The sequence below is a fragment of the Platichthys flesus genome, chromosome 18 (genome assembly GCF_949316205.1).
Source record: "Platichthys flesus chromosome 18, fPlaFle2.1, whole genome shotgun sequence".
In the NCBI taxonomy this organism is placed as follows: Eukaryota; Metazoa; Chordata; class Actinopteri; order Pleuronectiformes; family Pleuronectidae; genus Platichthys; species Platichthys flesus.
This window is the reverse complement of record NC_084962.1, coordinates 12,514,700-12,622,122: the sequence shown is the minus strand read 5'-3', so window position 1 is coordinate 12,622,122 and position 107,423 is coordinate 12,514,700. Positions and strand designations below refer to the sequence as shown.

Here is a 107,423-nt window from a genome sequence, read left to right as displayed (position 1 = left end):
CTGCATTTTAAGAGTTTTGCCTTGTTGTGATTTAATGGAAAACTCGCAGCACTGCAATGAAACGGACACTGGACTCATCAGTCGGACCATCTCAGCATCCACACTCATTTAAATCCCGTTATTCTTTACGTCTGCAAGCTGCTACGTTTCCCTCGGGCTCGAACCCGGAGCTCCACTTTGACATACTGATCTCAGGAGCGCCACGGTGCTGCCGACACTGTTTCACCATTAAACTAGTGATCGCGTTTCTGTTTCTTTTCTCAGCCGACGTCACGTTCACACGAGCAGTGAAAACAAAACTGAATTTCTGTCCAGAATCTATGGTCATAAGTTACTGATGCATGAAGATGATTGACACTCGCATCTCTGTGGTCAAATCAGCCGACACAGGAATTCTACTGCACTCATATACTGACACTTGTGGGCCTACGCCCGGTTTTCAAAATAAAATGTTGCCATGGAGCCTAAAAAATGCATAGTTGAAAAATAATTTCTTGGATTAAATTCACCATAAGTATTTATTGTCTTATCTGTGTCATTTTTATGAATAGAATTTTGATATTATTAATTATGAGATTTTACAAAATAAAAATCACACATTTTTAGCTTCAAGTAGGTAATTTCTCGATACTTCAAAGTACTGTAAAAATACTTTGTTCAATATGTTCAGAGAGAGACTGATATGCATGTGTTCAGGAACTCTCTAACTACCTACATACTGAATATCAAACATATTTAATGTATATTTTTGGAGATTTTTCAAAGTAAAGTCCAACATTTTCACTGTGGAATAGATCATTTCAGGATACTTCAAAGTATTGTAAAAATACTTTGCTTATTAAGTTCAGAGAGATACTGATATGCTTGGGTTCAGGACCTCCCTGACTACCTACATACTGAATATGCTGGATGTGGACTATACGTTTTTATAGAACTTTAAATATCCAGAAATTAGCTACTTGAACTCAAAATGATATTCATCTAAATGACACGTGATATACTTCTTGTGAATATAATCCAATCCAATTTCTTTTTCAATAATGCATTTTGTACAGGTGCATCTCAATAAATAAGAATATCATGGAAAAGTTTATTTATTTAAATATTTCTAATCAAAAAAGTGAAACTCATAAATTATATAGATTCTTTAAACACAGAATGAAATGTTTCAAGCATTACTTTCTTTTAATTTGGATGATTATGGCTTATAGTTAATGAAAACCCAAAGTTTAGTATCTCAGAAAATTTGAATAATACATTAGACCAATAAAACAAAGGATTTTTAATACAGAAATGTCAGCCTACTGAAAAGTATGTTCATATATATATGCAATCAATACCTTTGGCATGAATTACTGCATCAATGCGGCGGAGAATGGAGGCGATCAGCCTGTGGCTTGCTGAGGAGTTATGGAAGCCCAGGTTGCTTTGATAGCAGCCTTCAGCTCGTCTGCATTGTTGGGTCCGGTGTCTCTCATCTTCTACTTGACAATACCCCATAGATTCTCTATGGGATTCAGGTCAGGCGAGTTTGCTGGCCAATCAAGCACAGTGATACCATGGTCATTACACCAGGTATTGGTAGTTTTGGCAGTGTGGGCCGGTGTCAAGTCCTGCTGGAAAAGGAAATCAGCATCTCCATGAACCTTGTCATCGGAAGGAAACATGAGGTGCTCTAAAATGTCCTGGGAGACGGCTCCGTTGACTTTTGAATTGATAAAACACAGTGGACCAACACCACACTTTTTCCCTCCACTCAACTTTCTATGAATATGCTTGGATACAGCCAGCTTCTTTAGCAATGACCCTTTGTGGCTTACCCTCCTCTTGGAGGGTGTGAATGACTGTCTTCTGGCCAACTGTCAAGTCAGCTGTCTTCCCCATGAGTGTCAGCCCACTGAACCAGCCTCAGAGACCACTTAAAGGCTCAGGAAACCTTTGCAGGTGTTTCGAGTAAATTAGCCGATTATCGTGAGTCTACAATATTGAACTTTTTCAATTTTGTGAGATACTGAATTTTGGGTTTTCATTAGCTGTAAGCCATAATCATCCAAATTAAAATAAATAAACGCTTGAAATATTTCACTCTGTGTGTAATGAATCTATATAATATATGAGTTTCACTTTTTGAGTTTAATTATCGAAATAAACGAACTTTTCCATGATATTCTAATTTATTGGGACGCACCTGTATATGCTCCATGGCAACAGTTTATTTTGAAAAAAACGCTCTGGACGCGTTAACCATAAATGTCAGTGTATGCGCGCAGTAGAATTTCTGCGTCGGCTGATTTGACCCCAGTGACGCGAGGAGCGGTTGGCGTGACCGCAGTTTGAAACCAAGGTTCGGTTTCAAAGTTTGACCCGTTCTCCTCCTCCAGTTCAGCTCGGGCACTAGTGATCCACGTCAGAATCGTCACTGATCCTCCATCAGAGTCCAGCAGCTCGGTCTGAACCTCGAGGAGATGAGTCACATGTCTGTTTTCTGCATGAACGACTTTTTGTTTTTCTGTATTAACACTGTGACCCACACATGATTCAAATAATGTAAATGTGAAGAATAAAAGTGTCGTGTTAACAGAGGAACGCAAAATATACACGTGTTTCATTTTATACAAATGTATAAATATAGTTTGAAGCCAGCAGTCGGTTGTCTGCTTTGCCTCCTCTGCTGCAATGACCCTGTCCTGACCACAAGGTGGCAGTCTAACAGAGGCTTCTTTTCTCTCTCTGTAGAAACATGATCATGAATAAGGATCATTGAATAATTGTCATTCTCTAATGGAACTGAGGATATGTATGCACGGAGAAACTATATGAAAAACACATTTTTTAGAAGTTTCCCTTCTTCAATTTAGTGAATTGAAGATCCCAACAGTGAAAAAAGTGAATTATTAAGGATCCATTATGGACGGTCGAAAAAAAAAAAATCCGTCCTTCTGTCTGTCCCGCCAAAATAAATAAATGGTGTTTAATTTCTCCATCCTGTTGTGATGCAACTCACCTCAATTTGAAGTTGATCACAAGTTCATAGAAGTAAAAGTGTGGGAAATGGACAAATTGACCACTAAATCACAAATGGTCGACTTACTGTTGCGTTTGTCCTAATGCACTGAGACTTTTTTGTGCATCTGGTTATGATACACAACTGTCCTCATTTTCGTGAGGACGGGTGAAAGCTAACTGAGGGTCTTTTCCGTAGGTGGCGCTGTTGAGCCATTTTGCCACGCCCATTACAGTAATTTGACTAAAGTCCCAGTTCAGCAGGAACCATGAGATGAGCCTGTTTACTCCAAGGGTCTAAACACAGGTTCAATTTACTTAAATATTTGTTTCTTGATTTATAATTCTGTTCCTTTTCTTTCTGTGCAGACTCATGAAGCTGGTGATTGTTAACTGAACACAAGAAAAATGCTTTTCTCCCATTTATTTTCATCCGGGCATCGTACAATGGAAGGCAATATTTAAATTATAAAAGTTCATGGAGGCGTCCGTCACTCGCTGGATTCACACTGAGCTGCTCGGGGGACAACGTGTGAATGGAAACACTTCACGTGTGAATCCAGCCAGCGCAGGAAACGGCTTTCATCTATTCAAATAAAAGCATCAACATCAGGGGGCGCTCTCTCCAGGAGGGGGAAAACAGGTGTATTGCATTGTTTGGGTATGGTCTTAATGGCATTTAGCAGAATAATTATCAACTCATATGTGCGTGTATGACAAGCACGCAACCTTATATATAGATATAGATATAGATATATGTGATCTATGACGTCGAGTGTCCACACTTGATGAGAAATCGAGGCCTTGGAGTACCCGCTAAACAATTAGAGTCAACAGAGTTAAGGCCAGCTCTTAACAGGAAGTAGATGAAAGAAAACATACAGATATATAAATGCTGCGCGTCAATAACGATGAAAACAAAGAAAACTCCGCTTGCGTCACTTCCTGTTTGAAGATGCGTCTCGGTCCTCAGGGCGGCGGCGTCACCGGGAAGTTCAGATCCAGTCTTTCTACAAAAAAAGCGACCGCGAAAGCAGCCGCCCCCCCCCCCCTCGATCTATCAAATCAGTCTGTACAAAAGGGCCCCTTGTGTTTCTTTTCCTTCCTGTTGGGATCAAGCATCGAAGCCCCGAAGGAGTCGGAAAGCTGCACGTTACGTTATGTGCATAGATTCTGACGTACAAAAGAAACTAAAAAAAACAACACAGGACGCGTCCAATCAAACGGCCGGGACCGCCTCTTCTGCCTGGAGCGAGACGCCACTTCCTGGTCTTGCGTGACGATACATTCCATTTCATTCATTTCATTGAAGTCGATCCTCCGGCTGGACTTTGTGGGATTTTGGTCGTTAATAAGAGTTTTTTGGCTTTTTGCTCGTGAGAGGGTGAAACAGTCCGGACGCGTTGTGCTGTGTGTGGCTTCTGCTGCGATGATGCGAGGCCGAGCTCGGTTCAGGCGGAGCTGGGTGGGAGCGGAGGAATGTGAGTGTCAGCTTGACCCAGAGAGAAACTAACAACGAGCAGCGGGGCCGAGGAGGAGGAGGAGGAGGCGGAGGAGGAGGAAGCGGAGGAGGAAGAAGCGGATGATGTCAGCCTCAGAAGTTGAGCTTCGTGACCGGTCGCTCTCGGCTCGCGTCCGTGTTCTGGCTGTTGATGCGTTTGCGGTTGCGCTTCATCTTGGACAGGTCCTTGTCGAAGACCTCGCCCGATCGCAGCGCCGACACCAGGTCGTCGAACTCGCCGCCGTCGTCCTCGCCGTTCGCCTTCGCCTTCCGGGCCTTTCGTTCCTTCTCCCTCTGTTCCTTCAGCTGGGGGCACAGGAAGGGAAACATGGAGTCAACACAGACGTCTCTGGATGCGTTGCTCCTCACCTCGGAGGAACAGTTTGACATTTGGTGAAATAAACGTTTTGCCTCCCTGTCAACAGATGGATGAGAAGCGTGACATCACTTCCTGTCTGTACAGAACATGTGAGGATACAGAACAGCATCCGGACTCTGTCTAAAGGCGACACTGTCCACACTACAAGATCTCAGGTCTATTCCCTTGTTAAAAGTGTTTCATGATAGTTTCCCCTCAGATTGAAATTTGTGAATATGGTCCGTACAAATAAATTTGATATGACACTTGAAATTTCGAAGCTGTCTCTTTGCGGAGTGCAGTGCCTTGTTGGTTTGACACCTGTGTTTGTGTATTCTATGTTTGTGCGTCAGGAGGATCGCGCAAAAAACAGCTGCACTGATTTCCTTCACACTCGATGGAAGGATGACACATGTGCCAAGAAAGAACCCATTCAATATAAATTATTCATGGGTTTGAAAAGACATCACACAGATCTCTAGGACTATGTGAGTATGGGCAGGTGATTGAATTTAAGGGGACTGTTGGGTCTGGGCGGATGTGTGTGCTCGACTAGGTGCCTTAGTAGCCGGTCATGAATTCAACTTTCTATTGGTTTGAATCCTGTGGAAACGGTGGATCACAAACCTGAGCTTCCATCTTGGCCCTGCGCTCCTCCTCTTCTTTGCGTCTCCGCATGTTCTCGTTCTCCTGCTGAGCCTCGGCGAACGACTGCAGGAACTGGTCGAAGACGCCGAAGAACTCGTCCGGCTGCATTTTGCTGGCGTCTTCGCCGAAGTGCTTCACTGCCCTCAGGAACTGTCGACGGGGGGGGGGGACCAAAGAGAAAAGGGGTCACACAGGATCCGATTTACAGCAGGACGCAGCAGAGACCGGGTTTTGACTTTATCGTCGACTGGTTTACAGCAGCCTCATTAAGGTCTCGGCTCTTTGAAATCAGAGCGCAGGAGCCAGTGGTCGAGCTTTGAAGGCCGAGCTGACACAGATCTGACCGGCTACTGATTACAGCCGCGGTCAGAGACTGGAGCCAGCGCCCGAGCCCAAATTAGCGCAACGTGTTTGTTGGGTGATTTTCACTGGAGGTTAGAAAGGAGAACATCCAGATGTGATGTCCTGCTGAGAACAGCCGACGGCAGCCAATGGCATGCATGCAAACCTGCAGGTATGCTTTTAAATTGGCTTTTTCACATCAGGAATCAATGGGACGTGATTTGTAAAATGTCCCTTAAAATGTTGGCATTCTGTTTTATTGCACGCAAACACAGACGCACAAACACACGCATATACACACTCACAGACACACACAGACGCAAAGCAGTGAGGGTCAGCGAGGGCTCTCTGGTTCCCAATCACGAGTAAAGAGGACCACTGTAAACACTCTCAAATATTTAACCGTGGGACACCGTAAATGATTCACAGAGACTAATGGTTGCCATGTGACCAGCCGAGCACTACGGTCAGTGCGGCCCACACTCTCTCACACACACACACACACACACACACACACACACACACATACACACACACACACTTACTGTGAGGAAAAAAACCTGCCTAAGATTTTAAAGGAAAAAAAGGGAAAGACCCTTCCTGCCTTGCACCAATAAATGTGGACAGACGCATAAATCTGACATCAGGGTGTCGCGGTGTCGGTTGAAAGAAGAACACGCTCAGGTTTCTGGTTGTAAAAAGACAAGACTCTTTTTAGAATGACCACCTGCAACAGGTTTGCTTTGTAGGAAATGTTAGCTGCGAGGGAAATGCTCTGAGAGGATTTTCTCAAGGACACGTTTTTATCTGTCTTCAGTCGTGAAGCTCGAGAACATTGGGTTTGGGAAATTGATCGGGGTTTGTCAACCCGTCTGTTCGCTCTGTTAATTCTCCAGACATGTTTTTTGTCTCTCTGACATTTTACCGAGAAAAAGCTGAAAGAGTTCAGAAAAGGGTCTGTTGCATGTGACTTAGGACATTTGTGTTCTCACATACAGGCCCGACAGAAACTTCCAGGAAATGTCCAGACGTCAGAGCATGTGATTCACAAAGCATTCCTACAATTACATGGGCAATCAAAGCACCTAAAACCATGACGTACAATGTCCACACTGTAAATGTCCGTACCTTCACCGAACGGCTTGTATTTGATTGTTTTTTGCAATAATTTACAGTATGTTTCTTTTATCCTTTTCTTTTGCCATTACTACTAATAGATATTGTGTTATTTTGTCTGCGGTCTTCGATTTTGAATGACATTGTATTCGTTTGCTTCTTGTCTTTGATGTTTTGTTTTGATTTGTCGTCTTCGTGAAGCTCCGTTTTGAAAAGTGCTGCATAAATAAAGTTATCATTGCTATTACAGTGCTGAACACAGCCGTGCAAAACCATATCCAGCCCTCCGCGTCTGTTCCGGCTTTCACTCTTCAACTGCACTAAAGACAAAGAGCAGCGTGAACGATAAAGTGCGAGCGGCGCTGCAGCAGGAAGCAGAAACACTTGACTCCCGCTGTTAGCTTTCCTAGAAGGTGACCGATGAGGTCAACCAGGCGCTTGGAAACAGCTGCGCCAAGAGGAAATTGGGACGTGAGCTTTTAACGTCTGTGTCTACAAAGTCAAAACAGACTCACCAGCTCTTTGGCCTCGGTCAGAGAGTCCTCCACGTCGGAGAAGCTGAAGCTGGCCACCGTGATGAACTGACTCACCACCGACACAAATTTGTCGCCGTGCTCCTGCGGTCGCTTCTTCTGGAACTCCAGCTCCTGACAGAGGAAGAAACACGAGATGAAGGAACGGCCTCACGATGATCTGCACTGAACGTCCCACACGTCCCAAGCAATAGACTAAAAATGCTTGTTCTGTCTTATTTAACAAATCTTTGTGACTCACGCTCTCCACACTTTTCAAGCCGCTGCGGAGGTTGCAGATATCTTTATCCAGCTCCGTCATACTGCACACAGAGAGAAGGGTGGTGGTTGAACACAGAGAAGAAGGGTTAGGGTTCGGAGGCTGTGGATCCAAACCATGTCGGCTCATGACTCCGAAACAAAACCCATGACTAATCCCGACACCCCCGCCTTGTTTGTTTAAGTCTGATGAGCAGATCCCTCAGATGGTTTATGATCCATTTAATTATCTAGTACATATTTCACAACATCATTAAAGAGATAAATATAATTTCTGTGGCAGGATTTCTTTCTGTTCCAACCATCTTGCAACCACTTCATTTTAGGCTACTTCCACACTGATAAGTTTTCATTTTAAAGCACAGTAGATATGATCTGGGTCAAAGGAGTCTTTAGTTCTGTAGCTGTAACAATCCCTATCCTTACTAACGCAAAACATGAGCGTTCTAATACACTGGGTATGTGTTTGTCTATGTAAACAGGAAGCACATTGTCTACTCTGCAGCTGGTTGCTAAGATGAAACAGCAGAAGTGTAAAGCACGATTAGGGATTTCCTTATTGTTTGGGCGATGAGGAGGACAATACGAGTTGGAAAGGTTTTGCCTTCACCGCTGGTTGTTGGGTTATGACTAATAAGAACCAATCAGGAGGCAAATGTTTCCCGACGATACTAATAGATACGATAAAAACACAAATGGGGCAAGCAGTGTTTCCATCCCTCATGGTTTTAGAAGTTTTAAGAGTGGGGTGGACCACAGATGTAAACTTATCAACAGTGAAGTGTTTTTAAACTAAAATGAAGTTTAGTGTAAATTCAATCAAGACTTTATTTGACCCATTCTTTCACCATCTCCTGTTGGGTAGTCACACTAATTGAATCAGATTTTGCCACGATCGAGCCAATCATGCTGTTGCTGCCAAAGTTTCCCTTTGATCTAAATGTAGAAGGGTGGATGTGGCCTCAGTCTTGTGACCTCTTGTGGGGTCACAACCCTCAGATTGGGAACCATGGCTCCAGGGTTTCACCTACTTGACTTTGGCGGCGTCGGAGATGCTCTGCAGATCCTCCTGGAACCTCAGGACTTTGGGGTATTTCTTCTCCAGGATGGTGATCAGGTAGTGCAGCAGAGTGATGTTCCTGTGAAAAACCAGTCGTACAAAAACTTTAGCATAATGGTTTTATGATATAGGTTCCAATATGATAGACCACATGTAGTGTCACAAATATCATGGTCCCACATCCAGATCTGACATTTTATATTTCATACATTCTTTCTGTTATTGCCTGTGAAGTTTTAACGTTATGATCGTTCTTACTTGTCGATGCTGGACTTGGTGTCAGCGATCTTGTTGAGAGAAGACATCTTGAAGCCGTAAGCGTTTCCTCTCTGACCCTTGTTCATATAGTTCCCAAAAGCGAGCACCACCTCCAACAGCTGCTTCAGGTTCCTGCTGTGTAAGATCTCCTTGGACGCCTGCGTCAGAGCTGAAAGATTCATGTTTGCAATGGATTCAAATGTTGGTTTAGACTCGGGAGTTGTGTCTTTGCTGGTTTGATATTTACAGAATACACAGTTGGTCTACAAGTCTTTTCTCACCTTCAACTTTGGGTTTGAGCTCCGCTATCCTCTCTGCAAACTTCTTCTTGAAGTACAGCGACTGCAGCCGCTGCTGGTAGTGGTTTATTCTGGAGAGGAGATGGAAAACGCGTGTCAGGGGGAACAGGAACAGACAAATATCATAAATTGTAAACAGGGAGATCCTCAAATTTCGAGAAAAAGCCACAGACATGAACATTGAGCTTGAAAAGGAGCCGCCTGCGTGTTTACTAAACGACACATAAAAAACTTTTTTGTTGTGGCACGAAGCTTATTTTTGGCCCGGTTCGTGATTTGGGCTCATAAACCACAGACTCTGCAGCTAATGAATACCACGGTGACATGTGTCCACCAGTCCCTTCTCTACCCCGAGTAAACTTTAATAAAAATTGTCAAGCTACAGTAAATTATTAACAAACAACAAACAATAACATACAATAATATTTATAATGTTAATGCTTCAATGTGTCAACATCTCGGATCTTTTCTTTGTTTCCAACTGTGACACATTGTGTACAAAACTGAAACTTCAAATACTGTTGTTACGTGAATGACTCCGTTTTATACACATTTTTTTTTCGGAAATAGTGATTCACACAAATAGCCATTGTTCCCAGCTAAGTAGAAAACCATGTTTCATAGTATTTATCTGCAGTGACTAAGAGGAAACAAAGGCCATTGTTTGTCAGCAGATCTGCAGATTGCTGCCCCAACATTGAGCTGCCAGGTCTGAGATTATGTCAAATTAAATACTGAATTAAAAAGCAAATAAAGAAACTGAATCTTTAACGTACTTGCTCATCTCATAGAGGAAACGGTCGGGTTTTGCCATTCGGTCGAGCTCGTGTTTGTGCTCCTCCAGCAGATCCACGTCGCTCTTCTCAGGGACGAACTTCAGCAGCTGAGGGAACAAGACGAAACTGGATTGTAACACTTTTAACACTCATTTATCGGTACTTGTTTCAGTTAATAACAGTGGAGGGATTTTTCATATCGGTTAAAGCATTTATTTCTACATAGATGAACAGAGCTGAATCTGTGTCTCTGACTCTTCAATGCAAAACCTGCATTCCCCAACAAAATATTGGTATGAGCCTTTGACTTATATATCTGAATCTGCACGGACTCCAAGAACATAGAAATGAAAAGGGAGTCAGTACGAACAAGCACAAATTCCCTCTTCTTACGTTGAGTGCAGTTTCTAAAGGCAGCCGTGTGTTGCACAAAAGAAACATGGTCGCCTGGAAATTCAGTTCACATGTTGACTCGCACCGTAGTTACCTGGTTACTGTGAAGCTTCATATGGATGGAGAGGGTAATTGCGCAGATTACCCCTTAACTCCAGCTTATCTAGAAGCTCGGGTCACTTATTTTAAGGTAGAAGGGATATAAGGGATATAATACACGAAGAGGACTGACAGTATCGTGACACTGGTACAACTGGATCTGGTCTTCTGGAGGAGACTGTGTTAGTTGGTATCGACTTTTGAGTTATTTAAAAAATATGAGCTTGAATTGCTTTCAGATGCTTTTCTTGTCTGAAATCTTTGTCCTGCACATGTACATGTAAAAAGTCAAATAAAGACCCAGCTACATTAATACACAGCTTAGAAATTTTAGACAGAAGCCTGTGGTGATAATCTTTCTCTAATCCTCTACCTCAGTTACAGTAACCAGGTTTCTTGTTGAAACGATTTAAGGACTCATCATACTGGAGCCGACTGGAACCTGGTGCATGTCAACACACTGTGTCGGAGGAAGCAGAGGAAGCACTGTTGGGTGTTGACATACCTGCTCCAGCATGTCTTTGGGAAGGTCCTCCTGTTCATCCATGGTTAAAATGGCTCTCCTAATCTCCACATTTGAAAGCTTCAGCCTGGAGATACGCAACAGATGAGTCCATGTCAAATATATATTTATAATAACATGCGATTGTTTTATAAATGGTTTGTAAGGATGTTTCTGAACTCACCTCGAGAGGAGGATGTTGCAGTTTTGAGCTCGGCGGCCGTCGATGACCGACAGCTCTTTGACTTTTTTGGAGCTCAGTGTGTCGTCCTCCGCCTCTTTCTGTGAGCAAAATCATGGGTAAGAGGGCAATCTGAATTTTTAACATCAATAAATTCGTTTGAATTTTTCTAGCAGTCACCCAAGAACGAAAACTGACTGACACACACACCCTAGAAATCCCAAGAACAGATAATGACAATATTATAAAAGGCTCAAACAAAAGGTTATCAACGGCAAACATGACCCACTCACACACTCACACAAATAAAAACACAAAAAACAAACACACACACGGAAAAGGACTTAAACAAAAGGTGTGTAAATATATATTCTGCTGGACAAACATGAAATAGATCAAACAAAACATGTAGCTGAGGGCATACGAGGACACAACATACAAGACAACATCAACAGAGTCGGACTGAATCGATTAAAGAGCAACCACAATGTGTATAAATATCTGTGGTACCATAAGTGCACTCACCTGTTTGCTGTTATTGATCATAAAGAAGTCCTAAAATGCAGGCAAGAAGCAGGGAAGATGTAAGCACTCATTAGAATAAGTCAAGCAGTTACGTGATTGCAGCCCACAAAAACAGACAGCAAACAAATCAAAGCTCATTCTGGAGATGATGCCGATGGCTCCATGAGTGATGAAGTGAGCAGCAGTGAGACACGAGCAGCTGGTCAGGTGATCAACACGTGCTTGTAGTTCACATGCCGTGCGCAGAAGAAATGAGGCTGTCTTTGAAACTCATCAGGCCACACTGAGCATCGAAACATTCATTCTTCACCTCCGCCAAGGAATTTAAATCTCGAAGACCAAATCAGGTCATCCTCAAGTCCAACTGCACATTTGTAATAAATGTTAAGAGATTCACTCAAGGTTTTCTGGAGATATCATGTTCACAAAGGAACAGCCGTATGTACAGTCGGACGGAAAACCCGAAAACGTAAAGCCCCCGTGGTCACTGATTGTCGCTGGCACAGAGACTGATATCCATGATTGTGTCCAATTTGGTGTAGAGGATTTATAATGGGACTGTTGAGCCTTGGCGGAGGTATGGACTCTACTGAGTGACACTTTGAACCTAGATTTCATAGAACGAGGCCCTTGACACCTTATTACAGATACTACCACCTAGGATCATCTAGTAAATGAAAAGCAATCTGAAGCCATGAGAAACAAACAGTTGATTCCGAGCAGCTCACTCATGCATTCACAATCACATGATGCAAAATGGTCAAAACCGCAAACAAACGTGACCCCAAAAAAACCATTCAGAATGACTCAAGCATGGAAGCTTTGTATCTTTTAAAGAGGCCCCCAAGTCTATCTGTCTATGTATCCCTTGCTTTTGTAGAAATGTCCCTCAGCCAACCCCCATCCCTGCTATCTACACTGCTGTAGATAGCAGGGATGGGTAGTAGGTGGTTGAGTAGGTGGTTGAGCTGATGAATGACCTCATCGTCTTTACCTGCTGTCTCTGATAGGCTGAGAAGGTCTTTTCAAGGTCCTCCAGGTCCAGGATTTTAAAAACCTTGCAGTCGTCTACATCCATCCACACGGTGCCCTCCAGTTTATTCTAAGGAGAGAATAATTGTTTTATTTTTTCAGAATTTCTCTCAAAGCATCAAAACATTTTCGTCTTCTCTTGTCTCCGCTTTTTCTCACCTCGTCTAACTTAGACCAGTTGAAGGACTTCAGCGGGTTGGATGGCTGAGGGATGTTTTTCTTTATCAGGGAGGGTCCCATCGGCCCTCCGGGCGGCGGGGGAATGCCTCCGATAGGAGGACGTCCGGGAGGAGGGGGAGGGCCACCAGGAGGAGGGGGTGGTGGAGGCGGGGGAGGCATCATGCCACCTGGAGGAGGGGGAGGTGGGCCCAGACCTGCAAAGCCTGGCATCGGTGGAGGGGGGGGCAGAGGGCCGCCGGGCGGGCCCGGGGCAAAGGGGGGACCTCCAGGAACAAGAGTCGCCTGTCTCTGCAGGGAGGGAGAAAGAGAGAGTAAGGCAAAGAAACAATATTTTTATGTGCTGTGACCTTGTTCTCTCTCTTTTATGACATAATTATAGGACAGATGAATCATTTATGACATAATTATGACCAACTGTGTCATTATGGTAACATTTTGGGTGAGTAACATCGTAAAGTCACAAATCAATATAGGAGGAGACATGTGTGTGTTAGAAAACATTTCTTGTTCAAACCAATTTAATCCGTATCATGTTTTATCATCTGAGGGGTCTCTTGTATGAGTGGGATGATTTCACAGAGCTTAAATCTGCCCTTTGTGTGATCGCTGGGACTGATCTGGAACACCAGTCGATGTCGATGACAAAATATGAAGTCTGGCTTTATTCTAGGATCATTACAAAGTGAACATGAAGCAGGACGTACGGTACTGAGTTCGTGCAGTTGTGTGCTGAGTTCAGCCACTTGCTGTTTGACATTCTTGTGCTCGGTGCTCTCCTTCTCCAGCTTCTCTTTCATCTTGTTAAGCGTCTGCATCATGTCTTCTTTCTCCTGGGTCTTTGCATCACATTCACGCTCCTTCTTCTCAAACTTCTGCTGCAACTCGTGGTGTTCTGTGAAGGGAGATCCATTAGTGAGCTGAACTCACACCTATTATTAAATTATTTATTATTTGATTTGTTTAGAATGTTAACACACCTTTTCTCATTTTCTCTGCCTGCTCTTTCCACTGTTTGACCTCATTTTCATTGACCAGCCTGCGGAGAGAAAGACAGGCGTGATAAACGACAGCGTCTTCATAAAGGATCAGTTATGTTCGAGTCGTCACTCGTTCATGTGTCAGTGTGTTCGGGGGGGGAAACGGGAGAGCTTACATCCGGACAACGTTCTTCACGTTAAAGTTCTCCAGTGGTGTGACGTCGGGGTCGTGACCTTTGTCATTCTGCAGGACCATCTGCTGGACGATCCGGTCCAACAGCAGCCAGTACTGCACCGTGTTACCGCTCCTCTTGTCTGGAGAAAGAGACGTACACAGACAGAGGCACAAGTTTCTCATCAGCCCCGTGGAGCGAGTGCATCTCAGCAACTACCGAGTGAAGCCGTTTGATGATGATGAAGCAAAAAGGAATGATGATCTAAGGCATTTTCTAAAAGTACTCCTACACCGAGCTAAAGAGAGACACAGTGATTACAGGGTTCAGCGGGATGACACATGTATTAGATTGGTGAGACTACATCTGCCATGGAACAACATGTTTACTGTTGCTTTGTTATTTTGGCCAGAAAACCTTGTAAACCCACAAACAGACATTATCTTATCGTGTCTATGTTGTAAATTTTATTCCATTTTACCAGCCTGTTGATATTAATATTATATCATGATTTCCTGTATTCATTTTATCTTTTGTCATTTATATCGTAGCTTTTAAAACTTATTTTAAAGTGTTTTACTGTCTTTGCTTTTTTCTGGAGGTCTGGATTTGTGGCATGCTTTTGGGAAATTAAAATAAAGTTTGATTAATTGAGTGATATGCGTGGACACATCCTGTTATAAGTCTTTACGAAAGTATTTCCAAAATGTTCAATGAACCATATCATAGTATTATTCAGACTCTTCTTTCTGACCAAGTACCATCACCGGCTTGCGGTTTTTTAATTCATTATGACCACAGCACTTGAATTTGCAGCTGAAGTGGCGATTACACTTTGAATGACTCAGCAAAGGAGCTGAAACGACTCATTATCATTGCAGAGCCAGTCATCAGAGCGAGGGGAGAGCATCAAGGAGAAGAACCACTGCAGCTGTGAAGTGATGTGGATCATGTAGCCAGACTTAATAAAATCTTTGCCGAAATCTAAATAACAAAAAAAAAAATATCTCCCAACAGCGGTCTCAGGATTCAATTTGGCTGGGAATGCGATTATCCACTTTCTGGAGTGGCTAATCTGAACAAAGTCAATAGACTTATCTTTTTGGCACGAGAACAAATGGACTGTGTGTTTTGTGGGAGAAATACTAACTAACCTTGTTTGGAGCCTCATTTTACATTTGTATAAAAAAAGGTTTTGGCGCTCCTGGGAAAACTCTTATTGATTCTTGAAAGAGAACAGAGGCAAATACAACCGCTGCAGCGCACAGACGTTCAGAAAGAGCCTTTCTTCAAACGTTAATGAAGAGACTTTAATTAATTAAATAAAGAAATGGGATGTGGGCAGTCTTTTTTAATTCTCACCCACTCCTCCTGCAGATCATTTCGAGCTCTGACGTACATTTACATTGTCACATAGCCAGAGATTCACTAATGTTCGAGTCTGTAAGGGTTGTGTCTCTGAAAGTCATTCCTGGTGGATTCTGCGGATCTGCTTTGCATCATTGCCCCGGTCGTTGAAGCCAGACTCTTTTTCAGTCTCGCCTCCTCGACTGGCTGCGGGACGTTTGCATCCAGACTTCTTTGCACGGATTCTATCTGTGCAATGTTTCCTGTGCCACCGGCTGCCAACACAAGCCCACAGCAGCCTCCTGGAGACTTTCCCGCCCTCTTGTGTAACAGTTGGGTGTTTTCATCAAATGTTGCTGCTCTCCCTGCTCCCCCCCCACCCAATACACCTTTGGTGACTGTGGCCAAAGAGCTGAAATTTAACTTCATCTGTCCACAACAGTTGTTTACAAAAGGACTCTGGTTTATCCACATGTTGCTTTTCAGACTTCAGACGTTGGCCTTCGCGATGAGGTTGCTGCTAAGGTTTCTTTCATGTGGACGCTGGTTTGTGCATAAACGCTGCACATTGCCACCATCCACGACCACTTCTGTGTCAGCTAAACCCCCACTGCAGCCCTCTGAAGGTTTCGCCCTTCTGCCCAGCATATGAAAGGTTCTGAAACAGTTCTTCCTCCTTTAGATCATCATCATCATCATCATGACTTCCACCGGTCATATTTCTTCGACTGTTTTCAGTGGCATCGTGAATTTTGAGCTGGAAGCGCTTTGCATTGTTTTTATAGCCTGTTCTTATTTGTTGGCATCAATTAGCTTCATTTTGCAACCACAAGGTTTGAAGAGTCAGACAATTCATCCTCAGCCGACAAATCCCAACGACCGTTATAACAACATGCGTCACACGTCCTGACAAGTCGTTTGTGGCCTAATGAGTTCTGCACATGCTCCAAATATTGACGGTAAATAAACATTTGAAGAGAGGAGTATCTTTAATGTCTGCAAACATTTTACCACATGAAAAGTGGTGTATTCCTGCAGGTTATAGACTGTATTTGTCCAACCATATAAAATTGTAAGATTTACTCACGTGGCATGAGGAGACAGTGATGCAGCACAGACATAAAGTGCGGGAATGCATCTGTGTGGTTCATCTTTTTGCGGATGAGCTCAAAAACTTGGGTGGCACTTTTAGTATCTATGTGTGCCTGGTAGAGAAGGTGCATAAAAAACAACAGGACATGAATACATCCGGCAAAAATCAAAAATACAAAGGTAGGGTAATGATTTTTTGTTTTCTTCACTTACCGACTCATATCGTTTTGACAGAGCCAGCTCATCCTCGTTCCGCAGCATTTCAAAGTAGTCTAAATGCCTGAGAGGGTCAGAGGGACAGAGTGGGTTAGAAAGTCCCCTGCTGATCTCAAGCACGCACATAGTTTAAATTAGATACTGTATGTGATGAAATGAGTGATGATATTCTGACACCTTGGATGACATTGGTATTGTATGAGATTATTTTTATCGATAAGAACTTTATAACTTTAAGGATTTGTTGGTTTAAAATACATTTTGGGGATATTCGTTCTATCTCCGGCAGTTTGATTTCAAAATCTGCTTCAGATCAACAAACGCTGATCGACATGACTCTGGAAAAGGTGTTTTGTTTAAAAGTAGAAATACTTATTTGGATGGACATGTTATATGCATTCCAACTCACCGGTCTAATGTGGAGTTTTCATGTGAGCGAAGTTTATCGATCACAGGTTGGATGCCCAGCATAAGAAACTCATATCGGAGGTGGATGCGGAATTCCAAACTTGTCTGTAAATAAGAATAATGATAAAAAAAAAAAACATTAGCGGTCAAATGCAAACAATGATGGAAGAGTCTATTGAACGAGAAGCCAGGGGACGCGGTGAGCTTCCAGTGTGAAATGAAGCATTAACACTGTGTACGTTGCAGAACAGAACTCACCTCTCCAGCTCCTTGACTCAGCACAGCATTAATAAAGGACATGATGGCTGTTTTCAGGTTGACCTCGTCTCTGTATCGCCCCGTGCTCCGGTCCAGATCATTTATTAGTGTCTGAGGATGACAAGTCATTACAGGTGTTACGTTTATTTTTTACGCACTGCTTCTTTTAAACGACTTTTTCAAAAGATCTACAACCACATCTGTGGCCTTCTGCCATTAACCCACCTGGAAGCGAGTCCTCTCGCAGGCGAAGCGCTGATAGTGCAGCATGGCTTCCAGGATTTTTTTGTGTCCACCAGGGACCAGACACACAGCGCCCATGATCTCCAGCACCGCCACCTTGGTCTTGATGTTCTCCGTGGCCAGGCTCTGGGCGATGATGTTGATGCTCTCTGAGTGAGAGAGGACATGGGCGCGGCCCTGGGAGTTGTTCATCAGAGCTTTGATGCAGCCGATTAGAGACGTGTGGATCTGCGACTCCGTGGTCTCGTAGTCCATGCTCTTCAGGAAGTTCAGGATGCACGTCAGGCCGTCCATGTCGATGAAACGAGTCACGAACCTGAGAGGAGAGCGGGTTGATTGACAACTTTAAATAAAGTATATCTGGGAATTGTGATGGAGAAAGGTTCTGAGGTATTGCTACAGTATGAAATGTCAAAAAGAAAACGGTATTAAAAACTCGTCATCTGTACTTCATAGACTTATCTAGTCTGTGTGACTAGATGATCTGCAGTAGATTCGATAAGTTGCTTTTTGTGTCTATTGAAAATCTCTGGTCCCTAAAATGGAAATTAAATCCACAGTCTCCTTTAATGTACATTCACATCCCACTGCAGTGACCTTTATGGCTGCTCAATTCTTAAAGGTCTAATTTACATATGATTGTGTCGAATTGAAAAGAGTGATGGACAAGGTGGGAGGTTAACTGAAGGGGATGAGAGATGACTTCATATGCAGAGGAGAGCAGAGGAGAGGTTTTTTATTTTCGTCCACCTCATCGGTTGTGTCCTCAGAGCCGTCTTCAAGCTCTCTATGGTTTTGTTCCTCTCCTCCTCGTCTTCCTTCTCCAGAGCGAGGAGCGTCGTTCTCTGTTGAACAGAAGATTGAACCACATAAAGAACTACATCTTAAGGCTCACACACAACTTAGAATAACAAAGCTACATTTATTGATTTTCAACATGGTCACATGGAAATTTAATTCTAGAGGAATTTATTGTAAAACCCCAAAAGCTGGTTCTTGGTTTATTTATGGAAGCACCATGAAAAAAAACTATTTCCCAAATCCCCAAATATTAGTGTTAAGTGTCAAATTAAGAACTACATAATTCAATCCCATTATTGTAGTGTTTCTGTTTGAATAAGAGAAAAAATATGTAATATTCAAATTAAAGGGTATTTTATTTGTTGGCTCATTACTATCCTCTTAGTTTAGAGGAGAAATTCAAGTTGTATTTATGGCTCTGGTTTGTTTTTACTTTAAAATCTTAGATCTTTAACTCAGACGAGGAAAAACTCTTTAATGAGGGAGAAAAACCACAGGAAAAGCTAAAGAGGAAAGATCCTTCTTCTGGGACTATTTTATAACAAGTTTTATATCCCCAAAAGAATATATAAAGTTCACGTTATTACTTACAGCTGCCATCGAGTTGAGCTGATCGATGTAGTATTCTGGCCAACTAGTTGCACTTTTGTTTTCTTCTTGTTCCTAAAAAACAAAAAGAGAGAATCACAGAGAATGAATGATGCTGTGATGTGACCCAGGAAGCTGTTGCATGTTTAAGTGATTCAAGGGAAGAAAGAACATGAGCTAAGTTAATTTGGAAAAAGTTGTGGTTAGTTTATGATTATCAACTGTTCGTGACTTTGCTTAGAATCTGAAAATGTTTCATAAGAACGTAATCTTGTAGGAAAATATTTCAGTCACATGAAAAGTTGCTGTTGTGGCTCAAATAACATCTTTGAATCAATCAAAGTCCGACAACATCATTGTTGTTCAGATCTCGACAAACACACGGAACAAAATGTGTCAGGGCATAAATAGCCAGAAGCAGGGACAAAAATGGTGCAAGGACTCAAAAGTAGGGCGACACACATCGTGCTCGTTTTATCCTGCAGCGCCTCGCTGACTTTCAAGATGTGAAAGAAGACGAGCGCTGAAAAGAGAGCACAGCTGCTTGAGAAAATCTTGAGATTAGCAAATGAACGTTAAAACAGCAGATTAAGGACATGGACTGATTTATACTGAGATTAATCTCTTGACCGGCAAGTTTGTATTACGAGTGAAATAAATAACTGCAAGACATTTCTTAGGTGATTTTAATTCTAAAACTCAAGGGGAAAATGACTTGACCCGGGACTTGGCTTGTACATGAAAGGCCCTCAGGCTTTTTCATTTAAACTCTTGCTCCATTAAGCACAAGGGAGCTGTGACCATCAAAATCTAATTGGGCGTCAGTAAATACAGCGGCCTGCGGGGACTTGGCCGTTCCTGTAGAAACTGTGGACCTTGGCAGGTCTGCAGGGATCGTGCAGTGGCAGGAAAGCTCGAGCCTGCTGTTCAACTCGTGTCCGGTGCCAGCTTGACCAGACGGACGCTGGATGAGGTTCAGTCCTTCAGTTGCTGGAGCCGCCAAATAAGTGGGACCCATTTCCTTTTAAATCTTTAAAAGTTCATGCTTAGACCCGGAAGTCGGTGGTCTTCAAACACAGAGAGTTTATTTAGAGTCACAAGGGGAGGGTATTCCTGGGGATTTCTTTTTTGAGAAAGTGAAGATCAAACATGCATTAGCAAACAGGAATCTATCTCAGTTATTTCGGGGTAACGGGACAGTGAGTTTGACAGAGAAGCTCTGTCCGCTCACAGGTGAAACCCTTTTCATGAAATTTAAAACATGTTTTTTTTCCCCCTATCTTTATTCAAGAGCCTGGTCTATCAGCTTCAGAGCAGGACCTTCTGATTTAGTAATGCTTTCACCCGAAAAAGATGCATGCACAGAGTGGGCATCTGAGCCCAGAGACATTGCACTTGCACAGAGAAGCAGTGTAAGCTTGAGGAGAAGAGCTGGAGCACAGGGAATCTGTCCAAGCAACAAAATAATCTGAGTGAAAGCGCAGTGTTTGAGCACAAGCTGAGCAAATCTATGCACAAGCATGTGCTGCTTGAGTGAGGAACAGGAAGATGATTGATTCTCTGCAGGATGACTTCATCAGCTCAGGTGCTCTGCCAAATGAATAGTTAAAACTTTACGCTGAGCCCCAAATTCTGAAGGGTCTAATCACCAAACGAGTGATGATTAAGAGCTTGCTCATCACTCACTAACACGGAGCGACCTGGCGATGACCCCACCTTCCTCCTGATCGTCCCCACTGACTCTCATGCAAAAGCAGCACCTGTGGAAGTGAAGCCTTCCTGTTTGCCTTGGACACCCGACCACTTCCTCTGCCTCTTTTCTCCACACACAGCCTCTTCCTCCCTGAGCTCAGATGGCGAGTTTATATCTGTCTGGGTCGGGGCCAGCGGCTGCTGCTGCCGAGTCAGCAATATTGATGCATTTCTGTCTTACTTCCCTCCCCCTCTGGAGCATGTCGATGCTGCACCTAAAGATTTGGTTCGGCTAAATCCCCCTCCTCTACATTTACTGCAGAACTGAAACGTTCCTGTGTGTTCTATTGAAGATGAGCAGAGGTAAAGAAACCTTTTTTAAGTTTATTATGAATGGACACAGTATAAAGAGTAAACATAGTGGGAGCTGTAGAGTAAACCATAATAATTGCATTGCATAATTAGTATTTTTGTAAAAGTGACCACTAAAAGTGCATTAGAGTACAAGTCATCTATTCAGGCACACATTCATACAGCACTTCTATGCGCACAATTTATTTGATCACACATAATTGACACGCTGCTGGTGCAGCAACAGGGGAATTTAGGGTCCAATATCTTGCCCAAGGACACTTCAGCACCTCAAACTGTACGAGCCAGTGATCATACCACCAATCATCTGATTACGGGACAACGCACTATCTCCTGAGCCACAGCTGCCTATAAACACACATTATTTCTAATGCAACATTTCTTTTTTCCTAACATTTTGGGAAATCTTCTTTTTTGCTAAAAGTTTAACAACACACCAGATTCTATTATTATATATTTAAATTAAATATGAAGCTAGAGCTAGCAGTTGGTTAGCTAAGCTTAGCATAAAGACTGGAAACGAGGGGAAACAGCTAGCCTAACTGAGTGAAAAGGTCAACCACGGCCCTTCTGAGTTGAGTTTGCATGTATCTCCTTGTGCCTGCATGTGAGCGTGAAAAATTGTTTGTCTTTGTATGTCAACCTTATGATGGACTAGCACCCTGTCCAGAGTGTACAACGCCTCTTTGGTTGAAGGCTGCCTGAATCCCACATTGGATAAGCACCATAGATAATAAATGGATGTTTAATCCATAAAAAAAAAAAAGAGGTTTAAAAATGAGAACTACAGATTTACAGAGGATGTAAATCAGTAAAGTATGGGGGTTTTAACTTAAGGCATGCAGCAGGCATGCAGCTGTGTTTGTTCTGAGGATTTGTACTGTACACTGACACACCAGCTTCTCATCCATCAGACTAAACCCCAATTCTCCTGACGCCCTGCATGTTAGCGGATGTAGGAAAAGATTAATAAATCTGCATGTCTGCATATTAGTCAGGACAGGATATCCTAAACACTCATATCTGCGGCCTTGAGAACCACACAAAAGGCTGGTGATATTCAGAGGTGGCTGGAAAGCTCAACGTGACTTGATCTTAACTAAAGCAGGCGTCTGCGTTTTCCTGCATGCAGAGGATTTGTTCATATACAGGGAGAGGAGGAACAGCTGACCTTTTTATTTATCAGATAGAGAAGACATGAAATATGACCTTGTCACAGAGTGCAGGAGTATGTTATGGCTACACCAAGGCTTTGATGGAACAGGTCTATTTTATAAAAGGACAAAACCGCATGATTAAAATATCCTCACTTTGGTCGTTGAACAGAACAGCGAGACAGGAACCTGATTGTCTGTGAGAAAACACTCAGAAGAAACACGATACTAACTTTGACTTCTGAAGTCCTGTAATATATTTTTAGTGTTTCATAATCCCTCACAATGCTTTCACTGTCCGAGGATTATCTAATGGAACAGTGCTTCATTTTACTCCCTCTACAGATAACTATTTTTAAAATCCACCTTGTGCAACACAAATTCAAGTTGAGTCAGTGAGTTATTCCTGGTGGAGCTTTGATCAGGGAGTTAAGACTGTGATGTTGTGAAGAGGAGGGCGGGTTTTACTGAAGAGATAAATAAGAGACTGAAACACAAAGTGACTGAAACAACACTTGGGTGGTCTCTTATTGGTATTTCTGTCTCTAACTCGCGTCTTAGTGGCATAAATTATTCAAGGTTAACTATGTTTTATGAGAATGGTTACTACTAATGATTTACTTACATGATAACGGTGGAATAATGTGTATGATGGAAATGTTGTCCACTAACCAGAGGGTAGGTGGTTTGATACCCAGCCCCTCCAGTCTGTATTTATGTGTACTTGTTCTGTAAAGCGCTTTGTGTGGTCGATGACTGGAAAAGTTTACTTTTGACCATTTTATCAGCTCAGTCTTATTTAGATCTTTTCATAGTCTTTTTGTTTAAAACGAAGGAAAGCAATGAATTACAATTGGTCCTGGCAAGACATGAACAGCCTTCTAGTCCACAGACACTGTATGAGTCTATACAGCAAAAAGGAGAATTACTGCAGGTTACACCCTTCAAATCAAACCTCCCTTTTAAAGCAACAGCTCGACTTCAGCACCTTTGCAGAATCCAATAGATATTACTCGCTCGTGTCAAAAGAATTGGCAATTTGTCTTTGAATGTAGGGTGTGTTTTCCTCTCATAAGCTGTATTAATAGACCTATCATTAAAGATTAAAAAAAAAGAATCATCTGCATTCCACAGATGCAGTTTTTGCAGACAACACAATCATGCTCAGGCCTGTTGAAAACAGTGAGGCAGGGTTTTTGGGTGTGTGTTGCAGAAAACACACAGCTTCAGGTATCAACAAATCAGTGAGGGAGGAAATTACATGAACGTGTCAGTTGGCATATCACTCAGGAAAAGCAGCCAGTTGGCAAAAAGCTTCTGTTGGCTGATGGTGGAGTTTGATGTAATGTTCATTGGAGTTTTTTTTTACCTTCTTTTTGCTGCAGTAGATTTGCCATTTCTTCTCAGCAGGCAGGGCAAACATGGCTTCCCTGTGTTTCTCTGTAAGGTCGAGCTCGTCCTGCAAAACGGGAAAGAAGTAGAGAAGGAGAAGAAATGTTTAGGAAGAGGAAATAAAATGTAATATTCACAATCGTTTACTAATGGCAGAAGGGACGATATAATAGCCACTGCTTAAAAATAAAGCGTCTTTCTCGAAACATACCTCACAAAGTTTCCCAATCTATCAAACCCTCGTGTTGCAAATTTTCAAATATCTCCATAAATCAATTTTCTTCAAAAAGCGAAAAGCATGTGGCAGGAGTCGTTGAACCAAAGCTCTGTTTCAAGTTTGAGATCGGTTTATGCTAAATCTTTCCGTGATCAATGGGGTAGCTCTCATTGTAAATTCAATATAACTGAATAAAATCAGATGTCCTGCAGGATTTGGACATGTGAGTAAAGGAGAGGAAAGAAGAGGCATGGTCTGCCGACTCGACATGTGGTAACAAACATCTGGAAACAACATGCATCTCTGTATACGGCAGATATTTCCACTAAGGCACACATTGGGTGCTGTTAGGAGGTTTTGTCCGAGAGAATCTGGACAACTGAAACATATCAACTAGTGATAACTTGAGTCGTTACTGAGTGATTTAGGATACGGACAACAAACAGTACCCAGTATATTTCTAACCTTAACAAAGATGTGTTGTCTTATGACAGTTATAGCTTAATGAACTTCATGTGAATGATGGTTATAGTTATGATGAGGCTTTTACACAAGGAAAGTGATACGAACAACAGTCTTAACACTGGTTCATTCTGAGGTTCCATTTACGCAACAGATGGAGATTAAATCAACATTGTTGCTAAATTGCTAAATGTTTCATGGCAGCTACTTATCATGGGAATAGTCTTGGGTGAGGTTGTTTGCTGAAGCCATCCGACCCATGTGAGATCAATATGCGCAATGATCCAATGTTCTAATATGGCCAATGATTGTGTGGGCGATTGATTAATTTGGTAAATTAAGTCCACATACTCACTCAGAAGCACTGAGTGAGGAAAAGGGCATCTATTTATCTGTCGATCTATCCACCCATCCACCCATCCATGCATCCATCTAGCAATCTACCTGTCCAGCTATCCATTCATCCGTTTATCCATCCATCTGACCATCTGTTTGTCGATCTATCTGTTATTTTATTCTTTTCATAATTAAATCGTTTTGTGATTTAATTTTGTCACAAATTGTCTCAGTTCTTTTTGGTTTTCAGCTCTGTCGCTCTGAATTCAAGATGGGGGGGGGGGCCTTAACCTTGACTTACACGTTTTTGGAAGTAAGGCTCAAGTTTAAAGGTCGGCTTTACGTGATCGTTACCGACCAGATGGCCACAACCCCGTCCCTGACACAAGTTTTTTTCCTGCAAAGCCATTCCAATTATGCACGCACATGGTGGCTCACGCTGGGCCAAAAGAAAAAGCACGTGGCTGATTTCTTTCAGTAACAGAGCAACTGAAAAGCCTCCTTGTTGTCACACTCAACTTACTCAATTATGTCTCCATAAAAGGGCGGTAGACAAAAACAAGCAATTAGCAAATGGAGGAGGCCGAGACATTAAGAGCCCCTGAATGAGGTCTATTGATGTGCAAAAATGTCATGCTTAGATTACTGTGGCGACCATGGGAGAGGAGAATGGGGCCAGGAGAGACATGAGAGCACAACAAATTGGAAGTGACAATAAGACAGAGAAAGAATAGCAGCCTGGCCCCGTTACCCACAATGTGGAGTAGACTGTGAGGAAGTGACGGCTCATTTGTGGATGTCTTGGAATGTAACAGCGTTTTAATTTTGTGTAATTGATGGTGTATTTATCCATGCGAATTAATATCTGTCGGTTTGCAACTACAATTGTTTGAGCTACTCGACAACTGAATGTCCCTGAAGGGATGAGGTATCCCTCCACATATCCATCTAAACAGAATCATTTCAAAGAAATCTACAGAGTTTGATCAAATGTTGAAATGTCTGTTGAACACAAATATTGGAAATCCCTTGTAAATCAAGTCCAACGTTTGTCAGTATTTGAATATGTATGTTGATATCTTCTTTCCTTCTTTAATTGGACAGCAGGTTTGGTTTATCATATGTAAAGTGTATCTGAGATTAAGACAGGGTTGGCAATCCTTAAGAAGCTAGCAAGAGAAGGATACACTTTGAAAAAACAACCGAATCATCCAAATGAATGACTTTGTTCATTAATGGATATTGTTCTCATCTGAAAGAATGATGATATCTCCAGCAATGAATTATTACACACTTGGGACTCTAGTGAACACATAAGATTGACTGAGAATAAACTATAACGTCCATGCTCAATATACTGAAGGTCACAAAGTTGTAAACATGTGATACAGTGTGACCAATGTATGAGTTTTTAATACTTTTTAGTACAACGGAGCTCTTTGACTCTACATGGTGCATTAGCTACACATACAATCCTCATTAGCACAATCACTTCACTGTTCTTTTAGTCAAGTTTAAAAAATATTAAATAAAATAATAAATTATAAAATTATTTTCTTGGTACATCTTACCACCAACTCGGAGAACATGCCGTCCAGCTCATCATATCCTGGCATCGGCAGCGCTGGCTCCATGGCCTGTAGGGCAAAGTCCTCCCGCAGCCTGTAAGTGATCTCCGGGTGGTCATTGCTGTTAAAGCAGCAGAAGATGAAGGAGAGACCCCCGCGCCCACCACCGCCGCGCTTCCGGGGAGCCATGGCTGTCCGATGCTTCCACCTGGTAAGGGCAGGGAGGGTGGGAGGCTCCCTCAGGGCCTCGTTACAGCCTCCTCCACCTCAGAGTTTGGCCTCCGTCAGAGAGTACTGCAGACACAGGGGAGGGACATGATCAGTTTGCAGCATAAACCAAAATCTTCACCGCTTAAGTTTGTGATTTTAAACTGGCATTCAGAGAAATGTAAATACAGAAGCAGAGTTTTCCCAGGCACAGATAAACAATAGAAGATAATGAGATCCATAAAAATAAGACTAATCAATTTGAATGCTACGAAACACAATGCACAATACTTTCTGCTCTCTGAGACAAAATCTGAAAACTCTCAATAACCACCTTGGGGACAAGCTGTATGGGGCCTTTCCTCTGGTAATGGTTAATGATGCAGGGTGATAATTTTTTAAGGCAAACTATAGGGCACTGTATCAGTGAGATTTAATGACATCATTAATACAATAGTGTCCTGTGAGGGCGTGATGTTTGAAGTGGAGACTATAATTTGCCTGGATTAGAGTATTCAGACCTTTTCATCTCCCTTTTGCTTCGTGTTCAGCTTTACCCTCAAGACCTAATAAGTAATGATTAGGGAGGCCTTTACAGAAGCTGAAGCAAGAGGTGTGTCTGGCTTTTTGTTGTTTTAGAGACCGGCTTGGTCCATCTTAAAGAGCAAAAGCAGTTCTTCTATGAGCCCAGTGGTGTCTTGTAAGAAAGCGTGGAAGTTGTGAAATGATATTTACAACATTTGGAATCAATAAACTGCCCTCAATCAGCCTAATAACCAGCATCGCCAGGCTTTTTCTCTCCTGGAGGCCCCCATCTCCCATTGGGTTTGTTCTGCAGCAGCTGTAATTTAACTGGTAATGCAAGAAATGTGTGCAATCCTGTTGAACTATAGCACATTTGGCCCCACCTCCAAGTCACAGAATAACATAGAGATCAGCTGTCATAAATGAGCAGCATTGCTGAGGAGGGTTGAGTACATTACCAAAAGTTTTTGGCGTGACAGATGAAGATCCACCGAGCAACAACATTGGCATTTCGGTAGGTTTCCCAGATGCTTCAGGATATGTTTTGGTTTGTTTTTAGCCATGATAAGGGTGGGGCTCTCAGGATGGTAATGTCAGTGTGCTGCTTGCTCCACAACTTTGGTTCAGATTAAATATTTCAACATCTATGTGGATTGTTGAGAAATTGTTCGACAGACATTCAAGGTCCCCAAATTATGAATCCTATTGATCCTCTGGCTTATTGTTTTCTATTGTCAATCTATAACCTTTTTAAATGAAATGACTTGTTGCTATTGGTTCATTTATGTCTATAAACAAATTCTGCTTGTGAATATGCAGAATCTGTAGGCGAGGGACAAGTGTTTGGGGCCTCAATTCTTCTGGTTTCCACTTCTAGTTTGACCAATCCCGTTGCCTGCAGGTAAACGTTCTTCGTAGAGAGCAAAGAGGCGTAACACATTGACTGAATGCATTAGTTTACAGCTATGAATTTATCTGCATTCGTATGCAGGTAAGTTACTGTAGATTTGCCACGACATCCACAAAACTTCGTTATGGAAGGGTTCTAAAAATGTAGGTGGGACTGCAGATAAAGGCATGGATCCAGGGATTTATTCTCATCCTCATAAGTTCTATGACAAATCAATAATTTTGTTTTTTATACCACTTCTTTCTGTGTATTTATTTCTCAATACAATCTACATAATCATGTATGGGATTGTTTGGCCTTGGCAGAGGTATGTGGTCTACTAAGGCCCATTGTAGTCTGACCTGGGATCAGATAGAGCTGTGTGTGGAACAGTTGGTCCTCTGGTTACAACAATCCAAACACGGTCAGCTTAGTTTGCTGCTAAAGCTAAAACCTGAAACCTTAGCTTTTGAGACAAGGCAGTCTTCAAACCTCACTACTGAAAACAAATGCAGGTCTGATTTGCAACAAACTACTGATCCATACAAACATATTGTGTAATGGAGAGGAGGCAACTGCAGAGCGTGTTATCCGACCTGTTGGCTCACATCCAAGCAGGAATAATAAGTATGCAAACAAGACTTCTCTGCTTGTGAGGGGAATAAAGATGTCCACGAGGACACTGTTGTCAGCATGTCACAAAAACAGCCCTACAGTCTCCATCCCTGCTGTGACCAGTGTTGTGACGCCAAGCATCATAAACCACAGAGGCTGTGCTGACCTGCAAGAATTTCTGGATGTCTTTTCCTTGTGGCCTAACATAACCACGCTTATTTGACCTTTCCCAATGATTTCCTTTAAGACAGAGGCTTTGCCCAGAAAGAATGCATCATATTGCAACATGATGAATTTCTAAATCCAACCTGGTCAGGTCACGTCCCTCGTCTACTTGATGTTCCTCTAGAAGGGAAAATGAGGACATTTCCTGTGGCAACGTTGTCTAAATAGAGTCAAACCATACAAAGTAAATTTTGTGGTCGAACTAAATAAAACCTGATGCCATCACTGTCTTATTTAAGCTATTTCTTTGGTTCATCTGTGTTCCCTCTATCCAGCAACTGTACTTTTTAAATCTGTCACAGCCCTTGGGAGTTTTTAAAACCACGAGAAAATCTAGAAATATTTACTCATTCGTAATATTATACACCCTAAGAACTTCTTTGATCTGTTTTGGCCTCTTCTGATACACCAACACTAACCAACAGATGAGAATCCTAAAAAACACTGAAAGGAAAGCTACCATTTAAGTGGCCATCTCCAGGTAAACTATGTGATCATCTATTTGATCTGACACATGGGGGCTAACAAACCAGTAAATTGTCAAACAAAACTGACAATTGCCACATTTGTTTCATCACTAAAAGAATCAGTCTTTTTCCAACAAGGACAGCAAAAGTCTTAATATATACAATGTCCAGTCAATGAAAAAGCTTATACTACATTACATATACAAGGTGCCTGAGGGCAAATGGCCAAACGTGGGATAAAATACACAGCAGCTCACTCGTGAAATACACACACAGTGTATTTATTTTGACACATCCTTGACTTTTCCAAATAGACTACCAGAGGCCTCAGCAGCAGACGTTCGGCTTCACGCTCGCCATCTATTCTAGTATGAAGGGAAGAAGCGATTCAAAGCCCTATTTGACCATATTAGTCCACAAAGCCGCCCATCCTTTCCATTAGCTAAAGCGAGCTATAAACTTTGTATAAACCCCCGAGACAGAATGGGACAGCGTTGGTCTCCGTCCAGCAACAGGAACCTGGATGTGTCAGGGCTCGGTCATGTGGGGAGGTGTGCAAAGAAGCCAACCGTAGCGGCAAAGAGACAGGGGAAGGTTTACGGTATGAACGTGCAGCCCTATTCAATGGGAGGACTTTGTGCTTGTGCTGTAATTGTTAACCTGTGAGACCTGAGACCTCCCGGCAATAACCCCCGGAGGTTGTCTGTCAGACGGTCAAGGTTGCCAACATAACCCGGGCCTGTTGGAACATGAGGACATTCCTCTCATAGCCAGGTGAGCCCAGTGACCCTGAACAACAGCCAAACAGCAGCACCTTCCACGGTCACCTGCTCTCAAAGAGAGGCAACACGGAGTACAATGCACTGCAGTTCATGTACAACTCAACCTGTCAAAGTGAGGCCTTATCGCCTGACGCAGTAAAAGTCAGTAGAATTGATGTCTACTTCCAGGAATGATCTTTGCATTAGGCATGTTAGAAATGTTAAAAGTCAGCAAAACCATGCTAAATAACAGCTGCACTTTCCCACATAATCATGATGAATGATGTTTATATTAACATAAATCCCCTCTTGGACTGCAGAGGAGAAACATCATGACTTTCGTACTAGGCCGCTGTTCTCAGTACAAGGCTGATTCTTTTGTACTTCTTTATTCGTACACATCCAGTAATTAAACCCGCCCACCCATGTTCACGCAAACACTTCACTCTTTGTCTGGAGGAGATTTCTATCCTTGGATAGCCTTGTTGTTTTCTTGACCATGTGGTTTTGGCGGGTGACCTGGCGTGAAGCCAGACTGTAAAAAGAATCCCAGTGTTTGTAAAAGTGAATGTGAGCCTGTGTGCGCTGCCCCTTCAGACCTCTCAAAGTAGACCTGCATGAACTGCCAGGTCCGCTGGAGAAAAGGCAGAAGTTGAGAGGAGCATCATAAGATAAACACAGATGAGAGATGGTCACGTTACTGAACATGTGTGAAGAGTTACAAAGAACAGAGTACGGATTCAACGGACGACCGGACACCTTTCATCAAGCTGTTGTCTTCTAGCTGTTTCCAAAGTCTCTTTTCTTTCTCTTTCTGAATTTATAATACCTTTTGCTAAATGGTATTTCACCATAGATTGTAAAACAAGTAATGGAACAAATGTGAGATATATTTATAAACTTTAACCCTTTGAATTAAGTAGTAGAAAATGTTGACCAGTACCTACATTAGTATTTGTCATTTCTTGGATTATTTTCAAAAGCTTCATATAACTTAACTCTGTCCAACCTACGCTAAAAGGATGTGTAAGTCAATAAACCATAAGAGATGATAAAAGTACAAAAATTGTGGTATAAATAAAAAAAAAACTAAAGTCTGTCAACTTTATTTGGACGTCCCATCTCAGAAGGTTAAAAGCCCAATAATAATTATAATAATGAAGTTATGAATAAAAATGTGAAACAGGGTATCAAACTTAAGATAAACCAAAAAAACGCTTTTCTTAAAAGCCACGCCCACATTAACATGATTATACTGTGTGGTTAAATGACTGCTCTCATAAATACATTGCCTTGTGTTGAATTTGTAAACACAGGCAGGTCAGCTTCAAGCTAATGCTAATAGACCGACATGTGCCTGACTTGGAACAGAATTCAACCTTGGAGCGAGAACAGAGTGGACAGTGGAGTATTGAAAGCAGATGTGTGAAATACCTTCTTCTGCACCAGCTGGTATCTCTCAGCAGTTTCTGGCTCTACTTTTAATTTCTGAAATCTAAAGCTAATAATGGCCTTTATTACAAGCCATTCTGTGATGTTGGCCGGGACAAAATACAGACGAACAGTTCAGTCATGTTTCTAATTGAGCAGAGAAGTACTGGAGCCAAGGGCAATGGAGAAAACCATGAATGAGAATGTGGGAATTAAGACACTGTGCCGCTTGACCCTAACCTCTGACCTCTGTACTGAGAGAGAAAACGAAATACCTCTTACAATTTGGAATCAATAAAGTGTTATGGTACCGTTATTATCAAACCCTTTCCACTGCATAATTTCTCGAACTCAGGAAGACAGAATATACTGAGTGATGTCAACATCTGAGGGAAAGTCCTACAATGTCATGAGATGTTTAAACTTAGGTAGAATAAAACAAATGTAACCACTGTTGACTGACTGCTTTGGTATTTAGTGTGTAGCTGCAGCTGTGTTAAAGGCGGAGCAGAAAGGCATTTGGTGCACAGAAGTTTAATCTTCTTTTCTGATTTAGGATTTGGGACGGATCAGACGTGCAATTTGGCGTTGATGTCATCATAGTACTTTCAATGCAAAGCACCTCGACGCAGTTTTACACTATCCCAATACCCGGATTTACAGTGTTTCTCACACAGACCAAAAAAGAAAAGGAAAATTGTTCAGCACAAGAGGGTGCTTATGTCGAACAAAGCCACTGGAGTCATGGTTCATGGTTTGGGGATTGCAGTGTGCTTCACTCAAGAGGCTTACAGACTTTTGGAAAACCCCCATGATTGTTGAACGCTGCACTTGGTAATTTATTTTGGATCAATTTGAAAAGCTGCAAACAAAAGACCCAGGAGTCCCACAGGGAAGGCTATTGGTAGTCGCTCCATCAAAACACTCGGCCTGAGCATGGTCTGACCAGCTGAAAATCAATCAGCGGCCCAGTATTTGCTTGCTTAACTTGTGAAACTCAACCTGTTTTGACCTGAGAATAAGTTCACCACCACAACATCTCCATGTCTCCCTGCAGCTGTAGAACGTGTATTACAGAGATTTCTCCGAAGAAAGACCAATCTGTATACTCATGCCTTTGCTCAAAGTAGCTGTTAACTACCAGTGAACAGATCCATCAATTACCCATGTTAATCACAACTTTGGTAGTTTTTTTCATGTTAAATATGGTGTTTCAAATTGTCTACGTTTCTCTGGTTTAGCTATGGTACAAATGGCACAGTGGTATAGCTACACAGTATGTATAGCTCGTTCTGCCAATTAATTCATGGAGCCCCGAGTACACATTGAGTAAACAAACGCAGACTTGGACACACATTAGAAAATAACTGGGCCATGATAGAAATGCTGACTGGCAGGTTAAGAGGAGATTAGGATCGATCAGTTCTCAGCTGCGACCAGTCAGACGGCTGAAAACCGGTGTAATAACTGACTTCAGTGTGAAAGCAGCAGAGCTGTTTGGCTCTGATGTGTGTAAGTGTGTGCGCTCATGTGCATTTACATTACAGGATTATGTGTCAAGATACGACAAAGGCATTAGCTCTGGAGCGTTACTGTCACATGGTTGAGGGAGTTGTTGCAGAGCATCTCAGGTTACTTGATTAACATATAGCGATGCAAGGAAAGGGATAACAGCAATGACAAGCACAAAGGAAGCATGTATTCTATCAGTTTGTATAGTTTAATGTGAACTACTTCAACTTCATCAAGTCCAAAAGTACTCGGTAGAATTTACAATTTTTCAAGCAAAACAAACATTCTGGTCCTTTGCAGCAGACAAAACAAACATCTCCACACGTGCTGTTGACAACGATGACGGGTATTTTGTCAAACTTTACAGACAAAACAATCAATCAAACTACAAGGGCAGTCAGTAGACTTCAACAAAATGGTCAAACTGCACCAAATTGCACATAATCATAGATATCAGTGAAAATGTCGAAAAATCCTTACACATGTTGCAATGTTAAAGAAAGTGTAAAAAAGTCCTGGATCTGCCCCTTTGTCCGGATCCACCCAAAACTTTTATGGGTTCTTTTTTTGGGACAAATATTCCATATTACACTCCAATGCTGTGCCCAATTTCCAGATCATCATGACAACTGTTGAGAATGAAAAGTGTTTCATATTATAGCTAAACTCTACATTGGACAAAATTCCTACATTTTGTCTGTGTGCGTGTAATTAGACAAGTAATCACAATGGTAACATTCAACATTACATTTAATGGTGCACTACAAGCCTAAATACAACTGTGTGCTCAGTTACTAACACACAAAGACTGCAGTGTCTGCTGTAGCTGAAGACAGGGAGCTCCATTAGCCACGTCACAAAGAGGTAATTTAATTGTTGTCCTCGTGGTCTTCACACACTTCATCTTAGCAGTATTATCGTCACAGCCTGTGATGACTGATTAGTTGAGGAACAGCCTCAGTATCTCGACCCCATCTACATCTGTCATCATGAGTCGAAGGAAATAATCAGGTCAAAATGGACATCAGACCGGAAAAGATAAAGGCTGTGAAACAAGCTGACTAACTGACGGTGTATCTTGCCCACTAAAGGTTTCATCTGCGATTATCTCAGCTGGCGTCATGTTTTGTCTAGGAGGTATCTAAATTATTTCACAAACAATGGGTTAGCAGCATTGTGTGTCAGTAACCCTGTTGTGTTGCTTGGGAATGATTCAATCATGGGTGAATCTAATTTGTGGTACGTTCCAGCTTTTTACAAGTTTTCTTTTTCCCGTAATAGATACCACAATGATGTAAAAGCCTGGAAAATGTCCACTTAATGGCAGCTCACCATATGTTTATTTTAAATGTAACACTTAAAAATGAGTTGCGTATTAGAGTTGCTTGTTTCAGACAGCACAGACACTCCTCTGATCCATAGAGGTGTCCATACTTTGGACCTATCTGCATTTGAAAGCAATAAAAAAACTAAATGTTATGTAAAAACGTTGCTATGTTCCACACCCCCCCAAAAAAGTGCGGTATTTCCCTTTAAATCTTACATGAATGGGCAATAGCACAAGCTAAAAAATATGTCTATGTACGACTGGGGAGTGTGCGGCTGAAATGTAGGGAGGACAGAGATTAAAAAGCAGGTTATAAGGGCTGCTGCTCTTTCCACAGGCAAGGTTGTCAAACCCGTTCCGCAGATAGACTCTCCAACCCCCCACTCTTTAACATGTTAGCATTCTTCCTCGGGTCAACCCTTCAGGTGGAGTTTAGACTTGGGACAAAGAAAGAAACAGTTAAACATACGACAACAACCTCTGCAGGGTTTCATTTTATTCATCCAGGTTTACTTTGTTGGCAATAATCCCCAAAAAAGAGTTAAGTTTAGAAATATTAGGAGTACTTATGCTACTTTCTAATAATGAGCAGCATGTTATAACAGCAAAGATGTTTTCCGCATTTCACAACAACAGCTAAACAGATATAATCTTATCTTTGAGTTTAGATAAAAAACATCAAGGTGTCCATTGAAAACATTCATTAACAGGTAGTTCTGATTAAGTGGAGTTATATAAGAAATATTGGCCATTGTCTTTACCGGAACAGAAGATGAGCCATTTACTACTGTGGACAGAGCCAGCAGTGAAAACATATTTTAGCCAACTCAGAAAACTTGCATCTCATTCTGAATATTTTCACCACCCATCAAACAACCCTTTCAATTTGTTATATATTTTCTCAACATCTGAACTTCTACATTTATACGCATAAGGACACACACGGTATTAAGTCGCAGAACAACAATTTGAGTCATAGCTCCAGTGGTTTGTGGAAGAGAAAACATATTTAAAAAATGAGTGATTATGACAGCGGCAGCAACATTGGTTCAGTGTGGAGTACCTCCTCTGAGTGCTCAGAAAAAGCTCTGCAGATGAAGAAAGAGACAGATGGGAAACTTCTGTGGATTGGACGCCAAGTTGGATCCCATGAAAGAGACCAAGCTTCTTGGTGGTGCAGATGTGTGAACTGTGAAGCCCACGCCCACAGACCCACAGAGCTACTGCTGCTCTGAGTGGGAGTTGGTTACAACACAAGTTCAGGACCTTTCCTGAATCAGAGGATGCCTATGCTCCAAGTTATTTGGCTCTCGATACATCATATTGCATAATTGTGTAGGCTGTTACCATATCATGTTTGTGTTGAGTGATTATAGTCAAACCTAGCTGGAATCACGAAAACCCACAGCCACTGTTTTACTGTGTCAACCGTAGCCAACAACATTTAATGTTGTAGCATAGCATTAAGGTAATTGCTTCTGACTGGTTAGAATAATATATATACTGCTGAGTTGTAATCATGTTGTCCATATTAAGTGCAACTCGCTGCAGCTGTTGCAAATACCACTAAGACCAGAACAGGCAATCTACCAGATCTTCAAAAAAGGGAAGCTCTTTGCAATTCAATCAGTTGATCTATGGTTGTGGCATAAGACAGTGAACATCGTATGTGAGCTGATGGAAAGAATACAGAAGTATACTGTTTGATAACATTTAATAGCAAAGGTAAAAGGCCATCAGATAGCAGTATAGCAGTAAAAATACTCTATATCAAACATTTAAGTGATACTGTAGGTTCAAATACAGTCTTGCTTCTGGCCGTGTCCTCAATAGCACATGACTCAGCTTCTATACAGCTACTCATCTGCCTGCTTCTCCAGACTGGGAGTTAGCTGACACAAATCTACTGTAGTTAATAAACTGACAGTGGATAAATAACTCTGATTCTGATCAAATGAACCAATACATTTGTATTAAGTGAGCAGATGCTATATATTGTCCTTAATGGGACATCAAGTAAAATCTATTTACGAAGAGAAAATTGACTTAAATGAATCATCAGATAATTTAATTAACTTTTACCACAGAAGGTAACTTAAGTAATGTGAGAGTGTTTGTATTTGAAAGCTAAATTGACTAAATCTAACTAAATATGAAACAAATCCTCTTTAATATAAACAATAGCAATTAGTTTAAAATGAATTTAACTGATCACATTTTAAGCCCTGATTGGTTTGGTCAATGAGGGAGCACTTTAGCTCTGCTGACAGGGCTGCATAGATTTGTCTGAAAGGTTGGGGGGTTACCGAACTAAAGAATCAATAAAGCCTTGACTAGTAGCAGAAAGGGAAGAGAATCAGCACTATCATCAAATATAATGAGCTCTATAGCCTACATCTGCACTTTTACAACGTTAAAGATATTGGTTACAGCTGAAAACATCATGAGATGCAGAGTCTTCATGACGACCTCCCTCGGCGTGGCGGGGGGACACAGTAAACATTATGTGAACTACAGCTGTCAAATATTAGTCCAGAATGCACAGACTACCTCTCAAATTGTCAATAATGGGTTTTGGAGAGAGCTGTAACCTCTTCCTGGATACTCTGAGCTGCAGCCTGTCCTTAAAAAAAATCCCTACCTCTTCCTCAGTTGCTATGGCAACCAAAGGGATGGGTAACCGGTGCAAGCTGGGAGGGTGGGTGATTTAATAGAAGCCCCTTCCACCGCACATTACCCTCCTTTTTAATCTGCTCGGGATGTGTACAGGGGAGAAAATAGGATTTTCTCTCTAATTCAGCGCACATAAAACAAATAACAAAACCATTAAGGATTACAGGGACAAATCTAGCTGGCCATCACTCAGAGCCAGCACGAAAATCCAGCAGAATTACAAAGAGTAACCGGCTGTCCTTCAGACCATCATCCTCCCGTGTAGTATTTACATGCAATGTATACACAGCCCCTGGGGAGACACTGAGGAGGTGAGAGTGGAACCTGAGCAGGATGGGCAGTGACAGGAAATGAGCGGACCCCTCTGTGCTCAAGGTGACTTTCCTTTTCATTGACCTGATTATCTGCACTCCGCCCCGTCATCATGGAAAAAAGTATGCCATCCTCTTTCTCTCACACTCACTTGACACTGATAAGGGGCCGTGTTCGCCAAACCACAGAGAGGAGCTGGTGGGAGGTACAGCAGCCTGCAGCCTCTGTGTGTGTGTTTGTGTGTGTGTGTATGCGTGTGTGTGTGTGTGTATGCGTGTGTGTGTGGGAACACATACTTCTACCACCAAATCACTCTATCTACAGACCAGCCTTGTCATTACGGGGCATTCCCCATATACAGATGACAACTCTCGACTCTCACCACGAAATCAGCCCCAGGGATCGGTTGTAGCCCCCTGTCACCCTACCAGCTCCTCCCCCATGGTTACCACAGCAACACCGTTTTCCACACCGACACCTCCTAGTTAGACAGACATGACACAATCACCTACGTCTTGGCTAGAGGAATCCTGAGCCTGTATCCTGGGGAGTGATAAAGCAAACCACCAACCCCAAACTCTCCCCCTGCACAGACACACACACAGATATGATATCCCTGGGCTATCCGACCGCCACACACACACACACACACACACACACACACACACACACACACACACATTCCGTTCAGAAGATAGCCGGCTCCTGCACTCCTTTTCTTCGCACTCATTTGATTACAGGGTGGAACAGGAAGATTCATTGAGCTCTTCTTACCCTGTCCAGGAGTGAGCTCGCCCCTGCTGCGCTCCGAGCATTCCCTTTATATCCTTAACTCCCTGTCGGCTTTCTGCACTGTCGACAGCAAAAACGATGCTTGTACACACCACGCAGCACCACGGAGCATTTCCTGGGCAAGGTAGGTAATCCACGTCGGTTCAAAGCCGTCTATTCGGGGGTTGGAGTAACTGATGAACTCCTTGAATCCCAGAGGCTGTCAATGTCAGCCTCTCCCAGCCTCTCCCAGTTTGGCAGAGGGTGTAAATGTCTGATGGACGGGGGGCAAACAAGAGGTTAACGCGTCATACAGCATGGGCTGCTGCTTGAGATCTTGCGAACAGCCAGCTAGCCGGCAAGGACTTCTCCTTGCTGGTCCCACTCCCTACACTGGACCTCCTTCTCTCTGCCTTTCTCTGCAGAATGCCGTGGGGGCAGAGGGGACAGGCACAGATGTTACTGGCTCCAGACCACACCTCTTTTCAACACTCCCAGTCCTAATAGGATGCAGCCGAGCGGTGGCCACCGCCCAGCTCACCCCCTCCCCCTTACGCTGCCTTGAGACAGCGCGTTTAGGGCTTGTTTGGAGAGGGCTTGTTTGGAGAGCTGCAGGAGGGGAAATAAAGTTGGAGGTATGAAATGTGTAAATGTGGATGTTGGAGGGGATCGTGGTGAGAATCATGGAAAGTGTCACAGGGACAATGAGGAAATTAGGTAATACTGCATGTGATACATGGACGTAACTCTACATCCAATCATGTACCTTAAAGTCCTCCTGTATATAATTAAGTACAGAACCGAAACCATCCTTACATTGTGGCAAAGAGGAGACGTCTGACAAAATATCCAAAGGATTTTAAACTAAACAGACGCTCCCACATGATTTACAGCACGAGCCTCACTCCTGCATCGCAGCTAATTACTGGCTCACGACATTCAGAACCTATAAACACTCCTACGTTGCAACATAATGGCATTTTTTCGAATGGAATAAACAAAAGTAAATGAAGCTCAATGAGTAAGTGTCTCACTCGGAAGAAAGGCACACAATAGCACAGTTCTTTGGTCTTTTGCTGCAAGATTTCATCTGCAAAATATTAATGTAGTAAAGTAAAAAGTCTGTAAAGACTCTCAGTCATCCAGCAAAGCTTATGTAGATAAAAAGTAGCAACATCGATTCACAAATTTCTTGGAAATCATTTGCATAATCCTTCTGACAAACAGACAAACATGCAGGTGAAAACACAACCTCCTTGGTGGAGGTTAATTATTTCCATCAAGTTTATAACATTGGTTTTCCAAGTAATTTAGAGTGAATCATAAAAAAAAACACTTTATGATTTACTGCAAATATTTTATGATCCATTTTGAATTAACTGTTTTTCTGGAAGAGGAGTTTACAGTGCTCAGTGATACTAATGCTTGCATCAAACATGATTGTTTTTTCTCAGTTGTGGGGTGTGGAGTCAACTCAATATTCTGAAGATGTATCATCCATAGTAATTACAGTTTGGTCCATCTTTGTTCATACAGGAGGTGAGAGAAATCAGACATGCTCTCATAAGAGAACAGAAGTCACCCACCACATTCAGGTCCTACGGGTTTCCCTGCAGGTGTTGACAAAATAAGTGTCATCTCTCCGTCATTCTGTTCTGATGCTTCAGAAGTGAGGCAGGTGTTACTGCTACAGGACGTAATAGAGCTTTTGTTGTATATTTTGTTACTCAACACAGCTTTGTCCAATCAGCGGAATAAGAAAATGTGAGTAGAGTGTCCAATGGCCTGTAACTGAGACGGTAAGTGGGACAATGGAATAACTCGATTTGAGACTCTGAAACCTGTCTGCCAAAAAGGAGACACAATTCAGACCTAAAAGGGGGATTCTAACTTTTTCAAAAACAGCTGGTGGTAATCCCCCAGATGTAAATAGCATTAGAAATGTCGCCTATCTTCATCCCCAGTCATGCATTACTTGACCACTTTTCTTGCGGTTGGAGGTAAGTAAAAATCACTTTCATGATTTCTAGGTTATATAAACGGCAAAAATCTAACCAACAGCTGCAATTTGCTGAAGCCAACGTGTGAAGTTGTCTGCAGCTTTTAGATTTCTGAACATCTTCCCAGTCACGATATTACTAGTTGATATAAAACTTAATCTTGTGAAGCGTTGCAACTCTTCTCTTTGAATTACTTCTTAGATTTCTTGCTCTGTAGCCTGACCCAATAGGATGGGCCTGTGGGAAACCAGTTTATCTCAACAGGATTGGTGTTACAGACATCAGCGGCGAGCCACGCCGGTGCAGTCATGAATGGATAACAGTGGAAGCTGTACAGTCCTGGGTAGCTGCCTCTGAAAAGAATGTCATGCAGCTGGAATAACAGACAGGTCCTGTTCCCATGGAGGGCTTCTGTTCTGGTGGGACGGGCCATCCGTGAAAATACCAGCCAGGACTGTTGTTTTGGTGACCTCGAGGGCAACAGGTACATGCAGGGACACGGACGGTGGTGACACTTGTCATGGACTGTGTAATTATCCTGCATTTCTGTTCTGTGATGATATATGATATTGTGTCCTTCTTTGGTCAAAATGACTTGTGAAGTCTTTCTCCAGGACAGTGTCTCCACCAGTGAAGGCTTCAGATGACAGACAACTAGAAAATGGGCTTAAACTACGAGTTATATCCAGGTTAAAATATGAATCACCAATACAAAGACAATCGTTACATTTGAAAGTAAGGAAAACATACTCTACCCTGACAGAGACTGTAGTCCAGTGTTTGTGTGTACCTGCTCTAACTTTCCTGGACTTCTTTGTTAATTATTAAGCATGTGAGGGAAGACAAACTCAACTTTACCCTTTTCTATCTGGTTTTCAATAGGAAAATATTTTCCTGTTGCTTTGGTGTTGCCTTTTATGTTTAGGGGTCATGAACTTTGCAAAAGACATGATGACAACATACAAAGCAGGAGACAACAAGGGATTTAAAATGTGGAGAAATCCTACTAATTTTTGAGCTTGCGACTATGTTTTATATATAAAAGACCACGTATGACAAGAACTAAATTAAACGTTGGAAGTTCCTGAAGCTTCACGTCAACAGCGAAACCAGGAAGCGTGGAAATTTGATTGGCTACAGATTGTAGATGACCCTGAGAAGTTCAGCTTTGATTACATGCTTGTTGACAGACATTCTCTGGTTATACAGAAAGGAAAAACATAATGTGGTGAAATGTTAAGCCTTCTGCTTAATGTGTGAAACAGTGGGTCAGTCGAAAGCCACACACAAACTCTGGACATAGGGTAGAAACAGTGTAAAAGGAAATTAATCCACAAAGTCGCAAACTGAAGCATCCCAGTTCGAGGAGTTGGTGAAAATGAACAGTAATGTCTACCTCATCATGCCAAGTATAAGCATATTCTGATCTGAAACATGACTGACAGCCGAGAAATAAAAAAAAAAAAAAAACAGTTTCTCCAACTGCTGCGAAGGAATGTGTGAAAGGGGGAACGTTATATTATGGCTTGTATCATGTGGTGGAAGCCGACAGCGCTACACCGTACATATGCTTCAGTCAGGGTGGGGCTATATCCATAAATTCCTCCCATGCAGCCCTTCCCTTACTGGAGACCCTAATGATCACAAATTAAATTCCAGGATTAAAAAGGGTCCAACTGGTCTTTCTACCCACCCTCTGGAAAGCTTGTAATTACCCCCTCCTGGAATAGAAAGGTCCATCCCAGGAGGGGGTGCACGACTTTCTACATCCAGTAATCTCCTGCAATGAAAACAACTAGCTGCACACAAGTCTCACCAAGCTACAGTGTTTGTGAAATTAACTCTTTTCTAATCTGCCAACCACCTTAGAATGAATGAATGACTCATTCATGCACGCATTCACACGCTGATGAGACCACTTCGGGAGTAATTATGAGTTCAGTGTCTTGCTTAAGGACATGTGGACCGACTCTGTAAGACCCGTGGTTTTGAACCAGGAACCCTACATTTTGGAAGGGAGATAATAATAACAACCTAGACATAGACATTTTTATCCTGTAATATTTCATGGTCGAATTACGCGCATGATGTTTTCTATTATCTCACATGATCACATAGACTGAGGCAGTGTTCCTTGTACTCCAGTAGAAGTGCTCACATGACGAAATCTAGGACTGTTATAGCCTTACTTCACATATCAGCAAGTTTTTGTTGAATAGCTGTTAACAAACAGGCTGTTTTCAGTCTGATAACCACAACGCTAAAACAATTTTTGTCCTTAAATCTAATCTCAAGGTACACAACCTAGCGTTTTCCAGAGAGTTCAACCTAACTCCTTATTTTCGTCAGTGGATCAGCTTCTTCAAACATTTGAAAATAAACTTATATAATGTTGTTTTGGATTACCTTCTTTGCTTGTTATCTCAAAGAGAAGGCGATTTTCAACTGTTGATATATCCTCTGACAGCTCTAATCTCATGTACTAAAACAAATCATTATCTAATCATTTAGAACAAGTACAATTGAAAAGCAAAGGCATTACTCAAGTACACAAATAGAGTTGGATGTCCCGGGAAGAAGTGAATAACAGTGCTGCTAAAATATTATGAGGCGAGTGGGTGCAGCTGCAGTGAACGTGCTTGTAACGGATTGACAGAATTTGCGGGTTAAAAGGCTGTGGCTTAACTTGCTGATCCCTCCAGATGTAGGCCAAGCGAGAAATCTGTGGTTAAGGATTTTAGAACGGAGAGATAAGAACCAGGAGAGAGTGTAATGTATAGTGTGGCAGCAGAGGTAGCATATAAACAAATCAACAAACAAATCCAATAGAGTAACATTAATCCAACATAATCCAATCAGTATCCAGTCTGCTCTGAGGGTGAAGACTGATTCATACCACAGAGTGCATATCGGCTAATGTCACACTAGTCTGCTCACCAGACTAAATCCATGAGAAAAGGTCCAAGGTCTCGGCCTTATCTTTGACCGCCAACATGGATGCAAAACTGGCTTATGGCCACCCAGACGCATGACTGACACAGACGCAAAGTCTTAAGGTGAAGCCAGCCAAGGCAGCGTGCAGGACAGGGCCTTCTTGCAAGGCTGAATGGGTGTGTTACAAGCTGCTTATCTCAAAGCGTGCCATAATCTCAGCAGGGGGGAAATAACCTAGGACCAGATACAAGTGAAAACCAAATATTAATGCTGGAAAATGACCTGAAAAGCTCAAACCAAGAGCAGAGCAGTGCAAGGAAATCATGAGACTAAAACAGAAGCAGCAGAGAGGAGATGTTTGGACTTAACAAGGACACCTGCTGTTTAACAGAATCAAGCTGACAGCCTCTGCCCTGTGGCATCTGAGCTATCAACTGTGCAAGGGAAACATCTGGGACACAAACAACATGATGTTCAGGGTTACAGTACACTTCAACATGGAATCACTTCGACTGTTTGTTTAGTTTTGGATATAATCTGCTTCAAAGTGGGAATATTGCACCTTATTTCTGCCTCACTATTCTTTCAAAAAGAAAACAACCGTGAGGTGGCTGTGCTGTAACAGTGGTGGTCCAACTTAGCAACTTGCAAAGTTTCTCCTAAAAAAGTTTGAAATTTCAACTATGGCAGAACTTTTCCATTCCCTACCTCTTGAACTATTAGCTACTGTCCCCAAGGTTTTCCATGGGAGCTGCACCTTTTCGACTGTTTCGTCTGTATCAATGACCTTTCAGAAGATCCCCACAAATACAGACAGAATGAACGCATAGTACGGAGAGAGGACTCCGCCCATGGTCGTATAATTTTCTAATGTTGAGCCTTAACATGTCACGCCTCTGACTTCGGAAAGGCCAGCATGCTATCTAAAATCTGCCACCTTTGGATTTGTATGGGGTAAATAAGCCAACCCTAACATGATGTGGTTCTCTTAATGGCAATATAGAGTGATCACCGTTTTAAAGACATAGCCTAGAATAACACTTTACTTTAAGGATTAGGTAATTGAAGGATGAGCTAGCCGTTTTATCGGATCACCAATAAATCATAACACCGGTAAAATTAAAACAAGTTTCGTAACTGTGAGAAAAGAAAGAAATTGGATGTGGACAAAAGTCGCCACTAAAAGCTGAAATACAATCCCTCCCAAAGAACATTTAGCTGTTGACGCAGCTGGTTTCGTCTGACTGCATGACTGTTTTGACGGCTTCTCTACAGTAATGTTATCACACAGATACGTTATACTGTGGGAACATATTTTGGTTGAAGCAGCAACCTAAAACCTTGCCCAAGGGAACGAAGACGTCTCATGTGGTGGTTACATTGACAACGTTTCAGATAAACAGAAAACATTTCTCACATTGTAACAGGAAGGAATTGAAGATAAGAGATTCGCTCCAACCCAGTTGCAATTCTTCACTGTGGAGCTTTCATGAACGTCATTTGTAAGAAGTCACAAAGTGAATCACAACAAAGCCACAAAGAAACAAAAAGGTGCTTTTTCAAACAAACGCAGATTCTGCCAATTCGATAAGAATGTTCGTGACTGACATTACCGGCTCCAGAGACGCCATCTCACTTGACGGGAAATAACATTAATATGGTAAAAATACCGATGACGTGATGATGAATGAGCTGAAGAGATATGCAAATGATACGGGGGTGAAAGTGATAAACCGGGGCATGCATTCATTTCCATATATTACTCAGAGGATTATCTCAAACAAAGCAGTCTGCTACATCCATCATCAATTTCCAAAGAACTTAGCAGCTCATACTAGTGGCCTCAGTGCAGCTATGAACTTTTGAATTGATAAAGTTGCATCAATTCATGAGTGACACAAGGATAAGAGAGACCTAAATGTATTTTCCTGTCCTTGCTCTCCTGCTTGATGACTTGTCAGAACTTGAGCGTGCTTTCCCGAGGGCGGGGCGGCATTTTAAGAGCAGGATAAAGCATGCCGTGCTCTGGCACAGTCTGCCGCTGAATCTGATATCTGTCTGCTTGTTTCGCCGGCTGTTACACATACGATGGTTTGTGTCTGGGGAAGAAACATGCCGGCATCTCAGCTGTTCCAATGGAATATGTCAAACAGGATGCAGGGCATATCCCGCATATCCTTGAGGAATTCCTAAAAAGTGTTGTTGCGTAGCCGGAGTTAGAGAAGTTGCACATTCAGGAAAAGACGTCAAAACAAGCTTTATATTTCTGTGCAAAAGATCGAAATCAAAGGGCGAGGCCTGCTCGAGATGCTGCTACTGTCCTCCTTCCTTCTTTTGAGATGAATTCTGAAGGTGCCCTGATAAGACATGACAAACGTTCTGAACTCTCGTCTTTAAGGATTTAAATGGTGTGTTAGTGAGCATGCCAACGTTCACTTTATTATGTTGAACAAGCTGACAGTGATCGACCTGTTATTAATACAACTACAAGTAGGAGCCTGAACTGATGGGTGTACCGAATTCGCTTACAGACAAAAGAGCTGGAACCTCGGCTGCAACAACTTCTAACATAAAATATGATTGAGGGCTCATACATCCACGTAAAACTGCAAACTCGTACAGAATTTCCAGCGTCTCTGCTTTGGGAATTGACTTTAATAACGTGACCTAGACAAAGGGAATAAGAGGCGAGCAAGGATTGAAACATGAATCCCTCCTGGCCCATAAAACCCCCCCTCCTGTCCTCCCAAACCAACATCTACACCCCCACTCCCACCCCCACCCTGCACACACACGTACACACACACACACACACACACACACACACACACACACACACACACACACAGACGGGACAGGACCCACATGCTCCCTTTGTTTGAACCGCAGCGTGGCCACACTCTCTCCTCATCTTATAGCTGGAGGCACCCAAGTGATTAATTTCAATGCTCATTGTCATCGCAACCTGAGGTTTGCGTCAGTTCTCCCAGTCTGGCAAGAGAACAGTCACTTTCCAACTTTGTTAACAACAACTGCCTCCACTCTTGAGCCAAATAAATAAATAAAAAAGGAAAGCAAGGCTATTAATTAACAAATACACAGGCTGAAAAAATGTGGTGATTAAAAGACTTAAGTCAGAAACAAAACCAAGCAACCACCAAGTACAGCTATAACCTCTGTCATTCTGTAAAATTCTGTAAAAGTCTGGGATAATTATGTCACTCCATAAAGCAGGCATCAACCAGGAAAGACCATTTCCCTTTATCAAAAGTGTGCGGTGCTTTTCAATTGTAAAACTGCTGAGCTAGGAAAAGCCCTTTTTAACTTGTTTTTTTTTAAATTCATTTAGTTTATAGACCAGGAGGTCTCAAAACCTAATTTTATTTAATAAGATGTAAAAGTAGAATCTTCTTGCTATGTAATAAAATTGATTTTTTTATATACCAACTAGATATCAAAAAATCTGGGTATTTCAATTATAAACTTGTATTTGTGATATAAAATGTAACATTTAATTCTGGCATTAGCTGACACTTTATCCATCTGTCGAGTCATTTCGTTTGCAAGTACAATCGGAGCTGCACTTAACTCCTTCAAGTATCACATTGTTACAACGTCTTTACCTCTTTTAACAACTTGAAAAAGGAAACTTGGCAGGAATCAGAAGTAGCACAGCTTGTACTGTGCTCTCCGAGGTATAACAGCAACAAGTTCAGATCGGCACCAAAAAATAATTTCATAGGTCACCCAGTTCTAGATATAGAACCGGAAGACTGCAGTTCAAGGCTTGTTTCTCTGGAGGGAGCCTGCTCTGACGATAGGTCTGCACTGCAACACCAGGTCTAATTACGGTTTATGTTCCATCGTTTTGAGATTTAAACTGAAATCTGACAATCTCATCAGATTTCATGTTCTTATTAATTAGAAAGTGCAATGACAGCAAATGAAAGCAGTAATTGTGGCTGTTTTTCCCATCAGTTAAGGTTCACATTATCAAGTAGCAATGATGCATCTTTCATTGCAAATAAAATTGGGTTACGAGTGAATGGGTTGCCATGAAGGAGCCATTATTCAGCTCAGGGTCTGAAAGCTGTCAGCCTAAAGCCCATTAATAAAAAATCTGCCACCAGCGAGTGGCCGAGCTGGAAACAGGGAGTACTGCTCTTTCACCTCCGAACAATCAGTGAGGTCAAGGGTCAACGGTCTTGGGAGGGGACATGCAGTCACTGAGTGGGTAAACTCTAAACAACGTAAATAATCACCTCAAGTTTCAACCGAGGAGATGATGGAAGTAAAGCAATGTGCAAGTATGAATAGAGACGTTTTTCTGTTTTGCTTCTGCTGATAAACAATTCAAGCTATTAGTTGCTTTTTATCAGGAGCGAACCAGGCTAGGCAAGGTTAATGAACTGTTCTATATGTGTTTTAGTCCAAAGTTAAAACATTGTTAATATTCTGTCCAGTAAAAAAGCAGAAAACTAGATAAATGACCTCATCAGCAGCAGCTATGATCCAGGTTGACCTGGTAAGCCATGCAGGTCTTTGATTTTTTCTGAAACAATAACCACAAGAATATAATGATTTTTCATTTGAGAAATCATAAATCTGTTAATTTATTTCAAAGGGTTTTGTTTTATTTCATATTCTAGTTAGTTATGTGATCTGTTCCAGGCCTATGCTAAAAAACGATGCTGGAAACCCTGTAATTTTGTCCTGCTTATGTCCATCACAATCTGAGGGTTATGGTTTATGCACTCATCTTTTAACCAAATGAAAATTGAAACACACTGAGAGGTTTTGCAGCCCAGCCACCCAAATCCTCGAAAAGTGCGAGGTCGGGTCTTGGGTGCGGCCAACAATGGCGATCCAAGCCCAGCTGTCCCAACAGCAAGGACAAGTGCAAAGCTGGGGCCAGACTGGGGGCAGGGTGTGGCATGGCAGGGGTGCCATGGTGACGGAGCAGGCCTCGACAGAGAAGAGATGCTAAATGAAGCTATTGTCTGGCCCAAGTGAAGCACACTGCACAAAGAATAGCACATTCAAACAGTCGGGCATGCTCATTGTTGTGGCAGGCAAGCAGGGCTGCAGACTCACAGGATCCACTGCACATCACACATAGAGAGCTCCACCTGAGACCACCACACTCTGATACCAACAAGAACTCTCCAAACAATTTTAATCAACGATTATATCTCCACGTAATTAAATGAAAATGTTTCTTTGTCTGTTACACATTTACAATGGTGCAGCAAGAGGGTTCCTGGAACAAATAGCTGTTTGGCCATCGTCTTTCATGATCTCCCCGTGTCTGCATGGTTTTTCTCTGGATAATCTTGCTTCCTCCCAAAGTCAAGAGACATGCAGATAATGGTTACGTTGATTGGAGACTCTACAAAATGAACACTAGGTGTGAATGTGAGTGTGAATGGTTGTTTGTCTGCATGTTTAACCTTTGATACACAAGTGGCCTATCCAGGGTGTAAACTGCCTCTTGCCACTGTTAGGATTTGCTTAATCCCCCCCAACGACCCTCACAAAAAAAAGATATGCACATAGAAATTCAATCGATGTGCTAATGAAGTAGGTGTAGGTGTGGTGATGCATAAAGTCAATTGAGTTTATGTGCAAAAATCACCAGACAGGAATGTCAGATTAAGATAATCCAGCTCCCACCATTGCCCTGAAGCACTTCCGCACACTGATTTGCAGTGTTGTCCACAATGGTAGAGACACCAGGGTAAAAGACAAATTGTCAGTGGACCCTTACAGTTCATACGCCACAAGGTCATAATGTCCAAACACTACATAGGGAGCAAAGCAAGAGTAAAAATATGAACAGAGATAAATAAATATGAATAACAACTGGATTTGCCACATTCTCTAGCTATGAACATTCTTGAACTGACGGTGCCAATTAATAATTCCAGTGTAAGCATCCGCTTATTACTTAGCCAAATTAATTATAGATATTAACAGATATCCAGTATCCAGTGTGCACATAAACCTGTTTGACAAAGCATGGTTCACAATAATTCATAGCCATAATGTGCAAAAAGAGAAGATCATATAACGTTTAAATAAGGATGTGTATTTTAATTACTCTCACGAGACAAAAAAGAGCAATCACAGAGTCTGTGGTTCAGCACCTGCTTCCGCACATTAATGTAACCGCAACATCCAGAAACCGTGCTGACATGTGGGGGTCTTACCGGGCTCAGCTGTGTTACAGCCACAGCTAAATGACACACACCCTTGAATAAATAATTAGTCCATACCTCCCCCCTGTTGTTTGGTGCGGTCGTTTACTCTTTCACCGCCTGGTGCTTAATACGGCCATGGAAGCTGGTGTCTCCCTGCTACGCTGGCCTTCCTGTGAAACTTAACACTCAGCTCATTAACCCAGTCCCCCAAAGAGCACTTCAGCAGTATTTGTGTGTGCTGATGGAGAGGGGCGTAGGTACAATACACTGACACAGTTGATGAACTGACCTGAAGATTCCGTCAAATGGAATTAAATTTATACATCACATGTATGTTTTATTCTGATGAAATGTGAGGAGAGAAAATAGACTCTTTATAAACTATTGCAGATGTTTTTGGTGAGTTATTGTTGGAACAAGGGACGTGGACACGCCCCTTTGAAAATCAGCTGAATGAGGCACGATCAGCTGCCAAAAATAAACTGAGCAGTCGGCAAAATGGCATTTTTGGATTTGCAGTCGCCTCATCACCGACACAATACATTATTTAAACATTCCTAATTTGTCTTCCTTAAAATCAACCATCGTGCAGCCGACCTTATCTGGTGAGAACTATCCATTTGTTTGCGGAATGCATTTGCCTGAGGACGAAAGAACAAGAGTCGGAAGGAGATGACACATCCCCCTCGGGCAAAACCAAAATATCCAAAGGCTCTCCTTCATTACCTGATAACATAATTGTTAACGTTCAGTTTAAAATACCAGATGGTTTTTTGAGTTCTCCTTCGTAAACTAAATGATTACAGACGCGGAGATGGACGGACACACTGATCACATTATCCTCTGAAATGATATGCTGGGGGATAAACATAACAAAAACAGGTTTAACTTTCACCAAGGAATACTTTTCGCTGAATCAAGTTTTCGTCAGCACAGAGCGTGTTCATGTCAGTGACAACTGCCGGATGATGTGAAGCAAAAACAAGCCAGACTCTGCTGTAGCCGAAGGGAACACGATAGTCTGTCACCTGTTCTGATGATTTCTAAAGATGAGTGACATATGTTAACAGGAACTAATAAGAAGAACAAACACAGGACGACCAGCTATTTGTCAAAATAGACGCACTGCCTATTGTTTCTGTCAGACAATGATAAGGACTTTCCATTCCCCATGCACGTTAGGGATTTTTCACTTTGTGAGATGTCACATTAAGAAAAGCACATGTGTCAAAATGCCATTAAAACATATAGACGCCCAGACTGATACGTTTGTGATAAGTCATAAATCAGCCTACAGCATCGTATCACCCCTGCTCAGAGACTCTGAAGCACAAATCTCTTTGGAAAGCATGCAGTTGCAACACTGACTAATAATCTGTGTGCGTATTCAGAAAAACAAAACACGTAACTCAAATGTCAGCGGCTGTCAGCGCTGATCTGTAATCAGCCAACTCCCTGTCTGGAGCATTATCACTTGTGGACAAAATAACAGCCTGGTACATCATGTAAGGCATCTCCAATGTTTACAGTGAAAACATGCCTGCAGATCACACCACAGCAGTAAGCCCTCTCACAAGGCATTACAAGCACACACAGGCCCCTCCATGATTTAGAGTATTCTAATTCTCGGGAATGCAAGCCTTCCCTGATAAGCACCTCACTGGGGGTAGTAGCCCACCACCACTGGAACGATAACACTGGGATAATCTGGCGCGGTGGGCTCCCCGACTGACCTGCAACTTCACGGCTTTCACAAGTGAGTCATTCCACCTCTGAGCGGCGCAACACAGCCGAGTATTAACGCAGAGCAGGTGAAGTATCGATGTCTGGAAGCTCCGCGGGCTGCTCCTTTTTATCCTGGCTCATGTAGCAGCCGGACTCGTGATGGAGGTCACGCATCTGTACGTAACCTCAGTTTGTCAATCATGGATGAGACCAGCACTTCATGCCCTTACTGCAGTTATTTGTATTTCATATTGAGTGGCCTAGTTGTCCGACTACACTACTGGTACAAGGTCCAACAATGAATTATTAGCCAAAGTTACCATTTGCCTCCTTTTTTAACATTAACCCTTCAGGCCCATCTATTCCTATACTGTACATTAACAACCCTGCCCTACTTACCTTCGAGCATTTAAATATGAAGAAGCAAGAAGCTATAAAGAATAAATATGATCTGATGTGGAGCCGACACTGAAAGTAATGACCTTTGAACTTTGTCACACTTTGCTGACCACTGGGATCCCCTCACAGGGACCCTGGAGGACTGGGAGACAGCTGGTCTTTGTTTGTCCTCTTGGGACTGTGATGAAGGACAGGACGGTGTCCGGCCTCTCCAATAGACAGAGATGACCGTCCCTGAACATCAGTATAACTTAGGCACAGTAACAACTCTTTAACAAAGTGAAAACTTATCGGGGGTGCCCTCCGTTCTGACAACCAGTTCCTGCCCTCAGGCCATACAGGCATGAACGTTCTAGACACTCTCTGGTCCCCCTGTCCTTTAAAGCCCATAACACCACATAGCTGATGTATGTGCAGCAGATTTATGGTTCTATCACTATTTGACAATATTAGTTTACTGCAGTTATACATCTCGTATACTGAGTGTCTTACTTGTCAGACTTTAGTGCAGATAAACGCTCTGACGATGAATTATTAGCCAGAGTTACAATGTGTTGACATATGTTTCCCAGCATTAGCTCCCTGAGCCCATCTATTAACACTTCCCTACTCAAAAGACAGATATGACCTGGGATTTGATTTAAACAACGTTCATGGCAGGAACACACCTTGGAAATGAAGCCTACACTCATTGACCTCTGAAATTAGTTGGGACTGTGTGAAGCACTGCGGTTCTCTCGGAGGGACCCTGGAGGCCCCGGGGAGGAGGACCCCCGGTTCAGAGAGTGGTTTCGCCCTTTTCCCCTTGGGAGGCTGGTGATCAAGTAGGTTGGGCTGGACCATCAAAAATATCGCCTGGCTTCTCCAGCTTACATTAATACAATATTATTTTTCAGCAGCTATACATGTCATCATATACAAGGTATGTCTCCTCCATCATTTACCCTACAGCTTAGCATCAACGTTTAATATGAAGAACTAAAACGACATAAAGAGTAGATAAGAGCTGCTGTTAAGTTTACATCACTTTAAAGACATTTACACAGCTCCGGAGTGCAGCCAACACAGAGACGGTTGACCCCTGAACTCTGCTGACCACTGGGAGGGACCCCGGAGGACCCTGGTTCACACCCTCGTTTATCGCTTCTCTTCATGGGAGTTCAATGTTTATCTTGTAGGACGGGACATGGCCGATGTTCGACACACACACAGACACACACCGGAGCCGACAAAACAAACACAACTTGCAAAGCAGATGTAAATGTCCCCTCCTCCAGTGCGGAGCAGCGCAACTCACTGAACCCGAAGCTCCGGGAGGAACAAAGCTCAGGGACGAAAGAGATTAAACTCGCCGGAGCTAACGTTGACGACGGCGGTGGAGTTGACCGGCCACACCGGTACGGAGGTCAGCGGCGGCGGCACCGCAGCCTAACGGCTCGGTGTGGTCCCCTCACACCAACATGTTTCAAACCGTCCCCGCGGTGGGGTTTGTTAGAAGTGAACAGCTGTTTCTTACCTCGTCCCGTTCACCATTGTTCCGGTTGTTCCAGTCGTTCATCAGGTGGGTGGAGGAACGGAGAGGAAACACGGAGGAGCGACTCCATTCACATTCAATACACTGGTAGACGTCACTGATCCACCGGAGCGGCAACTGCGCATGCGCCCTGCTGTGTTTACACCCAGTGACTCACGGGAGTTGTAGTGCGGGGCCAAAACAACGCTCCTCCTTATTGTACGGATGGATGGATGGATGGATGGATGGATGGATGGATGGATAGATAGATAGATAGATAGATAGATAGATAGATAGATAGATAGATAGATAGATAGATAGATAAAATGTATGACCAGAAACTGATTATCAGAGGTTTAAGACAAGATAAGACAGAACTTTATTCATCTCGAAAGAAATGATTGTGCCAGATCTTGCACTAAAATGACAAGTAACAATTTTAATAATGAGTGACCCTTACTCCTTGTGCTAGTTGATGGGAACAAAATGTGATTTATTTGATCACCGAATATAAAGTAGAAGGTTTTGCATGAATTTTCAAAATTATATTAAATGAAATGTGTCCCACACTGTGATTCTTGTAAGGCGTCAGAAGCCAAGGTTGGAAACTACTGGGTTATTCTCTAACAAAAGTTTTTTAAAGCATGTTAAATCATCCAGTATCTAAAATCCAAAAAGATGAAAGTAACTTTTAAGTAAGGCTGTCAAGCATATGTAGTAAAGTAGAAAATACAATGGTTTTCAAAAGCAGCATAGAATGACACAGACACACAATAATTTGTACATCTTCTTCCTGTGCTCAGTTTGTCTTGGGAATGACGAGGTAATCCAATCCTTCCTGAAATTTAACGGCGGTGTGGCCAAGGGGGTAGAGCGGTCGTTCTCCAGCAAATAAATAAATAAATGAAAATAAATGAAAAGTAAACTTTCACCACTTTCTAATTTTCAGCAAATTTTGTTAAAAATTGGAGCATTTTAAAGCCGTCAAAACGCCAATGAATTTGCCTGAAAAATTATAATAATAATCCTTACAATTTGAATAGGGCCTCACTGTCTGTCAGTGCCTGTCAGTGCTCAGGCCCTAAATAATAAATAATAATAATATACTATTTTAAGTGACGTGAAGTGTAATGACGAGCTGGTTAGGACCAGTGCAGAGAAGATAAGTTACAACAAAAAAATTAAAGGAATAGAACTGTATTGGAACTTAGATTTTCTATGTTATGAGTAACACTGTACATGATAATAAGGAAAGGACAAATATTGGACATAAATGATAAAAGTAATATTGATAACAATAAAAGAGTCATAGTTCACTTGATAGTAATATTGTACATGTTGAAAGGCAAGTTTCAGTCATTTTCGAGGACAGGGGACACAATTGTCTTTTTCAGCATCATAAATTTGACATATTTTTTTAGCTTTTTTTTCACGTGCTTTTATAATAAACTACATATGTTTGGCTTTACAACTGTTTTTAAATTGCTCCAGTTCAAATTGATATCTCACAAGCTAAAATACTCAACTACACCAAAGGTCCTGAGACAAAATATGGCCACGGTTAGGTTTTTGTTGGCCGTTTACCTTTTAGTGAAAAGGTTGTTTTTTATTACATGTGCAAGAGACAGGTAAGATGTCTCCATCTAGTGTCTAAACAGGTGCACAGCTTAAAAGGATATTAAAACAAGACATTAGTGCCATCTTGTGTTCTGGAGGGCTGTGTGCACGAATCATTAAACATACTTTCCTTCCTCCAATCTTAGCAGTTTAACCAAGTGGTGTGTTCTTGGTTTGAAGAAAGAAATAAGCCTACACAATATGCAGAGAAGTGACCTCACTTACAACCGTTCATACAAGAAAACACAAGAGATTAAAACAGTTTGCACGTTGCATTTTTCAAAGCCTCTAATTTACACAGGGACGGACGTTTGTTCTGCATAACAGAGGAGACCAAACACCAGACTGTGATCAGGCATCAGTTTCATTATTCACGCGACCATTGTCAGGGTCCCTGGATGCATGCAGGGGTCGGGTATGTGTGGAAGGTCAAATAAATACATTGCATCAGATAACAGTCACATGCTAACATCCTTTACAGTTGCTGGTTTGCAGCCACACAGAAACATTATCTTTTCATCCAAAGAGAATAAATGAATGGGAATTGTTTTTATATAACCAAATGCAGTGCAAGTTCATTTATAGTTGCATAGCTACGTGTGCATAGTGACCCATTGTTTCTAATCTGAGTTGATCCAAAAAACGGATTTGAATTCCCATTCAATAAACAGGCAAATATAAAATCACAATATGGAAATAAAGATTCAAATATTGGAAGAAATCCACCTGAGTAAGAGGCAAAATTACATTTAGGAATATACAGTAAGTTCTCTGCATTACCTGCTGATATATTCATACCACAAAATAATGAAATTATGAGAATGAACAAACAAAAATCTATAAATTAATGAAGTGTCATTATTGCATTTCTGTTTAACATGCATGGAAATGAAGCTCAAACATGTGTATAGTAGAAAATAAATATATGAATAAAAATAAATAGTTTCATTATCCTCCACTTGTATCATTTCATGTTCTGTTTGTCTCGTCACTACAACACTCTATGAGGCGTCATATTGTAAGGCACATGATTAATTACCTGACAAGTGAGTTATATAAAGACAGTCACCTCTGTTACTCCAGTGAGGATGAGCAATCAGAAACCCTGTTCTTTCTTTATTTAACATAGAAGGCGTTTCACCTCCAGTCCATCAAGGATAACAAAAGCCAGAGCTGGTCCTGCTTTCTTGAGCGTTAAGACAAAAAGTTCAGGATGATCATGAAACTGACAAATTTACCAAAAAATAAACACTACAAAAGAACATATTTAAAAACACATCTTGACCTCAGCTACTTCATATTTTTACTTCATTCCCTGTCAGGCTTCACCAGAGTCTCACACGGGTGATACGTTGCTTTATGTCGTGATGAAAACGATGGACTAATGTCCTACTAATAACAGTGAGTGTTCAAATTGAGTTGTGTTCCATTAGTTGCTCCTGAAATATAACATACAAACGATCATCAAAGTACCTCATAAGTCAAAAAAGTTTGAAAAATCCCTGGGGTTTTGAAGTGCTACAGTAAAATGAAAGGGATTTCTGCATGCAGTCAAGTGTTTCAAGGAGACATATTATGTGTTTTTCATATCCAGATCTATCATTTTTATTACTGGAAAAGGTTTACATGCTCTAATGTTTAGGAATCACTTTCCTCAGACTATCTATTTCTGCAGCTCCTCTTTTCAGCCTCTGTCTGAAAAACGTGTTTTTGCATCCTGCCCCTCCTCCCGGTAAAGCCCACTCTGCTGTGATTGGTCAACCGCACACCAACTCTTTACACACACAAACAACCCGTGTAACAAACCTGAGGAAAGAAAAACTGAAAAGGCAAACTATGTCTCCTTCAATTCAAGAAATTTCTTTGGCAGGCCAGAATCCAGCAGGACATGCATCAGCATCACATACAGATTCAGTTTGTGTGGTTTTAACCGGTGAAATCAAAAAGGCCCATCATCCGTTTTGGGTGTGACCGACCTGGAGGCGGCGACTGAGTCTTGAGCTTTGACTCTTGCCTTTGGAGACGAAGTCGGCGGCAGGGAGAGTCTCCTTTTTACCGACAGCAGCCTGAGGATCTCGCTCACCTGAGACTCGAGGACCGACAGCCGGCCGCTCACGTTCTGAATGTCTCCCTTCAGCTCCTGCTTGGCCTCGTGCAGCGTCGCCTGCAGGAGCGTTTGTTCGGACGCCGGCTGCACGAACGAGTGTTTCAGGGAAACCTCGCCGTCCACGCAGAGGCTGTGCTCGAATGGATTTCTCTCCATCGGGCTCTTTTCCATCGGGATTCGCTCGAAGGAGTTTCTCGAGTCTCCTGCTCGGTCGATGCGCAGGTCGCTCTTTGTAATCCCGCTGTCGCAGGAGTCCGTTTTGTGCAGGGCGCTCGTTTCTTCGCATGATTCTCCTGCACTGTTGCCCCCCTCTGTTGTGCTCGTGTCTCCACCTTCCTCTAAAATCCTGGCAACTGTTAACTGTTCTGACGACTGCAAACTTTTGGGCCACTCCTCCGGTTTCTGCGTCTGCTTTTCTTGCTCGACGGCAGGAGGCGCTGGTGCGGCAGAGATGCCGTTTTTAAACTTTGCCCACCCCCTTGCACCTCTGCTGCTGGTAACACCACCTACACCACCGGCCTCTCCCCCTGCACCAATGCCTTGTGCAGAGCTGTTATCCACCTGATAAAGTTTAATCTCGGCACAAGGCCTCAATACAGACTCCGCTGCCTCTTGTGTGCCGCTTTGTTCTGACTTTTCAGTCTGGACAAGTGCTTGTGGAAGTGCAGCCTTGCTTGCATCCTCTCCTCCTCCTGTGCAGGGCGGATTGCTCTGCACGATGGCGCTGTACTCCTGGTGCTGCAAGGATACAGTCTGACACTGTGTGTAGGAGTTTGAGTCGGAGTGGTGGTGGCGCTGCAGCTCCACCTGCACACAGTTGTGTTCAAGGTACGCAAGAGACTCTCCCGGCGTCTGAGAATCTCTCTGCTGCCTGAACCTCTGGAACAGCTTTCGCACGGGGTGGTCCTCGGGGATGGAGAGCGTCACCTCGCTTCTCTGACGCTCCTGCTCCCTCTTGACATCCGCAATCTTCCTGAAGATGACCTGCAAGAGGGAGAATCTGTGCATGAGGACTGGGATTTGAGTCCCACTGCAAAGCTGTACACAAGCTGCACATTGTGCTCCACTTAGATGGAACAGAATGCATTTATTTAATGCAGCTTTGAATCAGGGATAAGCCTCCAGACCTGCTGCAGTGTATGCTGAAATATTAAAGACGTGAAAGCAGCAATGCACTGGGGAAACAGTTAATGGAGCAGTAATGCAATAATGGAGCAATGGCCAAGCCACAATGGTTTCTGACGTCTGAAGGAGTGAAAGAAAAGTCACAACTTCTCAGTGTCTCACTTTTCGGTTCCTACTCAGACTCTGCAGAAACATGTCGAATCTGTGTCGAATTATTTGTACTTAACTAAATTTTATTCTGTTCTGTTTCTCTTCAACCTTCATTTATCTAGCACTGAAATTTAGGAGTTTGTCCAATTTGGTGCCTGTCCAAATAAAAATCAAATTTTTTTGAATATAAAAGTGTTTTGATAAGGGGAATGAGAGCAAATGACTGAGTAACATTCTAGTTTTCTATGATTGTAAAGCTCTTTGGGTCAACTCCTAATATTTTGAAATGTTCCTCATAAATAAATAGTTTCTTGTGTGACATATTTTAGATTCTAAAATATACATCTTCCCTCAACTCATGTGTGGATTCATATGAAAGTGATTTAGATGTTATGTTGAAAGCTGACGGGCCCATGAGCAGGACAGTTCACGTCCATAAGCCCTGGAACAGTGTTAAAGTCAAAGTTTGAAGCAAATGCTGTTGAGGTTGAATTCATCTCGGACACTTTAGACATGTCTGACAAAGCACATTTGATGCACATTCGTGGTAAAGCAAGTGAAGTGACGTTAAAACAGTACAGACGTCCGTGTTTAGAACTTAAACCTTTGCAGGCGTGCCAAGTCTCTAATGCTGCGCGAATCAATAATAGATGGCTTTCTTTTCATTTAAAACATTTTAAGTAAAAGCCATAAATATTTGAGCATGTTGCCACAATTTGTTCTGAAATTGTTTAGCTGCCTAACAGAGATGTGTGTTTACTGTGTGTGTGCTTGTGTGTGTGTGTGTGTGTGTGATTGCACAAGACCTCTTGGACTGTAACTGCCAGACAACTCAGAGGGGAATTTAAAAGTATATGCTTATTTTAAATACTATAAAATATTTATAGACCAGAGAAAACCAAGTGTTCTGTTAACACACTCTAAATGTATATATATGTTTATTTCCTTCATAAATGCGAACGGTTTTACTAAATAAAGGCCTCTTGATTAAAATCTATACCTCAGAGATATTTCATATGAGAACAAAGAGAACAACAGATGAAGCCAGACTGACTTTAAAGGGAATATCCATTAAGAATTTATGTAATGTCATTCCCTTAGGATACTATTACGGCAATATATATGAGCTACTTACTTTCGAGAGTGGAATGCAATAGATCTCAATTCCTTAATGGGATAAATACGTATGGCCGGGAAAAGCTCCATCAAATATTGATTAGATTCCTATAGTTCTCAGAAAAACTTTTGCAGACTATATTTATTACACTGAAGATGTGTGGCTTGTTTCCTCAGTGTTGGCAAATAGGATCAAATGTGCATCACCATTTTACATTTATTTTTTTTAAGTCTTTCAGTAGATCAACTCAAATATATATTTAAATTAAGCTTTTTAATCCCCTTTTAGTTTTTCAGCACTTTCATAAAATATTCATCTAGAAGTACAGAATATAGAATATTCATATATCCGAAACTGCACGATTGTCTAGATCTTATAGTGGAAATATAAATAAAGTAAAAGAACTGGTTTAAAGGATTAATTTGTCCTAAATAGTAAGCATGAAAACCACTGTAACATATATTTTACTCTTACAAGTTTATCTGCTGAAGAGGAATAAACTAACTAACTAAGACAGTATCATATGGCTGAAAAAAACACTACTCGCCCATATAAAAATATAAAAATCAGCTTGCTTCAGACTTTTATTTGATCCACACCAAATTGTATATTTGCTTAGTAAATATGTAGCATTTCTACACATGGGTGTATTTATTCCATGACAAATTAATTAAATATTGAAGGAAAATGACAAATGTTGCAAAGTTAAATTGAAAGGCTCTTCTCAGGCCCAGGCCCCTTCCCTCCGCCAGGTTTTGTGGAAATGTGGTTGGTAGTTTTTGTGATATCCTACTAACAAGTGAAAACATAATTTCCTTGGCAAACATAAGAAGAGTTTTCAGTCTCTTAATTAAGTCTTAATTGAAGCACTGTGATGTTTAGTCTTGGTGAAATATTCAAAACACAGGACTCCATGTTTTTATAGCTGCAATATTGTTTATGCATAATTTTACACGCATTTCCCAAATATCCAGCCTGACACATCTGGTGTCTCCAGGCCAGTGGTTCTCAAATGTGGGTACGCGGACCCCCAGGGTCCATGATAAGTTTCCACACTCAGCCATTAAAATAACATGACATTTCTGAAGTGACACAGTAAAAGTATTTGAACTCTTTCTTAGAGTTTCCTATAGGACAAACTAAACAAAAAGAGTGGAACATCAGCGGTGACTTTTTTTTTTTTTACCCGTTTTCGTAGGTTGCAGGTGAGTATGAGGTTGCGGGAGAAGGAGTTGGCAAATGCCGTGTAGAACTCCAGCACCCTCGCCAGAGCGTCTCTCCGGATGACGTGCAGGTCGCAGTAAGTCAGGGCTCGAACGTTCGCACAAGCACGGGCCAGCGTGGATTCCTTCCAGAAGGCATCTCCGAACACGTCACCTTTACCTGGATGGGACGGTATGACTTTGTTTAGTACATTAAAAAACAGATCCGGGGGTGGGACCAGGGGGCCACCCGGCCGCACCTGGAATCTATTAACAAAACTAACAATAAATATGACTATGTATTAAGAAACTTTCTTCTGTCTTTGCGTTTTGAAGAACAAAATGTGCTCGAACAGGGTTTTTCCAAAATATGTGATTGTGGGTTTTCCCAGAGCTATAGAGGTCAAAGTAAAGAAGGAATGACTAAAATGTGCACTTAACTGAATCAAAATCCTAGTTCTGCCATTCTCATGAACAACTCATGTGCAAGATAAAAGTTAAGATATATATTTCAAAACTGGATAAGTGCTGACAAATATTCTTTCGAGGTAAAGTTGAAAGTTGAATGACCTCCAATAACTGTTTGACACTGAACCTGACCATACATGGGTTTGCACTGACACAACCTTTGCTCAAGTTTTATCTCAGCCACCTCAGCTCCACAGCTCTATTGCATAATATTGCGTTGGATTACCTAGTATAGCGATGACCTCGTCGTCCTGGATGACCTCCAGTGAACCTGACACCACGAAGCAAAGGGTGTCCACGCTCTCGCCGATGTGGAAGATGAGGTCTCCGGGTGCACAGTGCGTGGTCTGAAACTCCACCGCCAGCGAGCGCAGGCAGCCGTCGCTGGCCAGACGGAACGCCGGGTGGTCGTTGAAGACCTGTCTGTTCAGGTGGACGCAGATGTCCGCCCGCATGTCTTTGGGACAAATCGAGAGAACCTGAGAGGGAGAGGGAGATATAGGGTTTAAAACAACTACGGTAGAAACATGGAACTAACTTAATGTTAGAAAGCATTGTCATTTTGTAAAGCCAACAGGTGGAGCTATAATAACAGTCTCTGACTGCAGCTCAATAACAATATAATAAAAAAAGAGCTGCATCGAAAGTCCTTATAAAACTGAAGCCAAAGCATCTTGACCACCACCTGTAGGCTGGCCGCAGCATAGATCATAGCCCAGCCTCCTCCATGTCAGTGGACGGGACATGGAAACTTAGAAAGTCAAAGTAAACGTCAAATAAGTTTTTCTCAAAGATGGTATCAGATACATCATCAAATTTATCTCAAGTTTTACTGCCACTCTAGAGCTGTGTGACCACAAGATCCCGCAGAGTGTCCATGAACCCTGAGGGTCCACGAGTGCACGCAATCTTCCGTTGTGACCTTTGAGGCTCCTCACTGATCATCTCACCACGTCCCCCTTCCAACCAGCCCATGCACGTTTATGATACTGTTAAAAATGATAGCATTCTGACTTTCTGACTGTCAGCGACAAAGCAAAGCTGGTTAATCTTTGGACCTGAAAAATTGAACATGTGTGTCTGAATAGAATCAGCATATTGATATATCCTATTAAATACACTTCTATTCAATAAAATACTGGTGAAATGCAGTTTTAGGTACATTACATTTTGGATTATTACCCTTTGAAATTGCGACTTAATGCTGAGACCTTTAATGAATAACCACTACAGTAACTGATACTACTACTGACCCTATCTGTGTCGATGCCCTTGGACATGGCCCACGTGGAGACGATGAAGTCCATGACTCGCTCGCTCAGACCTTTGGGAACCTGGTAGAGTTTGAGGAAGTCACGCACGTTGTTGAGCATCTCGTGGTAACGGTTGGTGTTGGTGTACATCTGCTGGAAGATGGTGGTGACGTTTCCGAAGATGGTGGCGTAGAGCAGCGCTGAGACAGAAGACAAAGAGTAACGTCAGTCGTCAATAACAAACTGACAAGCAGATACGATTTATTCTGCATCATGAAAAACAGAGGACATTTAAGTTCTGAAAATTCTCTAAGTAAAATAAAATTATGATATGTATAAGATTTGTAGATCACTTTTCTCAGATTTGAGTAAATTAACTTTTAAGCTTGGTATATTTATTGAGTTTTTTAAAGGAAAAAATCCTCTTAAGGTTTACAAAAGAACATTACATGTACCCATTCACTGGTGACTTTAATTTAATATTCACACTAAACATTGGAATAAATAATGGATGAATTAATGGATTATAAAATATTTATGCATTTTTTTGCAGTTTGAGGGGTTTTCAAAGGAAAGAAACCAATGTTTTTCTTTCCCCTAAAACCCTGCAAGCATATTAACCATTAAAATGCCACAATTTATTTGAGACGCTAATTAAATCCACTGTTCATATTATTATAAGCCTAAAACTAGAAAAACGAATTACTATATTACTGTAGTTTAAAAAATTATGGATTTCATTATTTAATCCATCATCCAGCTAAAACTTTAATATAAAAAAGTAAAATACAGAGTTGAATGACTGGTTCTGTTCGAAAGAGAACATAAACACAATCACAGTAAGTGTTGGGCTCAGACTTTATAACATTATTGATAATGTACATTTCCTTAGTGAGAGCACTGCTGTACAGCGCTGCAGTGACCTCAAAGAGTCCGTCAGCTCCTCTCATCGTGAGGTTTTACCCGCTCAAGAGGAACGAGTCGTCTCCAGTCCCCACCGCTGGATCACAGAGGTTAGGATACTTATCCAACGTGATGGCTCATTGTTCATTTACAACACTGGAGCCTGCAGGCAAACCCTGCCTCCCCTCTCCTCCTCTGGCCTCTCACATAATTACTGTATCTGTAGCAGGAGATTTATCGGCCGTAATCCAGGCCGACACTTCAGTGTGACCGAGTGGTCTTCGTGATCGAGGCGCCACCAGAGCAATGGGTGTTTCTCTTTTGGAAGAACAAACCTTGAAGCGTGGCTGTCAGATTGTGTTTCCCTCTTTGTTCTTATTGCATCACTTTACAGGCTGTTTTGGAGGAGCGGGCCAAAGGTTAGTGCACGAAGGGTAAGTGTGAGCAAAGTGACGCTGAAGGTGAAGCTATCACTGTTACTGCAGCGAGCGAGGTCGCCTGGGTAAAAGCAGATATCTAATTTATGTGAAGGCCTTTAGATCAAGTTGATCTGACGTACTTTTATTATGTATAATACATTCACACAATTGAAAAGACTTATTTTTGTGAATGAAATCTTTGAGGTAGGACAGATAAGCTGAATTAAATGTTAAGTATGCCCTAAATTAAAAGAAGTCTAACGTAAATTTACATTCACAACATGCTGAGGTATATTACATTGCACCAGATCATGTTAAACAAAATGTTCCTATAATTTTCAATTAAAACCAGATCTGAAATTAAAGCCATTCAACGTGAAAGATGTAAAAAATACCACGCTGTGATTCACATACATTTAAACAAGTTTATGTATATTTCAAAAATCCATGGAAGGGAATTGACCCATCGACCGTTATCTTTTATTGAAGGGTGGCGATAATGACCACCCTTCACTCGGACACTCACAGAGCAGGCCGGACGACAAACATGTCACTTTTTATTATCGACAGAGCCGAGTCTCTAAACTCTCCCCCAGCGGCTGGAGCACTGACACAGCAGCTAAATGTGAATTACACGACCGGAGTGGAGAGAGAATTATGAAGCCAAACACTGAGGAGAATAATTCATGGATACAAAACTGGCTCTGAGGGACTCATCATCATCTCAGTGTCCAGGAATTAAGTCTTCATATCAACCTGTGCTGTAATGCATTATAACTTTGTATTTATACCTCCATGTGTGTGAGTATTTGTCTATATGTGTTTAATCTGGCATTTTTGGCTGGTGCATTATAAGCAATTATGCAAGCTGCTACACCACATGTATGTATAACAACCAGATGTGTGTTGTGTTAGATTTGACTGTGCAGCTTCTCGTGAACCTGTGCAGATTCCGTCAGCGTATGTTGCTTTGCTGCAGCTACTCGATGGCCACCGGTGCCGTGGAGCCCTGTGTCTCTTCTCGCATGCGACTAAATGCCTGGAGGTTGTTTGGGCTCCTTTCTCTGGCATGTGATGAACGGATGAATGAATGAGCAGAAAAACAGCCCTGAATGATAAAGGCTTTGTTTGAAAAGTGGTTATTGCTGTACGGCTGTTCATCGGACACATTGCACTAATAGACGACATGTTGATGTTCCCCTGTCGGATGCTGCTTCCCACCTGCAGCTGCTTGTTAAACCAGGAGCTTCTGCCACTATATACTGGTGCATCACCACTCCTCATTGGCAGGTTATGACTGTTAAACTATCACATGGAAGTAGCTGGTTAGCTTGGCTAGCTAATCATCTGAAAGACAAATCCACAAAGTAGACTTTACTGTCGTGGTCCAAAATGTGTAGTTTTCATGCCGTTTTCAGACATGACCTCCGAGACCAGGAGGTCGTGTCTGGTCATTGACCTCCGGTAAATCTGGTTCGGACATTTTCCAGAGTTTACCGTTCACATACGAAGAATGCACCAGGAGATTGTCCGGGTCAGATTAACAACGGGAAAACTTCAGAAAACTTTCAGCAACATTCAGGTGAGGCAGCTTCGGAGGAGAATGCATGAGGAGGAATACATACATTTTCCTGCTGATGACACAAACTAAATTCCTCCCACTGGATACATTCAGTTTGTAAAAACACAGGAAGGATTGTGAGAACTGGAAACTGGAGACGTGTGTGATCATGTGATAGGAAACTTGTTTGAACGTACATTAGATGCATGTGTGATTTCAGCGTCTATATGATGGCAGCTCCTCTTACTGCTCCATTAACCACCACTGACACTAAGAACAGTAATGATACTGCTTGTTATGTAATATCAGCCCTACTGCTCTCAAAGATAATGAACCACATCAGCTGAAAAACAATGGAGCTTGAGATGTATCCTGAAGATTAGAAATGCTGTGACCCGAGTACTTACAGCCCACCATCATCATGGCCACGGAGAAGATCTTCTCGCCGTCTGTGGTTGGAGCGATGTTTCCAAATCCGATGGTGGTGAGACTGGTCATGGTGAAGTAAAGAGAGGAAATGTACAGCGTGTCCTTGTTGGGGCCTCCCTCCCATTGGCCTGTGCCACTGGTGTTGTAGTGGTAAGGAGTTCCTATGCTGAGGGCCAGCTGGCAGAGCCAACTGTCATTCTTGATGGTGTTGGTGGTCTCGTCGATGACCTCGTAGTCCCCGATGCTGTACCAGATGCAGGCCAACCAGTGGGCGACCAGGCCAAACACACAAACCAGCAGAACCAGGACAGCTGCTCCGTACTCCAGGTAGTGGTCTAGCTTGCGGGCAACTCGGCCCAGACGGAGCAGGCGGATCACCTTAAGGGAGCTGAAGAGGCTGCTGAGCCCCTGCACAGCGATACAGGAGGGAAAGATGAGAACAAAATAATATATAATCTATTTTATTTTATAGATCCAGACATTGTGTGCGTGTTTAAAGGAAAATTATGACATTATACATTCTTTTGGCTGATTGAGGACACTCAAAATCCCGGGAGAACATGAAGGATAAATAGTAATCCTGCAAACAACCCCTGATAAAACAACTAATTGTTGTATTTACACATTTTAAATAAAATAAAAAGCTCAAAATCTTTGTAATCTGGTCTGTTTCCAGCGGTCTTCTGGCTGAGGCATCATATACACATACATGTTTTCAAGAATGGTGTCAATCTTCTCATCCGACTCTCCATAAGAAAATAAACGATCGTGTTTCAACAGCTCTTTTAGTAGAAAATGTGTGTTTCCTTACTGGAAGGAGAGAATCTTCTATCCGTGTGGTATTTCTGTGGAAATTTGAAGACTCGCGCAGGTGACTTGCAGGAGATGATGTAGATGTTATAGCGTCCTTCGCAGAGACAATCAAGCAGATCAATTTGAAAGTTGACAGCAGTAAACAATAAATAAAATCATCCTGCAAATGATGCGACGGTCCCTCACCTCATCTACATGTTCAAAAGCGTTGATGATATCGTAGGGCAGACAGGACAGCAGGTCGATGACGAACCACGTCTTCAGGTAATTCATCCGTATCAGCTTGGCGTCCGAGATCACCTCTCCGGCCGGGCCCACGAAGGTGGTGTGGAAGTTCAGCACAATGTCGATCAGGAAGATGACGTCCACGACGCTGTCCAGCACCAGCCAGGCCAGGTTGTTCTGCTTGGTCTTGAAGGAGACGTTGTAGGGCACCATGATGGCCGTGTAGAAGGTGAGGATGAGGATGACCCAGTCCCAGGTGGTCTTGAAGGTGCAGTAGTGGAGGATGATGTGCGGCGGCGTCTTGGGGGCCTCTTGTTTGTACTGAGGGAGAATGTCTGACCCCAGCTGGAGAGCCTTTCAGTGACAGGGACCATTGTGAGTAAAGAAGCATGTAAACAGTTTCACCATATATGCTGGGACATCTATAATTTACAAATATGTTAAAATGTGACATGGATCATACAGATGCACCCTTGGATGTTCTTGCACTGCATGGGAGTATCATCACCCCTCATGTATTTCTTTCTACAGGTTAAAATGTGTGATTTTCTTGTGTCCTACAATTCCCCAGAAGCCAATGGGCAATTGGGAGGGTGTGTTATTTTTTTATAGTTGTGTAATTACTCGCCATTTTTTGATATTTCCATAAAACTTGGTGGAAGGATAGGACATAGGTCAAGAAACAACCAGCGAAATTGAGAAACCTTTCATTCCTGAGCGTCTGCCTCACCTCAGCCAGTCTGGACGGCTTGTGGCTGACCTCCGTGTTGCTTATCGGTGCCAACTGCTGCACCAGGTTGCGGTTGTTGCTCAGTGCCCGCGTGAGTCGGGCGAACTTCGTCCAACCGACTTGGAGACCAAAAAAAGACAGATCATTTTTTATTTCCCAACGCATTTCACAACATTGTGTCCATACCCACGTTTATACGAATACAAAATTTCAGATACTTTTCCCCACATTTTAGTTTAACAAAAACATTTTAATGTGGCAGTGCACTATACAGACAAATCACTTTTTAATATTTAAAAAATTGCTATTTCTCTACATGAAAAACTGTAAATATGTCACCAATGAGAAGTTAAACTGTGGAAAAACAGATTTTGCTGATGTAAGAAATTTTATTCCATAACATTGCATATACAAGCGTCCCTCTTATGTCATTTCCCCAATATATTCAGTTGTACTTGAAAGTATCATCCCAACAGGCTTCTCAATCAGGGCTTTAATCTATGTTGTGTTCATGTCGTGTCCCAAAGAAAAAGACGATGTGAGTCGTGTGAGAAGCAGCTCATAAATGCTTCATGCTGTATTCATGGTGCATCTTTGTACTGTAAAGCCAGTAGCCAGCAGTACTCAGCCAGCTGGCACATGCTTGTGTTATGGGGGACTTGCGTCTCTTCATTTCCCCTGAGTACAAACAGTATTTTCAAACAGTTAACATGTGGTCTGCCTCATGTATGTAAAACAGGCAGAAGCACGCAAGACTGCACCGTGTGGACCCACAGAGACACAAGTGTTCACTGACCCGCACACACAACACCTGGAAAGTTGTATGTTACATACCAGGAAACAGACATGTGTTAAGTCACAGCCACTCGTGTGTGTCTGAGATGTTTGGCTGCACTGCGACCTCAAGGTACTTCAGAAGAAGCCAGTACAAACGTTTCAGACATATAGATGTTATATAATGAGGGACGACAGGACAACTCCCCAAAAGTGAAGCCAAAGTGTCTTGGCCCCCTGGTGGCTGGCTGCAGTAGAGGTCAAAAATCGATGTTAACAGATCGGACATGGACAAAACTAAAAATGCAAACATGTGAGTAGATTTTTCTCAAAGATAGTTTCTGTCATTTGAGGAAGTTGTTATCCCACTGATGATTGGTTTTAGTTATTTGATGCTACAAAAACAGGGTTAAACATCATGATTGACAGCTGAGTATGACTCGTGATTGGTCGAGCGTGTATATCAGCAGGACCTTGCTTCTTTGGCTCCACCCCCCAATCGCTACTGCACAGAGTCTGGCTCTGAATGTGCAAAATGGCGTCATTCATATTCAGGATGAGATATTAGGCTTTCAGAACAAAATGCTGTGAATAAAGTCGAGATTATAAACTCACCTCTTGTTGACTCATCTTCAATGGGCTGTTTAAAAAGTGTAATGTCCCTGAAGGTGCAGAGGAAAAGCACCACCTTGTCCTTCTCATTTCTGATCGGTGCCACCTGCATGTAAAGCCATATCGGTGTTCCTGTAGGCAACAAGGAGCACGAGATTGAAAATATTATTTATTCTGTAGTTTTAAGATGCATTTAATAATTTCCTTAAAGAAATGTGATACTCACTGTTCTTTGTGTAGAGCAGCACCTCAAAGAAATTGGACTCGTAGTTGTCAAAGGTTTGTCGGACTTTGTCTATTGTCATTTTATCAGTTAGGTCACCATACATGAAACTAAGAAATAAGAGAGAGAGATAGAAAGTGAGAGGTAAAAGGGAACATTTAGTATCAGCTGCTGAAGTAAGAAAGACAGAAGACAGACAACTTTGCTATTATACATATCTAAAAATGGCCTCTCTTTTGCAGGCTAAACCACCTATGAACCATTTACATGAACCCTTACATTCAGGTCTCATACTCCACAACACCTCGTCTTACTTGCATGTGCTGCTCCTGTGCATGACCTCAGCTCTGTGGTAACCTGACAGCTTACAGAATCCATCGTTGCTGTAGACAACCGGCCACTCCAGGATCTGTGCATTTCCCAGCAGGAAACTGGTTTCTGCAGGAAAAATGCAGAAAAACACAGAAGTCTGAAACGAAAACTCACATCACCCAAGCACCTGTCCATTAGGATTTAGTGTTCTGTCAGTGACATTTTGAAAACTAGAGATATGCAGCCTCATTGACATTAGAATACTTTTACTGTTCGCTCATAATTAAAAAAAAAACTATGTTGTACCTGAAATATTCAGTGCAGTAATGGAAATTACTGTTGAGCCCCAACATCCCCACAATTTGAATGTAAACAAAGGGCAAAAAGCCATTAATATTTAAAAGAGCACTGGTAATCAGACGAGTCAGCAGGCAGAAAGAGTTGTTGATAAAATGTTTATGTTCCAGCCTTAATGTCAATGAAATATTGATGAGCAGCGGCAAAGTTTTACAGCAGCTTTATAACAGTCTGCAGGGAGCTGCAGTCTCCAGAGGAACGGCTGAGGACATTTCCTCCTGAATGATACTGAAGCTAAGTTAAAGTGTCTGCAGGTTTGTCTTCAAACGAGAGCCAAAGGATCGATGCCAGGGACCAAAGCTGCTCTTAAACATTATCAAGGAGAATGATTACTTCACGTGCCTTCATTCTACTGATCTGCTCTGCTGACACATCAGTATTTGTTCTAAAAAAGAGACTCCAGTGTCACACGTGTTCATGGTCACGCTCATGCATGAGGACACCATACATGTTGAAACCCATGCAGACAAACAGTCAATCTGAAAAATAGATTTTGGCCTGTTTTGCAAGGAGAATATCACAAGGAAACGTTATACGACCCAATGGGGCAGGTCCAACTAAGTCTTATACATATCAAATCACATTAAAGAAATCACATTATACATCTCCTAAAAATACAAATGTACAATGCTTCTCGTAGACATGAAATTTACTTCGTCCTGATATTTACTTGAGTCCTTTCAGCACTTGTTTCTGTGGAAATAATAGATTTAGCAATATATTATTTTATCTAATGAATACTGGGGAACTGGACTGAAAAATTGCCTATTGCATAATCCATCAATACAAATAATATGAATTGACATTTGCATTGTTAATTAAAGTAGAAAAAGCGGTAAATTAAAAGGAGTTATTAGTATATACTGGGTTTCTTTCCCTTGTATATAATACTAACATCAGATTTTTACTTCAGCATCCTGCAGCCCTGCAGTGTGGAACCTGTCCCATCCACATTCATGCATCTTTCCCTCTCAGAATGAAACTCACCACTGGAGCGCCGGACAATGTTCTCCAGGAAAGTGTTCTGCGGAGCCACCAGTCCTCTCTTGCCCCCATGCATGATGAGGGATCAGGGCACAGAGACCCGTTGCAGCTCGGTGGTGGTGCTGATGTTAACTACGGTCCCATCACAGGGTCTGAATGAGTACCACTGCTGTCAAGTCAACATTACAACGAGTATATCCGGGCAAGGGTTTAAAGAAATAAAAGCCTCTTTGTTGAATGGGGCATTTTTTTTTTTTTTTTGGAAGAAAATAACACCTATCCAAACCTGGTCATTAAATGTATTGTAGTCTGAGTTTAATTGTGTTAATCCTCTCAAAACGTCAATACGAATAACAATACATGCACCTTTATTTGTATAATGGTACTTTTATTTTGAAGGAAACATATTTGATTCCCTGTATTTTCACTGTGTTTTATTACCAGCTTCTCATGTCTGCATCGATGGACTGACTTCCAATTTCTGTAAAATTTTAGTTTGAACATAATGTTGTTTATGTAAGTTACATTTTTATTAACATGTATTATGGTGCGGGCCTATACTTCCTGTTTATTTTTACTATGCGTAGCTCAGTACATAAAATATTTAAAAAATATATAAATTACATTACATTACATTTCATTTAGCTGACGCTTTTGTCCAAAGCGACTTACATTTTTAGTACACTCAACATTTATGAGGGGCCATTTAGAGGCTCAGTATCTTGCCAAGGACACTTCGGCATGCAGATGGGTAAGAGTGGGAATTGAACTGGCAACCTTCTAGTTGGAGAACGCCCACTTTACCCCCTAGGCCACACCGTACAAAATCTACGATTATTTAAGTGTCATTAAAGATTTGTCAATTCTGTTTGAAATGTAATGTTACGAAATACACTGCACTGCCCAGCAGAGCAGAAAGTATTTAAATTAGCTCCATAGAATAGAATAATAGGTAATATTTTACTTTATAACTCAAGGGACTAAGATGGGCCAAGAGTTTCACTGGTAGGGACTCAAATGAACTAAAATGTGCACGCATTAACATGCACCCATACCAGAAAGATACACGTGTCCCTCATATGCATTTATTTTCCAAACCACAAAAATCAGAGAAAGAGTTTTTCCTATCAAACAGATCACTTCTCCTTGCCCACGAAAACGTAATATAAAGAAAACATCTGAACATTCTAAATACTCCATGTTCATACTGTAACTTCTGGAGTAGTTTAAATAATAAAGACTAAAGTATTAATGGATGGATGGACGAACACGGAAAGGTAGGTAGGAAGATAGATAGATAGATAGATAGATAGATAGATAGATAGATAGATAGATAGATAGATAGATAGATAGATAGATAGACAGATAGATAGATAGATAGAGCATATTTAGGTATGTATATAAAGATACAAATAAAGGCCAAATATAAGATTACGAATATAATAAATAAATAATTGTTTCTATAAAATCACTGTAGAAAGTTTGATGCTGAGTGTGCACAGTGATTTTGCATTCATTCTATATAAATATTAATATTATAAATAAGTGTAATTTATGATATGTCCAACAGGGGGAAGTACTCGAACCTTTGGTCGATTGAGGCACAGATGAAGGAGGCGCAGAAGAAGTCGCAGCAGCAGGAGTAACGGCCTGACGCAGGCGGACGCTGCTGCTGCTGCGTATTTCAGGATCCACCGCGACCTAATGGTTAACTGTGGCGGACTTTGGAAGCTGCGCGCTGCGTGTGTGTTCTGAATGCAGTCGCCAGGTAGAGATCGAGTGTAACAGCTGTTTTGTTGACTCCGGAATGAAACGGCCGCCGAGCTGCGCCTCTTCCTAACGAGCCCCGGCGGATGGACATGAACTCCATCTTTGCGCAGAGTTGTTGTGTGTTTTGAATTGACCGCTGCTCTGAAGTCATGGCGCACGACGCGGTGAAGTCGTTTGTGCGGGTTTGCCGTTACCTCCAGGAGCCCTGTCATGTGGCGAGGTTTCAAAATATCTGCGGCGTCAAAGCCGCGTTCGCGGACAACCCGAGCAAGCCGGGCAGCGGACCCCCGGGGACGGACTCTCCCGGGCTGAGGAAGCGCCTCCACGGCTCGGAGGTCGGGAACGGAGCGGCCGGGGACGCCTCAGCGCCGCAGCTCAACGGGGTGCAGGGGGACACGACAGCCGAGTCCGACGGTTCATCATCATCTTCATCATCATCATCAGCGGCTAATGTCGCTAAACCCCTCCGGAGGAACTCCCTGACCGGGGACGGGGGTCAAGAGTTCTTGATCAACAACAAGTTCCTCTTCTACCTGTTCACGTTCGGCACCGAGCTGGGCAACGAGATGTTCTTCATCGTCTTCTTCCCCTTCGTCTTCTGGAACATCGACGCCCTGGTCAGCCGGAGGCTCATCGTGGTCTGGGCCTGGAACCTGTTCGTGGGTCAGTCCACGAAGGACATGGTCCGCTGGTCCCGGCCGGCCTCCCCGCCCGTGGTGAAGGTGGAGGTCTTCTACAACTCCGAGTACAGCATGCCCTCCACCCACGCCATGACGGGCACGGCCATCCCCTTCTGTCTCTTCATGCTGACATATGGACGGTGGCAGGTGAGCACTGGAGACCTCATGTCAAGTGTAGTTGATTTTTTCTAGATTTCTGAACTAGAATGTCCTGCTTGAGAGCTGGAGTAGATGTACCAAGGCTGGGTCTCCAACAGGGGTCAACAAAAGAGGTAAACCCCAGGCAGGTCAGATGCCACAAGGTCCCAGATATGTGAAGGCCCCAAGAGCCAGTTCCCTTAAACATCCAGTTTCTTAAAATCTAAACTTTAAGGAGCATAATTCAGGGAGCCGAACCTTTTTACAATATAAACAAAGTCAAAGACCGTAATTATAGATGGAAAATGAGAGGACTTCTCCCCAAAAGTGAACCCAAAATGTCCTCAAATACACTTCAAATACATTTATCTCAAAGATGGTTGCTGTCATTTTCTACTAAGAGATCAAATGTCTTTCCACCTAGCATAAATCAGTTTGGACCATATGCTGTATACAGATGGATGACATGACTGCTCCTGAAAAGGGGAAGCTAGCTGTAGTATAGGTCATAAACCTTGCCTAGTACAAGTACATTTTTCTCAAAGATGGTTTCTATCATTTTATGTAGTTATTGTCACATTGATCTTGTAAGTTGGGTTTTAATAACGTATTCATTGTCATCGATGGCACCCCGCTGCCATGGCGCCATCCCGTGATCGCGGCATTCGTATTGGGGATAGTTTGGCTTAATTTCTGGATATTGAGGACGTATGCATCATCCATCTTTATATACAGATTACGGGGTCAGTGGATCAGCATTGGCACAAGGAATGGGGAAAAAAACACAGACTGCCCTTAAATCCCTCTTTAATCCCCAGTGCCCGGTCTTGTATGAGGCTCAAAGCTCAGGCTGAACAATAAGAGGAGCTTACACCCATTCACAGCTATGTTGCAGCTGATGTTTGCAGCTGTTGGCAGCAAACATCTCTCTGTGGAAGCAGATAGTTCAGACATGACAGGGCGTGCCGGAAAAGTACAAGTGGGGAATGGTAATGTTGCTTTGTTTATTAAATAAACAAATAGTCAGTGTTCTGCATTGTCAGGCATTAAGGGAAGGCAGAGGGAGGTAGAGGTTTAAGGGAAGATAAATTACTGATAAAATGGAAGTAAAGGGGAACTGGAAGGTTTCTGTTTGCTGAAGGGCCAAAAAAGAAGTATGTTGTTTCAGCCATGCCTGAGAGCTTGAAGCAACAAAACCTGTTCACCCGCTCTTCAGCTGTTTTTATACCACCAGCATAGAGATAAACTGCAGATAACCAGTAAGAAGATGGACTGCCTGCATCACTACACAGGACTGATTATAAATGACTAAAGTTCACTTTGTGAAATGTTAAAATATGATTCTAAAAGGATAGAACACTAGTTGATGAAAACATCAGATGAGAGATTATTTTTGCAGGGCCGCCATCACTGCATCCTGGCTTTAGTTCCAGCAAACCAAAGTTGATTGGTTAAAGTAATGCAAACAACCCAAAGCATTTGTTTCCCTCTAGCAGAATAATAAATGGTACAGGCGGACCATTCTCCAGCGATAACACAGGACTGTGGTAGATGACTAACAACGCCACGGTTTCCGCTACACATTTTGCCGGCCATGGCCTGTCCCCCACTGCTAAGAAAAAAGCGGAAACACTGACCTCAAACAATGAGGCACGAGTTGTTAGAGAAAAACAAACTATGAGCAGAGGCAGACAAAAAGGGCGTCGCAGACAGAGAGGGCACGGGTCGTTGTGGTGGACAGAGACAAAGGGTTCATGACCAGGAAGAGCTAAGCCCCTCAAAAGTTTTTACAATGTTGCTTTTTTCTGTCCGAATGCCGGCAGCCAAACAGCCTGAACTCCCTCTGTGTCGTCGTCTGAAGGATGAGGAACTGGCACTTTTAATAGAAAGTGGTTACAGAAGGTTACAGAAGGTTACAGAAGATAAGGTGCACACCATAAACGGCCCCCAGAGTAGGAGTCCGATTCACAGGATTAGCTAAATGGTGCACAAAGACACCCTGCTCATTCACTGACCTTTGTCTGGATCCTTCAACTATAGATATGAGTGAAATCTCTTCCTAGTGGACTATGTATCGAGGTTTTTTTCTTTCAAACCTAATATTTCCACCGGAAATGGTCAATTGTAAGGGCCAGTGGTGCTGTAGTAATATTCTAGTAATAGTCAACAGGATATTAGGGGTAAAAACTGTCTTTACAATGGGTCAGAGGACGTCAGCTGTCCTTCATATGTGGCCCAGGACGAAATGGATTTTCCAGAGTTAAAAGAATGTGTCCTCAGAGCACCTCCACTCGTGGTCTGAGGACACATCTGTGTGCGCTCAGACCTGAACTTCAGGTCTTCCAGGAAACTCTGATCTGAGTTTTCTTGTATCACTCAAAGCCTCATCTTCAGAGAATTCTCTAATTGCTTACGTTTGTTTGTCATGCTCTCTCCCGCAGTATACCTTCCTGTTTGGCTTGTGTGTGGCGCTCACCTGGAGCGTCCTGGTGTGTGTGAGCAGAGTCTACATGGGGATGCATTCTATCCTGGTAAGCATATCAAATAAGTAATAGCAAATAAATAATCCCTCACTGATACGAGGATTTATTGAGACGCTGTCACCCTTGTACACTTGTCCTCTAGTCACACCCATAGGCCCTTCTCCGATTAGTAACCACACTCACTCGGTCGGCTTGTAAACAAAACACATGGCCTTGAACGTCTGGGGTCACTGATCCCATATTATGCAAAAATATCTGCACCTCAGATGATTGAAAATGCTGGCCTGACTCCAGTGTACTGGCACTGATGAACTTTAGTCTGTATTCATCTGTAATGGAGAATACCTTCCACCATAGCAACAGGCATCTCAGTCTTTCATACTCACACGTGCATATTTTAAATATCTGTAGCTGGATAGACTCCTTCTGTTTGAGGAGTCGTCAGACCAGCTGTTAGAATTAGGATTCTGTGAAATGCAAAAACAAATTCTTGTCAGTAGTTTTTCATTGTTTAAATAACAAAGTAAATTAAGTTTGCTTTGTTTATTTTTTACTGTATACAACTACAAGCTGGAGATAATAAAAAGCATATCCCCACCAGTAGTTTGAAAATATTTGCAATAGAAGGAAACCTATTTTTTCATTAAGCATATTCATTTACCTTTTTATACACATTTTAAATAGAACACATAATCATTAATAACATAGACTATGATAACACTGGACAGAAACGTGTGTGTGAGTGATTCATGGAAAATTAGAAGTAATCAGAGCCTATAAACACTGACGCGAGTAGATAAAGTCTGATTAGATTCTGTGGCCGGGCAGCAGATGCTTGTAAATATTAATGCTGCATCCTGCAACAGTAACACGTGTTCTTCCGTCCGCAGCTCACCTGCTTTTTATAGGTGTTTACTACTAGCAATACTCTCCCCCTTCAATTGAATGTCTGGGTGAAAAAAGCGCCACCTACAGGGCAGAAACGGCAATGGCTTTTTTATTTATTTATTTATTTGGTGGAGTACCTTGATTACTTTCTGTAATCATCATACTGTACTTTAGTGAGAATACATTAGGTTGCTTTGTAGGACTTTGAGTGTATCAACAATATGGATATAACCCATAACCCATTAAAAATACCTTATGTTGATTTAACTTCAATGCCATTCTTCTGTTACAGGAGGTGATCACTGGCTTCCTGTACAGCCTCCTCATTCTCGCCTTCTTCCATCCCATTTTGGAAAAGATTGACACCTACTACATGATGGACCACTACTCTCCGCTTGTGGTTATCGTCTCACACGTGGGCCTGGGACTTGTGGCGTTCTCCCTGGACTCCTGGAGCACCTCGCGGGGCGATACGGCTCAGGCCCTGGGCACCGGGGTGGGAATCGCTCTGGCAACCCATGTGAACTATCAGCTGGGGCTGCTGCTGGATGTGCCGCTCTCCTCACTTCCTCTAACGTTACCGTCAATCAGCGCCGGCCTGGTGGTCCGCTCGCTGCTGCGCTTCCTCCTGGGAGTCGCCGTCCTCCTGGTCACGAGGATGGTTATGAAAGCAGTGACTATTCCCTTCTTATGTCGACTGTTTGGGCTGCCGTCGGATGATGTGAGACGGGCGAGGCAGCACAGTAAAGTGGAGCTGCCGTACCGTTACATTGTCTACAGTGTTGTGGGCTTTAACTGTGCCTGTGTGGTGCCTATCCTCTTTAGGATCCTAAACCTTGCCTGAGTGTTGTGTTCCACCTGTCGATGTGCCGCTGACATGTTCACCCACACACTAAAGGCAAACAACACTTGGTTACATGACGATAACTGTTCAAAGTCATTTGGTTTTGTTCTCTATGTTTCTCTTTTGTTATTGTCAACAAACCCCATGAAAAGCCCATAATCAATTCTGAATGTATCTTCCTAACAAGAAAGTAATTACTTAATCCAAAAACTATTAAAAACTCATCAGTGAGCAACCTGGCTGAACTTAATGACATTTTTACCCATCAAATTAAAACAACCACTCTAGTTTGTATATTCATGTTTTTTTTGTTGCTATTTATTTTTTTCAAGGTCAGTTGATAAACATCTGACCAGCTGCAAAAGTTACAGAAGTCAGACATAAGAATTATCCTTATCATCTGGGTTTTTTAAGCCACTTTTAAACAACTTGGTGGTAACAGTGATGTAATTATTGAAGATACATAAGCAGGTTTTATTTTTCTGCAGCACTTTTTCTCGGATCTAGTTCTGACTCAGCAGTCCCACTATAGTCCTCCTGATCCTTGATGATTTTTCTTCTTCCGCCGTTTTTGCAGTCGCAGATTTTATGCTTTGGGTGCCAAAGTTTCCTGCTTGCTTCAACCTTCAAAACATTCAACCCGTACAGGACACTCCTGCTGTCATTTTTTTAAATAGTAAACATTCTTCAAATATTCAGATTTTATAATGAGTGTCTGTGGTAGGGAAGTGGGACATTTTGCATTTTCAGCCTGGTTCAGCGTTTTAATTCAAAGTCACGTCTGCCTTTTTGCTGCTGTAAATACACTTAACATGAGTTAATCCTAAATTAATCAAAACAGTCCAAAGCAAATAAGATATTTATTCCAGTTTGAGTATTATCGGATAAAAAACTGCATTGTCTGAGCTTTATAAGAGATTGGTTTTCTTTTTTAAATAAAGGTATGTATTTATGATCCTTATTTTTAACGGCCTTGATTGAGCCTCATTGTTTGTGACTTTTTCATGGGATTTGATGTCGGGATGAAAAACTTAAGAACCTACTGTGGTCGGTGCATAAGTGTTAACTGGAACTTTTCAAACAAATATTCTATCAGATATACTGTAATGATCATATTCATCATTAAGCAGAATCTGTTGTACCTTTACACTATTTGATTGAAGTCAAAGAATAGAATAAGTGTTAATTCATATCACTTCTCATTTGTTGCTTTGTTAAATTACAAAGCATCCTGGGAGTAAAAGATTACTTGTAAGTATTTACGTTTCCATGGTGTCAGGGTAGTTTTTGATCTCTATGTAAATATGGAACAACTTTTCCTTTCAGTTGATTCATCACAGTTTTTCCAAATCCGTTGTCCGCATCATCATGTTGCCTTCTTCTTTTTCTACAAATATTGTACCACAACATTGTGTTGTCCTTTTAAGTTTAAATCAAGTGCTCTATTAAATGATCATTTAGTATAGAATCAAGAGGAAACAAATATTTTTGATAATTTATTTTATCATCTTAATATCTCTGGCTGAACAGAATCTAAATATATGATTATGAAAATTCAAAGAGACTTTTCAGCTGAAGTCCTTAAACTACAGGATACAAATCCCTGACCCTAGCTCCTGTCTAAATGTTGTACTTGTTTTTTCGGTTGCATTGTATTAATTGTTTAATGTTCATGTAGGAACATGCATTTCAAAGCTCGTATCATGAGTACTCGTGGAATATATCGATTTAATATCAACTCATCTTTTTTTCCTGTTATGCAAAAGGACTGTATCTGAAAAAAATACGGGAAAAGGATAAATAAAATATTCAAAGTATAAATGTCTTGTATCAGTCAATCAATTTATATACAATGTATTCTGCTTTTCAAATAGGAGCAATGTAATCTCAGTTCCTGGAGACCTCCTGGACAGTAGACAAAGGGTCAGTAGCAAAGGAAGTCAGGGGTCCAGCTTTTTACTCCTTTCACCCAAATAACACACTGGTTTCACCCTCAAACTTTGAGTAACTCAGATAAGGTTTGGGATCTTTATCTGGTTTGTATTCAAACTACAAGTAATATCAATGGTAACGGATAAACTCTCCACTGTTCGTATAAATTGAACTTTGGACGATGAACTGTTTACGGTATCTTAATCTAAAGAATTCACAGAGGTCAGCATAAAAAAAGAAACTATCAGTGGAAGAAGTATTCCGAGAAAACGGAACAAGAATACATCAACAATACTTTGTCGCCATTTGTGTTGTATGAAAGTGTGTTTACATTTATTTTAACTTTATAACCCAACCACAGTCTATTGAATCCTAACCTGACCCCAACATTACCTGAACCTTATCTACTATTTACCCAACCTACAATCTCCATGCATCAAAACAACACAACTCTAAAGTCTAAAAAACATCATCATGATTCTCTTAATGGTAAATCTTTTATCGAACAATTGCACAAAATGGAAAATTGTAGTATTTTTGGCATCTTTCACACATTAACCCTTATGACACTAACTGTCCTATTGGCATTGTGCAATTGAAATATACATGAAATCGTGAGCTAATTGAATATAAGCACTAGATAAGACAAATTGATATATATTACAATTTATACATTAACAAATAAATATATGTTTATGGTTCAGACTGAGACATCATTTCAATTCTACTAGTTCACACATGCGCAAGTTGAACAAAATTCGTTTATTTTGAAAAAGGAACCGGAAGTCCAGGCTTTTACCTTCACTTCCCACAACAACCTCAGGTTCCTCAGTGGTTCCCAGTGGAGTCATGGCTGCGCACGCTCTGATACTAAAGTTAACTGGTTAGCCAACACTTAAACTGGTCAAAGTTACCGTGACATCCATACAGGAGAAGCTCGTTATTTTATGGACGTTAGTTCGTCATTAGTTTGATAACCGGTGCTAGCGCTGTTAGCTCCCTCTGTCCGTCTCCCTCGTTACAGTGAGGTTAGCTTGACCAGCTGGTTAAAAGTGACTGGATAAGACCCCGACGTGGATATAACGGTTTATCTGCGACAGATGCCTCGTCCGGACAAGTCCGAGGGAAGAGGAGCGAGCAGGTGAGAGGCTGAAGACACCAGCTGCAGGGTCCAGGCTCCTCCGGGCTTCATTCTCACATCAACTCTCTCTTCCTCTGTCGCTCTCTGTTGATCATTAAGTTGCAAACTCCCTTTTTTTATTCTCTGCTTCTTAACTTTATGAATCAGCGTCTGGAAATTAAACACGATCAATAACTGTTGCGGTATAGCAAGAGTCTTACATGTATCTGTATGTTGCTTCTGGATTGTGTAAACACAGTGTGGAGGTGTAACATGTAATCCATCTACAGCAGATTTATAGAAAAATGTTTGGTTGTTTGTCATGTGTTTGTCAAACTCAACAACAGCAATCCTCACAACAACAATAATAATGTGACAAGATCGAAGATGTCAACGTTTTTCTAATGCACCTTATTTTTTTATTTTTTTCTCTCTCACTGTGTGTTTGTGAATCCAGACCAGCGTTGGACTGGAAGTTTGTCCGGCGATTGTGCGACATCCAGAGGGTCCTGTTCCCGTCATGGACCGGTCCCAGTTCCCTGATGTTCGCCACGCTGCTGTTCGTCACTCTGACAGGTAACTGCTGGACTCACACACGCTGAGGTCAAAGAATAAATAAAAAGTATGGCAGGTAGGAGTGTAACCGTTCTCTGGATTTATGGTTTGGTGCGCAGGAAATAAATCCACAACTGCTGACTTGAATGGGGGGGGGGGGGGGGGTGTCTGCATCTAAGGCCTAACCTTTACTCCTGATGTCATCGATCAATTGGAACCGGATAGATTCCACACATGCAGTTTGGTGTAATATCTCCAAAATAGACAGATTTTTGTTACTTTACAGAGAGTGAAAATTATTAGATTTATATATGTAAGTGTGTATCGTATTATGAATAAAATTGTATTTTAGTTCCTTTAGTAAGGTAATGAGAGCTCAACAGGCCACACCATTGTGGTGGCAGTAGGTTGGCGTTGGGGCATCGCCCTGTATCATGATACCAGTTTGGGGACATTTGCATCTATTTTTAGAATCATTACGACCCTCAATGGCTGCCAAGGTGGGAAGTAAATAGTTACAAACAGCTCAATCTCGCCATCAATTACCTGCGTGTCTGTTGTCACACTGTAACACTACCACTCTGACAGCAGCAGGCTGCATACTATGTGTTCTTTCCCGCTGACCTCGAGCTTGTTGTTGCCTCATTTCCCTGCGTTGTGTTTTACGAGTCTCTGTTTTAACTGTGCACTAACAATTTGCTTACACATCTTCTTTTTTTTTCCATCCACCATCAGAGCAGCTGATCATTTACCAAGTGGGAATCCTCCCCAGTCACTTCTACAATGTGCTGGCAGACAAAGATTACGCAGGCTTCGCCAGTCTGGTGGGCAGAGCCATGGTGCTCATTTTACTCAACTCCACAGTAAGTTGGGGCCTGACAGTGGTTGGGCTGTGTTCAGAGAGTTGACTTGTTGATTGTTGAGCAGAGCTACTTAATGTCACGACAGACAGCAGCAGCTTTTATCAGGTTAAGACGACCTGACCTGTTCATTTTATAGCCTGAATACTCTCGATCTTGGCCGTGTGTGCTGTGGATTTTTAACCTAATAAACATTTAAAGCAACACTGAGTTTATTCTAAGGAAACAAAACTCTCTATTTCCACGTTGCTCTTTAAATCACCATCAATCGTGATCCTTTCCTGACATGCTCTTGCTAGATGTCCCCTTTGTCTCTCTCACAGACTCATTGTTCTCCTCTGTCTTCTCTGCGTTCATCTGTTTCTCTCTCTCCCAGCTGAAAAGTGTGGACCAGTACATTTGCAATCAGATGTACATTAGCTGGAGGAAGACGCTGACTGAGAGCCTCCATACGTCCTACTTCCAGGGACGAGTCTACTACACACTCAACGTACTCCGAAAGGAAATTGACAACCCGTAAGCTTCAGTGGTTTTAGCTTTTCGGCCTAAAATGAAACATGTTATTGCAGCTGCAAACCGTGAGAATCATGGTGACTGTACTTGTTGCTCGTGTTTGTGTTTGTTTGAACACCAGAGACCAGCGGATCAGTCAGGATGTGGAGAGGTTGTGTAAACAGATGAGCACCATGGCCAGTCGCTTGATCATCTCGCCGTTCACGCTGACTTACTACACCTACCACTGCTTCTACAGGTGGGGGGTCTGTAGAGGGGCGTGGCAACACGTAGCTTCATATGCCCGCACATGAAGCATCATCACCAACACAGACGGTTTTTGTAGAAACATTTTTCGACATTCGAGCTTGTGAAAGTCTTGCGTGCTTGAAATACTGAGAGGAAATTGAGAAAGTTGGGAAAAGAAGAGCATCAGTTTTAATATGTAACTTTTGACCTGTTTTCTCTGTGTTCCAATTGAGTTAAATGTTATTTGTTTCGTGCCAAATCACAACATACATTATCTCAAGGCACTTTACATATTAAGGTCCCAACAGTGTTATAGAGAACCCAACAGGTCCCAGAATAATAAAAATAATAATACTGATACATAGAGATGTAATGAATTAGTTGATAGTGGTAGTAATGATAATGGTAATGCTGATATTAAATGGTACTCCCACTCCTACAACAGATACTACTATATTTCTATTACTACCACTATTACTCAAACCTTTACAATGAGGTGAGAGGTCGTCAGCTCTCCACAGTGAATCAGTGTCCTGGACAGTAAACAGTTAAAAACTGTAAATCTGTTCTCTTCAAATTGAGGCGGGATTCTTTGGTTCTACTGAGACTCGACAACTTTTTGTTTATGATCCAATGTTTTTTATATGGATTTATTGAAAAAGACAGTGTACATAACGACCAATATAACATAAAAACTATAGAGTAGAATTATAGGAAAACACGTTACTTCATCTGTTTTATCTGTTAAATTTATTTGCAATTCTTTCCCCCCATATTATCTTTTACATATTATGTTAAAACCCAGTGTTTTACCTGTAGAAATAAAGTTTCCCTCTCTTGCAGCACCGGCTGGATCGGCCCTGTGAGTATCTTCAGCTACTTTGTGATCGGGACCATTGCCAATAAAATCCTAATGGGGCCGATTGTGTCGACTCTGTGTGAGCAAGAAAAACTGGAGGGGGACTTCAGGTAAAGATTAATCTACTCTATGTACACAGACCTACTCAAACACATCATTTGTTTGTGTCAAGAATAATTTGTGCTGATAGAAAAGAAACAGCAGGACTCAAATCAGGTTTCGTGTGTTTCCCACCTTTATTTAATGCTTTACAGGAAACCGGTTCTTGAGTGAATAGGAAGCATCTGTATACTTTGGCCCAGGGACTTTTGGCTCTTAGGAAATAACACAGGATATGTGTCAGCTTACGAGATCGTCTTTTCCTGTGGAGTTGAATTGTAGTTTTACCTGTTATACGTTGCAACAATTTGATTTTGTGTCGTTAGAGGACAAACTTAGTGTTTAAATCCTAACTAACTTTGTTTATTTTTACATAAATGTTGTTTTTTTGTGTATCTGCAGGTTCAAACACATGCAAATCCGTATCAACGCAGAGTCTGCAGCTTTTTACAGGTGACGACATTTATTTTTTCATGTTTGTGATAGTGCGTGCGAAGATATAGACATCGCTTAAAACGTTTAGACAACAATATACAACTGAAGCAGTACGTCTGCTCTCCTGCCATAAATAAACACTTCTGATCACACAGATTATGTGGTTAAAGCAGTTTGGATGAAACGCTGTTCTCTGTGTTTTCAGATCTGGTAAAGTGGAGCACATGAGGACCAATTGGAGGCTTCAGGCTCTGCTACTTACTCAGAAAAGTCTCATAAATAAAGAACTCTGGCTCTATAGTAAGATCACATAACACAGAACTCGCCCGACGACTCATATCAATCATCATGTTGTTATAACTCGTAAGTTAACCTCTGAACTCTGCTCCGTCAGTCGGGGTGAACACGTTCGACTACCTCGGAGGTTTCCTCAGCTACATCGTAATCGCCATTCCCATCTTCACCGGTATTTACGATGGTCTGACCCCTGGCGAGCTCAGTGGACTCATCAGCAAGGTGGGATCCTTCTTTTCTTTTCCTCCTTAGCTTTTCGATTGTAGCTCTTGAAAAATGCAGCTTTATTGACACCAAACAAGCCCCTTGTTTAGTTTAATCTGGTTTATTGGAAACTCGGATCTGTGTTGTACCAGTTAGTCACACAATCCACCAATTTCCATCAATAGAAAGACGGACATTCAATTTCTGACCTGAAGACAGCTTATGACAAAAGGAACTAAACAGTAGGAAATTGAATCATATCATTATTGATGAAATGTTTCCAGGAACAATAACTCAGAAAGTCAGCATAAATATTTGCTGACGTCATCACGTATAAACCAAGGAAACATCATTTAACACTCAGCTCTAAAAAGTAACTTTCAATGTAAAATGCATGTTCATCTCTCACAAGCGTCTAACACCAGACTCTGTAGCCAGTCCCAGCGTTTTTATGATTAACGTTCATATGCGTTCAATCATTGATATGTCAGTCACACCTGATCCTTTTTGAATTTGCTCTTTGTTATTGTACAAATATTAGAAGAGGGCGTTTAGATGTTTAAACCAACCCTAAATACGTCACCTGATGTTTACAGTGTCCATGTGGTTTACACAGTCTGACCACAAAGCACATGAACACACCAAATTTGGAGCAGTGATTTAAAAACACGGATTATGGGAGGAGGAACTCAGCCAGTCCCAGTTTATAGGAGAGAACTGCTAAATAAATGTGAACGTTGCCACTTTTAACCACTAGGTGGCAACAGAAGCCTTCTCTGCTAAACACATTTAACTCTGCTCATCCTGAGTTCAAATGTCTGTTGCTGTTTTAAACGTCTTAATAAGCGTCATAACTCTCACAGTCTTAATCACTGGCCTGTGTTGAATTCCTCCAGTGAAGCTTTTAGTTGATATTTGTTCTGCCACTTTTTATCTAACACGTTCTCCCTGTTCACACTCAGAATGCCTTTGTTTGCATCTACTTGATAAACGGCTTCACGCAGCTGATCGACCTGTCGACCACTCTGTCAGACGTGGCCGGATACACCCACAGGTATCACACCACTCACCTGGAATCAACTCCTAGAGGACAGAAAAATGACGGCTGCGTCGGTTCTTGGCCTTCTCATTGCTATCTCTGAATCTGTGCGTGTGTGTGGTCAGGATCGGGGAGCTGAGGGAGGTGATGGATGACATCCTACGCAAGCAGTGTGACTATGACCCGGCGTCAGGAGAAAGCTACGACTTTGACAGGTTTGTGTGAGAACTTTTAAATTAATCTCTGCTGCAGAAATAAATATAATCAGACTGATTTAATATCTTGGGATAATAAGCACGTCGCTAAATAGATGCAGTGCAGAGACTAAAGCTTTTCAGCCTCCGCGTGTTCTCGTTTTCATTCATTGAATCTCCTCCACACAGTGACTTCAATGTCCACGCAGGCCCAGCGGACACCGCCTTCATCCTGGATCATCTATCGTATAAATCCCCGTTCTCAGACCAGCTGCTGGTCGAGGACCTGAGTCTGAAGATCAGTCAGGGAACCCACCTGCTGGTGGTGGGCAACACAGGCACTGGCAAAACGTCTCTACTGAGGGTCCTGAACCGACTGTGGGAGGCCGACAGCGGTGAGAGAACAGAGATGGAGTTATGACAGAGCAGGTTTAAGGAGAAGGAGAGGTCAATCCTGACCGATCTCTGGTGTAATAATAACTATAAAAAATACAAAAAGGATGAAAGGATATGTAAAAGTAGGCTGGTGGTGGTACACTGCTTTCCTCTCTAATTATAAAATCAGGCTTTTCCCATGTGATGGAAATCTGGAGATACAAGAGGCCGGAAACAACAACGTTATCTACGTGTATTTAATAAGCGGCTTTCTGCAGAAAGGATCAACACACCGAGAGTCCTTAGGATCTCAGAGTGAAGATGTAGAACAGTCAAAAGCACAGATCTTATATAGGAAAACAAGGCTGTTTGCCTGAGCCAGTTCAGACTGGTTCTGTAGGGTAGTTTTAGACAGGAACCAAAGCACAGGACCAAATCTTTTACATACAATTCCATTGGGTTTTTTGGACAGTAAGTTATGGAAAGGTCAAACAGGTCTAAAGAAAGGTAATACAGGTTTCAGGTCATAAACATTTAAGGTCAACTATCAAATAGTCTTCAACCACACTTTGCTATTTTCCACTACACCAAGTCATTTTCTCCAATACACCCAGTTATGGCCTGGTGGGCTTACCAACTTGACTAATTCTGTTGGGCTCTGTCTCCGAGCGATTACGTGGTTTTCATGTAGAGAAAATGATATGCAGTCTCTCTCACAGGACTATTGAAAAAGCCCCACATCGCACACAACTAAAATGACTCCCTCATGACTTCTGAATGGTGTCCTCCTCAGGCTTTGTCCAGATGACGACCTGCTTCGGGCCCAGGGGAACCCTCTTCCTGCCTCAGAAACCGTACCTGACCGACGGCACGCTGCGCGAACAGGTCGCCGTCTCTCACTTTGTTTAGTTTTCCTTTTTTTAAAAGTTGTGTAAACAAAGGATTTACTGGACCTCTCGTCTTCCACAGGTTATCTACCCACTGAAGGATATTTACCCTGCATCAGGTATCAGATTTTAGTTTCACTAAACAGACAAATCATTAATTGAAAAACCATGTGTATTTTATGCTTTCTGGTCAGTTTGTTGTTTGACAAATTAGTGACACCACAACAGCAACAGTTTTGCACAGTAAATATCTGTGGTGTGTGTATGATTATATAAATGGATGAATGTAGAGCAATATTTTGAATTAATCTAAACTTTTTTTTGTCAAAGTTTTCCCTTTCCCTTGATAGTGATGCTGCATTGTATTATCCCTCAAATCATTTTCTCATCTGAGTAATTTATATTCATATTTTCACCATTTATAAAGTGAGTTTTCTTATTCAGGGTCGGTGGACGATGAAAGAATCATACAGTTCCTGGAACTAGCCGGAGTGGTGAGTGTCTCTCTATCTCACCGGTTGCTGCTTTTAATGTAAAATCTTACATTCTTTTTTATTTTTTTATCACAGTGTTCATTCAGCCTTTGCCTTATTTTAAATTCATGCACTCTAACTCTGATCTGTCCTCCAGTCGAGCCTCTTGAAGCGGACAGGTGGGCTGGATGAAGAAGTGGACTGGAACTGGTAGGAGCAACATGACAAACAGGGATTTGTGTGAACAGTAAATTATGTAGTGTGTTACGACACAGAGTCAAACTGGGATTTCCTCTGCAGGTACGATGTTCTGTCTCCAGGCGAAATGCAGCGTCTCTGCTTCGCACGACTTTTCTACCTTCAGCCCAAATATGCAAGTGAGTCTTTAAATGCTTTTTAAAACACACTCAGTGATTCTCACACAGCAGCTTCAGGGGAGAGAGAGAGCAGCCCACTGATTGTGACTGGAATGGTTTCTATTGAACACTTGGCTCTCTGTGTGACTGGTGCTTTCTAATAAACAGTATTTATCAATATGTATATTATTTGTTTCTGTGCAGTTTTGGATGAGGCCACCAGTGCTTTGACAGAGGAAGCGGAGGCACAACTGTACAGGACGTGTAAAAAGCTCGGTATGACTCTGGTCAGCCTGGGACACCGCAGCAGCCTGGAGAAGGTAGATCCAACACACGTCTACATCCCTGATCAATGCCATATTGGGAATACCGTCTTTCCCTATGTCTCAGTTCCACCTTTTGATTTTCCACCTACTAAGAAATATTTTTCCATAAAGGTGATTCTAGGGTGGATTGGGTTTGTTTGGGTCCGTGAGGGATTATTACATATAGTCACTGTTGTGCACTACTTTTCTATTAGTCTAGAATGTAAACGGGCATTGACTGAATTGGTTGTGATTTGCTAGTTAGCGGAGTTCATTCTCACTATCATCCATCTTCTTTACAACTCAATCTTTAAACCTTTCTAAGCTCTAAACATCTACCAGAATTTTGTCCTCTAAAGCTAAAAACATTTCATACATGGCCTATGTGGGGCTTTTTTTATCATCATATATCTATCGGCATTATTAACTCTGTTTGCCCATGTTTCCTTTGACTACAGTTCCATGACGTCCAGTTGAAACTGTGCGGAGATGGCCAGTGGGAGTTAACTAAGTTAAAAGGAAGCAGCGGCGGGGGCGTCATCTACAGAGACGAAACCATGTGACCACAAGGTCCTCTTTTTTTAAACTCCTGGACATGCAGGAAGCATCGGTGTGGGAGGCGAGAACCGAGAACACTCCTGAATTCCTCAGTTTGTAACATTCGTCAAAAAGGTACTAAAGACACAGTCACAGTCATTGCAATATGTGTTTTTTCAGGAGGGATGAAGGTTTGGATGAAGCTTGTGGCTCAGGAACTGTCACTTTTTGGGCCACATTCAACTAATATGAAAAGAAATCAGGAAGGAAAATAAGAAACTGAAGACCCAGCAGAATTTATGTATGGTGATATTCCAGTGGTTTATTTGTACATGTTCACACACTCTATCATTCAGTTCTGTTTTTGTTGAAGTACATCTGTGGACAATGCATACAGTTTAAAAAATTTTGTTCTCGATTTGATACAAATATTAATATGTGCAATACAAATAAAAAATAATATTTTGCCTCTAAAATACATTTTCATAAAGTCTATTTTCATTAAGTCTATTTTTAAAAAAATAAAATGGAGAGAAACTTCAAGTTCCTCTTTTGAATAAGAATCATTGTGACTGTTGTTTACGTAAGAGCTCAGCGTGACCGTCGATGATTTCCTGAACCACCGCGGGGTCGTCCAGCGTGCTGAGGTCACCCAGCCCGTCCAGCTCGCGCTCCACCACCTTCCGCAGCACCCGCCGCATTATCTTACCCGAACGCGTCTTGGGCAGACGCTTGACGATCTGTGACAATGACCCCAAAAAATAAGTTACCATGTACAAGTTAAGTCTTCAATGTCTGTTTGCAATGTGAAGCAGAAGGAAACAGAATCACCTGGATGTGGTCTGGACAGGCGTACTTGGCGATCTTTTTAGACACCGCTTCCTTCAGTTGCCGGGACACGTCCGACTCTTGGGCGTCTGCGCTTTTCTTTAGAACCACGAAGGCATAAACGCCTGAAGAAGCACAGAACAACCCCCACTGTCAGATTCTCATTCATCCTATCGAGCTACAGAACCGTGGGAACAAAGAGTGGCTCACCTTGTCCTTTGATGTCGTGGGAGATTCCTATGACGGCAGATTCAGCCACGGCAGAACATTGATTCTGTGACAGATAATCTCAGTCAGGATTGTGAGAACAGGGTTTAAAGTGTCACTGCCCTAGTTCTTGATGGAATAAGACTGGAAAACAAATGTCTCCCTGAGAAAAACTTTGGAGGAAACGATCTAGGGAATGGTTTTATTACCTCCACCAAGGAGTTTAGGTCTTCAACCGTGCCTGTTTGGTTTTGTTGTTGGTTATTAACTACCATATTAAACTGTGAAGCCTGGGTCTGGAAAGAACCCATTCAATTTTGGTGTGGATACGAGAATTATTTTTTCCCCACTTTCTGTACCTTCGCCCAGGAGGTATCGCCATGGTGAGATATGGAACCACTTACCACTACATCCTCTATCTCCGCCGTCCCAATCCTGTGACCGCTCACATTGATGACATCGTCGAGGCGCCCGGTGATCTGGTAATATCCCTCCTTGGATCGATAGGCGCCATCGCCGGTGTAAAAATAACCTAACACAGGGATTTTAGAGACAATGAGAAATGTGGAGTCCGGCAGAGAAGGTAGAGAAATGCCCTAATGACTGTTTGCTCCTGAACGCATCGCACCGTACCAGGATAGGGCTGACAGTAGGTCTCAGTGAATCTCTGGTGGTTGTTGTGAATCGATCGGGCCATCCCGGGCCATGGCTGAGCTATACACAGAGCTCCGGACGTGTTGTTGGAAGTCACAACTTTTCCCTGGAGAAACCCACAAGATAAATGAACAGCAAAATAAAAAAGGCTGATTAAGCAACTGATATAGTTACTGCAACTAGGAACTCTTGTAAGAACGTATTGTTGGACGTGCACCAATGCTGTTGAAACCCTGTGTTCTCAAACGGCTGTGTGTGTCTGTGTGTGTGTGTGTGTGTGGTGAGTGGGAGGAAGAGGGATCAGCTCACAGACACCACCTCTCCAACTGTCTGCACAATCTGTTCAGCACAGAAGCAGGAGAAACTGCTGCAGCCACAAAATAATACAACAGATTTTGAAGGGGGGGGGGGGGGGGGGTTGGCACACACAGAACGGGGGCGGACGGGTGGGTATCAAAAGTGACACAGCTGGTGACTGTTTCATAATCCCAATCTGACCCTCTCCTCTGGGTCATAGCCAGCCAGCATTTGCAGGGTAGCACACCACACCCCACACCCACACACACACACACACACACACACCCATGCACACGCACACGCACACACCGAGGGATGAGTACCATACCTCGGTGTCCATGAGCACTGGCTTTATGCCAAAGAAAGGTCTCATAGCCATTCCTGGGACAATCTCTGCGTCCGGGTCCGACGGCCTCGGGGCGATGCAGATGCCACCTGTCTCTGAGAACACAGAGGGAAAATAAGACGGATTTAGGATTATATAAAGTGCTGTATGTGAATCGAGCATTTAACTCAAAACATAGCTTTTTATAAGCCCACAGCCTGATGTTTTTGTAAGAGACTGAGGGTGATTGAACCGCTCGGACCCACAGGAACATCCCATGGAGGGATGCAATCCAAAGACTTAATGCAACAATAATAAGAAGCCTGTATTAAATAATCAGAGATTGGTAGACGTAAACGACAAAACAGCTTGTAAATCAACCAAGAGCCCTTCACACTACACATGAAGATTATGGAATTACAGCCATAACAAATAAATTGAATGCAATTAGGTTTTTTTCTGGCCCTCGGGGGGCTGATAAATCCTCCTGGTGGTGTTGGCAGCAGCAGAGAGAACCAGTCATAAAGTAGGACACAACAGATGATCCCAGAATAGCACCAGCAACTGGCATCCACTTCAGATCAACTGTAGCTGTGAGACCTCCCGACCAAACGGCCCCCAGAGGAGCCGCTAAAGACTTTGACCAGTTCAACGTGCACTTATAAATACGCTGATTTGCCTGCTTACTGATTGGTCAGACCACTGGTAACAAGCTCACTCATATGTCTGGTCAATATGAGGTTACAGTCAGCAGCTGGTTAGCTTAGCATTAAAACTGGAGACAAAGGAGCAGTTATAGTGGGTTCTAAGGGTGTTGGAAAAATGTTCTCGCCTGGGAAACTTTACGTGAACGTCACCTGAAGTCAGAACAACTCGGACAGTCTGGGAAAATGTTCTGACACAAGCTGCTGTCGTCATCACTTATCAAACCAATTAACACTATTAACAATCAGTTCTTAATAGAAGCTTTAATATAAACCTATCAGATGTCACAAAAACGGACACCTTAGCCAGTACAAAGGTTTTTGTGAATAACATGTACGTTTTTAAAGTATTTGTTAGCCTGCCAAACCTGATCCTTTATCTTTGCATAAGGTGGTGTCAAGATGTTATCTAATCACATAAATTCATCACATTTTATATATTTATATACCACTTTACGACTTCTGAGCACAGGAACACGCCCAAGTCGACCCAAAAAGTTCACAACACGGACATTGGACCTTCTGAGGAGCTCGTTAAAACACAATCTGCCTCCCCCTCCCATTTTATTATCTTTGTAATGATCTAGGCTCGCTGTTTCCAGTCTTTATTCTAAGCCAAGCTAACCAGCGCTTAGTTGTAGCCATGTATTTAGAGAACACACATGAGAGCAGTGTTCATCTTCTACTTTATTCGATATAAAAGTAAACAAGCGAACAGTATTTCCCAAAATGTGACACTTTTGCTTTAAATTCAATTTAAACCCATATATTAAAACATATTTGAATTTCCCCCCCCCTGCATCCTCTCATCTGTCTCATCCTGTTTGATCCAACATGGAGGCCGTATGCCAGCAACGGATCAAAATCAAATTTTGCCTCTAAACAGGCTACTTGTTCCCAGATCAACCAAATGGCATTTATGAATAAAGCCACTTAGTCCTAATTGGAAACACTAGTCCAGGCAAATAACATAACATAATCCTTTTTTACTGAAGTAGGGTATTTGGGTCATATCTGTGTCTGTGATTCTCAGGCTCATTCTCAGGCCCTGATGTTTAATTATCTGCAATTAATTATAGATTCATTAATTTTTTTTTATTGCCATGTGTCCGGTAATTAACAAAGCTTAGATCCATTTGGTCGTTATTGATGGAGAGATGAAACAGTACGAAACGAGTATTAGGGCCATGTTGAAGAAGAATAAAATACTGAGTCGTTATTTAATGAGAACATAATCTTAATATTACGAGAATAAAGATGTGATTTCTTTCCCTCTTTAATTGTCCGTAATACTATGCGTAACACCAAAGACCCTTGGGCGACATGACAGCTCTCCAAAAGTGAAGCCAGCGTGTCTCGGTCGCCACCTGGTGGCTGGCTGCAGTAAAGGTCACAAATCCTGTTAGAGTTGGGGCATGAGGCAAACTAAGAGCTCAAAGTACACTTGAATTTTTTTTTTTATCAAAGATGGTCTCTGTCATGTTAGGTAGTCCTAAACACACTGGTGTTTGTTAAGGTTTTAATTGACCTGGTAAGTAGCTTTTTGTTGTTGTTATTGGATGTGTGTAGGCAGGACCTCGCTAACAGGATTGCTACTGCACAGATGGTGGCGTTCATATCTGGGATATTCTGGCTTCATTTCTGGATAGTGGGAGGGAGGGGAGAACCTTTGTTTGTATGTGTCACACACTATATACACTATAATCTGTTTTTTTCACAACTTACAATATACGCACTGTTACTTTTCCCCACTGGTATCCTATGAAGTGACCATAAATGAGTTTTGTTTTGGTGAATATGTGAACAAGTTGAAGAGCAAATTTACATTTGCCCGGGGTTTCGAGGTCAAATCCGGTCACCAGCCGCACTGCAGAGACTCATCTGGAAGTGGAAAGATCATACAGTGATCTGAGTCTCTCCAGACGGCCGCACAGAGTTCTGTGACGTGGATCTCTCCTGCAGCTACGATCATAACATCTGTTGCAGAGGTCGAAATGCATCCAGCTGGCTAATGTGCTAATGAGAGCGTTTGACATCAAAGTGTAAACAGGGATGGAATGATCCCCCTTGCATTTCTCTACATGGTGTTAATGGCCACTGTTATTTGTATTCAGTGTTAAGAAGAAGTTCAATGATAAAAGCTGCTCCCAAATTTCAGTGTTTAACTCTGAGAGAACAAAACCTGGCTTCATTCTGGAGATTCCAAAGGGGAACATAAAAACTCCCCCAGTGCCCTTGTGTGTGTGAGTACACTTTATGTCTACACACACTTACTGTTATATTGTGTGTGTATGTGCATGTGTTGTTACGTAACACTGTTGCTGTAGAAACAGAGCTGGCTGCCCTCCCCTTTAAGACTCTTCCCGTTAGAGAGGCTGCAGACGTGGCTCTGTTAGAGGACAACCTTGTTTGGTTAAAAATGAGCATGTGTGATTAGAACTACCTAAATTGACAGGAGCCATGTTTGAGAAACAACTATTTGACATGAACTTGTACTTCTTACTTTGATCAATGTCCCATCCACTAACCTGGAGGAGGCAGGACTTATGACCTGTACTGCAGCCAGACACCAGGCGGAGCAAACATGGCATAACCTTGTTATAAACAGTTTATGACGTTTACATTTAAATCCCATCCACTGGCAACAATCTAACGTTTTTGTTGATTTTGAAAATTGTCTCCAGTGGGTGATAAATTCCTCAGTGTTCACACTCACCTGTTTGCCACCAGGTGTCCACCACAGGACAGCGTCTGTCCCCGACCACGCTGTAGTACCACTCCCACGCTTCAGTGTTAATGGGCTCGCCCACTGCACACAGACAAAATATTGTGTTGTCATATATTGTTTTTGTGTTATTGTCTTAGTCAAATTAACAGTTCATCAATATTCACACAAGCAAGCTGGGGGTTTGTAAAGAAAGACGTGTGTGATAACTTAAACATTGTGTTTCACTTCAACAGATGTCCGGCATGTACTGTGTGTGTGGGGGGGGGAGTATTTTCAGGTCGACAGTCGTACCAGAGCCCAGCGTTTTGAGGGAGGAGCGGTCGTATTTTTTCACCCACTGGTCTCCGTATTTGAGCAGCAGGCGGATCGCTGTGGGAGCTCCATAAAACTGGTTAATCTTCAGTCTCTGAACCATCTCCCAGTACCTTCCTGTGAAAAGACACAACAAGTCCAAGTTAGTCTAAAGTAGATAAGACACTGATCATTGAAACATGAGACGAGAGTGAAACTTGAGCCGGAGAACTGCAGTTTTTCCCCCTCAGCAGTTTCACCCTCACAATAACATTATGTTCCGACTCCTGTTTAGACAGGAGCTTCTGGTTTTAGCATGGGAGGTATGGTAAGTTGTATGTAAAGCTATTCATAGACAAACATGAGTGTGTGGACACAAATACTCAAGTGTGTGTCAGCACATTACACAGCATATAGAATGTTATATGAACAAAACCACAAAAATGATACAATTACAGCTGATAAAAACATCCTAATTTTTGACAAATTTGAAGATATTTAGATATTTTATAATTTTCTTTCTTTTGTCTAAAGTACCAAGCAGTCTGACACGTGTTCATACCGGTTTGTACATTCACTGGTGTTCGTACCTGGGTCAGGGTAAATGGGAGTGCTCTCAAACAGGACAGTGGTTCCCCCGTTGGCCAGCGGGCCATAGACGCTGTAGCTGTGGCCTGTTATCCAGCCGATGTCTGCCACACAGCCAAACACGTCTCCATCATGGTAGTCGAACACGTACTGGGAACAAGAGGGACGACAGATGAGACAGTCCGATTAAAAAAATTTAAAAATGTTTTTCTTTTTTTTGACAAAACGCTCAAGGTTCAGGGATCAAAATATAGTATTTATATCCCTTTTATAAAAGCTAAATAACCCATTTAAATTTCACAAGTAGATATTATTGCATTAATGCACCATGTTAAAACTAGAGCAACATTTTTGTGAACCTCGTCTCTAATCCCCTGTGATCCAGGTAATATTAACTCGCCAGACGTTCATACTCCGGATCACAATTTGGCCGTTCGAGGCCTTCGCTGACACACGGTAAACTACACACTACACTGCATGATACCAAAACAAGTGCCTGGCGTTACCCTGTGGGTGAGTGCGGCGTACAGCAGATACCCAGCCTGAGTGTGGACCAGGCCTTTGGGCTTCCCCGTGCTGCCCGATGTGTAAAGCAGAAACAAGATGTCCTCACTGTCCATGGCTGCCGGCTCACACACCGCGTCCTCTGTCGACATCTCCTGCACGACAAAGTGAATTCAAGGATTGAAGCAGACAGAATTTCTTATGGAACTGCGCATTTTCAAATTTAAATTTTTTCTTTTTAGGCCGAGGAAGATCATCTGATATGACTGAAAGTTCCAGAACGGCTGCTAATGTACTGTCACCTGCTATTTCCAACCACAAGAGCCACATTTCAGGAATATAAGTATATTCATTAAATTAAAGTTGTCAATCAAGGAGCGAATAAATTCATCAGACATCCACCAAACTTTTTTTTCTTTTTAATCATCACTTATCCTTGTAAAAGCGGCGACTGTTTGCATCAGCATCCGCAAGAGATTGAATTTCTGATCTCTCACCTCCTCCATGGCGACATCCCTGGCTGTCATGACAACCGCAGCCTCTGTTCTCATAGCAACAAACACCCGCCGTATGGCCGGGCAGCTCTGGACCGCCTCGTCCACCGTCCTCTTCAGCTCCGTGACCTTACCCCCCCTCACGCCCTGGTTCACCGTGATGACGACGCTGGACTGGGCTGGGAACGTGAAGCACATGAAAATCAGACCGCTGACACTGAGGTCCGTGTGGGAATCAACTCGAGAAGTAAAAGCGTCTCAGATCCAGGATGCAATAGAAGCCTTGCCTCTCTAGTTCTCTAAGGGTTCTCCACTAGAAGTTACCCCCTTCATAAAACTTAATTTTGATCCATTTGGAAAATAAAACTATTGATTATAGTGGAAATCTATGTCCAGACTGTGACAACATCAGCAGGTCTGTCTCACCGTCTCTGATTCGCTCTGAGAGGGCCTCCGCGCTAAACCCGGCAAACACCACGTTGTGGGCAGCACCGATACGGGCGCAGGCCAACATGGACGCCACAGCCAGAGGGCAGGTGGGCATGTAGATGGTGACGCAGTCCCCCCTCTTCACGCCATGCCGCCTCAACAGGTTGCCTACACGACACGTCATCTCCAGGAGCTGTCTGGAGAGAGATATGAATGAATTACACTGAGGCAAATGACACACACACACACACACACACACACACACACAGAGCTGCTGACCTGTAGGTAACCCTGACCTCCGACCCCGGCTCATCTCTCTCCCAGATCAGCGCCACCCTGTCAGGACAGGTGTGCACGTGGCGGTCCAGACAGTTTACTGAATGTGCACATAAAATAAACACACTGTTTTACACACACACGCACACACACACAACAATGTGCCTGATACCTTACTGTGGAACAGAGGAATGGGATCAATAAAGTCTGTATCTATTTATCTGTCTGTCTATCTACTGTATCTATCGATCGATCTGTCCATCTATCTATCTATCTGTCCATCTAGCTATCTGTCTATCTATATGTCCATCTAGCTATCTGTCTATCTATCTGTCTATCTATATGTCCATCTAGCTATCTGTCTATCTATCTGTCTATCTCTGTGTACATCTATCTGCTTCACTCCTCTCAACAGTAGTACGATGCGTTCAAGTACAATGTTCTCTGGTTAAATGTGCTGATAGGATTGGAACATTTAACCCAGGAACACTGTGCCTTGAACGCACCATGCTGCTGTGGCCATGAGTGAAGCTTCACAACATCTGGCTTCACATGAGATGATATCTCTAGTTTGATCACGGAACACTGTGAGTCGAGGGGAATATAAACGCACGACCGCCTCTGATCACTGCAACCAAAAGGCCATCTTGTACAGAACCGTATTGTGAACTGATGAAACGGGGTCTCACCGGACACGTTGAGCTGTCCTCCCTCAAACCACTTGATCCTGCCCCGGCTCAGGTCGCAGTCCTGCACCGTGGTGAAGGGACTGATCCAGCTCAGCCTGTGACGCGCCACCGCGGCCCAGAAGCTGCTGCTGCTGCGGGACACCGAGAGCTCCTGCAGCTCCGACCGGCTCGACACCCCCTCGAAGCCCGCAGCCTCCGGCATGAACGCCGCCGTTTTACACCCCCTCCGACCCAAAACATCCAGACGGGACCTGAAGACCCGACAGCTGAAGGAGGTGAAATAGTTTGACGTGCGTCCGCAGCGCAGCCACATCGTGACAGAGGCGAGTCAGCGCGACGTGGAAGTGTTTTGGCAAAAGCTGTTGTTTGCACAACACAGCACTTGAGCAAGTTTGGAAAGTTGCGCTGTTGATCTTCAAGTGAAAAGTTGGAAACTCCGCAGAGGAAGGGCAAGGAGGAGTGATGCGTTAAAGGGCAGTGCAAACTCCAATGTGCCGACACTTTATTATCCCTTTAAAATCAAGACTGTAAATGAGCTGCAAAAGTGAAAGTAAAGAACCAAGGCGTTTGTTGTCTGCCAGCAGGGGCGCCTCAAGGGCATTTGTGGGTCCAGGCAAAAGGGAGCCACTGGGAGGGGGGTGGGGGCTTCATCAAACCAAACCCCCTTATAAATAACAGTAAACACATAAATGGTAAAGTAGCTGTAAACACGCTCAATGGATTGGTCAACGCATGTGTCAACACAATTCTCCTTTGCACAATCGCAGACAACACTGCTGAAAAAAGGCAAAGAAGGATAAGACACAAACACTTTCTTGCCTAAGGGGCACAGCTTCTGTATGCACGCCTTTGCCTTGACAAACCCGGTCGCAGAGCTTTTTTCCATACAGTTCCTTGCAGAACGTCCTACCAGCAGCATCTGAGAATCCCACTAATAGCGGCAGAGGCAGAAGCGTTGGTAGACAAACCTGTTCTCAGGTCAACGTGCTGTACACACAAGGACGGCAACAGCGAGCATAAACTAAGCTTAGGTGCAAACCTCCACCACCTTACATCACAAAAGTTCTAGTCTTCAAATACACCTTTATAATAATGAAGCTGAAATTCTTCATTATTAGAATTTCAGCTTCATTCTAACCCTTAAAGAGGCATAGGTGCCTCTTTAAGGGTTTATGAGCATGGTGTAGAATTTAGGCGGGGGTCAACTTCACTGCCTCCAGACAAAAACTGTTTACAGAGATGGACGACATGGCAGCTCCCCAAAAGTGAAGCCAAAGCGTGTAGAGCACACCCTGGTGGTAGGCTCCAGTATAGATCATAAACTCTTCCTTCTTGAGGCTAGTGGATGGTCAATGGTTCAAACTAAAAAGTCTGAGTACACGTCATGTGTTCATTCAAGTTTTGTCAAAGATGGTTTCTCACATTTTTTGTAGTGTTTAATCACAATGATGTTTATTCAAGCGCATATTTTTTCAGCAAAATTGGGGTTTAATGAGTCTGACTCACGATTGGTCGAACCAGTCTGAGAACTCAATACCATTGCCCCTGATCTCCACTGTACAGACTCCTGTTCTAAATAAGCAAGATGGCAGCATCTGTAGCCGGCTTCATTTCTGGATAGTGGGACGAGTGGCAGAAACTTGGACTATGGGCAGAAAAGGTCTCTGGTTCAACTCTGGTTCGACTCCACAGAGAAACAACAAAAAGACGAACCTGGATTGATCTGTCCAAAAATCCAAGAGGATTCTCCCTACCCTGTCTAGTGCCCCTGAGCAAGGCACCTTACTCCCCCAACATCTGCTCCCCGGGCGCCGTACATGGTCGCCTACTGCTCTGTGTGTCCTGCACCAGATGGGTCAAAAGCAGAGGGTAATTTCCCTACCTGCATGAGTGTGCCTGTGCATGTCTGTGCATGTGTTTGGGACAAATAAATGTATCTTAATCCTTAATCTTTATTTAAAGTGGCCCTAAACTTCAACTTCTGATCCCTCCTGGAAAAATAAAGAAATTGTCCATTATTTATTATTTTCGAACTGGAAATACTCAGACTGGATTTTTAATACTCAGCACAGAGGCCTCAAGTTTCTACATCACACTCGTAACTTATCTCACTATAAAAAGGGAAACATAGAGAAACTCAAACATCCACGTGGGTGACATTAAGAAAAACACTTTGTGGAAGAGAACTTTAAATAGTAACTTTTAATCGAGCTACAGTTACATTTATACAAAGACAAACGCAGATAATTGATGTTAAATTTACATAATTGTACAGTTTTGACTATTGGACATTCTTTTTTTCAGTATTTACATCACATTTATTGACACAGACGAAAGAAAAAGAGTGCAGGCCTTAAATCGTCAGTTTAACCCTAATTGAAATGTGTCGTCACTGGGAGGTCAGAGGTCCCAGTCTGCTCCCATGGCACACACGTGGACTGGAGCAGATAGAGGCAGTGCCTTAGCACATCCATGTCACAAAGGTTAATTTATTTGAAAGAAAACAAATATATATCTGTATATAATTTTGATGCAGCTTCATGTCAGGAAAAAACGTTTTCCTTAAAACGTTAGAGAGCCTCCTCCAGTGTCGTACAGTGGTTTAGCGGAGCGGAGCCAAATATCCTCTTTTCACATGAGCAAAGTTTTTCTGTGCGCGTTTTCACGATCATTATATTTAAACTGCAGCTTTGTAAAGTATCAGATCAACCACGCAAGAAAACTCCTCTCTGCAGGCGTTTCTCTCTCAGTCTGTGCCCTGCAGCCATGTCTTTCAGTTCCTCTTCTCCTCCTCTACCGTTTGCTGCTCCGCCGCCTCATCGTCGGCCTCCTCTTTGTGCGTCACGTGGCCGTTCGTCCTGTTCGAAGCGGTGCCGAGCATCTGGGCGCTGTGCTGCTGCGCCTTGGCTCGCAGCGCCGCAATGCTGTTCTCCCTCAGCTCCTCTCTGGAGATCGGAGAGCCTGTGTCCTCCATCCGTTTCTCCTCCTCGGCCTCCATCACCGTGTCCACCGGCTTCTCCTGCATGGGAGCGTGGGGGGACGTGCTGCAGGGTTTCCCCGGGGAAGAGTGCGGAGTATCGACTGACTTCTTGTGCATACCTGGAGGGGAGAGATGGGATTTTAGATGTTGGATTCCTTGTCATAAGTGAGTGCTCTTCAAACATTTCTGTGATATATTGTCACTTATTTAACGTTTGAGTGCTAAACTTTCTTCAAACTGTCTTTGGTGCAGAATGAAGTTAGAAAACTCTGCGTTCATCCTACCCGGTTTATCTGTAGAGAAAGTTTAAATGATCCAAGTGCTACACAAAAGATCAACAGTTTCTCTAGATCTGCGTTCCACACACAGTCATGCAGTCATTGGTTAGTCGGTAGATTTAACATTCAAATGGTAAAATGAATATATAGATAAGATATTTTGCCTTTTTGTGCGCTATTGGACATTGAAAAAGAGCGTGAAAGGAGAACAAAGAGGGAGGGGACATCTTATTCAATTAGTGTCTCCTAATTGATTTCAACTAATCAATTGACACAAGGTGAGGGAGGAGATTTGGTCTAATCTGTCCTGATGAAGTAGGATTATCACGGCATCGACTGACGCCTCTTATTGACACGCCAACACTTTTATTGGCTCTCATCCCGAGCAGGGCTTAGCTACTTTTGCCGGTTGTCCCAATACAATACCGTGTATACTTCTATACAAGATTACCAAACATCCTGAAGTATAAAGACGCTCCAAGTCCATTTCCAACCATTTTAGATTGTCGTTGACGGAAGACGTGATCTATGACTGATCACCTCATCATCAGACTTGTGCTTTAAGCTTCAAGCATTAATTCAGCCGTCCATTTGTTTGCTAGTTGGTTGGTTTCTTAGCAGGATTACACAAAAACTACGATAATTTAAAAAGGTGGAAGGTTGGGACATGTACTAAGAAAGTACTCATTCAATTTTGGGGCAGATCCAGGATTTTCTTTTATCTCCTTCTTTAAGATTACGAGATAGGGCTAGTTTGGGACTTTTCACCAATTTCCTTTGGTATATTTCATGGGTCATGATGAAAAATATAAAATAATCGGCCATATCTAGCAGACTAATAGTCCTGCATTTCATACTGTGACAACTCAACATGAAACATGTCTGTCCAGCTAAGATTGTCTCTCAGCTGCCGTGGACCAGCTCCTGCAGCAGCTTACCGAGTAACCAGGGGGCGTAGGACTCTGTGATGCCGTCCTTGGCCGACTTGAGGATGGACTCGGGCAGCGGGATGGAGTGACGCACCATGGCTCCGTACAGACCGTACTCGGCCATCACGCTGCTGCGACCCCAGCACTTCTCCCTCTTCCTCCACTTGGCCCTGCGGTTCTGGAACCACACCTGGAGAAATGAAGGTGGGGTCTGGATTAGATTGAGTGTGTGTGGGGGTCCTATTTTGCCTTATAGTCTGGGCAAATAAGAGCTGAACCTCACTATATATTTTCGGTAACTGTTGCCTCTCTTGGTAGTGAACTGGGCCGAACGCTGCATGTGCTTGAGATTCTGTTTTCACTCTAACCCGCTGAAGGAGGAACATTTCTCTGTGTTTACAATTATGTGACAACACAAATGTGGTTCAATACGCAATTTGCACAAGTCTGATATGGAAACTTGCAGCCTCCGGTGCATAGACATTGACATGTTGTCTCTAGAACTTAAACTTTTGAAATGAAAAATATTAACAGATTTATGCCCCTATATAAAGAGCAGGTGTCCTTTATTGTTATTAAGCCGCTTTTAAATTACCTTATTTTTCAAAGCAAAGTATTTTACATCAAGGATATCTTAGTATTAGTATTGTCTTCCAGGCCAAAACTCCATCTCCCGATCACTGTTTGCAGTTAGAATACTTTATTTATGACACAAACGTGATTCTTTTTGGAAGTGATTTAGGCCCAGATGACGTTTTGCGCTCATCTCAGCTTCTTGCATATGTAGATAAACTAAAAAACTGTTCCACCTCTTTGTTTCTCGACACAGACTGTTTAAATGCAGGCCACCAAAGCTGGCTTTAATGTAATTGATGAAATCAGAAACTAGACGCTTCAAAATCTTTAAATAAATGTGTATTAATATTAGTGAAAGGGTTCTTTCATAAATATTTCAAATATGATGGAGGATAATCTTCTCGTTAATTACAACGACTCTTCCTCATTGCCAAACTCCGATCATCATCATCCTCATCTAAATCATCCATCACTTCTATGACTCCTGCAGGATCCCTTTCTTTTTTGGTCCAATGGAATAATGACATCTACTGGAGGTTTAAAACAACAAAAGTGAAAGAGCTCATTTCCAAAACCTTAATATTGTTGTATGTCTGTTTTGGAAAATACATCCAATATTACAGATCCACTATTGAGCCAAAATGTAAGTATGTTGTCAAAAACAGGTTTATTAAACTGGCCAAATTCCTTTGATCGGCCCTATTACAATTTCTTTTTCCTCTCATCGCTCGTGCCATCTGCAGGATATTGTCTTTTTGTGACCTGTGCATGTGTGTGTGTGCCCGATCATTATTCTCCTTCAGGCTCCTCAAGTGCCGAAATTGATTTCCGCCATGCCAGACCTTGTAATAGCCTCAGCAAGCTTGTGAATATGGATGAGGAAAACAGTAGAGGGAAAAAATGAGCATCCTAAAATGGCCGAGGAGGCTGGATGAGACTTCAAGGAACGGTGTGGAGTGATGTGTGAGCGCATGCGTATGTATTTGTGGGTGGGGGTGTGTGTGGGGGTGTGAATTTTTCAGACCTGGAATTAAAAACGATCAAACCCGAGCCGGCAAAGCTATTCAGGTAGATCTGATGATAACCTCCCTCTCATAAAAAGATGGGCCTCAGATGAGCAATCATGCCTTTTGACAGATGAAGCGTGTGTGTGTGTGTGTGTGTGTGTGCGTGTGTGTGTTAGTGTGAGAGTGTGTGAGAGAGAGGGTGTGTGAAGTGCTTCCTGAGAGAGGTGACCCCGGGGGCGAGGAGGCTGATTGAAAAATAAGTTAATTTCCAGTCCCGATCGATGGGAGACAGGCGCTCAAATATCATGGGAAATTAAAATGCTCGCAGCAGCCGGGCAGAGGCCTCTGCTCAGCCGCTGACCTCTGCTTATTAATTTCGGTGTAGTTATCATTTCATTTCAGAGCTGCGGTGCCGCCTCTCGCAGGGAAGAGAGGTGAGAAGTTCTCCTCAATTAACTAATTAGACTGAGAGGGTGAATTGGCTGCTAATGTGGGAGCAGGAGGTGCTGGGAGGATGATGATGGAGCCGATGACCGCAGGCTCCAACTGTCTGTTAAAAATCTGTCTCCAGCACTTTGCACGATCATTCTAACCTTGATGCAATGTTTAAGAATCATACATCGCAGGAAAGATATAAATCATATGACTGATTACACAAAAATGGGTCCTTCTGCCCCTTGACAATATGAATTTTTAAGATAATAACCCCACATTCATGTTTGCATCCTGCACATACATGAACACACACCTGTATTCTGTCCTCTGGCAGCTCGGTCTTCATGGAGAGCATCTCTCGGGCGTACACGTCCGGATAGTGAGCCTCATTAAAAGCTTTTTCCAGCTCCTCCAGCTGATAGGAGGTGAAAATGGTTCTGCAGACAAAAGAAAATGCACCAAATATGAGAATGAACGTGCAATTTATACGTTCTGAAAAAAAAAAACTTTTATTTTCCTCTTCAATTTAATCTTCTCACCCTGGTCTGTTTTTTATAATTAAAATGAAATCTAAAACTGAATCGCCTCAAATACTATATAAGAGATAATAAGTTTCCACAAAAATGAATTTTAGATTAAACCAAGATCTTTTAAATGAGAACTGTTTTTTCTTTTATAAAAAACGAAAGGTAAAAACATTTTTTTCTTTGTCGACCAGTAGAAAAAAATCTTTTTGTGTGTATATTAATTTTTCTTCTTTTGTTTAACAATTTAGCCCATTTTCAAGCTTAGGAACAAAATGCTTGAAAAAAAAAAAAGAAACCAAACGAAAAAAACAAAACAATTTTAAAGCACAGAGAAACCCTGATTGTTTCAGGCTGGTATTTTAGAATTACTACATTTCGACATTATTATTTTATAATATAATGCAGTGATGACACCAAACGAAAGAAACCTGCACTGGTAGTGGTTTAGGGCCTACTACAGTAAATACTAGATCATAATAAAAGCATGTTTTTGATGAGCTTTTTTTTTTTTAAATGCATTTTTTACCTGTGTCGTCGTTTCTTTCTCTTCTTGCTCTGACTCGTGGAGGATTTAGAGAATTTCTGATCCCCGGAGGAAAGACTCATATCATCCGAATCTGTCAGGAAACAACAGTGTACCACTTCAGACATAATAATAATACAAAATATTTTTTATAATTATAAAATAATATACACAAACAATACAGCAGAAAATAGTAATTCCGATTTTTTACTGTTTTATGATTAAGGGTTAACAGTATTTCTGAATTCTGATTCTTGAGTACGGATTTATTTGATTTAATGGCAGGAAAAAACTATAGTGCAAATGAAATTTAGAAAATGTAAAAGATTACATTATAAAATTATAATATCATCAAGACCTCTAAACATTTATTAATATTTTCGATTTTAAAATCCAACATTTTATTAAAGACAGATTTTTCATTGTGTTACATGAACTTTCAGTTTCTCTGTTGTTCAATCAGAAGGCGCCAAAGCTTTGACACAATTAAATTTCCACCACTCATTCATTCTATCTCGCCTAGAATTAACATATCAAATAATGTAATATTATAACAGTGAAACAAAACATTTAATATTGATTCTCACATGTTTCAGAAACACACAGTGTCTTATTTCTCACCGGAGCTGGAGTGGTGCGCATCCATCTGCGCCTCCATGTGCGCGGCCCTGTGCAGCGGCTGCAGGTGCACGTTCTGCGCCTCTGACAGCACCTCCAGAAAAGCAGGCTGACTGTAAAACGAGTGTATTCCCTCCGGTCCCAGCAAACCCATCCCGACCCCGAGCCCACCGTGACCGAGGGCCGACCTTGCCGCCTGCAGGTGCGCCCTGTGCGGCAGGGCCTCCAGCGGCCGCCGCGGCGCCGTCGGCGGCTCCTTGTTGAGGCCGAGCAGCTCCTGGATCCCGAAGCCGGTGCGCCGGTGCACCGCGGGGGCCATCTTCCACACCGGGAGCGGCTGCTGGGATCCCCCGTGATTCACGCTGCAGGTCTGAGAGGCTGTTCTCTGTTTGTTCTCGGTGTCTGAAAGCACAGATCCCTCCTTCCCGGTCATGACTGTGGGATGTTACACTTCTCTTCTTTCTCCGAAAAACAAAAAGCCAGAGTCCCCGGTGCACTGAGCAGAGTGACGCTCCTGCTGCGCTTTTTATCCAACAGGCAACAGGCGGCAGCCAATCACAGCGGAGCAGAGACAACACACTGAAGTTTCCGTCACATTCATCCGAGCATCAAAACAAACGTCTGGAAATAAAACGGAGACACAACTACTCTCTATTTATGTGCCTATTTGTCACTAAGATATGAACTCTCCCCGAGTCTATGACTGATAGTGTGATCTCAGATAGCGACCATCAAACGCTTGATTTTGGTATTTTAATTTGTATAGTATTATTACAGAAGATTTGGTTTATTGAGGAGAAAGTTTGAGCTTCGGTTTGATTCATTTGTGTTTGTGTCACACGTCTGGATGACGTATAAACTGAGAAAATTAGATTTGGGCTGCTACTGGTTATTTGTTTCAACTTCAAGAAATGTGTTTTTGTTTATAAACCGAGATGCACAAGAAGCAAGAGAAGAGTTTTACTTTCACTACAACTCTTCAGGCTGATCGTGTGATCCGGGAGCCACCAGCTCTTCACACGGAGTCAATCAGCCGGAAAATCCCTCAGAACGAGGGGAATCTGATTTAATCTGCAGCTCGTTTGTGCGTAATGACAGATCAGCGTGAGGGGGAGAGTGAAGCAGACCCAGATTTAAACACAATCTGCGGTTTAAATAAAGGATGCTAGTGTAAATAAAACAAAAATATCCTGCAGAATATCAGATACCAGGTCATCTGCACGATTTCAAGATGATTTTGATTATATAAATAAAATCAATTACTTGATGTAAATGTGGTGCCTTTTATCATATTCACCTCAATTATGATAAAATAAAGCAAGATGAGTAAATGAACGTCACTTTCGATAAATTAGTCAGTTCTATTTCGCTCGTTTCCCAATAAACAGGCCTGTGCCAAAAATTATTTTCATTGTCCGTAAAACACAACACACATTTCAGTGATCACGTCAAAAGAAAATGCTTATAAACTAACATTAGCCAATTTCTCCATCAGTTAATGAATCAATCCAGCTTCTAATTAGAAAACCACAGTGATTGATCCGTTAACAGACTCGAGCTTCGTCCCCAACGTCCCATATAACTCCAGCCTGTGATTTGCATATTCTAATTAGGTTTGTGCAGTACACGTTTTGTCTTTGCGGACAGTCTGCGCATCTGTTGATAGGTTATTAAGCTGTTTTTTTCCATTCTTTGACGGGTCACATGATAAAGAATACATTGTCCCAGTTCAGGGTATTTAGGACACACCAGGGTGGCAATTAAATACGAGACAAACGGTGGCAACGGATGCCAGCGCGCAGTGCAAGCAACAGATTTACTCAGCACCCTCGTGTTCAAGTGGTTTGAGCAACTAGAGGGAAAAAAACAACATTGAAAGTGTTTCCGTGCGTAAATCTGAAAGTGAGAGTGGAGACATGATGACGAAATCACCTGCAGCGTCCGAAATCCAAACCCACAGGAAAGTGACATGGGGCCACAAACACTCTCTGCGTTTCTGTGCGTCTTTACGCACCTAATCCTGTCTAATCAGCCATTATTCAATTAATGCGCATGAACTTCCAATCGTTCGGAGATAATGTGCGGCACACTTTCGGACAGCTGGACTGATAATCACGCAGAGGAGTTTATGGAGATGAGAGGAGAGGACGCGCGATGGAAGCGCAGATAGGCTCACACTGTCTCCATCAATGGGACATGTGGTGATGAATAAATCAGCCCCGGCGGGACTGTTGGGCAGCA

At 42.3% G+C, this 107,423-nt stretch overlaps 6 protein-coding genes across 12 annotated transcripts; 2 read left to right on the top strand and 4 right to left on the bottom strand.

Annotated features, from left to right (window-relative positions):
• Nucleotides 1–3,412: 3,412 nt before the first annotated feature.
• On the bottom strand, nucleotides 3,413–52,989 carry LOC133973181 (disheveled-associated activator of morphogenesis 1-like). 4 transcript variants are annotated; one of them, XM_062410877.1, is made up of 26 exons: nucleotides 52,850–52,989; nucleotides 26,364–26,654; nucleotides 23,755–23,844; nucleotides 19,171–19,242; nucleotides 18,529–18,623; nucleotides 17,761–18,094; nucleotides 17,536–17,646; nucleotides 17,279–17,382; nucleotides 16,867–16,933; nucleotides 16,649–16,766; nucleotides 14,218–14,356; nucleotides 14,042–14,100; nucleotides 13,769–13,956; nucleotides 13,044–13,352; nucleotides 12,847–12,954; nucleotides 11,853–11,882; nucleotides 11,331–11,428; nucleotides 11,150–11,234; nucleotides 10,153–10,259; nucleotides 9,359–9,447; nucleotides 9,078–9,246; nucleotides 8,791–8,898; nucleotides 7,743–7,803; nucleotides 7,484–7,615; nucleotides 5,490–5,660; nucleotides 3,413–4,810 (listed from the first exon to the last, which is right to left on the bottom strand). In XM_062410877.1, the coding sequence occupies exons 2-26, from the start codon at nucleotides 26,547–26,549 to the stop codon at nucleotides 4,598–4,600; spliced, it is 3,243 nt and encodes a 1,080-aa protein (XP_062266861.1). In that variant the 5' UTR covers nucleotides 26,550–26,654; nucleotides 52,850–52,989; the 3' UTR covers nucleotides 3,413–4,597. The 4 variants fall into 4 exon arrangements, with proteins under 4 accessions (XP_062266861.1, XP_062266863.1, XP_062266860.1 ...); XM_062410879.1 differs by lacking the exon at nucleotides 52,850–52,989 and adding an exon at nucleotides 50,943–51,143; XM_062410876.1 differs by lacking the exon at nucleotides 52,850–52,989 and adding an exon at nucleotides 38,079–38,488.
• A 1,296-nt stretch (nucleotides 52,990–54,285) lies between these two features.
• Nucleotides 54,286–70,378, bottom strand: LOC133973084 (potassium voltage-gated channel subfamily H member 5-like). 3 transcript variants are annotated; one of them, XM_062410727.1, is made up of 12 exons: nucleotides 70,231–70,378; nucleotides 68,889–69,012; nucleotides 68,578–68,684; nucleotides 68,355–68,483; nucleotides 66,966–67,084; nucleotides 66,197–66,589; nucleotides 65,176–65,605; nucleotides 61,886–62,085; nucleotides 60,859–61,111; nucleotides 60,149–60,345; nucleotides 56,694–57,554; nucleotides 54,286–56,654 (listed from the first exon to the last, which is right to left on the bottom strand). In XM_062410727.1, the coding sequence occupies exons 1-12, from the start codon at nucleotides 70,301–70,303 to the stop codon at nucleotides 56,403–56,405; spliced, it is 3,138 nt and encodes a 1,045-aa protein (XP_062266711.1). In that variant the 5' UTR covers nucleotides 70,304–70,378; the 3' UTR covers nucleotides 54,286–56,402. The 3 variants fall into 3 exon arrangements, with proteins under 3 accessions (XP_062266711.1, XP_062266712.1, XP_062266710.1); XM_062410728.1 differs by having other exon boundaries at nucleotides 54,286–56,681; nucleotides 56,778–57,554; XM_062410726.1 differs by having other exon boundaries at nucleotides 54,286–57,554.
• Nucleotides 70,379–71,852: 1,474 nt separating this feature from the next.
• On the top strand, nucleotides 71,853–78,851 carry LOC133973443 (sphingosine-1-phosphate phosphatase 1-like). Its single transcript, XM_062411309.1, has 3 exons — nucleotides 71,853–72,824; nucleotides 75,257–75,346; nucleotides 76,479–78,851. The coding sequence occupies exons 1-3, from the start codon at nucleotides 72,147–72,149 to the stop codon at nucleotides 77,028–77,030; spliced, it is 1,320 nt and encodes a 439-aa protein (XP_062267293.1). The 5' UTR covers nucleotides 71,853–72,146; the 3' UTR covers nucleotides 77,031–78,851.
• Nucleotides 78,852–79,780: 929 nt separating this feature from the next.
• Nucleotides 79,781–88,634, top strand: abcd4 (ATP-binding cassette, sub-family D (ALD), member 4). 2 transcript variants are annotated; one of them, XM_062411138.1, is made up of 19 exons: nucleotides 79,781–80,103; nucleotides 80,540–80,658; nucleotides 81,373–81,500; nucleotides 81,874–82,013; nucleotides 82,132–82,248; nucleotides 83,082–83,207; nucleotides 83,599–83,649; nucleotides 83,837–83,931; nucleotides 84,026–84,147; nucleotides 85,092–85,183; nucleotides 85,294–85,383; nucleotides 85,552–85,757; nucleotides 86,531–86,622; nucleotides 86,707–86,743; nucleotides 87,069–87,118; nucleotides 87,255–87,307; nucleotides 87,398–87,474; nucleotides 87,658–87,773; nucleotides 88,217–88,634. In XM_062411138.1, exons 1-19 carry the CDS (start codon nucleotides 80,063–80,065, stop codon nucleotides 88,319–88,321), a joined length of 1,857 nt encoding a protein of 618 aa, XP_062267122.1. In that variant the 5' UTR covers nucleotides 79,781–80,062; the 3' UTR covers nucleotides 88,322–88,634. The 2 variants fall into 2 exon arrangements, with proteins under 2 accessions (XP_062267122.1, XP_062267123.1); XM_062411139.1 differs by lacking the exon at nucleotides 79,781–80,103 and having other exon boundaries at nucleotides 81,378–81,500.
• Nucleotides 88,592–97,785, bottom strand: acss1 (acyl-CoA synthetase short chain family member 1). Its single transcript, XM_062411136.1, has 14 exons — nucleotides 97,310–97,785; nucleotides 96,624–96,720; nucleotides 96,342–96,541; nucleotides 95,919–96,094; nucleotides 95,424–95,576; nucleotides 94,920–95,067; nucleotides 94,330–94,467; nucleotides 94,027–94,119; nucleotides 90,610–90,722; nucleotides 89,964–90,090; nucleotides 89,735–89,862; nucleotides 89,334–89,397; nucleotides 89,127–89,248; nucleotides 88,592–89,035 (listed from the first exon to the last, which is right to left on the bottom strand). Exons 1-14 carry the CDS (start codon nucleotides 97,620–97,622, stop codon nucleotides 88,859–88,861), a joined length of 2,049 nt encoding a protein of 682 aa, XP_062267120.1. The 5' UTR covers nucleotides 97,623–97,785; the 3' UTR covers nucleotides 88,592–88,858.
• A 2,232-nt stretch (nucleotides 97,786–100,017) lies between these two features.
• LOC133973598 (visual system homeobox 2-like) lies at nucleotides 100,018–105,615 on the bottom strand. The gene is made up of 5 exons (XM_062411553.1): nucleotides 105,186–105,615; nucleotides 104,568–104,658; nucleotides 103,828–103,951; nucleotides 101,506–101,686; nucleotides 100,018–100,408 (listed from the first exon to the last, which is right to left on the bottom strand). Exons 1-5 carry the CDS (start codon nucleotides 105,613–105,615, stop codon nucleotides 100,083–100,085), a joined length of 1,152 nt encoding a protein of 383 aa, XP_062267537.1. The 3' UTR covers nucleotides 100,018–100,082.
• Nucleotides 105,616–107,423: the final 1,808 nt, after the last annotated feature.

Coding starts and splice junctions, on each gene's coding strand:
- LOC133973181 (XM_062410877.1), bottom strand. CDS start 26,549: ATGGCTCCCCGGAAGCGCGGCGGTGGTGGGCGCGGGGGTCTCTCCTTC. Junction 16,934..17,278: donor GAAAACTCCACATTAGACCG/GTGAGTTGGAAT, acceptor TGACCCTCTCAG/GCATTTAGACTACTTTGAAA. Junction 5,661..7,483: donor TGACCGAGGCCAAAGAGCTG/GTGAGTCTGTTT, acceptor CCCCGTCGACAG/TTCCTGAGGGCAGTGAAGCA.
- LOC133973084 (XM_062410726.1), bottom strand. CDS start 70,303: ATGCATGGGGGCAAGAGAGGACTGGTGGCTCCGCAGAACACTTTCCTG. Junction 69,013..70,230: donor CATTGTCCGGCGCTCCAGTG/GTGAGTTTCATT, acceptor TTTTTCCTGCAG/AAACCAGTTTCCTGCTGGGA. Junction 61,112..61,885: donor AGGGCATCGACACAGATAGG/GTCAGTAGTAGT, acceptor TCTCCCTCTCAG/GTTCTCTCGATTTGTCCCAA.
- LOC133973443 (XM_062411309.1), top strand. CDS start 72,147: ATGGCGCACGACGCGGTGAAGTCGTTTGTGCGGGTTTGCCGTTACCTC. Junction 72,825..75,256: donor TGACATATGGACGGTGGCAG/GTGAGCACTGGA, acceptor TCTCTCCCGCAG/TATACCTTCCTGTTTGGCTT. Junction 75,347..76,478: donor TGGGGATGCATTCTATCCTG/GTAAGCATATCA, acceptor CTTCTGTTACAG/GAGGTGATCACTGGCTTCCT.
- abcd4 (XM_062411138.1), top strand. CDS start 80,063: ATGCCTCGTCCGGACAAGTCCGAGGGAAGAGGAGCGAGCAG. Junction 83,650..83,836: donor GAGTCTGCAGCTTTTTACAG/GTGACGACATTT, acceptor CTGTGTTTTCAG/ATCTGGTAAAGTGGAGCACA. Junction 83,932..84,025: donor TAAAGAACTCTGGCTCTATA/GTAAGATCACAT, acceptor CTGCTCCGTCAG/TCGGGGTGAACACGTTCGAC.
- acss1 (XM_062411136.1), bottom strand. CDS start 97,622: ATGTGGCTGCGCTGCGGACGCACGTCAAACTATTTCACCTCCTTCAGC. Junction 95,577..95,918: donor GGGATGTCGCCATGGAGGAG/GTGAGAGATCAG, acceptor TTTGTCGTGCAG/GAGATGTCGACAGAGGACGC. Junction 94,120..94,329: donor CCTCAAAACGCTGGGCTCTG/GTACGACTGTCG, acceptor GTCTGTGTGCAG/TGGGCGAGCCCATTAACACT.
- LOC133973598 (XM_062411553.1), bottom strand. CDS start 105,615: ATGACCGGGAAGGAGGGATCTGTGCTTTCAGACACCGAGAACAAACAG. Junction 104,659..105,185: donor TGCGCACCACTCCAGCTCCG/GTGAGAAATAAG, acceptor GTTTCCTGACAG/ATTCGGATGATATGAGTCTT. Junction 101,687..103,827: donor TGCCAGAGGACAGAATACAG/GTGTGTGTTCAT, acceptor TCATTTCTCCAG/GTGTGGTTCCAGAACCGCAG.